This window comes from Clarias gariepinus, chromosome 14 (genome assembly GCF_024256425.1).
Source record: "Clarias gariepinus isolate MV-2021 ecotype Netherlands chromosome 14, CGAR_prim_01v2, whole genome shotgun sequence".
NCBI lineage: Eukaryota > Metazoa > Chordata > Actinopteri > Siluriformes > Clariidae > Clarias > Clarias gariepinus.
Genome location: NC_071113.1, coordinates 2,229,445 through 2,351,866, shown reverse-complemented (window position 1 = coordinate 2,351,866; position 122,422 = coordinate 2,229,445). Strand labels below are relative to the sequence as shown.

Sequence of the window (122,422 nt, the reverse complement as noted above, 5' to 3'; positions counted from 1 at the left end):
AGGAAGGAAGGTGAGTGCTGTGGTCGATACGGGAAGCTCCTACACGTTGATGAGGGAACATCTATGGAGGCAGCTCTGCGAAAAGGAAGTCAGGTGTGATGTTCCTTCTCCTCAGAAGTTTGTTATGGCTGATGGGAAAACACACCAGGCGCAAACCCAGAGAAGGCTTCATTACATCTGGCACACTATCGAATGTGAGCTGGACACTTACGTCATGAGCAACTCTCACCTGGCTTTCCCTCTGATCGTGGGGCTGGACTTCTTAAAAGCCACAGGAGCCACCTTGGACGTCGCACACGGGGAGTACGGGCTGAAAACAGAGGAGGGAGTCACTTATCATCCCTTTATAATGTCCCAACCCCACTCTGCGCCATCTAAGTCTGCTCAAAGGAGACACCCTCATCTCCCGGCTACAGCTAACCTGTATTTAGCCTTACCGGTGACTCCTGATGATCTCCTATGTGCGGAGAAAAACACAAAAAGTGTGACATCCTGGGACACCAACAATGAAGAGGAGCTGCTGAAACTAATGGCCACTTGGCCCCGCACAACCTCCAACATCTTGGGCAAAACAGCATTAGAGAGACACAGAATCACTTTATCTGACGACACCCCATTTAGATCCAGAGCGTACCGAGTATCACCCTTAAAGAAAAAGATTATAGAAGATCAAGTCGACCAGATGCTGAAGGACAACATCATCGAACCTTCATGTTCGTCATGGTCGTCACCTGTTGTTTTAGTACCTAAACCCGATGGGACTTACCGTTTCTGTGTAGATTTTAGAAAATTGAACAGCAAAACCAAACCTGATGCATATCCAATGCCTTTAATACACGACATCATTGAATCACTGGATGGCGCCTCCTGGTTCTCAACATTGGATCTGCAATCCGGTTACTGGCAGGTGGAGATGGAGAGAGACAGCTGTGAGAAGACCGCCTTCATCACTACCAAAGGTCTGTTTCAATTCCGGTCCATGCCCTACGGACTCAGAAACGCGGCTGCAACGTTCCAACGACTGATGGAGAAAGTCTTGGCGGATCTAAGAGGAAAGTATTGCTTCGTCTATATAGATGACATTATTATTTACTCACAATCACTAGAACAACATAGAATGCATCTCAACGCAGTATTTTCCAGACTCACCCAAGCCAATCTCTCCCTCAACATGAAGAAGTGTCATTTCTTCAAAAGGCGGCTGAAGTTCCTCGGTCATGTCGTCTCTGAAGAAGGTGTACAGTTAGACCCGGAGAAAACAAAGGCGGTGGCAGAATATCCTCCTCCTCAAGACTTAAAATCTCTTCAACGTTTTCTGGGTCTCGCCGGCTGGTATCACAAGTTCATTCCCCACTTTGCAGACATAACAGCTCCATTAAATAATTTAAAAAGGAAGGGAGTAAAATGGGAGTGGACTGACGAATGCCAGAACAGCATGGATGTCATCAAACACGCACTTCAAAACCCACCAGTACTAATGCAACCGAACCTAAATCTGCCATTCCAATTGCACACCGATGCCAGCGAAGTGGGCCTGGGAGCCATCCTCACCCAAACTTCAGCAGAAGGAGAACGAGCAGTAGCTTACGCCTCACGAATGTTGAGAGGAGCTGAGCAGAATTACTCCACATCAGAAAAGGAGTGTTTGGCCGTGGTCTGGGCTGTAGAAAAATGGAGGCACTATCTAGAAGGTCGTGCTTTTGAGGTCTTTACCGACCATGCCGCCCTGTCGTGGGCCTTCAACTGCCCGAAAACCAGCTCTCGTCTCACCCGATGGACGTTACGCCTACAACAGTTCGTTTTTACAGTACATCATAGAAAAGGCTGCTTAAATCTGGGACCAGATGCGCTATCCCGGGCGTCCCCGCCGTTAGAAGTGGGCACCGCTCCATGTCTCGCCATCACAACCTCTAAATGTTCGTCCGACTTACCAAACGACCTGTGCGAGATAACTCAAGCTCAACATGAGGACCCCACCATCACAAAGTTGCTCTCGAAAGGCCAGCCACGAAGCACAAGAGAGCAGAGGGTCTCTTTCGAACATCACCAAGGGGCGTTATATCGCCGGGTACCGGTAAGACACGGAGAAAAATTTCAACTAGTTGTCCCCCAGTCATTAATAAAAAACTTTTTACATTACTATCATGACAATCCCTTGGGAGGACACCTGGGGCAACTAAAAACCCTGCTGAGGTTACTAGATGTGGCATGGTGGCCCACGGTGCGGAAAGACGTCTGGCACTATGTGAGAACTTGCAGCGTGTGTCAACAATATAAAATGGAAAACACTAGACCTAGTGGGCTACTACAGAGCACGGAGGTTCCAGAGCCAGGACACACCGTGGGATTAGACATCATGGGTCCTTTTCCCCGAAGTAAAAGGCAAAATGAATATCTGCTGGTGGTGGTAGATTATTTCACCAAATGTGTGGAGATGTTTCCCCTCAGGGATGTAAAGACGCCAAAACTGGTGAAGGTACTAAGAGAGGAAATCTTTACTAGATGGGGAGTCCCCAAATATCTAGTTTCCGATCGAGGACCACAGTTTACGTCTCAGCTGCTGGCACACCTCTGCCAAACCTGGGGGAGCGTCCAAAAGCTAACTACAAGCTACCACCCACAAACGAACCTGACGGAACGAGTTAACCGAACTCTGAAGACAATGATCGCTTCATACGTCGGGGACCATCACCAAAACTGGGACCAATGGTTACCAGAGCTTAGATTCGCCATCAACACAGCCCAACAGGAAACTACGGGAAAGACACCTGCAGAACTCACACTGGGTCGGCAACTAAAAGGGCCACTCGAAAGGCTCATGAATCACCCTCCAACACCTGATCACACAGCCTACTCATTACTAGACCGACAACAACTTATCATGGAGGAGGTGAGACAAAGAGTAAAACAACAACAGTCCAAACAAGCTAGATACTACAATGCCCGGAGAAAAGATGCGCACTTTAAACCGGGAGATCTAGTTTGGATAAAAACTCACCCACTCTCCTCCGCAGCGAAAAGATTTTCTGCCAAGCTAGCGCCCAAGTGGGAGGGACCAGCAGAAATAAAAACCAAAAAAGGACCAATCAACTACACAGTGTCTTGGGGCAATCCACAAAAAACTGATACAGTGAACGTGGTTAATCTAAAACGCTTTTACGGACGTTCTCCTCAGACGCCGGAGGCTTGGGGGGGGGGGTCTATGTAGCGCAGCCACATAAAAGGGCATTTTAAACAAACAGGGAAATGGATTAAGGAGCTAATGCGGCTCACCTGTGCTCGTAAATTTGCCCGATCTGGTTTTATTTGTCCCCATTGACTGTGTTGGTCACTCGGTAAGCTCTCCCGAGCATGCGCGATCGCAGCGCGAGGGAACCCGGAAGCGGCGTCGGGTCACGTGTGCCGGTATAAAGCCGGAACCGGCAAGTGGCTCAACACGGAGAGATTTACCCAGCGCGCTGTTTTTTTTGAGAGAGAGTTTGGTTGATGATTCTAAAGGAGTACTTTTCCCCGGTTGGATTATTCCTCATAGACACTCACAATTCACCTCTCGTTCCGTTGCTCGAGCTCCCGGATTTGTCATCGATACCGGTGAGGCCGAGCCAATCTCTCCCGTGCATCATTTCACACACTGCAATAACATTAACTCTGGACAATCATACACGCACTCACACACCCGCATACACCATACACATTGTTTCTATTTGTATATATTTTGTATATATTGGTTTTTGGTGCACCTTGTTTGTTTGTTTGTTTGTTTGTTGGTTTAATACACTTTGTTTTGGTTTATTCATAGTTATTGTGTCGCGTCTTTACTTGTCCTGTCTTGATTGCGCAATACCGGAAGTGTTGTTTAAAAACCTGTATTTTGATTCTTGACCCCGTAGCAAAGTAACTAGTGGTTTAATTAAATCCAAGTGTTACAAGCTAGTACAGTACATGCAATTGCCATTAAAACAGACACATGTATCAGGTAATTTGGTTGAGTTTTTACAGCAGAGTTGGCTCAGATGTTTGAAACACTAATATATTCAACAGGAAATAAGGGAAGTTGGAAGATTTTGAAAAGTTGGAGACTTTTTAGGGCATGATGTGAGAGTACACAGAGAATATTCCTGACTTCCTGAAGACACTCTTCAGCTTGCCAAGATAAGCAAAACTCTAATGGCATTAGAGACAGGAAGACTTGGGGAATTCTGCAGAAAAAAACTAGATGAAATTAACTTTGATTCTTATGGTACAGAGTAAACATATTAATTGTGGAAATGTACCTGATTAAAATAAGGATATACCGACTGTGTTAAGTAAATGTTGTTGTTTTGTTGTCTGTCCATTATTCAGAATTCTCAAAGAATGTGTAAGGGACAGACAGTGAATCAGATAATGAAGGTAAGCTTTACTCACTGAACAGTGTCTACAGTTTCAGAAGTCACAGATGAAGGATTGATGCATCATTAAGTTGTCATGTGACTCCTGGCGTGGTTTAACCAGTGCCATTGAGAATGTATTAATGATACCAGTGGGGAACTTATTACTGTTTAGTCTTCTGGAGCTGTTGTGGAGTCAATGAAACGCCAGAGAAGACGGGTGGCTAAATACCAGTCCTTGTGATAAGCCTATAGTGGGAATCAAAGTGGATTTTATCTATTGATAATGCAAATATGGGAAATAAAATGAATTAGACTTTTATGCGTAATTCCTTATGCCTTGGCACATGAGACACCTTAGCATGTGTATAATTGAACCCTAGCAAAGACAGAGACCATTTCCTTTCTTCCTTCCTTCATTAAAGTATTATTAAGCATTAGTGAGCACTTGCAGTATGTTTGAAAAGGAGTGCATTTAGTCTGTGTTTATATAGATCTTAAAGCAGAATTGGACTTAAATCCATCTCATAAAAAAGAAAATAACCTGAAAAGAAAGTTTTGCATAATTTTGTTATATTTGCACAGATTAGTTCTTTATTATGTTTATGTATAAAGAAAATTGCCTAAATATTTTATTTTATTAAACAGATTGACTGGTGCATGTTTAGTATTTTTTTATTCTTTCATTTTGTTAGCAATTACAATAAATCTGAGTGAAATAATGCATTTAAATTGTAATACTGATTTTAAAAAATGAGTAGAAAACAATCTGTAAAGACAAACTTTACAGCTTTGAAAAATGAATCTGTTGTCCATTTGCTTTAAAACCTTTTAGAAATATGAGTCACCACATTGTAGGATCCAGCTTGTAGTCCCCTAAAACTGGTTGTTCAAGTATGTGTGTGTGTGTGTGTGTGTGTGTCTGAAACAGCTCTGTGAAATTCCAGACAGCAGTGAGAGGAGGAAGAAGAAAGGACGACACCAAAAGGAGATCAGGTTGACATTGTCCCCACTAGAGGAAAAAGGCTGAGGATATAATTTCAAAAAAGTAATAATTAAAAAATGAATTGATGAATTAATAAAGTGCAGTACCCCATGCTTCAATCTTATTCAGTTGTCTTTGTGATTACAAATTTATTTTTACAACAAAAAAAGGATAATGAGTGGGTATTTTGCAATAATAATAATAATAATAATAATAATAATAATAATAATAGTAATAATAATAATATGTTAGTGTAAAAACATTATTTGTGCATTTATAGTAAAACTATAAAATATTTATATATTTATCTTAATTTATATTAAATTTGTTTAAAAGTGTAATAAAATATGAATATCCTATGGAATATAAATTACTCTATACTATTCTTTTATACTATAATGAGTTAGAAATTAAATATTCTGTAACTTTTTATGTTTTCTGAATAAATCACAATAATTTTCTGGTTAAAGTACTTGCTTTATTTAAAAAAATTAAAAAAATCTAATGCTTTTTGTATAGAAGTAAACTGTAAAACAATATTCTTATGAGAATGTTTTTGTTAGAAAAGTGTTTTTTTTTTTTTTTTTGTCTTTAAATAATTGGAAATTGTGGAAACATGTTATTTAGATCCAGTTAAAAGCACACACTTCTCTTCATGGATGGAACAACACTGAAACATGGAGAAAGACAAGCAGAAAAAAAACCTTTTTCCCTCTGAGCTGTGAAGTGGAGCAAATATTTAACCAGGATTTTGAAGAGAATGCTTGGATGTAATTTGCACTATGGAGGGGTGGGGATGGAAAGGAATTCTAAAGACAAGGAATAGTGTGTGCAACGGGAAAAAGTTTAATTTGATCTGTTATGAAAATAACGTGCATTTTAAACAAAATTATATATTTTTCAGTAATATAAGTTTTAAAAGTGTGTCCTCATGGATTGAACAATGACTAATACATCAATTGTGAAATGACAATAATAAAATAAAGCACATTTGTGTAAACAGAAAATTCTGAGAATTTAAATACATTTTCTTTGTAGCTTATTCTGTCCATGCACTCAACATCTCAATAGTATATCAACATTACAGATGCAATTGAATACAAATATTTTATGCAGAAGCAACAGATAATGTGTTCTACATGCATACAGATATGTACAGAAGGCATATTGGGACTGGAACGCTGCGGAACCCACCAGAAATGTGGTGCAATATGAACAGCTACAAACATAAATGATAGCTGTGTGACTGGGATATTTAAAAGGAAAAATAATAATTAAAAATGTACATATCTACACTACCTCTGGGGCAATAGTGGCAGGGTCTTATATATATATATTTCTGCCAAACAAATATGTATAATAATAATAATAATATGTAATATATGTATGTATAATAAAAAATAATATGCAAGCTTGTAATCCCATAAAGATGCTTTTGTGCCTTCCTCCGTGTAGAACATGGAATTCTTCAAGAAGATGCTTTCATTTTTAATGCAAAACATTTAGATGTCCTCTTTGCACTAAGTATACTGAGGCCTTAATATTGGTTTCAATGTGTTTAAAATTGCTGTTTTTAAAAATAGTTTCTTTGATCACAATGAAGAGAGTCCAGCTGTTTAAAAAATGCAACTAGCCTAGTTGGGTAGACCACACTAACCAGGACTGTTAAACGCACTGGAACGGTTAAAGTGGGCACATGCTACGGTATGAGCAGAGAGTGTACCAGTTATTTGCACTGAGTGCACCGGTTATTCAATATATATTTTAGAGGACAAAGGACTACTAAGAGTTCTACTTGGTAAATATGATGGAGTTAAGTGCCAGAGACATACGCACATCTTCCAAGGAACAAAGTCATTGCTTTGGATTAAGAAAGGAAGCTGGAAACCTTTTGTTGGAAGATTTTAAGTTCTCAAACATTGAAACTGCTCACATAGAGAGAATCTTTTTGTCACCCTCTAGCCTCTAGAGTCTGGAGCTTCACACATCCCACTTCCTGTATTCCTCAGACCAGATTCGATTTCCCCCTCTTATTCCCAGCAGCGTTTGCTCAGAGAGCAGAAATTCATGATTTATGTTAGTAAGCATTTGTACTGTGTTTGCATGTTCTTTCAAAGCCTCCTTTCATTTCATGTGTGTGTCTACAGAGAAGAGAAGAGCTGTCTCGGCGCTGGATCCTGATTGCCGAAGCTCTTGTCTGGTATTCTCATATTTTACCTTCACATCAGAAGTTCTGTTTTATTCTCAAATTGCACAGCCTGCCGGTAGATCATTCGGTTCAGAAGTTGAAATTATTTGGTCATTTGCTTCGAAATAAATACTTATTATTTAAAATTCTGCATAAATTAAGAAATAATAAAAAAAGTAAAATAAATAAACTGAGGAAAAATACCAGAAGCAGATGTCAAATGAACCTAAACCCAAATAATTCTACATAGTAGTTTTCACAAAGAGGTGAGTATTACAAGCTACATACTGTAATAATATGAATATTTCTAAAACATTTATATTGCATTAAAAACAATTTCAATATAACACTTTGTGCTCACAGGAGCACAATTTTTTTATACTTGACTGTACAACAGGTTCCAGTAAAAGTAATACCCAGCAATCATTGTTGTTTGATACACGGATCAGCCATAAAATTAACATGTTCATATTGATTATCAATTATATACCAGTAAACAGGTGACAGAATCATGGGCACCCAAGGCAAAGGCTAGCCTGTCTAATCTGATCCCACAGAAAACCAATGTTGCACAAATTGCCAAAAAAGTTAATGTTAGCCACAATAGAAAGGCACCAGAACACCCGGTGCACCACAGCACACAACACAAGGGGCCCAGCAGGAAAAGAGCCCGAGGCCACAGTCCCAGCCCTAAATCCCCATCTAAATGAGCAAAAATGGGATGCGCCGGGCAAACAAGTCTGATCCATGGAGGCCCCACTCTGCAACCCATAGCACCCAAAAAATCTGCTGCCAACTTCCTGGTGCCAGACACTACAGCACACCCCGAGGCCCAATGGAGATACACCCTAAGGGAATAGGGGTATATAGAATAATGTTTTGTATGGCTGATCAGTGTATACTCTAAAATAGCTACTTTGCTAAAATAGCATATCTCTATCAATTTATATTTTGTATTTGTTAAAACTTTTTTCATGTTTTGTTGTGCTACAGCCTGGACCTGAAATCCATATACATAACTGGGATTAAATGTCATAAAAGTACATACAAATTCCCATAATACTGAAGTGGGAGCACAGATGTACTGTATTTACCCCAGCACAGACATTCCACAATCCTGGACTTTATAAAAGTCAGATAACTTGTGGCACTCCAGAACTAGGTGGAGAAATGTTATTTTGAAAGCAATAATTACCATGTTTGGAACATGGTAAAACTACATTTGGTAAAAATGAAAAAGTGTGTTTGAATGACCCAGTCTTTAAACACATAGAGAGTCTACAGTAAGACATTATTGTCCATACAATCTGAAAGCGCTTAAACCAAAAGAATTGGCAACAATATCAGGATCCTGATGCAAAGCTTGTTTGACTTCAAAGTCAGCAAAAAAAAATCAGCCAAAACTATACATTTGTGCAAATAAACATATTGCCAAAAGTATTCGCTTACTTGCCTTCACATGCATATGAACTTGAGTAACATCCGATTCTTAACATCTAATTCTACGGTTTAATATGATGTTGGCCCCGCCCCCTTTACAGAATTGTTGACCGTCCGTCAGGAAGCATGTTTGTGAGGTAAGACACTGATGTTGGACATAAAGGCCTGACTTGCAGTCTCTGCCCTAGTACATTCCAAAGGTGTTGAGGTCAGAATGTTACTCAAGTTCATATGCATGTAAAGGGAGGCGAGCGAATACTTTTTGTAATGTGATATATACAGGTATATCAAAAGTAACCCCCTATTATACTATAGTATACTTTAGTATAATACTTTTAAGGTTTTTTTTTGAGAAAATAAACCCTATTCTATATATAAATGCAGTAAGTTATGACTAACCATCGGAACATAAGATAAATATCCATAATTAAATACTAATGCTGGATACTATGGAAATACTAAAAATATGATATAGATCAGTTTCAGCCATTTAACATCACAGCTGTTAGAGGCAACAAAACTTGCTAGCCAACTGCTGTTCAACAACATATTGCTCAAAGCCTTTTACAGAATTGTTTCCAGATCTTTCAGCGACACTGATCCCGAATGGTCTTCAGCAATAAAGTATAGATGCTCTTTCTCTAATTCTTCTTCCTCTTCCTGAGGTCCTCCAATGCTTTGCCCGTTCTGATCACGCAGTGCCCCTGTGCTGCTTGCCCTTCTCAGCTCTGACTGCGGAACTGTGGGTAATGTGGTATCTGCAGTCTCACTTGGTGCGTACCCTGTCAAGGCTGCTAAGGCCACACCCCGAGCCAGGATCGGTCCCTGAGCGCTAAGACAGATGCTCTGAGTGGTGGTGTGTGATGTCATGCCACCATAGTAACAGCTCCCGCCTCCAGTGCTGCTAACTACACGTGCCTTTTGCTTGATGTCCAGAGCGAGGCTTCGTCTTAGCCATGCCTTTTTCACCTCCGCCTGCACCTGTAATCAACAATAACTTTTTAAAATAGGCTCAAATTATAGTGGCTGACTAGATAGCAAAAAAATAGAAAATGGGTTTCACATATAAAGTATTTAGGGATCCCTCTGAGATCTTGTGATTTGACTGTGAATAGACTAGCTCACCTAAAATAAAGCCAAAAGTGGAAAGTAACGAATTACATTTACTCACATTACTGTAATTAAGTACTTTTTTGTGTACTTTTTGTACTTCTACTTTTTTTTGTTTGAAGTATTGTACTTTTTTTTGCTACTTTTAAAATCATATTGTATTTGCTACTGAGTATTCTTTTACCCTTTTCTTTACTTTTACTTTTTTACTAATTTCATGACGCTGAAGGAGGCTAATAAAGGTTTTGTGCTGAAAGTTATTCTTGGCTCTGAGCTCTTTTTTCCCTCGGCTATTCGTTACAAAGCGTCACACCATATTTCAGCAACCACTTTTTGATTTTAAGCACAAGAAAGACAATAGTAATGGTAACTTTACTTGTACTTAAATTTTACTAAAGTAACAGTACAAAAGTTTATTACTCTTTCCCCCTTGAATGAAGCAAAAATGCTATGTTGTGACTAAGAGCTTCTTTAAGTTTTTTCAAGCTGCTCAAGGACAGAGCTGTAGAACTGCAAAAAACACATGCTTTTAATTTTTTTAAATCAATAATAATATTCGCCAATGTCTGATTCATTTCTAAGAATCCATTATATTTTACTTAATTGTGGTATATTTTTGTACAGGCTCGGGGCGGGGGTAGCTCAGTGGTTACAGTGTTGCACTGCTGAGCCCCGACGCTGCCAGGTTGGACCCTTAAACAAGGTCCTTCACCTACTGGGATACAATCAGGTATCGAGCGGGCAACCCAACCCTGTAAATAACTACCACAGAAACAATGGAGATATGTCCATCCCTGATATGCCAGGCAGCACATAGACGAAGCCAACAACAAAAAAGATCCCTACTGTATATGAAATGTAGGTTGTATATATATATATATATATATATATATATATATATATATATATATATATATATATATATTTATTTAGCTGCACACAGTCAGAAACCAACCAGCAAATTATCTAGTTCCAAGTTTTTTTGTTTTATATTTTAATATGCACCAGTTATCCAGTTTCATGGATAAGAACAAATATGGACTAAAAAGTCCTGAACATTTTGCGGCTACCTGAAATCAACCATAAAAAATTACTTTAAGCAAGGATTCGCATAAAATCATCCAGAAAACCTGCACACTTTGATTTTAATTACATCACAATTATTTTTAATTAAATAATTTTATAGCATGTAAATATTTAAATAGTTTAAAGCATGTTTAGTACCTCTCCATTGCAGAAACAGTAGATGAGGGCGACAAAAAATCCCTAAAAATAACAAAAGCAAAAACATAATATTTTTTAAAATTATTTTCAATTATCACTGCTCTACAAAGACAAGCCTATAAAGTTTGTACTGAAATATGATTATTGAGGTCATTTGATCAAATGCTTTTTTGTATTTTTTAGCAAAAAGTTTATTAATGAATTAACTGAATTAAAGTTTCCCACTTTTTTGGACAGTGTATAGTGTCAGGTTTTAACCTGTAACGAATTGAAGAATATCTCATAGTGCATCTGGATCTGCCAAAGCAGCCCGGTGACCTCTGTGTAAGGAAGACCCATAAACACGATGTAGTGAACCCCGAAGAGCGGCATCAGCACCAACGTCGACTTCAGCAGCTTCCTGTACAACAACACAGGGACAGTATTTTATTTCACTTTGTTTAAATTTTAATGAATACTTGTTAATTATTTTTACCTTGTTTGTACCTGTAATCCATTCCTACATTTGCATTGTTAATTATATTGTTTAGTTATTTTTTTTATTGTCCTTCTGTTTACTATGTAGTTTGCACTGAAAATGTTTCTTACTTTGACATTGTGCGCTATTTTGCATAAATACTTTTTATACTTTTACTGTTTTGTGTTCTTTTATTTATTTTACTTATGTCTACAGAACAGTCTGGGACATATTGTTAACTTGTATCTGGGACTGTTAACTATAGTTGAGATAAAGGGAAATCACATTTATTCCTTTTAAATTACATCTTTTATTTTGATTATAATATAAGATCATAATAATTATAATACAATGGAACCCTGGATTACGTGCACAATTCGTTTCTGAAGCAGGCTTGTATTTCAAAACCGTAAATCAAAGCGAATTTTCCCATAGGAAATAATGCAAAATCAAATTATTCGTTCCACAGCCCAGAAAAATTATACTTAAAAATAATTAATACAAAATATAAATTACAAATAAAACAAATTAACCTGCATTTTATCTTTGAAAAAGGTAAAAAAAAAAAATCCTGAGAGATAAGTGTTTCCGTTTATGCGCGCAGGCGCTGTTTGTGTGTGTGTGTGTGAAGCTAAAGTAAGATAAGAGGACAAATTAGAACTCCCCCCTCCCTCTTCTCATCTTGCACAGTAAACTCTTATTTGAGTTTCACACACACACACACACACACACACACACACACACATTAACAGAAAGACTGTTGGAAAAATTTGCAACGAACATCACTAATAACATTCTGAGCGGAATTACTGCTGTAAAGTAAAAAAGTGTGTGTTGTGTGTGTGCATGCGTGTGTGTGAAAAATATGTTTCACACACATACGTGGTCACAGTGTTGTAGTAAACAGTACACGCAAGCACGGATGTTGATTAAACCAGTGAGAGACGTGCACTAAGACCCAGCAGGGGAGACGATTACCCACAATTCCGCAGCGCAAAAGAGAGAAAAACCGTTGGCTCAGTTGTGATCATGTGACGCTCGGCGTCAAAACAAGCGCATGTGTAATACATGATACTTGGTACTCTAAAACCAAGACTTGTTGTCCAAATTGTTAAAAAAATCTTTGCTCTTCTTGAACACTCGCAAACCCTGTTACTTGCAATCCGAGGTTTTACTGTATTAGCTTCTAATAATTAGTTTCCCGCATAATATTGTGGCGTGGGCGGGGCGGCGGCTGACGACCAGCATGCCTTGCGGGGATGTCGGTGTATTCACCATGATGGGAAAAGGTGTTTGGGTTAGTGACTTCGGCCCTGTTGTGTGTGTGTTGAGGTGTGTGACATGTGAAATGTGCTCTAGTTCAGGCTGACGCTGAATTAGAGGTAGGCTCCTGAGTGAAGGTGCTGCTCATGCCATTACCGGCTGTGTGCTAAAAAAAGTACTCCCAGCCATTGCATTGGGTAGCAAATAAGCTCACTCGTCTCTCCAGCATTCTTCTCGGCGTAAAAACGCTACATTGGTGTCAGAAGTGGGATAGAGAGTAACGGGTTCGAGCGCACAACGGAAGACCTACTGAAAATCCAAGCGGGCCGTCGAGTAGCGGAGCGACTACTCGCAAAGAAGAAGCGCTTTCTTGACGGCGCTAAAGCGAGCACACTACGGCAACCAACACGGAGCGGCGAGGTGAAAATCCCGGCGCTGGATTTCAGGGCGGAGGCTGGCGCAGCGCAAGCGTCTTACTGCGGGCGCTCGTGGACACCGGCTCCACTGTTTCGCTGCTGCGCTCTGGATTACTGGGGCAAAGCAACCGTGTTTGCGGACGGCCTGATCCTGCCTTCAGCATCTGCACCGTTGCTGGGGGCTACGTGAAGGTAAGGGCGTGTCGCACAGTGCGAGTCCAGGTGGGTGGACGAACTTATTCCCACGGGTTCATTGTGGGGGACGTCGAGGAGGACTGCGTTTTGGGGTTGGATATTTTGGGTAGATGGGGTGCGGTGCTGAATTTGGCTAGCAGAACTCTGCGTGGTAACTTCGGGGTAGCCAGGTTGCTCGGACCCAAACCACAGCTGAACAGGTTAGCAGCATACACCCAGGGGGCGGAACTTCCGGTAGCAGACCGAGTGGGAAATCTGCGCGCTAACACCGGCGCTTTACCTCGCCGGCCAGGCAGCAAAGCGCGTGGCCGGTACTGCGAGCAAGTGGAGCGCCGTCGCGACGTAGAACCCTCGACGCAGGACGTTCCCCCCGTGCAGTCCTCCAGACCCTCCGGTGGTGAGCAGCCGTCCAAACCAGCATGCAGCCGTCTTACAGCGTCACCCGCAGTCGCTCCGCCGGTCTCACAGCTGAACTGTGAACCGCTCATCGCCAGGCAGAAGGGCCCCACCCAGCGCTCGCGGGCACCGCTGCAAGACTTTCGGGTGGGGGCACCTATGGGGCGAATGGGCGTGGACACTCACAGCCAGGGGCGAGATTTTGCTGCTGGCGAGCACGTGTGGGTGTGTTCCTCCGGAAGGAGAAGGAGGAAGCTCTCGGCCGGCTGTGTGTCTCACTGGGTGGGCCCCTGTACGGTAATAGCTCGGCTCTCCGATGTCATCTACCAGGTGCGGTTGGCGGGGCGGGCACGAGTTTTGCTCCACCGGGACCGTCTTGCGCCTTGCCAGCCGCACGCTGGGGAAACATTAAACTCGGTGGAGGCCGGACCGCCTCAGGACTACGTTCGCGTTCATCCCTTACCTCCCAAAGGACGCCGGCGTTCCCAGCGCCGACCGCCTCCACGCCTCCGAAACAAAGTTCGTCGTGGTGACCAGGGACGGTCACAGCTCGGGTGGGGGCAGTGTGGCGTGGGCGGGGCGGCGGCTGACGACCAGCATGCCTTGCGGGGATGTCGGTGTATTCACCATGATGGGGAAAGGTGTTTGGGTTAGTGACTTCGGCCCTGTTGTGTGTGTTTTGAGGTGTGTGACGTGTGAAATGTGCTCTAGTTCAGGCTGACGCTGAATTAGAGGTAGGCTCCTGAGTGAAGGTGCTGCTCATGCCATTACCGGCTGTGTGCTAAATAAAGTACTCCCAGCCATTGCATTGGGTAGCAAATAAGCTCACTCGTCTCTCCAGCATTCTTCTCGGCGTAAAAACGCTACAATATTTTGTATACTGTGCTTTTTATATGGTGACCTGTACTGCTGCCTCGGGTCTAGTTTCCCAGTGTTTGTCTCCCACAGCTTTGATGCCAAAACTCTGATGATGTTGAGGAAAAGAAAGAAGTTGACCTAGAGAGTATGAGAAAAATACAAAAGAATAAAAGATTATGATATAGACGGCTTAAAAAACCAAGCTGTATATTAATTTAGCAAGGAGCAGTGGTTTGCTTACAGCAATGGACGCAAGGATTGGAACTTGAAAAATCCACTTTACATTTCCTGCGCTGATATCCCAACATCTAACAGACCAACACTGATGTTAGTTTTTGCAGTTGTCCTTATTGACAAAATTATCATATCACTAATTGCACATATACTCGCCCAATAAATGAGCCGTTGCTTAAGAAAAAGTATCCTTACCTCTGATGGACACAGAAAAACTCTTTGGTTAAAACTTACTGTGTATCAGCCAGCGAGGCTCGAACACTGATCCAGATTGAGACAAACACCGCTGGAACACCTGCAGAAAAGTCAACGTGGAAAGCCATTTAACTATGAAGGAAATGATGCTCTTGATTTTTCATCTAGCACTGAACATGAAATCAAAGGAACCTGGGCGCCTTACCCCAGCCAATGATGGTTAGAGCCCACAGATAATTTTTGTCAGATAAGAAAGCCATGAAGATCAGACTGTGCAGGTACAGGCCCTCCACCAGGATCCAGTAGTGATTGGTCGCCAGGAAATAGTGGAAAAAGGTCACGGCTACTTTACAGCTCACCTGAGCTCAATCCATACAAGATAAAAACAAAAAGAAAAAAGTTAAAGAAAAAACAAGCTTATAAATAATAAAAGCATTATTTGGATTTGGCACTTATGTCCAATGTAGTCAAATGCTCCATCAGACAGTTGCTGTTTTTTGTATCTGAATTTTGTTCCTTAGTTGTAGCACAGGTGTCTGGGCTAACTGGAAAAAAAGCAGAAAAGGTAAATGACCAGGGTCATTAGGATTTTACTATTTGTCACATGTACCTTACTATACAGTGTAACCTTTTTTTTCATATCTCTTTACACATTTCTTTGCAAAACCTTAATTATTTGGGCCGCCATTGAATAATACTGTCACGAACCCCGGTTACTCCTCTCTTTTGTTTTGGTTTGTTGTTGTTTTTTTTCCCCACGCTGTCAGATTTCTCTACACGCGGTCATGTTTTCTCTAGACTGTCACGTCTCTTCCCACGCCTCCGTACCGCCCCTTCCACACACACCGGTTCCCCATTCACAAATAATTTCTCCCGGCATTTAATTTTCTCCCGGCATTAATAATTTCTCCTGCAATAATTCGGCAGCAAGGAAGCGCAGCGCGCTTCCTTGCTGCCGAATTATTGCGTGCTCCACAGCCCAGTTTTTCTCGTGGTTATTTTTCTAGGATTCATGTGTATTTCGACCAAGTGTTTTGTTTAACGGTTTTCGCTTATTGCTCTTCCCCTCGGATTTGTTGGACCTGATATCTGCTTCACGGACACCGATTCACGCTTCGCCCCTCGACTTTTGCTATCGTCCCTCGCTTCGGATTTGTTTGATCTGGCTCTGATTGCTCTCACTGATACCGACTCACGCTTCGCCCCTCGACTACGCTATTGTTATCACTTCCGGATTCCACACACTTCAAGACACCAACAGGTGAAACGTCTCTGCTCTTCTCTAGTTCTGCCCCGTGTGGATCTGCATCCACTTCTGTTTTCTCCACTGCATAAACGACATCCAGCAGCCATCATTCACGTCAAGATTAACTGTGGGACCTCACTTTAATAAAACATCAGAGCTTTACTGCAGAGCCGCACCCCTACCCTCCATTACAGTTCCACACTCACTATTCAGTGGTATCCGTGATAAAGTGACACCAAGCACTACCCCCCCCCATCTCCTACACTTTTATTATTAAAGTTTTTCAAATGTCATTCCACAGTGGTTTCTGCACTTGGGTCCTATCAGCCTGCCTGAGCTCGCTTGGCTTTCTGACAGAATAATTAGGCCAGACAATGGACCCAGCGGACCTTGGCCGTTTGAAGGCCGCACTGGAGAATCAGGGCGCCCTCCTTGGTTCACACCAGCGTGATCTCCAGTCAGTCACTCAGACTCTGACTCTGATTCGGTTTTTGAATCCCTGGCTAAGCTCACGACCCAAGTACAACAGCTCCATACGACCTCCTCTCTGGCTGCCACTGTTATCCCACCACCTGAACCACGCCTTCCTCCGCCACAGGCTTATGATGGTGAACCAGGCACTTGCCGCTCCTTCCTCTCCCAGTGCTCGCTGGTGCTGGAACTGCAGGCCTCAACCTTTCCCACAGAACGATCGAAAGTGGCTTATGTCATTACTCTGCTGACTGGGAGAGCAAGGGAGTGGGAAACAGCAGTATGGGATGCTCAGGATGCCTGCTGCTCTAGCTTCGACAGGTTCACTAAGGAGATGAGGAGAGTCTTCGACCGCTCATCCTCTGGCCGAGAGGCGGCTGGGAGAATACTAAGGCTTCGCCAAGGACCTCGTTCAGCTTACAACTATGCCATTGAGTTTCGCACCCTGGCGGCCTCCTGCAATTGGGACGAACAGGCCTTGTTTGATGCTTTTCTCGAAGGACTTTCTGAAACCCTCAAGGACGAGCTTGTCACCCGGGAGTTACCATCTGATCTGGACAAGCTCATGGACCTCGCCGGATGGGTCGATGCTCGTATTTGCCTCCGACGCGATCGAACACAGACAGTCAGGAGTTCTCCTTCTCCTCTTACCCCTCCACGCCCACCTACTTCTCCACGCCCACCTACTCCTCCGTGCCCACCCTCTCGTCCATGCCCGCACTCTTCTCCTGAGGAACCCATGCAGATAGGTCGGACCCACATCTCCTTAGAGGAGAGGCAGCGGCGACGAACAGAGAGAGCGTGCTTTTATTGTGGACAAGCGGGCCATTTTCTCAAGGACTGCCCGCTAAAAAGGTAAGCCCTCCAGTTAAACTGGGTTCTGGAGGGCTCCACTCACAAAAACCTCCCTGACACACGTTCATGTTTTACTGTTACCCTCATCCATGACAATAAACCCCATGCCATGCAAGCCCTGATTGATTCCGGGGCAGATCGGAACCTGATCAGCCTCAACACAGTCAGAGATTTGGGAATCCCCTTACATTCTTTGAACCCATCCTTCTCTGTGCAAGCCCTCGATGGCAGCAGCCTCCCATTACACACCAGACGACTCCAGTGACTCCGTATTCCTGGTTACCATGTGGAGGACATATATTCCTCTTTGTCGTTGACAGCCCTTATTCCTCGATCGTTCTTGGCCGCCCCTGGCTTACTCTCCACAATCCCCACATTGACTGGGTTAAGAACATTATCCTGGGCTGGAGTCCCTCATGCCTCGCATCCTGCCTTCGTTCAGCTGCTACCCATTCTCCACCCCCTACCATGGTCGACAAACATCTTGACCTTTCTAACGTTCCATCAGATTACTCTGACCTTAAACTGGTTTTTAGCAAAGCACGAGCACTCTCACTTCCTCCTCACCGACCTTAATGTAATGGGTCCTCCTCACCGACCTGTGATGTAATGAACCATTACATCACAGAGTCCCTCGCCGCGGGCACCATCGATCGTCCTCCTTACCTACAGGCGCTGGATTTTTCTTTGTCAAGAAAAAAGACCATTCCCTTCGGCCCTGCATTGATTATAGAGGCCTCAATGAAATTACTGTCAAAAACCGGTATCCGCTCCCACTCATGACCACGGCTTTTAAACTCCTTCAAGGGGTCAAAGTATTCACAAAGCTGGATCAACGAAATGCTTACCACCTTGTCCGAATAAGGGAAGGGGATGAATGGAAGACAGCATTTAACACCCCTACAGGACACTATGAGTACCTCGTGGTTCGTTTCGGCCTTACCAACGCCCCGGCAGTTTTTCAGGCCTTAGTTAATGATGTTCTCAGGAATTTTCTGAATGTCTTTGTTTTCGTCTACCTAGATGATATTTTAATTTTTTCACGTTCCCTTGAAAAACATAAAAGCCATGTGCGCCTACTACTGCGAAGGCTACTCGAGAATAAATTATTCGTTAAAGCCGAGAAGTGTGAATTTCATTAGAACTCTATCCCTTTCCTTGGTTTCATTATCTCACCATCCATGATTCAGATGGACCCCACCAAGGGAAAAAGTTGTCACTGATTGGCCTACCCCCACTTCTAGACGTGATCTCCAACGGTTTCTGGGGTTTGCTAATTTTTACAGACGGTTTATAAGAAACTACAGCGCCATTGCTGTCCCACTCACAACCCTAACCTCCTCAAGACTCCGTTTCCATTGGAATAAACAGGCAGAGGAGGCTTTCCAAAGACTCAAAGACAAGTTCACATCGGCCCCTATCCTTACTGTTCCTGATCCCACCAAACAATTTGTCGTGGAAGTTGATGCCTCTGAAACAGGGGTGGGGGCGGTACTGTCTCAGAGAACTCCCAAGGACAACAAGCTGCACCCCTGTTCTTTTTTTTCCCATCGCCTTTCGCCTGCTGAGAGGAACTATGACATTGGAGACCGAGAGTTGCTAGTGGTAAGATTAGCCATGAAGGAGTGGAGACATTGGCTAGAGGGAACTGAACACCCCTTTCTCGTCTGGACAGATCACAAAAACAGCTAAGAGACTTAATGCCCGACAGGCCAGGTGGTCCTTGTTTTTCTCCAGGTTTAATTTCACCCTATCTTACCGTCCTGGAGCCAAGAATTCAAAGCCAGATGCCCTGTTCCGGCAGTTTTCTTCAGACCAAGTCTCCTTGCCCCAAGAGACCATTCTCCACCCTCGGTGCTTAGTGGCAGCCACATTACTACGCATCGAGGAACAGGTAAAACAAGCCCATGCCCAAGGCCCTCCCCAAGTTATGTTCCCCAAGGTCGTCTCTTTGTCCCCGCAATCATGCGCACTCAGGTCTTGGAATGGGGACACAGCTCCAAGCTTGCTTGCCACCCTGGGGTCAAACGTACCCAGTTTATGATACAACAACGTTTTTGGTGGCCCACATTAAAGGAGAATGTCATCAGGTATGTGGCAGGCTGCGACTCCTGTACCAGGAACAAAGGCAGCAATAGGCCCCCGGCGGGCCTCCTTAGACCACTCCCAGTCCCTCACCGCCCTTGGTCCCACATTGCCATCGACTTTGTTACTGGACTACCCAACTCCAATAATGACAATTGCATCCTGACCATCAGCGACCGCTTTTCCAAAGCTGCCCACTTCGTGCCGCTCCCTGGACTCCCTTCCGCCAAAAAGACGGCAGAGCTACCTATTCTTTACGTTTTTCGCCTTCATGGTCTCCCCACGGACATCGTCTAAGATCGAGGTCCACAATTCACAGCAAAATTTTGGAAAGCGTTCTGCAAACTCATTGGAGCCACTTCAAGTCTATCCTCAGGCTATCATCCACATACAAACGGCCAAACAGAAAGAATGAATCAAGAGTTGGAGGCAACTCTGCGGTGCATGACCTCTCAGAACCCAACCTCTTGGAGCAAATTTCTCCCGTGGGTCGAATACGCCCACAACTCTCTCCCAACCTCCTCAACGGGCTTGTCCCCATTCCATTACTGCCTGGGCTATCAGCCACCCTTGTTTCCTTCTTAGGAGGAAGAGGTAACAGTTCCTTCTGCCCAGCTTTTTGTTCGCCGTTGCAAAAGAACCTGGCTACAAGCCTGAAGACAACTCCTCCGGTCTGTCAAAAGTTATAAGAAACAAGCGGACCGACGTCGCTCTGCAGCCCCAAGATATCGCATTGGCCAGAGAGTCATGTTGTCCACAAAGGATGTACCGATAAAAACGATCTCTCGTAAACTCTCACCCAGATTCATCGGACCGTTTACCATAATTAAAGCATCAATCCCTCTTCTGTAAGATTAGCTCTACCTTCCACCATGCGTCGCATCAACCCAACCTTTCACGTATCCCAAATCAAACGTCTGATTCTCAATCCGCTATGTCCGGCCACCCGCCCGCCTCCTCCTCCCCGGATCATAGATGGTGGCGAAGCATTCACGGCTCGTCGACTCCTCAAGGCTCGTCGCCGAGGGCGAGGAATTCAGTATCTGGTAGATCTGGCGGGTTATGGACCTGAGGAGAGAAGCTGGGTTCCTGCAAAATTTATTTTGGACCCCAAATTAATTACAGACTTTTACAAACGTTTCCCGGAGGCACTCTGTCCAAACGCCCAGAGGCCATGGTCATGTTTTACATACATGTTTTTTTGACTGTCACGTCTCTTCCCACGCCTCCGTACCGCCCCTCCCACACACACCGGTTCCCCATTCACAAATAATTTCTCCCGGCATTTAAGGAAGTGCAGCGCGCTTCCTTGCTGCCGAATTATTGCATGCTCCACAGCCCAGTTTTTCTCGCGGTTATTTTTCTAGGATTCATGTGTATTTCGACCAAGTGTTTTGTTTAACGGTTTTCGCTTATTGCTCTTCGCCTCGAATTTGTTGGACCTGATATCTGCTTCACGGACACCGATTCACGCTTAGCCCCTCGACTTTTGCTATCGTCCCTATCGTAATTTTACATGGAAATCTTTTGTTAATTTAACAAGTATAATTCTTCTTACTTGTGCTTTATTAAGTTTTTTACGTGAGTAATTTTGTGACTTTTTGCATTGCTGTGAGAACAGCTCAAATAAACAAATTACTGCTAACTTTTTGATTTGTGTGTGTGTGTACCATCTGAGCTGGGGTTCCCACTTCTCCGTACTCTGCTTTGGTGCCTTCCTCTTTGTAGAGTACGGCATCCTTTACGAAGATGCTGACTGCTCGGCATATGAAGGAGGTGAACAGGTGGGTGTGGATGTAATTACGAGTGCAGTGTAAACGTCTGCAACAAAAGTTAGCATTAGGCAAATACAAGCGCAAACAAACAACACCTTACAACATTTTTTTACCATGCCATTATTTATTTGATCAAATTTAAACCAAAATGGGAAAATAATGTGGGCAACAATTGCTTCTTTAAGACCATTGCTTATGTATTTCCCTCTTGGTGTTATCATACCCCTTATCATACCCATGCATGCTGCAGACTAGCAAACTGTCAAAACTTTTGCTGTTATCATAAAAAAATTATAAAGATAAATAATATATATACTTTTTACACACAAGTGTATTGTAGCTGGATTGCTTTGTTATCTTTTCTAAAATTTCTAAATCTCCTTCAGTTTTTCTTTTTCAAAGTAGCAAGTTTGCCCTTTTTCAATGCCAGTTCTATTCTACTCACTTTTTCACATTCATTATTTATCATGAGTAATTATGATTACATTAAGGGACGTTAATGTGATCACATCTACTCATGCTACATAATGAATGGGGCTCGTCATTATTTGTTGGCTGTTTATTGTTGGCTGTGTGTAATTTCTGTTTATATACAGTAATACTGTGAAGGTTGCCATAGTAGGAGAGTTTACAGAACAGGATCCTAGTGATAAATATCTTAGTATCTAAGTCCTTTGAACTATCTATGGCTTTGCTGGATGTTAGATAATCACTGGTAATGTCTGGAAACAACATGCCTAAGTTCAATTTATTGTTATAATAGTGCAATTTTTACTGGGTTGGACGTGTGTGTTGGGGAAGAGAGACAGAGAGCGAAAGCTAAGGTAAAAGTGTAGACTTTGTATACTTTTGATAGAGTGAATGGTTAAATGGTTTGAAAGATTAGTTGGTGATGCCTATGTGTATTAGTTGTAAAAAAAAAAAAAAAAAGAGGATTTAGTTTGTACAGTATGTAAGTGGTTTTAAAAGTGAACATCTCTTTTGATGCTTATAAACATTACTTTTTACTTTTGCACTTACGCAGCAAGTGACAGCATTCCTAGTGAATATGACAGGCGGGAATACTGGTCTTAAAAATGACACAGGGTAAAACACTTTATATGGTGGATCTAGTGTGAAAAACATTTACATGCTTTACGTACTTAAAATAGCATAGAATGAAGAGGGCCACCAGCAGCGAGGACAGAGAGATGGAGTATCCGGTAGTGTACATCACATGAAGCCTCTTGAAAACCTCCTGATGATTAACAACAAAAATTTGAACAGTGAAAATCCGAATGCGTTAAAACATATCGAGTCTGTTATCATTTACTCTATGAAATTTATTTAAGTGGTTTGTTTGATTCTCATTGATGTTCATTTGTACTTATCGGTTTCACATTTCATATTAATGATGGGCTGTTTTTTTTTCTGTCATACCACAACACTGTTAAACGCTTTATTTAGATTTTGGTTCATTAGCTATACAGTATAAGCAGCTCTGGCAGTGCTGCAAACCACAGGAGAATATTAATGTACTTGTTCTTATATGCTTATAAATCTTTTTAATAGTAACAGCTTGTGGACTTTTACAGCAGACACTCCTTATACATTTTCCATACATTTTAAATCTTTGTTCAATTAAAGGTTTTCTCTAATAGTAATAGTGTAAGGTTAAGCGAAGGCTTTTCCTTTAAACACTCACCTTTAACCCATCTTTAAGCTGATTGTATTATATATCAGTGTGTCATCTAAAACTCATTTTAACATGATTTGGCATAAATGACACAAATAGCACACAAATGCAAACACACACACCTCCTCTTCCCTGCCATGGTTAGACTGCAGCTTCATTGTGCACTCAGTGTAATCCGCCCAGGTACGGTTGATAGATGAAACTTGCTCCCAGTTTCCAGAAGCATCGCAGTTACGGTACGCACGACCTTAAGAAATGAGGATTTTTGGTCACAAAAATTGTATTAAAAAGGTACACACAAAAAAACATACAGAGAAAGAATTACTAAATAAATTAGGATAAAAATGATTACGATAAGACCTAAAAACGTCTATCTGAGACATAAAAAAAGTTAAAAACTGTCGTGAGTGATACATTATAAAGTAGATCTAAATGACAACAGACAGAAATGTGATGTGGTGTGGAATGCAAGGCACAGGCGCCCAAGGCTCATCTATGGCTGAGATCTCAGTCTGATCCAGTAAACATGGAATGCGCCGGACAAACAAGTCTGGACCGTGGACGCCTGACCCCATAACCCACAACACCCAAAGGATCAGCAGGCAACTTTCCAGTGCTAGACAACACAGACCCCAGAGGTCTAGTGGAGCCATGAGGAGTCAGAGCCGCCCAAGAAGCACATGGGAAACCTACACAAAACTGCGCTTAATGTTTTGGGGTTTGATCATATGGATGATCAGCATATTGACTTAATTACAGATTTTTAAAAAAGTAAATAGCTTTTTAGACATTATATAGAAAATTCGTGAACATTCAAGATGCCCACCAAATGTACAGTAAATCAAGCAAGTACCAAAGAAAAAAAGAATAAAAATCGTATTAAAACCTTAACATTTTAAGAATTTAAGCCAAACGTAAATTTTACCAAACGTTTTTTACTACATATGCTTCAGAAACTGGAACTTGGGTGAAAGCAAGTCATTACACAACAATGGCTGTGGCTATAAAGAGTCCATCTCATAGTCCAACGTCTCTAATCAATTTAACATTTTATACTTTCTGTAATGACATGTACATACAGTACAGTCACTTTTTATTTTAAAACAGAAATTCTTCAGCTGTAACACTACATAGGGAAATGCGCAAGCTGCAATAAAGGTAAAAACTGATGATTTGATCAACTTCTTGATGAGTTACACACCATGCGTTAATTCAGATAGATATAGCAGATTTCCAGATGGCGGCTGTTTAAATGTCTGCCATGTTCCTGTGCTGACTCACCATCATCATCATTATCATCATCATCATCATTATCAAAACGATGAAGAGCACTTAAAATGTCTGTTCAGAGAACAAACTGTTTTAAATGTTTAACCGACCTAATCAATAACCATAAGAAGACATCGATCCAGCAGGACAGAAGTGAGAAGCGCGTGTCGTGAGCAGAGGTCAGTGGAGCGAAGAGATGAAGATGACGCTTGTGTTTGAACATCGTGAGTGAGTTTTACATAAGAGCACTTTTCGACAGACACTGCTGAAGAAGGCAATCATGGTGGGGGTTCATTTGCTGTTGTAAACACAGAATTCCAGACAGCTTGGCAGTAATGTTCTTTTTCCATCAGGAAAAGTTTTCACTGGAAGTTTTTTTTTTTTTTTTTTTTAGGAGGAAACAGAATTTCCGATTGACAAAAGTTACAAAAGTTTTATTTCAGAAAAACTTACATTTTCAGCCCCATGCAAATGGTGATGCGATACACAAATGTGATGGCAAATGTAAACAACAGAAATGTTAAGAAGAAGAGGAAGATGGGGTTTCCAATGGACGGGGTGAATGACTATTAGCCCAATCTAATCTGCATGTCTTTTGACTGTGGAAAAGTCTCCTGGAGGAAAACCACCAAGCACGGGGAGAACATGTAACCTCCATGCACACTGACTCGAGGCGGGACCCAAACCCGGACTCTGAGCGAAGAGACAGTGCTAACCACTAAGCCACTGTGCTGCCCTTTAATGATAATTAACTTCTAATTCGAGTGTTATGGCGTTCTCGTCACACTATAATATTTTGAGCATCTTCACGTATCTTGACCTTACAATTTTCTGACTCACATCCTTAACCAATCACAACTTTACACAACAGTTCCAGCGTAGTGTTTATTTTAACTTTGCAGATATACTGTATGGGCATGTCGGCATTTTCTGATTAGTCAGATGTACAGACCTCTGTGGTCGAAATCATAAACATACTCTGGACAAGGCACAGCTATAAGCTGACTGCGTTTCCCTCTCGGCCAGCAGATGATGCCGTCCCACTCCGGCACGCAGTCGCCTTCTGGGGGGGGAATCAGATAACAAATAAAAAAACTATTACTTTTATATCTCCATCAAGCAGGGTATATTTATTATTATAATTTGTCATTTTCATACTATTGCTGAACGTCTTGTTTTACAAAATGTTTTATTTTATTTCTATAACAGCAGTATACCAACGATTACTTGTTTAATTAAAAGTGTTATTTCATTTTTTTCATTTTTCGTTTCAGGTTTATTACAAAGCACAGAGTGTGAACTCTTCTATCCCAAGGATATTAGAAAAGTTAGAGCTCTGACCTCTTACTGTTTCTACAGCTTCTTCGATAAAGGGTAAGTAAACTAATCTCCTCATAGAAAATGTCACATGGAGTTCCTGCAAGCCAGTTCCCTCTGAATGAGCTATTATTATGATAGAAATCTTAAATTTATATTCTAAAATCTAAAATGTATATATCGCAGTAATTTTCAGCTGCTGCTGTTGTAGGAAATGAAACACCACCAATCAGAATCCAGAAGACAACAACGCAGCTGTAATGAAAACACACAGTGCTTGAGAACAATGTCGGAGCGATTACATCAGCGTGTGTCAGTGGCAATAATGCAATAGTGCACAGGATCAATCCAGGAATAAATCTGATCAGAGATAAGCGTCCAAACCTGGGACTCTTTATTGTTTCATTCTCTGGATTTATGGGCTCTGTTGTGTGAGGGAAATTGGATCAGAGGACCTCTGGACAAAGACAGGTGCTACACCAGTGTGTTCATGACGCATAACTGAATTTCCCTGATGAATGAATGAAGGCACCTTTTTGAAGTTTCAGCTCAGAGAAGAGCAGCAGGAAAGAGGAAGATAGCAAATGTGGAATGTTGACGGGTGTGTGTTTCTTATTAAACTGAGGGTTTGTGAGATTAGTTCATTCTTCATGAACAATAAATCATCCTCTCTAGTTAAAGCCAATTACTGGTATAAAACCGCCTCTAGTATATTTAAATTGATTTGATGATGTAGAAGGATGCTGAGTAAGGGCTTGCAAGCACTTGTCTAACTGTCTCTCCTAACAGCGGTGTCCATTTGTCTTAGTGAGCAGGACAGGCGTAAGTGTACTGTCTGTGTACGGTCATCTCTTCAGCTGTAGAATTGCAATAAAGCACGATTTATTTCTCATTGATCCGGTCTTCTGAATATTGATTTACTTGATTTTATTTCCCCACAACCTACCTCGGACTGTCCTGAGCTGGGCTCGGATGTTTCTTTCACACCGCGCCCCGGCCCGGATCAGGAGGAAGATTTGCTCATCCCGCGTGATGACGTCGTCAGAGTCGATCTGTGACAGGAGTAAATAAAAAGAATCGAGTCAGAATGAGACTAATCCGACATCCTGGACATTCATATATTTACACTAAACTATAGTAAACAGTAAGTTTCATACTAAAATGAAAATGATTTTATTCATTTAAAGTCAAAATAATACTGGAATAGTATCGGACGTGTTATTTTTTTAAGTTGTTGAATACTGAAAGTGAAATTTAACTGAATTAGCAGCAATTTATGTGATAATTAAGATCCACTAGTGTTTAAATGGGACCTGTAATGAAAAAAAAAACACTTTTTAGTCATTTTCAGACACTCAGATGGGTCTCCAATCTGCGTGAACACAAGAAAAACAAGAAATTAAATCATTCCCTGCTACTTGGCGGGTTTTTTTTTTTTTTTCATTTTTCTATTGAGGCCTAAACAAGCAAATTAAATTTTAGAGTATAATATGTGACCTTTAACAGTATTTTTTTTTACATGTTATCTAATTGTACAGGTTTTCTTTTTTTATATAGTTTTCTTTTGTTTCATCTGTACAACCTTATATTTACATTTCAGGGACATAGGACATGGTAAAAGTCAATGATTGAGTTTCTGGTGACTCAGATCAAAGAAAAGAAACAATTTGCATTTATGTAAAATATCCCTTAATATTGTTGATAATTTTGTCACAAATAAATGGCTGTCATTAGGACATATGGCTCGGGGACAAATTTCTGCTCATTTTTTACAAAAGGTGCCAATATTTCTGGCAGATACTGAACTCACTTGTCAGCATTTTATCATCAATGACTTTCCCGCTCTGTCTGGAAGAGACCTTAGACTGATCTGTTGCCTCTAGCTGTTGTGAAATATTTTCACCGAACTGCGATATGTGGCAGTCTCGCTTTAACCTTCTTCATGTCGTCTCGTTCTCTCGGCCTCTCCCTCCATCTCTCTCTTTCCTTTGGCCCTAATCTGCCTTTCTCACTTCTTTGTGCTGGAAAAGGTGAGGAGTTGAACACAAGAGGCTTTGTGCCTGAAATACTTTTCACAACCACTGAGCAAAAGTAGCAGAGACAAGCTGTGTGCGTGTGTGTGTGTGTGTGTGTGTGTGTCTACACTGCGTCCAAAAGTATGGGAACAGAATCTAATTGCGAGGAACTTCATTATGCAGAAAATGAATAACCCAAACACACTGCAAACTGAAAAAAAGACTTTAGCTTGGGGGGGGGATGGGTAGAATGTTTTAGATTGGCCAGTTTAATCACCAGAGCTTAATTCAATTGAGCAGTGTTTCACCTCCTGAAGGGGAGATCCATGGGAGAAAAACAAGCACGCAAACAAGGCGAAGCACCAACAAATATTGTGACATTTATCTTTCGCTCATCTAAAACTTATAAATCATATAAGTTTAAATAAATTATTCTAGCTATAAACGTCAGAAAATTAAAGTCGAAATTATGATTTATCGCCTCATATTCATCTTCAGTGTAATATAGCTAAACACAAAGGAATTGGCCTTGCCGTTCTAATAATTTCAGAATGAACCGAGAACAGGAAATAGAGGTTGAAGAAATTTTAACAAATTTACTGCAAACCCTCCAGCACAAGAGCACAACTCTAATGTGAATCAGTGTTGTTTTAGTAGATCCCAGTAAGCTCCACAGCAGCCTCTCAGCAGGTCAGCAGGTCAGAGCTGGGTTTGTCCCTGCACCCGCACATGTTTTCCACCTCCTCAGATCATTATCTGTCCTTAATCACTCCTCCTTCATTTACAATGCTCAGTATGGACATTATCACTTCTGATTTATTCCTTCCATTTAAGTTCAGCCAGCCAGAAGAAATACAAACAGATTTTGTGTCACAGCACATTGAGTCGGCATTTGTTTTATTGCCTAACAAATGTAATTAGCAACTGTGATGTACACAAATTATTTTGAATGATATTTCCTCCACATTGATTACTCTGTAAAGTGTGAAAGAAAAAAACAGAAGCAGATGTTATGGAAAAACATCAATCACACTCACTGGCTTTTCCTGCTTGCTGTGGATCCGCAGACAAGACAATTTGCACATAGTTAGCTTTCCTTTAAAAATTTGTCTACAGTATGTCTTTTAAAATATAGACAACCTGTGTTTCTGTCTGCTAGGTCAGACTAAACATAAAAGGCTAATAAAGAATAGTAAAGAGATTAGATGTGTAATAAGGCATAGATTAAAGTTATACTAAACAAGGCTACAACAAAGCATAACATAACCAAAATATCTACTGAAGGACAGACTAAAAGTTGATGAAAGGACTTAACATCTACTAGAGGACATTTACATTTAAGCATTTGGCAGACGCTCTTATCCAGAGCGACTTACATTTTTATCTCATTATACATCTGAGCAGTTGAGGGTTAAGGGCCTTGCTCAAGGGCCCAACAGTGACAACTTGGTGGTTGTGGGGTTTGAACCTGGGATCTTCCAAACAGTAGTCCAATGCCTTAACCACTGAGCTACCCTTGGCCCCAAAAGGACAGACTAAACATCTACTAACTGACAAACTAAACATCTACTAAAGGATAGACTAAATATCTACTAAAGGACAGACTAAACATCTCCTAAAGGACAGACTAAACATCTACTAAAGGATAGACTAAATATTTACTAACTGACAGACTAAACATCTACTAAAGGACAGACTAAATATCTCCTAAAGGACAGACTAAACATCTACTAACTGACAGACTAAACATTTACTAAAGGACAGACTAAATATCTACTAAAGGACAGACTAAACATCTACCAAAAGACAGACTAAATATCTACTAAAGGACAGACTAAACATCTACTAAAGTACAGACTAAACATCTACCTAAGGACAGATTAATATCTATTGAAAACTAAACAGCTGCTAACTGACAAAGTAAAAGTTTATCAAAGGACAGTCTAACATCTACTAACTGACAGACTAAACATCTACTAAAGGACAGACTAAATATCTACTAAAGGACAGACTAAACATCTACTAAAGGACAGACTAAACATCTACCAAAAGACAGACTAAACATCTACTAAAGGACAGACTAAACATCTACCAAAAGACAGACTAAATATCTACTAAAGGACAGACTAAACATCTACTAACTGACAGACTAAACATCTACTAAAGGACAGACTAAATATCTACTAAAGGACAGACTAAATATCTACTAAAGGACAGACTAAACATCTACCAAAAGACAGACTAAACATCTACTAAAGGACAGACTAAACATCTACCAAAAGACAGACTAAATATCTACTAAAGGACAGACTAAACATCTACTAACTGACAGACTAAACATCTACTAAAGGACAGACTAAACATCTACAAAAAGACAGACTAAACATCTACTAAAGGACAGACTAAACATCTACTAACTGACAGACTAAACATCTACCAAAGGACAGACTAAACATCTACAAAAAGACAGACTAAATATCTACTAAAGGACAGACTAAACATCTACCTAAGGACAGATTAATATCTATTGAAGACTAAACAGCTGCTAACTGACAAAGTAAAAGTTTATCAAAGGACAGTCTAACATCTACTAAAGGACAGACTAAACATCTACTAAAGGACAGACTAAACATCTACCAAAAGACAGACTAAACATCTACAAAAAGACAGACTAAATATCTACTAAAGGACAGACTAAACATCTACCTAAGGACAGATTAATATCTATTGAAGACTAAACAGCTGCTAACTGACAAAGTAAAAGTTTATCAAAGGACAGTCTAACATCTACTAAAGGACAGACTAAACATCTACTAAAGGACAGACTAAACATCTACCAAAAGACAGACTAAACATCTACTAAAGGACAGACTAAACATCTACCAAAAGACAGACTAAACATCTACTAAAGGACAGACTAAACATCTACTAACTGACAGACTAAACATCTACTAAAGGACAGACTAAACATCTACTAACTGACAGACTAAACATCTACTAAAGGACAGACTAAACATCTACAAAAAGACAGACTAAATATCTACTAAAGGACAGACTAAACATCTACTAAAGTACAGACTAAACATCTACCTAAGGACAGATTAATATCTATTGAAGACTAAACAGCTGCTAACTGACAAAGTAAAAGTTCATCAAAGGACAGTCTAACATCTACTAACTGACAGACTAAACATCTACTAAAGGACAGACTAAATATCTACTAAAGGACAGACTAAACATCTACTAAAGGACAGACTAAACATCTACCAAAAGACAGACTAAACATCTACTAAAGGACAGACTAAACATCTACCAAAAGACAGACTAAATATCTACTAAAGGACAGACTAAACATCTACTAACTGACAGACTAAACATCTACTAAAGGACAGACTAAACATCTACTAACTGACAGACTAAACATCTACTAAAGGACAAACTAAACATCTACAAAAAGACAGACTAAATATCTACTAAAGGACAGACTATCTGATATTTCAATTTGTTCAATTTGCACAGTATATTTCAATTTTGTACATCATATTTCTATTTTTATTTTAAGTTCTATTTTTTTTTTCTTTTTCTTCTTTTTTTTTCCGAGCAAATTTCTATTTTTATTTTTAGTTCTATTTTTCCTAGTTTAATTTAATTTTTTAATTTAATTTCTATCTTATTTCTTTTATTCATATTTATTTCTTATTTGTAAAATTTAACTCTCTTTTAGGGTCAATGGCAGTCGTATAATGCATTTCACTACATTTCGTACTGTGTATGTTTGTGTATGTGACAAATAAAATTTGAATTTGATTTGATTTGAATTTGACTAAACATCTACTAAAGTACAGACTAAACATCTACCTAAGGACAGACTAAACATCTACAAAAAGACAGACTAAACATCTACTAAAGGACAGACTAAACATCTACTAACTGACAGACTAAACATCTACCAAAGGACAGACTAAACATCTACAAAAAGACAGACTAAATATCTACTAAAGGACAGACTAAACATCTACCTAAGGACAGATTAATATCTATTGAAGACTAAACAGCTGCTAACTGACAAAGTAAAAGTTTATCAAAGGACAGTCTAACATCTACTAAAGGACAGACTAAACATCTACTAAAGGACAGACTAAACATCTACCAAAAGACAGACTAAACATCTACAAAAAGACAGACTAAATATCTACTAAAGGACAGACTAAACATCTACCTAAGGACAGATTAATATCTATTGAAGACTAAACAGCTGCTAACTGACAAAGTAAAAGTTTATCAAAGGACAGTCTAACATCTACTAAAGGACAGACTAAACATCTACTAACTGACAGACTAAACATCTACTAAAGGACAGACTAAACATCTACTAACTGACAGACTAAACATCTACTAAAGGACAGACTAAACATCTACAAAAAGACAGACTAAACATCTACTAAAGTACAGACTAAACATCTACCTAAGGACAGATTAATATCTATTGAAGACTAAACAGCTGCTAACTGACGGAGTAAAAGTTTATCAAAGGACAGTCTAACATCTACTAAAGGACAGACTAAAATCTACTAACGGAAAGACTAAATGTTTACTAAATGACAGACAAAATGTCTACTAAATACAAGACTAGACATCTATAAAAGGACAGACTAAAAAACGTTTTCTAAGGGTCAAATAATGTCTACTTAATAAGGACCTGCATATTGGTGATCTAGGATAAGAATATATGATATGAATGAGTTCATATCGATGAGGTATGAATGAGTTCATCAGAGGGACAACCCATTTTAGATGTTTTTGAGGTTAAGTCAGAGAGACCAGTTTGAGGTGGTTTGGACATGTTCAGAGAAGAGATGGTGAATATATCGGTAGAAGGATGCTGAGGTTGGAACTGCCAGGCAGGAGGTCTAGAGGAAGACCAAAGAGGAGATTTATGGATACAGTGAGAAAGGACATGAAGTTAGTTGGTGTAAGAGAAGAGGATGCAGAGGATAGGGTTAGATGGAGGCAGATGATTCGCTGTGGAGACCAGCCGTAAGACAAAGAAGATATTGGTGATCTAGGGTTAGTATTGAAATGTATTGTATTGTATTTTTATCTGTATAATTCTTGAATGCCTTGTATTTCCTGTGTATTGTTTAATGTCTGCAAAAAACATGTACATTGTCTGTATTTATGTCTGTACATCTTGTGAGTTACAAACAGCCTGAATCTAATTCCTTATATGTGTTAATATACTAGCACAATAAATCTGATTCTTATTCTGAAGAACTGACTTAACCTCTAATAAATGCCAGATTGAACGACTAATAAACATTTAATAAAGGGGATTTTTTTTTTCAGGTTACTCTAGCAGTCTTCCACTTTACATATCCAGACAACACTATCAACGCTTAATGCAGGCCAGGGATGCACTCCACAACTGAACCCATGAGATACTACACACCATTATCATCTCTCTCTCTCTCTTCTGCACTTTGCAGATTAATGAATGGGTTGTGGGATCAATACTTGAAGGGGTAGACTCTGTCGCCTGCGGTACTTAGGGCGGCTATGATGAGTAAAACACACAAAGGACTTATTGCTAGTGAATTCTGCAAATATTGTAAGTGATAACTTACCCAGGAGACATACATCTCAAACAGCCCCAGGTTCAGTGTATTACCTACACTACTGTGCCTCAGGATGGAAAGGAATCATGTATTGAGCCAGGTCATTGAGTGTTCTCTAATTAACTAAAGCAATCGTAGCAACTCAAATTACATGTTTATGTGTAAAGAAGGAAATTGCTTTCGATTGACAAAAGCCCCACGCTTCTGACCAAGTACCCCTAAGGCAACCCCTAAGTGCATTCAATTGCTTTGCTCGCAATTACCACCAGTCCTCAAAGAGTTATTAAGTTGTTTAGGGAGGTGACCAAAAAAAAAGGCTGACTGAAAATAGGCTAGTTATAAACAAGTTGCCCAGTCAATACAATAAAATTGCTAAATGAAGTCTTGATGCTGGAACATTTCTCATGTCCATACGCATATATTACTGAGCTGCATTATTCGATATGAAATATTATACATAATTGTACTGTAAAAAATACTGTAATTTCTGAACTGTCTTTGCATATTCGCTTATGTTATCACGGAATGTGATGCTACACCTGGTTCGAAGCTTCTGTAAATGTCCACAAATTATTTCTTCATAAATATGCAAATCTGCTTAATTTCTGCAACAGAGATTGCGTCTGTACATTTCACGCTGATTTTTGTGCGTACACACTGATCATAAACAAGGCCCTAGAACCAGGTGGTGTAGAAATATTTTTGGACTTTAATTATATATAATTTCTCTTACACAAGCTAATTACAGAGCATTATGTACAGTATTATGTATTTAGGGAGCTGGTGGTCTGCAGAGAAAACCGTTCTCAAAGCAACTAATATAATTTCATATTGTAGCGTTTTTCCCGCTAAGAAGGAACTTGGAGAGACGAGTGAGCTTCCTGGCTGCCCAATGCAAATGGCTGGGAGTACTTTATTGAGCACCAGCACAAAACAGCACATTCCACAGTCAATAACACCCCACATTCACAGTTACTAAAACAGACATCTAACACACACACACACACAACCTGGTCGAAGCCACTACCCCAAACACCTTTTCCCAACATGGTGAACACATCATAACCCCTCCCGCAAAGCATGATGGTTGTCTCTCAAACCCCACCCACGCCACAATATGTTTGCCAATGCATGTTGTGCTACTAAAAACCAATAGCCATTTGGGACCAATTGAGCCAACCATAGTGACGGAAGACAGTACACCACTTACCCCTGACTCATTTCTTAAAAGCCCAGGTAAAGAAATAGGGGGTAAATGTATTAAAATTCTAGCATGCCAAAGCATACTTAAGTGTGCTTGTTGCCAGATTAATGACTAATGTACGTGAAGTTTGGAACAACTTATTTTGTAGTAAGTGTTATTAAATATAGGTTATATACTTATAAAATTAAATATATTATAAAATATACAATTTGTGGTTAATAAAAATATACTATATTACTGTATTGCAAGTGTGCTCCCAATATACTAAAGGATTTTAGGACCTTTTGTAAATGCTGAATGCATTTTCTATACTATAGAATGTATAATAAGAATATTTATGTTTGCCTGGCAAACCAAAAACCAGAATAGAGTGTACTTTAAAGAGTGTACTTTTAAGGTTATATTATTTGTGTAGCAGACATTTGGTGGGAAAAGGCATATTATTAGTGAAAGGGATGGAAACGCCAAATAATTAAAGTACAAGTAAATTATCCAAGGATAACAAATATTTTGCGTTGTTCAGTCTGTGTGAGCAAAACCTGGCAGGATGTGGCAGAGACAAAAGAACTAATGTGTGGCCTAAAAATCAACAAGGAAAGAAAGCTTGTGGAATTCCACTTCTGAGAGACTCTCGGGACACGTAGTGTGTGATGCTGGGCAAGGTCTGATCAGCAGGTTGTGTGGAAAACAAACAGTGAGTCAGGAGGAACAGTGAGTCGGGAGGAACAGTGAGTCAGTTAAGCAATTAATAGAACAGTTACTAAAATAAAGGGAAAGATAAATTGGGGAGCGAACAAAAAATAGTCACCAAAATAATAGAGCACATAAGATGGAACAAGGAAAATGGAAGATATAAGGAGGACAGGAAAGATGGAAAGAGAATGCAATAGGGATAGATAGGGAAAAATGAAAAAAAAAAAAAGATAATAGGACAGGGAGAAGAAGAAACAAACCACGCCACCACCAGGGTTGCTTGAAGAAGCACAATAGACCACCAACCTAAAACTGTGACCAAGCTCAAGGCTCCAGCGAGATATTTCCCATGATGGGAGTGACGCCAATTTTACAAGAATGGACTAATGTGAAACTACAAGTCCACAGGACATTGAGGGGGTGGCAAAACATGCCAAGACATCCAGAGGAACAGGACCTGGATCATGGCCATAGGAGCACACTGAAGCCTCACACACTGCATGACACCAAGTGTAATAGCTGTCACAGAAAGAACTGGGACTATGAGACTGGGACTAGAAACGGAGAACAAAAATATCCTCTAATTGTAAGTAGCAAGGATGAAGAACTGCTTCCCAAGGCATCATCTTTAGGTGCTAGCTCAAGATCTAGTATCGCTGTCTATGCCAAATTAACTCCTGTTATACATTTTTGGGAATAGCATTTAACCGTTGGTATGCAAACTTACCTTAAGAATACAACCGCTGTAGAAATCTAAAAATACCGCTGAATGTATTTGGCCCAGCCACCACACTTGGACACTGGAGGCCCTGGCTGCTTTTGATTTTGTTAAGCCATTATTGTTATCAGCACCCACGTTGGTTAGCCCAGATTATGTAAAAACTGTTTCAATTATATGTCTCTGATAGGCAGAGATTATGACGTGTCAACACAGTGTCAATACTGAACAAGCTAACAACCCATAGCTAACTATTATGGCTTTGGATAACTTGGATAACGTGCAGAAGGGTATGCCACCATGTCCCCAAGCATTAGCAACGACAGTATTTGCACATAAAAAAGCTTTGACCATTACAAGAGGCCACACAGTTACATTACCTTATACTATATGCCACACATGTTATTTACCAGTCAGATGTTCGTTATTATTATTATAATGACATAACATTATTAATTTACAATGCTACTGTAGTCACTTAAGTTCCTAAAGGTATATGCAGATTTGGAGAACCAAACATTGCCAAACACAGTCCAGATGTTCTTCGCTGATGGGTCATGCTTACGCGTGTTAAAGGCAGGATACACGATTGTATCCCCCACATCAGATTTAATATCCTTCCAAAGAGTCTCCATAGCACAGCCATGTCTTGCACAATTGGAAGAAATTAGGGCATTAACAGCAACATTTAAATTGGGTACGCGTTCAGGTTTACGTGTTCAGTGTCTGTGGCAATAAAAGCAAAGAGACGGTTCCAATGTGTAGATGGGTAAATTGACTGTAGTGAAATACCAGATACACAAAGCTTATGGGTCATTTGTGTCACAGTTAGTAAAGCAGCAGATGAAGCTGGAAAATTATCAGCATTGGGTCCACATGCACGGGGTGTATGGTAAAAGTTTAAGAAGATGCATCCCTCTTTAAGTTGCTTTTGTCAGATGTATGCTGGCCATAATGTCGAATACATGTTATTCAAAGTGTGCACAGAGTATGGCTCAGGACTTTGCACAGGAGGAAAACTACACACATATCATCACATATCACATAGCACATATCATGAGTTGCAATGTGTTGTGCCTGTGGTGGTGTTTTGTGTTTACAGTTTTTAATGTGTCCAGGTTCCCTGGTCCGTAGCATGCCAACCGAAGGTGATGAAGGACAAGAGAGACAACACCGTCTGTATTCTGAATTGGACTTGTGGATAGGGCGAGACTTCTTGTGTGGATTTGGAAGCATTGAGGAGCTACAGTAAATCAGGAGACCTGAGGCTACCTTCACCCACATGGGTGTTGTGGACATTTCCCAAAGTTTCAAAGACCTGAAAACAGCTGGACTACGAGTATGACTTATTAGCATTTGAAGCTAATGTGTACACATGTGTTTTTTATGTATCTTTAATTATATATCTGCATAAGCATCGAGTCCACTGATCCAGGTGCGAATGCATTGTTGAATGCGTATACAGAACTCGGCCTGCACTGTAGCTTGTCCTGACTACAGTATAAGGTTCCATTTGTATCTTTAACTCATGTCACGAGGCAATCAAAAACCCCTCGAGACCTACAACTCACTTACTGTTTTCATATTTCTGGTGTAAGGGCCAGACTTATTGACCTGACAATATTAAACTCATTGGGGGCATGCATTAAGGTGTGCTACACACACATATACGCATTCCTTACAATAATAACAACCGAGAATTGTAGAAGTCTAGGGCCAAAGGAACAGCCTCCAGGGGGAATTGTAGAAAATTATTTTGGACATTAAGTATAGGCCTATATTATATAGCACAAGTATGTTAATCAATCCAATTACATTATAGGTATCTCATTCGAGTCAACATACAAAGAGTGGAAGGTTAGGCCTTTAGGCCAGAAATGTTCTAAGGGAAGTTAGTTGAGTCAAAGGGCTGACAGAAAGAGGAATTTTATCCAGACAATGAGTAAGCTCAAGGTACAAATTAAGACCAACTTGTCTGCATAGAGCTGATCAGCTGAGCACAAAGCAGGAAAAAGATCCACAGGTGGACTAATGTAACGTTTTTAGAGAGCATGCACAGTGCTGTGATTACAGCATATAAATCATTATCTAATCACTCGTCAGAACTGTTATCATAATCACAGACGAGGTGGGATTACGGCTGACCAGGATGAGTAAGTACAGCTGTTAGATATAAGTAAGACCATTTGCCAGAGCTAAAGGAGACAAAAGAAATCAGTTGGAGTACCAGAAGAGACATAAAGTAGAGAAGAGAGTGAACAGAGAAAATATGATCAGCTGATATGATATACAGTGTATAAAAGTCACATGACATGAAAATAGGTGTAATAGCATAAGCTTATGGGAGCATAAGGGGCATAATAGAATTTAATAAAAACCTAATGATGTCTAATCTTTTACCCTTTTAATCTTGACCGTTAAATATGCAATATACCATATACATAATAATTAACACATAATAGAATCAGAACAAGTAATTTCTTTAGGAGCCTAAAATGTCATATTCATGTTAATTAGTAGACTTAGTAATACTCCAGTAATGCATGGAGCATAAAAGGCACCACAGGTCACTAAGAGGGAAATCGAACTGTACTGTGGTAGAGGGTTAGAAGTAAGATTTCAGCAACATGAAGTGATCTGATAAAATGTCAATAAGAGGAACTTATTGCACCAAATCAACTAAAAACAATAAATTAAAGAAGCACTAAGCCTTACCAAAAAAATGTGGCCTAGTTTAAGAAGACAACCCACAAGTGAGAAAAAGTGGACAAGTACATTATATAACATAAAAATTTGAGAGCTGAGTTAATTATTATTTATCTAATGAATAATTAATAAATAGATCAGACAAAGAAACGAGGATGAGCAACACAGGGGTTTTCAGGTATATAAACCCGTGCTGGAAAAGGGACTTTTTTGCTTTTGTGCATTGACGTACTGTATGTTGATGACTTTGGTCTGTCTAGTGAAATTTAAAAAACTTTATTTGCTTTTTCTCTACTTAAAGCTTGCTTAGGGATTTTTGTTTGAACATTTTTGGAGTCCTTGAAATTAGTTTTTTCTTAATAAACACATTCTGGTTTCAGATGATTTTGACACAATTTTTACACGTGACACCGGAAGCTAAGCAGAAATCCGGACTGTCTCGGTTGCTTTTATATGAGTACAAGAAAAATCGAATAGAAACATTCTCCCAATATATGTGTATATTCCATCCTGGCAAAACTGGATTAATCACAGGAAGACATTCATCAAGCAACACTTGTAGACTGTGTAATTCAATAAATATAACAAATGAAAAAACACAAGAGACTGTAATCACATCTCTAGATGTCTCTGGTCATCACCAGTGGGATCACACAGTATCACAGGATTTGCACACAATGTATAGACTGTCTATCTTTTTTACCATCTTCTCAGAACCACTCAATTCAGCAATAAGATAAAGTCTAAAATAAGTTTAAAAATTGACTTTATACCTGATAAACAGCCCTGTTTGAAAGACACACCCAAATCTCTGTTAAAGCTTGAATTAATTCCTTGAATCAGTTCATTATTATTTGCATGTCTCCACTTACATCATGTACCTTGGCCTCAAGCTCACGGGCCTATTCTATCTCGATTTCATACCCCTAGTAAAAGCAATTTGCGGTAATGGCTCGGCAGTGATCAATGAACCTATTATTCACCTAAACTGGTAATATAACATCTACAAAAATGTCAATATTGCCTAAAGTTAATTATCTGTTCTCAATGCTATTAATGCAACCCCTTCAGCTGGCATATATATTTAAGAAAACAAGTTTAACTTAAAAAAAAAAAATATATATATATAATATACGCATCAATAACTGAACCTTTCCAAGTAACTATTGGTTAAAAATTCAAACAGAAATTAAATTAGAACAATTTCACTATCTCGGCATTACAGTGGAGTAGGAGTTAGCACAGTGGCCTCGCGCCTCCTCCGGTCTGTATTCGTGGAGTTTGCTTGTTCTCCCTGTAGGCTAATTGCCGTTCCCAAATTGTCCTGAGTGTGTATGCATGTGTGCCCTGCAATAAACTGGCACCCTGTTTATTGAATAGTCGTCAATAAAACAACACTGCTACTCACCAATAAAGTAATCCTACCAGCTCTGAAAACTTGGTGGAACTTGTTAAAAATGGAAAGGTTATCACTCACTAACTAAAACTAACTAAATAACAAACTAACATCAAACTTTAGGTCTACTATAGACCAGATTAAACATTGACTATAAACCAGACTTAATAGATGAATACAGAGAGATTAGTGATGTAATATACAGTGTAAAGTAATAGTCATAATTGAATTTGCAGTTCATTGCGGAAACATTGTTTAAATCATTGGGTTTATGGTTAAAGTTGAAGTAATTGACTTTACAATGTTCTCCACTACAGCGTGATTTCTGCTCCACTGAACAGAGACAATATTCACAAGCATGCTGACAGCAAAAAGAAAAATACAGGTCAGGACCCGCAAGCAACCTGTACAGTAGCATTAAAGAATTAACTGCAGTCATGGGTTCCATGCTAGCTTGCTGACACAAAAACAGCCAAATAAATAGCCTGCTAATATATAAATTAACATATAGATGTCCTCATATGTATGTATGTACGTATGTATGTGTGTAACTATTTACTGAGGCTTCACAAACGTGGCAGAACTGATCTGGCCTTTTCAAAATGTGTATTTTTACAACAGTGTTGATGGAGGAAGAAAAAAATATCTTATTTTAGGATATATTATCCTCATTACTATATTTGAAAAAAAAAAAAAAAAAAATATATATATATATATATATATATATATATATATATATAATTTATTATTTATCATGTTATCAAATATCTGACTGAAATATAGTTTTTTCAGTTTCTCAGTTATTAATATGCGGGACTCTCCCTAAACTTCCGGGAGCGCTGGCGTGTCTGAAATATTTTGTGAATTTATACTGTACAGCAGGTTCAGCTCTGTAGCTTATTCAGTAAAAATTTAGCATGCTACAGTATCTTAAATCTATGCTTGTTCGAACTGTATTATTTGTTTTCCGGATAAAATGTCCACCCTGAGCCTGAAGTCACATGGTCTCTGTTTATTCATTTATGAAGCTCAAGCAGAATCAGCAATAAATCATGTGTCCTCGTTAATGTGTTCAAGATTCAAAACAGCAGTATGGTTTAAAGAATGTAAAAAAAAAAATTATATTCAGTCTCACTTTTTGTTACTCTATTTTTATTCTCACTTTTTCTGTCTTTATATCTGTCTTTCTCTCAGATAGTCTCTCTCAGTCTCTGTCTCTTTTTCTTTTTGTCTCCTGCCTCTTTCAATCTTGTGTTCTCTCACTAAATTTCTGTCATTCTGTCACTCTTTGCCTTCATCCTCCTCTGTCTTTCACTCCGTCTCTGTCGTCTGTCATCCTCTCTTGAAGTCATTCTCTCTTTCTATCTAGCACGCTTTCTTTCTCTCATTCATCCACTTTGTGTCCCTGGCTTTTTATTTGATTCATCTCAGATCTCAGTCTTTGTCTTCTCTTTATTTAATTCTTTCTTTTTCTGTCTCTCTTTCTGACACTCTCTTATGTAGTGAAACCACAAGCTTTACAGAAAATCTCCAAAAGTGAATAATGATAAGATTTACTTAAGGAATGTCTACATTTGGACTTTAGTCATTTCATACTTTGTGCTTTCTCTTTTCCCCACGTGAAATGGACATGAGGTATGTGTGACATACAGGACGGAGCTTATGGTCAGTAACTCACCAGCGCCTTCGCGGTGCTTAACATGCCGACGAGCACGAGTGCTGTAAAAAGCTCCATCAGGTCTGTGCTTCACTGTGCATCAGCCTCGCCTGGTTCTCTGTCTGCAGCACATTTCCTGGTGGAGAACGGTGAGGTCTAATCCAGGTGCTCAGACGTGCTCATCCATCCACAGGACAGCCAGCGCTGCTCGAGTCTCCCGTTCTCTCCTGTGTGCTCACACTACAGAGGAGCGACAGTCATGTCACTGCTGGTCTCCTGTTTCTCAGCTCAGTGTGTGAGTCAGTGAGTGTGTGTCAGTGAGTGAGTGAGTGAGTGCGTGTGTAAAATGGACCTTCTGCCCCCTGTTAACCCCTTACTGACTAGTGAAGAAAGCTCTCCCACTCCCTCCTTCTGTCTCTCTCTCTTTCATTTTTCTCTATCTCTCATTCAGTCTCTCTTATTCTGTATATCCTTCTGCTTCTCTCTTTATCTCTCTTTCTTATTTTCTTAACCATTCTTATTTGTGGAATAACAGTTTGCTTTCTCAGCAAGAAAAATTGGGTGCAAAATTGGTGGCACCTCTTAATACCATTTTAATAATACAGAAATTATTAAAATTATTATGTTTTGTTTCGGGTCCAGGCAGGTTTTTTAGAAGCAATGATGTTTTTTCCCTTACTTTTATAGATAATTTGGGAATTGTTAAACCCACCTACCTAAATATTTTAAGACCTAATCTTGACTCTTTTTGACTAAATCTTGTATAATGCTCTTTAATTTCTCATTACCACGGTTAGTTTGTTTACAATATAAGAATATTAGACCGTTCAAGTCTCTGTGTTTGCATGTTCCCCCCGTGCTTGGTGGGTTCCCTCCGGATACTTGGGTTTCCTTCCACAGTCCAAAGACATGCAGATTAGGCTAATTGTTGATCCCAAATTGCCTGTAGTGTGTGTATGTGTGTGTGTCCTGTGTGCTGGGTGAACACTGCTTCATGCCCTAAGTTTCCTGGGATAGGTCCCTGCGACCCTGAATACAGAATGAAGAGTTATAGACAATGAGTGAGAATGTTGGAGTATGCTCTAGCAGGTAATGACAGTTAATAATGCTTAAATTTAAAACTGTGTGTGTATGTTTATACTTATGTGTATTTAATACAAGGAGAAATCGCTTCAGTGGTGTTAATAATGTAGTTAATATATGCTATCTGTGTAGATAGATAGATAGATAGATAGATAGATAGATAGATAGATAGATAGATAGATAGATAGATAGATAGACTTGTGAATTATACACTGCCTGGACAAAAAATGTTGGCTGATTTAATTAAACTTTAATTACAGTGCACAATGCTGTATTAAGTTCATGTTCCCATCGGGAAAATAAAGCCTGGAGCTGGGCAACTAAAGCCACCCCAGATCATAACATCACATCTAGAGGCTTGTACAGTGGCCACTATACAGCTTTAGCAAGCATTTAAGTCATCTCCATTTATTATATTTGTTTATTCTGATCACATTTCTTCCGTAAAGTTGATGATCCAGCACTCTCCTTCCACGCCTAAGGGAAGGCCTGGGTTCGATTCCCAGCCAGCGCCCCAAACGCCAGCCACTGGATGCAGTGTCAGTCCAAAGCCCGGAAAAAAATGGGAGAGTTGCATCGAGAGAGAGAAAAAAAAAACCTATGCCAAGTTCGTGTGCGGGCTGGATGATCCGCTGTGGCGACCCCTCATTGGCTGCAGAAGAAATACCAACAACAGCCTTGCTTGATGTAGTCCAGTAATTTGTTATGTCTGAAGTGGTGACCCTTTTTTGGCCAGGCAGTGTGTATAGATTATTTATACAGGTCAATTTGATTTTTGTCTAAAGATTATTATGATTTGTTTTTTATATAAAAGTATTTCATGAACGCGGCACGGTGGTATAGTTGGTTAGCACTGTCGCCTTGCACCTCCAGGGTCCGGGTTCGAGTCCCGTCTCTGTATGCATGGAGTTTGCATGTTTTCACCGTGCTTGGTGGGTTTCCTCTGGGTACCCTGGTTTCCTCCCACATTCCAAAGACATGTAGGTAAGTTTACTTGACGTTCCTAAATTGCCCGTTGTGTGTGAGTGTGTGTGTATGTGTGTGTGCCCTGCGATGGATTGGCACCCTCTCCAGGGTGTACGATGCCTCATGCCCTAAGCCTCCTGGGATAGGCTCCAGGTCCCCGCGACCCTGAATACAGGATTAAGCGGTATAGAGGATGAGGGAGATGAGTAAGAGTGAGTATTTCATGAACATTGAAAGGCTCTGTAACCTGTGTTGTTAAAAATCTGCTTTAAAGTTCTATCTTGGATTTTGATTGAAGTATGTCAGAAGTACTTAGTTCCCTCAAGTTATTAATCAAGAGTAGTTTAGGGTGTAAATCGCTGCCAGGGCACAGCAACATATATTGCAGGTGTAGCAGTTACAGTAAAAGCATATCTTGTTACAGTTAGAGCCACAAATCCAGATACAGTAGGTAGTGTAGAGCAGATTTGGCACATATTCTTGTTTCATTTCAAATTTTCATCCTTTGAATATTATTCTGTTATGGTAACCTTCCCCCATCAACCTCCACATCTTTGTTATCTACCACCCTCCAGGTCCTCTAGGAGACTTTCTTGATGGAACAGACATGCGTCTAAGTCCTTTCTCTTCTGATAACATTCCTCTCACTGTTTTTGGAGACTTTAACCTCCCCCCTGACAAGCTCCAATTCTTTGTCCTCCCCCCTGTTCTTAATTCCCTGGACCTGGTTTTCTGCTGTCTCTATAAAGCTATAGGTAACACTCGTATCCCCATTCGTACCCCTGATTGTTACCACCTTCACCTTTCCTATTATGCCAAAAGGCAACCATCAAAAATGTCTCTTCTACCTGAAAAAACCTTCCTTTGTGTCTTTATGCACTGTATTATCCCTCCCAGACCCAGGCTCATTTTTTTTATCTATCATTAAAGATACACATATTTTTCTCTCTCTCCTTCCTCATCGATTGCCCTCATGCCTGCTGTCTTCTACACCAAGAAAGATTTTGTCTTCTGCTTCTTGACTATCATATAAAATGCACAGCTATCAAATAGAATTAAGAAATCTCTTTCATTCACTAGACCTTTTGTCTGTCCTCCACCAGTGCAATTTTCCAACCTGACAACCAAAGAGATTCATCATGTCATCTCATCTTCCAACCTCACCTTCCAAAGACCTCCTCCGGTTCATCACCACTGTCATCACACTTTTCCATATCAGCTGATATCTGTTGGACCCAGGCTGGGTTTCTTAAGTATGGGGCAACGCTTGCCTTCTTAAAAGCAGCAGGAATGCCATGTTCTTGAGGGTTGCCCAATCCTTAAAAAACCCTGATTGTGTATCTCAGAAGGCTCAGTATGCGGTCCTCTTCTGTTCTCCCTTCATACCTGATCTCTAGATGAGGTCATGTCTTCACCAGCTTTTCAAACCATTGTAATGCAGATGACATGCAATTTATTTTTTCCACTCAGATCTTAGCATGTCTGGCAGACATTTCATCTTGGATTGCAACTTATTAACTAAACTTAACCTCGGTCCTGGCAGGTCTACCTCTTTGCACCATTCATCCTCTGAAACCGATCCAGAATGCAGCTATGTGGCTTGCTTTCAACCTTCCTTCAGCATTGCTCATCTGGTTCCACCAGCTCTTATACTGTAGATCGAGGAAGGCATGCACCTGGACTGTTTAATATTGTGGCTCCGAGGTAGTGAAATTAAATTCCTCTAGATGTTCATACAGTAGCTGGTTATCTTTAAGTAATGAGTAAAGACTTATCTGTTTCGTAGGTATTTCGGTTAAGCAAAATTAATTATAAAATGTGAGTCAGCTCAATTACCTGAATTAGGCAACAAAAGATTGGTTCAATTGCATAGTTTATTAAATCACACAGCTTTAATGAACAAGACTGAATTTACATTTTAAATCTCTTGTAGGAGCATTTGCATAAGACATGTTTAATAAAACATACAAATCCTATATTTGTGGTCTATACTCTCACTCATCGCCTATACCACTTTATCCTGTATTTAGAGTTGCAGGGAGCCTGGAGCCTATCCCAGAAGGCTTAGGGCATGAGGCAGGGTACAGTACACTCTGTACAGGGTGCCAATCCATCACAGAGCACACACACTACAGGCAATTTAGCACTAATGAGCCTAATCTGCAGGTCTTTGGATTGTAGGAGGAAAGTGGAGTACACCCATCAAGAATTTAAGAACATGCACACAGAGACGGGAATCAAGCCTGGCCAGGAATTGAAGCCGGACCCTGGAGGTGCAAGGCGACAGTGCTAACCACTAGACCACGATGCCGCCCCTGAGTTTATTCAAATTTATATCAATTTATATGAAGACTCACTAGTATAAACCTCAAACAATTGGCTTCAAATAGATAATTATTAACGATTTTCTTTTATATAGAAAGAGGGGGGTTCCAAGATGGCTGCTGTCACGACTGCTCCAACCACCTTTTCTTTGTTTTTGTTTTTTAGGTTAGTTTCCAGCGTTTTAAAATCGGCAAAATCACCACCAATGAGTACATTATGTATGATAGAGACTTGTTGTTAGAGACTAGTATGGTAGAGAATTGTTTCTATTGGTGTACAATGTACTCACAATTCGACATTTTTAACTCTGGATCCGAGCTGGCCGAGTGAGATCCTGAGGGAGAACAAAGGATGCGACCCGAAGCGGCGGCCCCGAGGGGAACGTGCCGACGTCAGGAACAGGCTGAGATCCCGTGCACACCGCACACCACCGCCTAGCATCCTGCTCGCCAACGTCCAGTCACTGGAGAACAAGCTTGATGAAGTCAGAGCCAGGGTAAAGTTCCAGAGAGACATTCGGGATTGCAACCTCCTCTGCTTCACCGAGACATGGCTGAACCCAGCGGTGGCGGACCACGCCATCCAGCTGGCCGAATTTTTTTTGGTTCTTCGCATGGACAGGACACAGGACTCAAGGGGAGGCGGGGTGTATTTAATGGAGCGACACTCTTGTTTCTATTGTTGTTTCTATCGGGTTCATTGTGGCGGGGGACTTTAATAGTGCCAACCTCAAACACGTAGCGCTGAACTTTCCATCAACAAGAACACTGGACCATTGCTATACAATGGTCAAGGACGGCTACAAGGCACAATCTCGTCCACTGTTTGGGAAATCCGACCATGCCGCCATCTTCCCCATGCCAAAATACAAACAAAGGCTGAAACAGGAAGTTCCGGTTCAGAGGGAGGTTGCGCGCAGAACGGACCAATCGGTGGCCGCACTTGATTAGGCAGACTGGGACATATTCCGAAACAGCTTCGATGACGTAAGCGTGTTTAAGGAAACAGTTGTGGAATTCATTGGGAAACTCGCGGATGATACCGTGGAGAATAAGACTATCAGAACATTTCCCAACCAGAAGCCGTGGGTGGATAAAATCATCCGCGATGCTCTGAGATCTCGCACCGCGGCCTACAACGCGGGACTTGTGTCGGGGGACATGGAGCAGTACAAGGCTGCCTCATATAACGTGCGGAAGGCGGTGAAAGAGGCGAAGCAGCGCTATGGGAAGAAACTAGAGTCACAGCTCCAACAGAGTGACTCTAGGAGCCTGTGGCAGGGACTAAGAACAATAACGGATTATAAAGCACCAACATCCAGTATGAGGAACGCAGACGTGTTTCTGGCAGACGAGCTGAACACTTTCTATGCTTGCTTCGAGGCTGCAGCTAAAGATGCTAGTGATGCTAATGCTAGCGTTGCTAACAGCTACAGACAGGAAGACACCGCTAGCACCGGAAACTTTTTTATCATCTCAGAGCATGACGTGAAGAGAGCCTTTAAGACAGTGAACACCAGGAAAGCAGCAGGACCAGACTTAGGCCGTATGCTTAGAGCATGCGCAGACCAGCTAGCACCTGTGTTCACAGAGATATTTAACATCTCTTTACCTCAGTCGGTGATCCCCACAGGCTTCAAGGAGTCCATCATTGTTCCTGTCCTGAAGAAACCTCATCCTGCTTTCCTCAACGATTATCGCCCTGTAGCCCTCACCTCGGTTGTGAGGGCTCCACAAATGGGCTCACCACTCCACAAATGATGCAATCTCTCATCTCCTCCACACATCGCTCAATTACCTGGACACTAGGAGGGGGAATTATGTTAAAATGCTCTTCATCGACAACAGCTCACCATTTAATATCATAATTCCCTCCACACTCACCACCAAGCTGGAGCACCTGGGACTCAGCTCATCGCTGTGTCAGTGGATCTCCAACTTCCTTACTGGCAGACCACAGGCAGTAAGGATGGGCGGACATGTCTCAGCCTCACTCACTCTCAGCACTGGAGCCCCCCAGGGTTGTGTTCTGAGCCCAATGCTGTACTCTTTGTACACCCACGACTGCGTGGTCACTACCAACTCCACCGCCGTCATCACGACCCCTGGTTTGGAAACAGCACCATGCAGGACAGACGAGCTCTACAGAGGGTGGTGTGATCATCTGAGTGCATTATCCGCACCGAGCTCATGAAGGACCTCAGCCATCCCAACAATGGACTGCCTCTGCGCACCAACGGACATCACGCCTCTTTGTGATCAGCCCCTTGACAGTTCTCTCTGTTGCGGTCTGGGAAGTAATTCCGCTCCCTGAAGGCCAATACAGAGAGAATGAGGAGGAGCTTCTTACCGTAGGCGATAAGGTCTCTCAACGACACCACCACACAGGACTAATAACATCTTTTTAAACTCCCAACATTGACTGGACAATCATTTTTTTATATATATATTTCCATATTTTGTAATATTTTTATCATGCCCTTATTTGTACAGTTTATTTTACTAGGTAAATAAATTTTCTTTAGCATTTCTTTTTATTCATATTTACTTCTTACTTATAAGTTTTTATTTTTTAAGGTCACTGGCGGTCGTATAAGCATTTCTCTGCATATTGTACTGTGTATGACTGTGTATGTGACAAGTAAATTTTTAATTTTAATTTGACAATAATTAAATTTAGTGAACACCAGTTTATTTATATTTTAATCTTCAGATTTAGCCCTTTCTTTATATCATTTATTTTTAATTGGTCTGGACTTATATATGTCTATGTCTCTATACTGTATATGTACATACCATACCTTTTTATGGGATTTTGTGGGCATCACTAATGCAAATGAGCTGTGACATGAATGTGTTTTGCACTTTATAGGTGTGGGGTACAAAATAAATCAAAGTTGATGAATCTCTTGAAAATATGGCATAATTTTTTTAGTTCGGTTATGCAAACATTTACACACAACTTCACTAAAAGACTTGAAAACAAGGCCCAGTGTTCATGGTGCATGCTGAATTCTTAGAATTTTTACAGTGCCTAGCAAAATACCCCTTGAACTTTACAACCACAAACGTATATGTATTTTATTGGGATTTATGTCACAGACCAACACTACGTGGCACATAATTATGAAGTGGAATATAATAATATAATATATATATATATATATATATATAAAATTTTTTTTTTTTTTTTAACAAAGATTTGAAAAGTATAGCGTGCATATGTAGTCACCTCTCCCCGAGTCCATACTAGGTAGAACCACCTTTCACTGCAATTACGGCTGCAAGTTTTTTGGCTCTACCAGCTTTGCACATCTAGAGAGTGAAAGAAAAGAAGAAAAGTATCCACACAATATGATCCTGCCACCACCATGTTTCACAATGGGTATGAAGTGTGCATGATGTTGTGCAGTGTTAGTTGCATTTAGTTGCAAAACTAAAATTTTGGTCTCATCTGACAAAAGCACCTTCTACCACATATTTGCTGTTACCCCCATATTGCTTGTCGCAAACTGCAAACAATGGCTTTCCATCAACAATGGCTTTCTTCTTGCCAATCTCCAATAAAGGCCAGATTTGTGAAATGCAGTACCAATAGTTGTCCTGTGGACAGATTCTCCCACCTGAGCTGTGGATCCCTGCAGCTCTGCCAGAATAAGCCGTCATCAGTTAGAAGTTAGCAAGAATAATTTTTCAGAGGTGTTTAAATTAACGAGGGCGATTTCCGATAGAGTAGTATGCTCTGGCCCCATCCAAATGAGATGTGGTGACATAGCTTACAGCAGGTTATGGTCGCTGAAGCACTGGATGTCCAGGTGGTGCTCCGAAAATAATGTGGGCTTATGGACAATTGGAAGACCTTTGAGGGCAAAGCTGGCCTGTTAGGGTGGGACGGTGTCCTTCTCACTCAGGGAAGGTGCTGCTCTGATTTCTTGATTTCAGGGAGCAGACAAACAGTCTAAACCAACCATCTGTTACATGTAGCTGCATAGAGTCGTTACTTAGGGTTCACTATTTTGAGAGTGTTTTGGTAATTTAATTCATATAGAGACCAACAATTAAAAACACACTAAATACACAGCCGGCACCTCTGATCTGAAGCTAGGACTGTTAAATATTAAATCTCTTGCATCTAAAGCAGTTATTGTTAATGAAACTATCACAGATTAGGAGTTTGATATATTATGTTTAACAGAAACCTGGATTAAAGTGAACAAGTTTGTAGCTCTTAATGAAGCTAGTCCTCCTGAATACAACTACACACACCAGCCTCGGCTAACTGGTAAGGGGAGGAGAAGTCACACGTATTTACAATGATAATCTGTCTATCGTACAAAACCACGGACACAAATTTCATGCATTTAAAGTTCACTTTAGTAACATAAAAGGTGTAGCTACAAATATGAAGTCAGCTCAGTCAATCCCACTAATTTTTATTTACAGACCCCCAGGGTCATACTCTGAATTACTTTGTGAATTTGCAGATTTTCTTTCAAACCTTGTCATTTCTGTGAACAAAGTGTTAATTGCTGAGAATTGAGATTTTAATATTCATTCTGGGAATCCAAAAGACCCTCTGAGATGGCATTCATGTCTATACTGGACTAAATCAGTATGTAGTAGGACCCACTCATAAAACAGGTCACACTTCAGATTAAATAATATCCTTCAGATTAGGTATAAAAATATAACCACCATCCCACAGTCTCAGATCACTATCTCAGATCACTGTCTTGTCTCAATTAAAGTGCGTCATAGAAATAACGTACGCACAGCGCCGCGCTACCACTTTAAACGTACATTCACATCAACTACCACACAGAGCTGTATTTGTAACTCGATCAGGCGACTGAATAATTAGACGTAACATTGCGTTATACCTTAGATAATGTAGCTCCAGTTAAAAGAAAAATGATTAGAGATAAGTAACTCGCTCCCTGGTATAATGCCCACACACACACACACTTTAAAACAGACCGCTCGGAAATTAGAATGCAAATGGCATCAAACTAAATTTTTTAATTTTTTTTATAGTTTAAGCACCTTGAACTATAGAAAATCTCTTAGTGCTGCCAGATTGTATCTCTTCACTCTAATAGAAAATGAAAATAATAGTTAAAATAAAAAAAATATTTTTTTAATTAATATCGTAGCAAAATTAACTAAAAAATAAGACTACTACAGAAATCTTCACAACAACAACATACAGTAGTGAGGACTTCATGTCCAATGTACCTCAATAACAAAATCATAAATATTAGGCAAAAAGTTCAGGCTTTGAAACCAGACAGTTTAAGTGATACAGATGATAAAATAACCCCACCACATCAGAACCTAGAACCTTTACTTCCCTTGAAGAGAATGAAATAATTTCACACATCTTTTCTGCAAAATCATCAACCTGTGTATTAGATCCTATACCGACACATTTTTCCAAGAAGATTGTACCAGCAATAACAGAACTCCTGTTAAAAATAATTAACTCATTAAACTGCTAACTAAGAAACCTGACCTCAACCCCAGTGAGCTGTCTAACTACACACTGATATTAAATCTCCCCTTTATCTCTAAGATTTTGGAAAAGATAGTAGCGCAGCAGCTATATTCATATCTACATAAAAATAGCATACATAAACTGTATCAGTCAGGATTTAGGCCTTATCACAGCACAGGGACAGCACTTGTTAGAGTCAACAACCTCCTATTGGCCTCTGATAAATAAATCATAAACTTATGTTACTCAACCTCAGTGCAGCGTTTGACACCATTAATCATAGTATTCTCTTTCACAGATTGGAAAATGTAGTAGGAATTAAGGAAACGCCCCTCTCCTGGCTCAGATCCTATTTGACTGATCGTTATCAGTTCATATTTGTAAATGGTGACGATTCTGCATGTTCTCAAATGGAGTTTGGTGTTCCACAGGGTTCAGTTTTAGGCCCACTGCTTTTTTCTCCTTACATGCTTCCTCAGGGCAACATAATTCATAAACATGGTATTAATTTTTATTATCATGCTGATGACATAGAGATTATATCTCCTTCTGTTATATCTCCTTCTCTTCTGCCCTCTCCTCCCCTCTCTCTCCTCTCACTGTTGAGCTATACATGTCACTCCTGAGCGGCCAGTGATCCAGACCCCCTCTGCTCTCTGGGGCTGTCTCACTCGTCCTGGTGACCCACTTCTGGTTGGAGATCTAGTCACATGGATGCCCCGTGTGGTCTGCCTGGGATGCGTGTGGTGACTGGGGACGATTCCACTTTTCCACAAACATGGTCCTGTCCTCAGCTGATGTTCGCTGAAGAGTCGTGACTTCAGTCGCTCAATAGTTCAGAATTGGAGTTTCCTACAGTCTACCTGGGCCTCCAATAATGAACTGGACTCCATTTTAACTTAAACACATCTCCTGTTATACTGAACTTCCAGTCTCACACAGCATGACTGCAGATCAATGCCTGCTACCACCCAAATTGAGTCTGGTTTATCTCAAGATTTCTTCCTACTGCCATCTCAGGGAATTTTCCTTGCCGTCCTTAGCGTTTCCAAATAAAGCCTCACTTCGAGAAGTGTGTCATTCCCCAGAGAATCACGTGACCAATGATGAACAAACTGACTAGTTCAGTGCTTCAACTGGTTTAAAATACGGCTTGTTCACATGGAGTCTCACTGTTGTGCATTGTTATGTTGGAGTTTTTTTTTTTTTCATAAATCAAGATTTTTTTTTTTTCATTTCACAATGAACTTTACATTTATTTCTTGTCTAATATATGAAGAAGGAAAATTAACCCTTTTGATTTATATTAATGACCTCAATCTATCTCATAAACTCTTGTAATATTGTGTGTAGGTTTTTAATCTCCTTTCTTTCTTTCCCTTCTCAATTATTTTTTTATTGTATATTTTAATCATTGATTTGTGTATTGAATCCTTAACACTGGCTGGCAAATTCATATGTTGTGTTCAAAGATTTTTTATTTTTATCAATTTAAGAAATAATAAAGATAAGGACTTTAGGTATTTTTCTATGCTAGTTCTTTATTTTCAAAGATTCCGAGATGGAGATTATGTGCATAAACATTTTCTTTGAACAGTGGATTTTTTTAAACACACACACACACACACACACACGCTCGCGCGCGCACTGTCAATGATGAATGCAACATTACTTGCAGCTGCATGTCCATGTCCACTAAATGTGTCCACTAGATGTCAGTACAATGAGCCCTTTAATAAAGCTTCATGAAATGAATCACATTCCACATAAAATACTGAAGCGGTATGAAAACTTTGAGATGTCCACACTAGTCCACTAGGTGGCGACATACTTTCATAAACTGTTAGACAAAAACCTTCAGCTGCTTATTGAGCTTCAGAATTGCGGAGAAACCCAACTATAGCAAAATTCTAATATAAAAAAAACATTAGTATATGTGAACCGACGGGGGGAAAAGGTTGGGTCTGTATTTTGACAAACATGTATGAAACGGAAGTGACGTAGTGTGTCGCCGTCCAGAGGGCTCGCGTTGGATGGTGCTTTATAATATCCGCGAGGTTTAGTATTCTCAGTCGGAAATGTAGTGTGAATAGTTCGTAAGTAAATCATATAATTCGTATTACTTTTTAATATAACAAATGTCATGAAACTTTGAGAAACATCACATGTGTAGGGTTTAATCATACTGTTTTGCACTAGCGTTCAGTTTAGGTCTATAGCCCGGGTTGCTCAGCTGCGACTGTGATATCGTTTAATATATATATATATATATATATATATATATATATATATATATATTTTTTTTTTTTTTTTTTAAGACAGACACCGAAAATTTACTTATGTCTTATCTACACTATATCTTCCAAATGAAACTGTCATGCACATGTTATTAATCTATTTACTAACGCTAGGTTGTTTCTCGTTCCTGAACTCAAGGGCAATGGCAACCCGAGCGGTGTTACGTCCTTTCCTGTCCGGCTGCGCTTCTACTTTCCCGAAGGTTCCGCGGCTGAGCGCGTTCCCGCTCTGCGCCAGGACAGTGCACGTGGGCCCGGTGTTGCGCGCGGGCCACAACAAGTGGTCTAAAGTCAAAGACATCAAGATCCCGAAAGATGCGGCTCGCGCGCGCATGATCGCCAAATACGCCATGTTGATCAGAGTGGCAGTGAGAGGTGGTGTTATAATAATAATCATAATAATAATAATCATAATAATAATAATAATAATCACAGTAACAACAATAACAACAACAGTAACAATCGTTTATATACTTAGCAAAAAAAGCCTCAGACTTTCAACTGTTTTTACTTTCAGTAAACTTAATGTGTAAATATTTGTATGAACACTAAAAGAGTCAACACCATAAGACATAAACTAAAAATGTTTCCCAATGTGTCCCTGAATGAAGGGAGGCTCAAAATCAAAAGTACCAGTCACTATCTGGTGGCCACCAGCTGCTTGAAGTACTGCAGTGCATCTCCTCCTCATGGACTGCCTACTGCGGACAGTCTGAGCACTGATGGAGGGATTGTGTGTTCCTGGTGTGACTCGGGCAGTTGTTGTGCCCATCCTGTACCTGTCACGCAGGTGTGATATTCGGATGTACCGATCCTGTGCAGGTGTTGTTACACGTGGTCTTCCACTGCGAGGATGATTAGCCGTCCTTCCTGTCTCCCTGTAGCGCTGTCTTAGGCGATTTATCGCCCTAGCCACATCAGCAGTCCTCATGCCTCCCTGCAGCATGCCTAATGCACGTTCACGCAGATGAGCAGGGACCCTGGGCATCTTTCTTTGGGTGTTTTTCACAGTCGGTAGACAAGTCTCTTTAGTGTCCTGCGTTTTTAGAACTGTGACCTTAAATGCCTACTTTCTGTAAGCTGTTAAGGTCTTAACGACCATTCCATACAGGTGTATGTTAATTAATTGATTATGGTTAATTGAACATGCATGGAAAACATTGTTTAAATCCTTTACAATAAAGATCTGTATAGTTATTTGGATTTTTACGACATTATTGTTGAAATACACAGTCCTGAAAAAGGGGCGTTTCTTTTTTTGCTGAGTATATATACAAGGTTTTGTCTGTATATTGGTCAGAACTCGCTCATTCGATTATATGAATTATGTATGTTTCATATATATGTTGGAGCAGAATCCAGTCTTAGAAACATGTCTGTCTGTCTTTAAGTCTGTCCAGCCAGATTTTGTCACAGCATTACGCAAATCTGGCTGGAAAAAATCTAATGAAACCAGTCCTTGGGTATCTGCCTCAAGTCAGATCTGCGCCATGCATTAAATCAAAACGTTGAGTAAAAGTTATGAGCAGTTTTGTGCCAGGTTATAAACCGCAAGTTTTGACAGCATACAAACTTCGACCGTTTGATGCGTCAAACTGTGGACGTGTCTTATATCGACTGTTGGACAAAATCTAATGAATCTTCTTCAGTTCTTAGATCTCTGCCTGAAGTTTAATCTGCACCATCAGTGAAATCTAAATGTGGAGTAAAAGTGATGTTATGAACAGTTATGTGTGGGATTTAATAATCTACTGTAAAATAATCTACTAATGCGCTACTGTCTCAATGTAAACAAACACCTGCACCAATAGATATTAATTAGAAAAGATAAAGTGAATATTTTGACTGGGATTAGTTCATATTTTCACTTTGGCTGAAATAACAGCGCTGAAGTGGTATAAGTGAATTTTAACCCGCTGGAGTGGTTTTAAGACAAAACTTCATCTTTATCCTTTTATCTACTTTTTCCATTTCTCATCTGTGATTCACTCTCCGATTACCGAACAGGGAGTGTATTTGTCTGAGCACCAAAGAAGGACAACTTAGTGTAAACAAGGCGTAAGATACTCAACCTTACAGAATGGGATTTCTTTGTATTAATAAGTTAGACAGAGAGTTCTGCTGTACAGAGAGACACACAGACATGGACATGGGCTTCAACCTGAATTATTATTGTATAACAGAGTTTATTTTTAACATTCACAGTTCCTTAGTTTGTTCCTATAGTCTGTAACAAAAGTTTCTATAGTCTGTAAATGAAATGTGGAAATATATCAAACATTAAATAGGTTGTGATATTAATTAATAAATAAATATGTCTGTGTGTGTGTCTGTGAATATTTAGAGGGAGGAGCAAATCCGGAGTTTAATATCACTTTGGCGCAGCTTATAGAGCAGTGCAGAAATAAAAGTCTACCCAAAGCCACCATCGAGGCTGCTATTAAAGGAGCGGTAAGAGAAAAAAAAAAACATTTAAAATTAAATTAGCAAAGTTGTTATTAAAGTTGCCTTATTTTCCTCTTTCTGTCCTGCAGGAAAAGTCGAAAGTCGGTGCTCAGTACCTCTACGAGGCGCGAGGGCCCGGTGGCTCCATGCTGCTCATCGAGGTTCTGACGGACAACAACACGCGCTCACACCAGACCATCAAACACATCTTAATGAAAAACGGGTGCGTGTGCGGTCTCTCTCATGACTCGTGCTCTGCTGGATAAATCTTTAGTGAAATCTCTACTTGACCACAGGGGGGCAGTGTGCGAAGGTGCCCGTCATCATTTTGAGAGAAAAGGCGTCATTGTGGCGGCCCGGGACCAAGTTTCTACTGAAAAAGCCCTGGAGCTGGCGATAGAGTCCGGGGCTGAAGACGTGCAGGAAGCCGAGGATGAGGAGGACAAGCCGATTTTACAGGTTACACACCGATCTGAATCGCAAACACAGGAAACACAGAAACATGGTTTTGGTTGTTAATTTGATTAATAATGTATTTAATAGAAGTTCCTTTGGCAGCAGCTTCAGATTCTTGGCCAATTCTCTCCAAGCTTCATGCTCCTGGATTTATCCTTCTTTAATACGTTCTGGCAGAACTTCCCAGTCTGTGAGCTCTGCCATCTTCAGCAGTCTGCAGGCCTTGAGTTTCAGGCTGTGGGCTTTGACTGGGCCGCCTAAGGACATCTCGAATCCTGTGCTGAACTCAAGCTTTTTTTTTCTTGACTTGTTTTTCCTTCACCTTTTGACCAACGTCCTTATCCAGCCAGTGAGAAGCACATGCCGCTGGCCCTACAGTGCTTCATGCAAATTAGGCTTATTGGCATTTCCAAGTTTGGAGTCTGTGTATGTGCTTGTGCCTTGCGATGAATTGGGACCCTGTCTAGGTTCTACCCCTCCTCGTGCCCTGAGTCCGCTGGGACAGGCTTCAGGCCTTTCGTGACCCTGTACAGGATAATCGGTATAGAGAATGAGTGGGAGTGAATGTTGCACTTCTTTATTCCTCACCCCCAGAGATGAGTGATGGGGTAAAATGATGGGGGTTAAAATTTGTGACAGTAATCGATCATTTTAATGGAACCCTGGTGTGTTCTACTTCCACGAGTTGTTTGTAACCACGGATGTTAGATGCGAACCTGCGGTCCGTTCATAACTCGAATGTTCGTAAGTCGACAAACAATGAAATGGAGGTGTAAGTACTCACTTTAATGTGTGTTTGTTTTAAATTAGCCAGTAGTTTATAGAAGTAACTCAAAGTACTTTTCAAACAGTCTACTGCTCAGATGTATAATGAGATAAATTGTAAGTTGCTCTGGATTATGGTGTCCGCAAAATGACGTAAATGTCCCATGTAATTGTTTTTCATTCTCTCTTTAGTTCATCTGCGATATGAACTCGACGAAAGCGGTGCGCACGGCGCTGGAAACTCTCGGGGTTCGCACTCTGTCAGCGGGGATGGAGTACATCTCCAACACTCCCGCACTTTTACCACAGGACCAGCTGGACACCAGCGCCACCCTGATCGAGGCTCTCACCGATCACCCCGACGTGGTCAGAGTGTGGGACAACATTCAGGCGCTGGAGTGAGGCGGGAAGGACCAGGACACGGAATGTTTCATCAGGGGAATAAGCATGTGTGTGTGTGAATTGGGTCAAAAATAAAACTATATTTATGACTAATAAAAATCTTAGTTCTGACATATCACACACAATCACCTTCATCCTGAAGCCAAATCACTGTTTCCCAGGACAGTTTGGTGGCACACTTGGGTAAGGGGGCGTGGCTAAACATCTGAAGGCGGGGCTTGTACAGATCATGAATTTTTTTTTGTATTAAAAAGGACATGATTATACATCCATGTTGTGAACTTGTGTTCTGAGGTGAGTGTGTTATAATGAATGTATTATGATTATTATTATTACACGGGTCTACAAAACCAATTTCTTTTGCACATAGTGAATTTTTATTTCTTAAACAATTTTTTTTTAAACTGGTTGTAAATCTGATTTATTTCGCAGCAGCAGGTCAGGTTTTTGAAAGGCGGCGTAACAATCTTTTCCAGTCGTCAGTCGTATTCAGTTTAACAGACGTACAACACAAAAACACTTTAACATTACCGAAATATAAACACAATGTTTTTTGTAGAGCAATGTTCTGTTGCAATGTTGGATTGTCATGATGCGGCCGTAAGTAAACCACAAAGACACAAAGATCATTTTTGCCTGTTCAATAAATCACGACAGAGTTTAGAACACAAAATGCACACGATAGCAGGGCAAAGTCAAATCCTTCGAGCAAGAAAATGACAATTGTTAAACATGAGAAGGAAGTTTTAAAATCAGGACACAAAAAAGCGATTAGAAGCACCAACATTTTGATCAACAAGAAACCCGTACTGTGCATTTCTCCTTGACTTCCTTTTTTGCCTACATTATCTTTACAGCTTCAGATGCTTATTCTGATCAATGTTTTTGTAGCCAAATTGAGTATTTGGTGAATATTTATGTGCAAACGTCATATCTTGTTACATGTTTATCGTCTCTTTATTATTATGTACGAAACCAGCTGTTTTACTTACAGTACCCGCGTCCCTCGCTCGGTGTCTTGGGCACATGCAGAATAAAAATGCCAATAAGCAAAGTTGCCTTTGAAAGCATTTCTACATAAACAAAAAACTTATAAACTATAGCATTAAAAAGTAATAAAATAAACACAGTCAATATTTGTTGGTTAAATTTCTTGCTTTGCCAGATCCAGATTTGTGCAGTTTTATAAATGAAACAGTTGTTAGATTTTACTAAGTGTGCTGGAGAATACGAGTTCTTCTCCTTTCTATTTTTCAAGCAAAACCCAGGAGCGTACATTAGGGTTTGCTGCTGTTGTTGTTGTTTCCTTCTTTTTTTTTTTTTACATTTTTATGTCATGTTTGAAAATATTAGATGGTTTTGTACATCATAATGCAGACTAACATTTATAATAAGTATAAGTTTGTACTAAAGGCAATGCGTTGCCTGAGATTTTTGCACAGTACCGAGTTTTTCAGATCAGGACAAAAATGATTTAAAAATTCAGGTCTCTGTAATTGGAGGCTGTTAGTGAAGTATCACATGTAGTAATTAAAAGCTGCTGTCTAGAGGAAGCTTGTAAGTTCCCGTCTCTTCCTAGTTCAGATCTCATGAAAGCAGGTCTGTTTATGTGCCGTGAAATCTAAAGGTCATCCCTGGCTCCAGACGCAGACCCACATTAGGCCATGCGGTCAATACCGCGCCACAGTAGGAGCCACTCTGTAGCTGCAGTGGACATCGATTCTTCAGGTCCCTAAAACTAAATGAGTTTTCAATATTAAAAGTGTTAGACAGTTGCTGTTGTTGGAGTTGTTGTGGTTATGTGATGTGCTGTGTGTGAAAGGATCACGACATCTGGCTGTTTCATTTGCTTTACAGTGCATTTGTGCTGAGTGATTGATCGGTTCTTAGTTCGGAGGCTGTAGTGTGTGTGTGTGTGTGTGTGTGAGAGAGAGGATTACAGCACTGACACTGACAAGCCTAAAAAGCAGAAGGACTTCACAAGACAAGCGGAGGGAACAATACACTGGTCCGGTAAGGCCACCCTTTTTTCATCCTGGTTCTGTTTTTAAATCTAATGGCGGATGATTCCCAAGTCTTTCTCTTTCTTAATATGTTTTTTTATAGTCCATATTTCACTCAATTACAATTCAGAGTCATTTGCATTGTGAGGTAAGGACAGAAATAAGGATATAATGATTGTAAATTGGAAAACTTCCTTGGTGTAATATATACAGTGGTGGCCAAAAGTATTAGGACAAAAAGTGAAATTCATAGTTTTAATGTCATTCTCATTTTAAAAATATAATGACAAATCAACAGATTAAAAATTTATTTTATGAAATGAAATTGCTCTACAACATTCAGTACCATCCATGCCTATTTAATTGTTTTATGAAGATCACAGAAGTTCACTTGATAATTCCCTAGTTTCGGATATATTTTGTGCAGAAGGGGACACCTCTATTACACATTAGATATCATCACTTACTCAAGTGTTTCTCAATTTAACACAATATTTAAACGCCAGCTCTAACACACTACTCAAAATAGCATAAGTTAAATTGTCCTCCACTGAAGCTGGTGAATAATGACAGAAATATTTTAAAGAAGCTGAAATCTCTGCCAACAGAACAAGAAATTTTTGCCAACAATTTAACATTGTAAACAATGAGTCTTTTGCAATTTTAACTTTTCAGCTGCTTCCACACTTTATAATTGGTATTAAAAAAACAAACAAAATGAAATTATTAGACCAAACCACTACTATATATTTTATATTATTTATTTCCTTGGCACCTGTAGACGAGTGCCTACCTGTACCCCAAGTGCCCATTGAGCTGCTGCTATCTAGGAACAACAGAAGTGGCGGAAATATTATTGGTTTTTTTTCTTCTTCTTGTTTTTGCTCTAACTTTCTCTCACATGTGATTATTAGTTGTTCTGAGCACTCCTGCTAACTCCGACCAGATGAAGTGCGGAGTCGCCAACCGCTTCCCAGCTTTCTCCATGAGCTTTGGCCGTCCCAGGCGTTCCATCTCCAGGAGTTCGCCCTCAAACATCGAGCTCGTCACCATCCCTAAGGTAAAGGAGCCCATGCAGAACATCACAGAGATCTTCGCCAGGTATCAAGTGAAATAGGGATGGAATTGGTCTTTATGTATCAAAGCTTCAGATATCCATGTCTGTATATGTACTTAGATTTTAACTTAAAGTGGGTGTGACCTTTCCAAATTAAGTATTGGACTAATACTACGCATGAGAAAGCCATAAGTGCCTTGTTTCTTCTCCTACTTCTTATTTCAGGGCCTCTTGCAACAAATACTAAGCAATCACAGTACACGGCTACACAGCAATGAGAGATCAGTGCAAAACCTACAATAAATACAGATTATCGACACAGGATAGCAGAACAGTGTTGAATGGGAGAAGCAATGCGAACAATTAGCTGTAAACTATTGATTGTAAAGAGTCTGCTGGGCGTTCTCGGCTAAGCAGGTGGTTAAAAAGTTCCTCTGTGATGTGCACAACGAGAACCCTGGAGCTTTTGGCTGTCGAGCGTGTTCCAAAGGTCCTCCTGAAGCCAACAGCCATTTAATGTCTTGCCACAAGTGAGAGATACAGAATCCCAGTCCCAGTGCAAAAGAAATAGTCATTATTTGTATGATTTATCTGTTCACTTTAAATGATTTGTTTATTTTTTCGGTAACATCCATATTGTTGGTTCAAATGATCATGCATGAATGTTCATGCACTTGATGTCCATCAAGGAATCAATCTCTGCCTGTATGGTGTGACAGGAGTGTGTTGAACATTCACCAGCGGAAAGATCATTAGGACAGAGAGGGATTGCAAGTAAATCAATCCATAATATCAGCTGAGGTCCTTTTTTTTTTCTCGCTGTGATGAAGTGCATTTCAACCTTCTGTGGGTGAGAGATAATTTTCATTCATCATTTTCATCCTATACTTGAACTACAACTTTTTGTGCAAAAATATCACATTCTTCTCAATTTAGGAGCTAGTCATCCCTTTCATTCGTTCTAATGGTCCAGTATGTGGCGGTTTGTACGCCAAATCACTTTCAGTCATCACAGAATTCCTAGAGGTGGAAGATGGTAGACTGTAACCTATTAAACCAGCAAGGATTTTTATTTATTTATTATTAATACTACAAAGTATTTCTTTAAATCAGTCTTGGATAAGCCATAAGGTCAGAATTGTGGAGTGCATGAAGAATAGTCCTGTGAACAGATTTTCCCATCGAAACTGTGGATCTCTATTTACTAACATGGCCGTCCAACAAAATACGTTTACGTTTGTGGTTGCAATTGACAAAATGTGGAAAAGTTCAAGGGGTATTAATACTTTTGCAAGGCACTGTATACTTATGCCAAGGTAAAAGCTTTCTGCATATGCCTCTGTTTATACAGACGCTGTCTCTGGGCACCAGTGTGTTCCCTGTGTATCAGCTCCAGACTGCAGATATCCATAAGTGGATCTTGCTGCACTACAGTCCCTTTAAGGCAGTATGGGATTGGGTCATCCTGCTGCTAGTGCTCTACACTGCAGTCTTTACCCCATACTCAGCCGCTTTTCTGCTTAACGAGCTGGCAGAGAATCGACGACGTGTCTGTGGTTACACCTGCAACCCGCTCAATGTCGTGGACGCCATCGTGGACGTTCTGTTCATGGTGGACATCATGATCAGCTTTCGCACCACATACGTCAATCATGAGGATGAGGTGGTAACGCACCCTAAAAGCATCGCTGTTCACTACATTAAAGGCTGGTTTCTTATTGACATGGTGGCTGCTCTTCCTTTTGACCTGCTCATCTTTAAATCTGGTTCCGACGAGGTGAGAACATATCTGCTTTCTTTGAAGTGGAAGAATATTGGACGTGGTCCCAAATTTGGCCTGCTTACAAAGAAATGATAAAATGATCAAAATTAATACTTAAAGTATAAACTAAAGCTTCATGCTAGAAGTTCTGTGTTGATGAAATTTTGTTAGGTCTTAATTCAACCACGGTTACTGAAGAAGCAGTAGACTATTTGGTGAAGCAGCTGCATATATGTTGCATATACAGTATGTTACTGTTTGTATAACAGGGTGGCCCAAAATACTAGATCCATAGGAATAAATTCATTAAATAAATTCAACCAAATACATGAAAGTTAAACAATATTTAATGTACAGTATCAGAACTGATGTTGCTCCATGCAGAGATCATTTTCTCCATTTGTGACGAGATCATACTGGGCTAATTATAAACACAACTGACTTCGTACGACACCAAAGAAAAAAGTCAAGTGGTGTTAGGTCTGATTCTATCCTGGGCTAAAAAGTTTTTAAAAGAAAAAGATTTCATAAAAGGAAGGTAACCCTGTATACATAATTGTCAAGTTAAGGCCTTTCCAACCAGTAGGGATTACATCAAGTCATAGAAAAGCGCATCGTGCAAACAATTTGAAAAATGCTAACTGCTAAAAATATCCTTAGCTTGAACTCTCCTTCCTTTCTAACACTATTCGTTCAATTTTAGACAACAACCGCTCTGATTGGTCTCCTGAAGACTGCACGACTGCTCCGATTGGTTCGTGTGGCCAGGAAGTTAGATCGGTACTCGGAGTATGGAGCGGCTGTCCTGGTCTTGCTCATGTGTACGTTTGTGCTCATCGCCCATTGGCTGGCATGTATTTGGTATGCCATTGGCCATGTGGAGAGGCCCTACATGAAAACAGGATGGTTGGATAACCTGGCCGATCAACTTGGGAAGTACTATAACGACAGCGATGCCACCTCTGGACCTTCCATAAAGGATATGTATGTCACTGCACTGTACTTCACTTTCAGCAGCCTGACCAGTGTGGGTTTTGGAAATGTCTCACCCAACACCAACTCTGAAAAGATCTTCTCCATCTGCGTCATGCTCATTGGGTGTAAGTCATTTTGCATACTGTACATCCAACTCTCTCTTATGTCACCAATTCCAACTGCAATCCTAAAGATTCGCTCTAGATCTTTTGCATTGAGGATACAAGAGATGTACCCATGAATGTACCATCCAGATAAGATGTACCTAGAGAACTAAAGTGAAGATTTTGAATTTTCCTACGTTAAAAGTTTTCAGTGGATAAGATAAAGCCTTCAAGGTACAATTTCAGGTTCAAACTTGAACTTACACTATATGCAAGGGTACTTTCCTAGTGGCAAATCTTTGTATCTTGAGCGCTGCAATCTAGTTTGAGGTCCGTGACATAAATGAGTGGGTAGAAATTCATTATTCCAGTGCACATATTATCAAAACCAACTTTAGTTGACATAATGGTGAGGTCCTTGATTCCATATGGTACTCTTATAACGCATCATGTCATTGTTTTTTGCTAAATTGAAGTATTAAACAGATGTTAAACATGTTTACCGTTAATTTAAGGAACAAAATGTTGCTACTTTATGCTGTTTTCCAATCTTCCAGCCCTCATGTATGCCAGCATATTTGGGAACGTTTCAGCAATCATTCAGCGTCTTTATTCTGGAACCACCCGTTACCACACACAGTTGCTGAGGGTCAAAGAGTTCATTCGTTTCCACCAAATACCACCAGCCCTGAGGCAGAAGCTTGAGGAATACTTCCAACATGCTTGGTCATACACCAATGGCATTGATATGAATGCAGTAAGGGAAATATGTGCCTCAACACCACATTCTCAAAGGATCTGTAATCTGACATGAATGAAAAACAGATAAATATGATGGATACTTCTTTCTTGATATTTTTGCATGAAACATTCTTTTGACCTTGTAGGTTTTGAAAGGTTTTCCTGAATGCCTACAGGCTGATATCTGTCTGCACTTGAACCGCAACCTGCTACAGAACTGCAAGGCCTTCAAGGGGGCCAGTAAAGCCTGTCTAAGAGCCCTTGCCATGTGCTTAAAGACCACTCACTCCCCACCAGGGGACACTCTCTACCATCATGGTGATATTCTACATACCTTGTACTTCATCTCCCACGGCTCAATTCAGGTGTCCTGCAATGAAGTAGTGCTTGCTATATTGGGTGAGTGTATTAATCTATGTAACATAATCTGTTTAGGTATCCTTCTTTACTTACAAGTTGAGAAAATGTGAGGTTTAGCACTTTTAACTGTAGACCTTGGCACAAAGCAGCTTTTTAGAAATCTTGTCATAATTTTAAATCCTTAAAGACTGAGCCAGATGGTTCCCTGGTGGACTAGCAGCTAGCAATTAGTGCCCTTACTACAGTGACCTGGGTTCAATTCCCATCAAACCAACCCCCGCTATTGAGTTTTGAACAAGACTGCATGCTTAGTGCCAATCCCATTGACCCAAAAATTAAATCTGTAAGGAGAAACTCCCTGAGACAACATTCAGAGGACCCAACATAAAAGGCAACCCTTTCTGTGAGTTAGGCCAGATAGTAGGATTATGAATCATAAAAGCAGGCAGGAGCGAATGGGGGCCACAGCAGTATTAGTATGCATTAAGGAACAGTGAGGTTTTCATCATTAGTTATTATTTGACAGATCCAAATAATAATTATAATATAAAAAATAATATTTTTCTATATGCATTTATGTGCAGGCAAGAACAATATCTTTGGCGAGTCCATTAACTTGTACACAGAACCTGGCTATTGCAACGCTGATGTGCGAACACTCACCTATTCTGATCTCCATCAAATCCAGAGAGATGATCTCTTGGAGGTCCTAGATATGTACCCAGCCTTTGCGGAAAGCTTCTGGAAGAACCTGGAGATCACCTTCAACCTCAGAGAAGTACACATACACTAATGCTCTTTGTCGAACATACAATGCTTTTGGTTCAAAGGCTAAATACATTTTGCGTATAAACAGGTAGATCAGGTCCTTCACACATTACACAGTGAAGATAATGGCTGCCATTACCATATTAATCAACCAAGGCATCACAAAAACTCAGTGGAGAGACGCAACAAGCCAGGTATGAGCAAACAGGCCACAATAAGCAAAAAATAACTAGCTTAAATTTAATTACTATAAGTTAATAAAAGCATGCCTTCTCCACATTCTGGACAGATGGAATGGATCAAGATGATTCCTATTCGGTTCAAACATGTACCCGTCTGGGTAGTCACTGCTTTGCTGGTCCTCACACTCACTGGGATGAACTGTGTAGCTGCAGCTCCTCCAGAACTCAGTCTAGTGAGAACATCAACAAACTGTCTCTTTACACCCCTAATGGAGACCCCCAAGGTTACCCTGCATCAGCCCTACAGGTCATTCCACCCAGCAACAAATCTGAGATGGGCAAAGAACTTGGCATGGACAGAGGTAGCTACTTCAATCTCCAAGCACACACTATGGTAGAAATACACATTGAATGAATAACCATCTAATTTTAGAGTAATTTATGCATTAAGTTCTGGAAGGTTTGCATTGACTAAATGAGACCTCACAACAATTATAGTTTTGGTTGATAGAAAGTCCACGAATGTCAAGTATTTTTTTTGGATCACCTACATTTTATCCTGTATTTTATCCTGCCTATCCTCCTGTAGGAGCTCATCTTCCTGGATTGTACCATTACTGGCCAGATTGTTGGTCCACTCAGTATGCAAGCTGTTCTTACAGATCGTCTGTCCAAGCCTCATGTCATCCACCTTTATTTGCAGAAGAGGAGCTTCATTCAAGACTCGAGTTACTCCAAAGTCAGCTTAACAGGTAGGCCATTTAAATATATATATATATATATATATATATATATATATACAGTGGTGTGAAAAACTATTTGCCCCTTCCTGATTTCTTATTCTTTTACATGTTTGTCACACTTAAATGTTTCTGATCATCAAACACATTTAACTATTAGTCAAAGATAACACAAGTAAACACAAAATGCAGTTTTTAAATGATGGTTTTTATTATTTAGGGAGAAAAAAACATCCAAACCTACATGGCCCTGTGTGAAAAAGTAATTGCCCCCTGAACCTAATAACTGGTTGGGCCACCCTTAGCAGCAATAACTGCAATCAAGCGTTTGCGATAACTTGCAACGAGTCTTTTACAGTGCTCTGGAGGAATTTTGGCCCACCTATCTTTGCAGAATTGTTGTAATTCAGCTTTATTTGAGGGTTTTCTAGCATGAACTGCCTTTTTAAGGTCATGCCACAACATCTCAATAGGATTCAGGTCAGGACTTTGACTAGGCCACTCCAAAGTCTTCATTTTGTTTTTCTTTAGCCATTCAGAGGTGGATTTGCTGGTGTGTTTTGGGTCATTGTCCTGCTGCAGCACCCAAGATCGCTTCAGCTTGAGTTGACGAACAGATGGCCAGACATTCTTTTTCAGGATTTTTTGGTAGACAGTAGAATTCATGGTTCCATCTATCACAGCAAGCCTTCCAGGTCCTGAAGCAGCAAAACAACCCCAGACCATCACACTACCACCACCATATTTTACTGTTGGTATGATGTTCTTTTTCTGAAATGCTGTGTTACTTTTACGCCAGATGTAACGGGACACGCACCTTCCACGCATTTTTTGTCTCGTCGGTCCACAAGGTATTTTCCCAAAAGTCTTGGCAATCATTGAGATGTTTTTTAGCAAAATTGAGATGAGCCTTAATGTTCTTTTTGCTTAAAAGTGGTTTGCGCCTTGGAAATCTGCCATGCAGGCCGTTTTTGCCCAGTCTCTTTCTTAAGGTGGAGTCGTGAACACTGACCTTAATTGAGGCTAATGAGACCTGCAGTTCTTTAGATGTTTTCCTGGGGTCCTTTGTGGCCTCTCGGATGAGTTGTCTCTGCGCTCTTGGGGTAATTTTGGTCGGCCAGCCACTCCTGGGAAGGTTCACCACTGTTCCATGTTTTTGCCATTTGTGAATAATGGCTCTCACTGTGGTTCGCTGGAGTCCCAAAGCTTTAGAAATGGCTTTATAACCTTTACCAGACTGATAGATCTCAATTACTTTTGTTCTCATTTGTTCCTGAATTTCTTTGGATCTTGGCATGATGTCTAGCTTTTGAGGTGCTTTTGGTCTACTTCTCTGTGTCAGGTAGCTCCTATTTAAGTGATTTCTTGATTAAAACAGGTGTGGCAGTAATCAGGCCTGGGGGTGACTACAGAAATTGAACTCAGGTGTGATAAACCACAGTTAAGTTATTTTTTAACAAGGGGGGCAATTACTTTTTCACACAGGGCCATGTAGATTTGGAGTTTTTTTTTCTCCCTTAATAACGTAAACCTTCATTTAAAAACTGCATTTTGTGTTCAATTATGTTATCTTTGACTAATAGTTAACGGTTTTTGATGAACAGAAACATTTAAGGGTGACAAACATGCAAAAGAATAAGAAATCAGGAAGGGGGCAAATAGTTTTTCACACCACTGTATATATATATATATATATATATATATATATATATATATATATATTCCTGGCCCATTTATTTGCATGTATAAACAAATAGTTAAACATAATGCAAACAAGCAGTCCAATCCATATCTAATCAAAAGATGTTTTGGTATTAAGTAAATCTTTTAGTTTTTGACTATTACACCATTTATGGTCACTTTACATTCTAACTTACTGATTCATCATCTATATGATGGAGCCTGTCCCAGGAGACTTGGGGCACAAGGCGGCGTACACCCTGGACAGGGTGCCAATCTGGTCAGTTTAGATTAATATTTTACTATCTGCCTCTTACAATGATCTACATTCCCCTTTAAAGGTATTGGAACGGTGAGGCCAATTCTTTTGTTAAAAACTAAAATGTGAAAAATTGGAACATTTGACTGACAGGTGTTACCCAGAGCTACCCTGGTAAATCAACTGTTGACCAGAAAGCTGTCAAACGGGGGCAGGGGGAAGCAAGATGAAAATAGAGGAAAAGTCTATTAGAGCACCTGCACAAGCATTAGGCATAGCCAATAAGACAATTTGGAATAGAAGCTGATGGCAGAAACAACAAAAGTAAATTAGTAAATCACTACAATCAGTGACATCACCAACAACCTTCAAAGGCCAGGGGTGAAGGTCTCTTAATCCACCATTTAAAGAAGACTTCGAGAACAGGAATATATAGGTCATACTGCAAGAAGCAAAAGATGATAATTGGAATTCACAATACCAAAATGATCCACAAAAAGTAAAAGACGCAGATTGTGATATGATCCGAAACATACAAGCTCATGGTTTAAGCACAGTGGCGGTGATGTCATGGCTTGGGCTTGCTCTTAGAATTGGCTCACTAACACTACGAAAATATACTATTTACAGAGCAATTCATCCGTTTTATGAGGAGCGTTCAAGTCAAATCGGTACTATTAAAAATAAAAATCGGTACAATCAAAAGTAAAAATCGGTACAATCAAAAGTCTTTCTTTGATTTGAACACTGCTCGTCATTGAGAGGAACTTGCAGCACAACACAACAGACTTTATTAGGGAGGAAAGTAAAGGTTCAAACGACCGGAATGGGCGTGGCATTCTGTCCTCTAAAGAGCAAACCGAAACTGAAAGGAGCCACAGGAAAAGCATGGGAAAGCATTGCAAGAGAAGAATGCAACAGTTTGGTGATGCCAGTGGGCTCACAGCTTGATGCAGTTCTTGCAAGTATAAAACTGAGTGTTAGTTTTGCTCACCCAAAAAAATTTTATCTGCCACCAAAGGTGCTCCTCGTTCAACAGAAGAAAATCTGAATTCTTGAGTTTTCTCATATTCGTGGTTTAATCTCAGATAAGATTTGACTTTGCCAATACAATACTTATGAATTCTTCAGCTGCTGCAAAGTGAAAGAACATTCACTGTCTAGGTTATGTTTGCCCAATATTGATGCTCAGAACTCTGTGGCCAGGCGGTCTACTGTCTCCATACTGTCTTTATGCCATTGTAATGGTTTTATTTTTATCTCATTTGTTCCTAACAGCTTGTGCCAGATCTGTTTAGGTGTTGCAATATTTTCTTGCAACCCTCTCTTTAGGTTATTGAGGGTTAGTTATTGGGTTATTGGGTCAATTATTATTATTATGGTCATTCCAAACGAGATTCTTAGCTATAGCCTAATACTGTCAAGATTCTTGTTTCCTTCCTTTTAGCAAACCTGCCCCAAATCATAAATGGCTTTAGGTGTGAACCTCATGTGTGTTTGGAGTTGGGAAAATGTTCTAAATGCCTTGATAGAAGAAAGTTTGGCTAAAGGCATCAATTTTATATCTTATCTTCTAGACTGGAGGCAAGAATGACTACAGACATAACCATGATTCTTCAGCTCCTTCAGAGGCAGATTACACCTGTACCCCCAGCATACAGCACTGTATCACCTGGGATCAACTGCCCAGAGCCCTCAATCCTGTATGGAAACAGTGGACCAGTACTCTACAATCTGTACCCTATTCAACTGGAGAGCACAACTACCATGATCCAGGTAAAGATCGTCTTGGCTTGGAAAAAAGTTAATTTGTCACACTTTGTAAACAGTTCATTTTAAAGGGTTTGTGACTACGCGCTACTCATTTAAAAAGTTTCCACTGTCGACGGTCGCAACCATAAGGCATACTTAATTCATACATAGATATTTTAGTTGAGCTTGACTGACGTTTTTGACACCTCTTTGGCAAATGTTATAAACAAGGTCTGTCTGGAAAAAGTCCAGCCATTGATAATATTACGATAAGGGTTTGCGCGACATCGATATAACCTGACCGCAAAGGATAGAGCACATATGTACATGAACTATGATGACTTCACTGTACCAGTCAATGGGCTGGTAGATGTGTACTTTACGCATTTAAAGTGAATGAGCGAGTATATTAGAGATATTTCACATCACGTACATTTCGAGCTTTTTTGCGGAACATCAGGTCACAGGTGACCTGCAGCCTAGATTTGGTGCCCTGCAACTTCTTGTTAAAATGACCATTGAAAGAGAAGAAATTCCACATCATCTCTGAAATTTAGGAAAACACAGCAAGGCAGCTGATGGTCACTCCAACAAAGGGTTTTGCAGGACTTAGGGAATCTAAATACGTCTAAGGATGTAACACAGGAACCGGAATCTCAGGAGCACGTGACCACTGCTTCTCATTTTCAAGAGTCGGTAGTATAAAGCAAATGCTTTTCATCACTTCAATTCTGAAAGACTCTTAAGTTTCAAGGCAGTCTTCTTCACTTCTTTTGCTAGCAAAATTCATAGCTGATGACTATACAAAGTGTTAATGGAAGATGCCATTTTTTCTCTGCTAATATAACGTTTATCTTTAATCCCATCTTGTACCTCGTCAGAACTCAACCAGGCCTGATTCAGGGTTCACACCTAAGTCTTTGAATTCCCAGCTAAGCAAGATCCATGAGATGGTGAGAGAAAAACACGAAGAGCGCACCAGACACATTAACCCAAAAACACCACCTGCTGTGACCTCCATCCTCCAGGAAGCGCCCAGCGTCCGGGATACGACACGGCTCCAGGCGTCTCGCAGGTATTCCTCACTACCGGGTAATTTAGATTCCTCGGTAGGCCTGACTGAAACCCATAAACACGTATCCGAGCCTGTCTTGGACATTAATCATTAACTAGGAAGAAAATGTGCCTCAACCGGTCTTAACGCCAGCCGAGATTACACAAGAATTCGGGGTTTTTCTTGACATTGATAAGCGGAGGTACTGCTAAAAAAAAGACACATTAGACCAGCACTATTTTTCTCTTGGTTAACCAGGAATCCATACGTGAACAAAGGGAAATCAGTCTAGGCTTGAAATAAAGTCAGGAGGACGCAAGTGGGTATCTGTGAATAAAATCCTAGTTTACTTTAATTCAAGGGCAGACTGCTAAACTGCTATGGTTTAATGTCTATTTGATGTAAGATTATTATACAGCAGCTATCGCTTATTTATGATAACTAAATTAATACAGGGTAAGTTAGCTTATTAACATATGCTGTATTACCAAGTTACATTTTTTTGTAGTTTTGTCTTTCTTTATTCCATTCTTTTTCTTATTTCTCATCTTATCATTTCTTCATTTTCTTTCTTTCTCTAATTATTATTCTTAATTTCGCAAAATTAACCAAATTATGTAACTTTACAGTGTAATATTGTCCGTTTTTTTTTTTTATTTGATTTGATTTACTGGTCAGGTTTTTCTTTTGAATTTCTTTCTTTTCATTTATTTCATTTCGGTATTCTTTTCTTTCTTTTATCATTCTTTTTCAGTTTCTTCTTTTCTTTTAATATTTCTTCATTCCTGTATTTTTATTAATAAAAAGAAATATTTGTGGTCTTAAAAAAATGGATAATTTTTTCTAAAAAAAAAAAATCAGGTCATGCATAATATACAAATATATTTTCTTTTTTTTTTCACCCATATCATACATCTCGATTAGTTTTTTACAAAAAAAAAAAAAAATCACATTTTTTTCCTTAATAACTCTAAAATAAAACACACCATAGCCTGAATCTGTGATACAATAAACACACAACCTGATACGGTTGTTACAAACGCTGCTTACAAAATGATACACACACCCACACACGCGCACAAATGTGCTCGCTCTCAAAAGTTGGCAGTTTTCAGACGTCAGAGTGCAAAATGATCCAAATGTACAGTAAAATACAGTAAAAATGGAAGTCTTAAAACATTAACATGTACAAAAAGACACGTTGGTTAAAATCACAAGGATACACAAGTTCATTTTACAACTCCTTCAATGTGATCCGTATCGATTTTTTTTCCCTCTTTAGTTTCACTCAACTTCCTTCTCCACATGTCGTATAGCTTAATTATAAAACTATAAAAACACATGGCTCGTCGTCTTTTCAGGATTTTTAGCACATCCTTTTCTTCTCTGTTAAGATGGATGAACACGACCGAATTTCACACTGCACAATGTGAACAGTCCCCAGATAGAATTTTAATATTGTTGCATATATGTTAGAGACATTTGAGCTAAAACAGTGTGTTTAACACTGCTGGCTTTGCAGAAGACTACCCCCGTCCCACCCTCCGGTCTGGAACACAAGCCGTTCTTTGTTTCAGTCGAGAACTTAACATTCACTACTGGCTCTTTCTGCTGCAATCTACAGCTACAGCTCTTCACGCTGCCACCGTAGAGTCACACGGTTCACCATTTTTTTTTATTTCCAGTGCTTCAATAAAGTTCCTCTGCTGTTCAACAATAGAGAAAAATTCCATACAAAATTTTTTTTGTAAAAATTAACGTTTAGTGAAAATGTTCTACCGCTTTATTCTTTTTTTTTTTTTCAAAAGATTGTTTAAAAAATGTATCACCAAACGTTTTTGTTTAAAACTCCTTGTCTAAAACGATCACAGAAATTTTCGAATAGTGTGATGTCACCTAAACCATATTTCTAATTTTACCGCAGGTTCTGTTGCACAACTACGTGTTAAACCGTGCGAAATTCAGAAACTGATATACAGTAAGATTACAAAGCTGAAGATCGAGATCGAAAGAACGCACGGGTGTTTCGAATTTAGGGAATGAACGTGGGAGAATTTACCAAAAAAAAAAAAAAAGTTTAAAAAGTAAGGGCCAATATTTCATGCTCTCATTATTTCATAGAGATTTAAATAGTGATGCACGCTGCTGGTGAAAGGTTTATAAACTCTGGATAGACATGATTTTTTTCAGTTAAACTGTATCCTCTTGAAGTGAGTATAAATGAACTAAAAAGAATTTGTGGGTTTTGTTTTGGTGACAACAAATTTGTACAGAAAAACTGAAAACCTTTGACTGGCTTTGTGTATTTAATTTACTTTCTCTCTAGTGATTTATCAGAGAAATGTTCTGTCCTTTTGTTAAACAGACGAAAATAAAATATTACATTTTATACTTTAATTTCTCCCAAAGTTTAACACCTAAAGTTAAAATTGTCACGTGATGAATTAAGAAATTCAGCGTGACTGAAAATAAACCATATATATAAAATACCTATGCACTAATGGTCTTATTGGGAACCACGTGACATCCTCAGCTTCAGAACTGGTATTCAACTGCAGTAAGGAGATCGTTCTACACTGACGACGTGTCACCTCTCGTCCTCCTCCGTCGCTCTCAGAGTCTCGCGTTAACACGCAGCTATAAAGAAGCTGCTCGATCCAGACGTCAAAGATCCGCCCGGAAACGGCAGAGCTAATGACACCGGATTTGAGCTGCCATATTATTATACGGAAGACCGACAAAAAACAAAGAAGTGTGGCAGGAACAGAGAGGGAACTGATGTGAGAAAAAATAAAAAAATAATAAAAATCAACATGAACTCCCAAACAGTCGTAGATTTCCAGATCCAGTGTCATTTGGCTTGTACATTCTCATTTGCTTCATTAGCATTGGCTCATACCGTATATGGTTTTCCGATAATTACATCCGTCTCTGTTGGCTCGTACCGGGTTCGGTTCACCCATCGCGCACTGATTCGGAGTTTAACAAGTCCACCGACTGAATTGTCTTTCAGTGTTGTTTAAGCGATGGGTAAAATGCCACAAAAACTGTCCAGGTTGTCCACATACCAGATGCTACATTGGATTTTGAAAGGAAATCTGAGAGTTTCCTGTAGGTCACCAAAAAAGTGTCCACACACACACACACACACACACACACACACACCCATCCATCCATCCGTTCCTTTAAGTCATTTAATGTTCAAGATGCATTAGGGCTGTCAGAACTAATTTCACTTGCCAAAAAGATACTGGAAATTACCGACACCAGATCAAAGGGTTACTGAAGCTGTTTTGATTGAATCCCAATCCTTTTTGAACCATCACATTTAGTTTTTTTCTGGCTGAATCTCAAATTGGGCATATAGGGCACTACGTAGTGTCCACGACGCTGTCTGTAACTCATAAATCTCTACATCTCCTTTTGCCATCTAATTATAAACTGTGACAAATTTGCTCGGCCTGTCGCTTAACAACATTGTGAAAACCTCAGTATTCAAATACATTCAAATGCTTAAGATGATAAATAATTCAAATCAAGCTGCAGGTTAGGAAGCAATCTGACAGCCCTAGAACATACACACACACACACAGTGACTCACTCACTCAAAGTCTCACTCAGCCCCTCATTGTGCCCCGCCCCCTTCCGCCCCCTTCCGCCCCCTTCCGCCCCACCGCTCCTCAGGTGAGATCTCTCGGACCACTCCAGGTTTCTGCCAATCCCAGGTACTCCGGGTTTTCGGCTGTGGGCCTGACATAGCCGTTCACGTGCCTGGGAGGTGGCATGGCTCCGTCTTCTAAAGACCCGTCCGGCATTTTAGCCACAAGATCCAAGTAATATGGATTGTCAAAAGCGGGAGACGTGGGCACTAGGTACTCAGGGTTCTCCACGCTGCGTCCAGAGCTGAGACCGTTGTGTAAACGCCTCTCAGTGGATTTACGCGGCAGCGTATTCGCCCGGTCCGATTGGACGTCCTGATTCACGTACTCTGGAAAGAGAAGAGGGAAGGATAAAAAAAAAAAAAATCAAAGATGTAAACCTGGAACATGAAGTGCTGGTGTTGCACCAGTAGTGCAGTACGCAGGTAAGATGTGTATCAAGAATCACCTGGTTGTTTGTGTGTCTTGCGTGGCAATGAGTGTGAAGGGTAACTTATGAACCCGTCCACTTCAACGTCTCCATCCATGCACGCAGGGAAGGTAGGGTCTTTAATGTATCGCCCAGGACTGGAGGGAGGCTCATCCCTGCTCCCATCCAGAAACACAGAGTCTGACTGGCCGCCAGCGGAGCAGTGAGACTGGCTTCGGACCAGCTGCCGGTACTGAGAGGCTCCCCAGTTTCCGTTGGCCGTGGCTCCGACAGGAAGGGTCGGGTACAGACTCCGCCCTAACGTGCTGACAGATGAGTGCATGCTCCGTCCGCTCGGCATGCCGTCCGTATCCAGTACCTGATCTGTGCTCTGATTGGTTGAGAAGGTCACAGAAAGCCATTTAATGCATGTAAGATCAAATAGGAAATAATAATAATGAAAGTAATATCATAAACACTGAGCTGAGAACTGTCCAACTACACACTTGATTGACAGCCCACTGACAGATTTAAACAGAAACAGATCTGACCCTGTGTGATTGGCGTCTGGCCAGTCCATTAGGCTGGTTATCGAAGCTTTCGGGTTGTGGCACCAAATACTCCTCTGCATCCAAGAGGTCCTTCACGTTCCCTCCTTCTTCTTCCAGCAATGTGCGGTAAAACTTACTGTCCACCAGACTCGACAGATTCATTTGCTCATCATTCTGCAAAAAAAAACAAAAAAAATACTATGCTTCCAATCTGTGTAATAATCCAGTATGGTGAAAGTAAAGTACGAACCGGAATGACAACGTAGCGCGGAGAATCTTGCGCCATGGTGCTAAAGTTGTTCACTAGCTCCTTGAATCTGGGTCGACACTCAGGATCAATCATCCAGCCTGCCGATCGGATCAGAGATAACTGACTGTTTAAAACATCCCGAACCACAACTGGGCTAAAAGTATACCCTGTGAGCTTTTATTTCTTTACACTTCAGACTCACATTTGACCATGATCATGTAGACGTCCATGGTGCAAATGAAAGGCTGAGGAAGGCGGTCTCCTCCCTCCAGCAGCTCCGGAATATCCCGTGCTGGGATGAGATCGTACGGCTTCATGCCAAAGGTCATCAATTCCCACACGGTGACTCCTGAATATACAAACGCAGGAAGGAGAAGTTTTAGTAGGGATGCAAGCATGAAAAGAAATGACTTAGATTTGATACTGAACCGATACGGACCGTAACTCCACACGTCGCTCTGGTGAGTAAACTTCCTGTGTAGAATCGACTCCAAAGCCATCCACTTGATGGGCACCTGCAGTACACGAGGACACGGTTAGCAAAATGACCACAAATCTGTTTAACAAAATCATCAAAACTACACACACACACACACACACACACACACACACCTTTCCACCATCTGCATGGTACTCAGTCTCGTCTATGTCCAGGAGGCGAGCCAGGCCAAAGTCTGTGATCTTCACATGATTGGGATTCCTCACCAGAACGTTCCGGGCTGCCAGATCTCTGTGGACCAGCCGGGCGTCTTCCAGGTAGCTCATTCCCTGTAGATGTTTACACACACACATGCACAAACACACTCACTCGTCAAACTATTCAGTACTGTTCACTTATGACGCCAGCATTAGTTACGTACACTGTATATAACTCTACATTACACCACACAGCTGAGGAGCTCAATCTGGAGATGTTAATTCACCTTCCATAACAAGCAGCTTTTGAGTGTGTGAACTTTACATATGGTCGTAGAGGGAACCCACCTTGGCGATCTGCACACACCAGTTGAGGAGGTACTGGGATCCAATGCAGTCCTTGTTCTCCCGCACGTAATCAAGCAGGCAGCCGTACGGCATGAGCTGAGTGACCAGCTGCACCGTGGAGGTCAAACAGATCCCCAACAAGCGGCACACGTATGGACTGACCACACCTGCCATCACGTACGCCTCCTACACACCAACACACACAAACAGTTGATATTAACTTTTCGTACCATTCAACTGCAACCAGAGTCAGCATTTGTTTAGGTTTTAGTGAGACCATGTTTACATCAGATTATACTGTACGATTCTATGTGCTCATTTTGGAAAGTATACACTGTGTACACTAGACCCAAAAACAAGAAACGTGAATAACCTAAAAGGCACACAACAAGCTAAAACTTTTGATTTAAGGCGGCAAGAAAAGGGTAACAGGATGCCCTCAAAGATGTAACCATGGTAACAGTCAGGTATAAATACAGCAAAAGCTACGTAGGTTTTTGTTTGGAGTTGCAGTTTGTTGTTCTGCAAGTGAACTCACGTCCAGAATTTCCTTGTTGGCTTTAGGTGAAGTGTTCTCACGCAACACTTTAATGGCCACTGGGATCTTCATGGTCTCTTCATCAGGAGTCCAGATACCCTGTGGGTGCAGACAGCAGAAGATACATCACTGCTTTAAAAGCTTGTGCACGATATTGACAGACATAAAAAAAAGCTTGTGTTTTTACTAAATGCACTTAAAAATTCAACTTCAGCAAAGAACAAGGTTTAATTCGGATATGTGTAAACTTTTACCCCAAAAAGGAATTACTCTACTAAGGATTGTGCAGATACAGATGCGCAGTTTATCAGTTGTTAAAACCGCCTACTGCTAATAGCAACCTGTTAGACTCCATTCTTAGCATTTTGATTTACCTTGTAGACAGTGCCGAACGCCCCGGATCCGAGAACTCGCAACTTCTTCAGCTCCGTTTCCTTCAGGATGCGCATCTGAGCTTGATTTGGTTGTACTCCGCTCGGCGTCAGCGGCTCGACCAGCTACAGCCGACAATACAAAACACAATAGTGATATTATTAAAGTGCAATACCCCATAGTGCAAGGCTTGATCTTAAACCTGATAATTTATTGTTATTAGGGATGGAGATCACCAGACACCACCGATGCGATATCATCACGCTACACTGACCCGATTCGATGTGTATCGTGATTCCATAATTAGAACAATCTTATAATATATGGCGATTGTTTGAATATTATGAATGCTATTTTTTTCTTTTAGATAAAAACTTTAGATCAAATTCGAAAGAAATGTAAAATGCAAATACTTCCCACAGGATGCTGTGCTGCCTGTCCAAGTGTGAACATTTCACAACACACCAGGTCGGCTTATAGAGATACAGCAACATCAAATGTAAACATGTATAACTTGAAAAAAATTAATAAAAAAAATTATTTTGGAGTCGGTGTTATGATAAGTGAATTACCACCCGAAAGAATCGTGATACGTAGCCGAAACGATTATTTTAATGAATCTAGCAGGAAGGCGGAGCCGTGAATTTGCCATGACGGCTCACGGCTTTCGTACAAACCTCCTACATTCCACAAACCTCTCCAACCTGCCTGACTTCCTGTTATTCCTTATATGGTCCTTACTTCCTGTTCTTGTTAACTGCTCAAACATTTATATTCCTCTGAAGTCCTGCTTCTTGATCTAAACCTCAGTGACTTGCAGTGTGATTTGGAGAAACACAACATGTCTGAGGCAAATGTTAAGATTTCACTAAATTTATTAACAACAGCATGCTAGCCAGCTAATTCTTAACTTAGAATAAGCAAAAACTTTTCTAATGTATGTACACACACATCCAAGTTTAACTTCACTATTTCCCTGCGATTCTGTCTCTTTTAAACTCTTAACGTTCCCTGCGTCTCAGACCTCATGCTCCTGCCGGAGTCTCCTTATCGTCTCCTTCTTCTTCAGCTTCTTTTGCCGGCACAGATAGAAGATGAGCAGACCCAGCAGGATGATGAAGAGGATGACTCCACCGATCGCTGCGATCGTCGTCCCGGGCCTGTCCATAACGACAACCACAGTCATTTAACAGGTCGTTAAAAATCTTTAAACATCAACTTCAAGAGAGGCTGGTGAGGGAAATCACCTGGGGAACATCACCTGATAGCTACTCTAACATCCGTAAAATCAGGAAACTAAATTGCAAACTAAATTGCTCGATGGCAACTGGACTTCCTTTAAGTCTCTAAAGACGCTTCATCAGTTTTAACTAACTGACTTGGAGTGGCGGGTATACAAACTAATCAGATAGTTAGAACTGATGGAGCCGGGCAAATGAGATACGCAACATCTTTAGAAACTAAAAGCAAGTCCATTTGCCACTGAACAGCTCCATGGGGTTACAAGTTCCTTTTGCCTTATTTTTTTATTGATTTTGTACCTAGATGGGGCATGGCTGCCCCAGGGGTATATTGATGGTACCAGTGGTATTTGAAATCCCCCGCATTGCGAATTTCCGCCCTAAGGCCTGAAATTTTACAAGAAATTTGACTCTGCATATACAAAGCATTTTGGCATATGAGCAACCGGGTCGGTCAAGCGTATTTACGGTTGTGCGTAAATCTGGTAGCCGATCAAAACTTGTTTGAGTCAGTGGAAAGCGAGGTGAGTTGTTGTTTTTTTTGCTGTTATTGGTTTCAGATTTGTTATTTAGTTTTTGAATTTGTTATTTTGTTTTTGATTTGTAATGTTGTTTTCAAATTTTGATTTTTTTGTATCAAGAAGAAAAGGGAGCAGCTTTTAGTTTGTTTACAAAGCAGCAGGTGCCGAGAGGAATCATAAATTAAGGTTAAGTGAGGTTTAATGTCTGTTTATTTCAGATTTTACTTTCCATTTACATGAAATATGTGTTTCACCATACGAAATTTCTCCTTAAGAACTCGAGGTAGCGCTGTATTTCTTTTTTATTGTGATGCATAATATCTGTTAACATCACGGAACAACTTTAGATATCCTTTACCATTATCATACTTGTATACTCTAGGATTTTTCTATTACTCTGTAAACCAATCAGACATTTGAACATTACATAACTGTACTCACCCAGTTTTCTGGTGAACTGGACATCCTCGTTCATCCATGGTGCAGCTACGAAGAAACATAACAAAGAACCGTCATTAATAGGGACGGAATCATCAGGGAGAACCCGATACGATATTAATCACGATACCTGGGTGCCGATTTGATTTGTATTGTGATTCTGTAAGTATCGTGATTATATAAAGTCTTATCACAGTGGGCCATGTTCAGCCATCTAGACTTTCAGCCCTCGTTACGCCACACTCTGTTATTTAGCATTTTATTTCTTTAGACTGTGTCTCAGAACCTCATGTAGAAGGGATGTGACCTGTTCTTTATTACACCTTCATTGTGCTATTTATTCTTTATTTACATCTACTTTTCTCTGTAGTTATTTTATTTTTACATATACTGTAGCCGAAGTAATAATAACAGCCGAATGATGCACATTTCGGGAATAACTTCTGAACTAAATCCCGCCCCCTGGAGCTTTGAGTGAAAGGTGTGTTTCGGGAGGGCCCTTACGAGACGGTGCAGTTGGTGGCGCAGGGCACGCAGTGTCCGCTCTCGTTGCCGTATTTCCACATGGTGTGTTGTTCCTCCTTCACGCCGCTCGGGCAGCGCTCCACGCACGTGTCGCCATCCTGAAAGTGCACGCACTCTACACACTTGTTCGCTCCCTGCAAACAAACAAAAACAAAACAGCTCAGCTGGATAAATACCAATAACATTAGGGTTCGTGTTCTTGTGTGGAGGACGAGGGACAGCGGATAAAACAAACATATTTTTGGTCTTACAGCGCCGGTGCAGGAGGCCGAGCCGTTGATTAGTCGGCACTCAGGGTGACAGGGAACGCACGAGGATCCGTCGATGAACTCTCTGATGGCACTATACACACACACACACACATATAAACAACTGATAATTTATTATAAATTAATGAGAAATAACAGATGAAGACTCACCCCTGATGGATGTTGCACTGCTCCACACACTCCATACCACGCTGAAACGACTTACATGACGCACACTGACTCGGCCCGGGACCCCAGCAGCTTCGGTTCGCACACAGTGAGTCACACACATGACCCTCAGCCACTGAAGATCACACACACACACACACACACACACACACAAAAAGTGTTACATTTTTTTGACAACAATGACTAATTCGCCCAAACCATGCGTCATTATTTTCTTTCTTTTTTCGTTTTTTATTTCAGAAGTATATTTGTTTTAGGTAAAAGGTTTAAAACAACAAAAAAAGCCAAGTTGAGAGTGTATCAGAGCATGTGGGAGTGTGTGAGAGTGTGTTACCACAGGTTTTGGGGTCTCGGTTGTTGTTGCTGACGAGGTTGAGCTCCTGGCTCGGGTAGAGCAGAGAGGCCCAGGACAGAGACGATGTGTAACACAGATCGGAGTTGTTATGGACGAGCATGAGGCCGCCACCGATGCGGCGCAAAGAACGCAGTCCGAGAGACTCGATGTGGAGAGACTGCACTCCCAGGGAAAACATACCCCTACGAGCAGAGAGACAAGGAAGAAAGAAAGATCCACGCAATTAATGTGATGAACTCGCATTGTCTCTTAAATCATTACGTTAACATTTTGTGAAAAGTTCCTTGTGCAACAATATAAAAAAAAAAGTTTTAAATAAAATAAAATAACATAAAAAAATAAGTGCACACTCTAATATTTTATTCTAGCACCTTTAGCTTTAATTACGGGGTGAAAATTATTCCTCATAAACCAAATTCCGAGTCCTGGAATACGTCTGTGCCATCAGGGAAGTAACCCTCAACAGATGTAATAACCTGGTGATTCAGTACATTCAGGTGGTCAGTCGCCTTCATTTTATTGCCCCATAACGTTACTGAGTCTAGACCTGAGCACCTGATCAACCCCAGATCATAACACTGTCTCCAGAGGCTCGTACGGTGGCACATTCAGAAAACTAAATAACAAAATACCAGATTAGAAAACACAATGACAATTCAGACAAAGCAGAAAAGGTTAAGGTATAGTCTGTCAATCAAGACAAACAAGTACTGTAGTCAACAGTAGCAGCCTGCAGTACTTCCTGTATATCTTGAGTGACAGATGTCTCGTCCAATCAGCGATCAGATCCAACAAACCGGAAACTTTAAGTGTGGTTTGCAAAAGAAAATTCTAAGAATTTAATTCGCAAACTATACTTACCACGGGGTTGTCTGAATTTCTGTTGTGTTTTCTTGATTTGATATTTTGTTTTCTGATTTGTAATTTACTTTTGGTTTTGTTATTTTGTTTCTGGGTTTGTTAAACTTGTTTTCGGTTTTGTTATTTTGTTTTGCATTTCTTGGCCACCCAAGCGTCCCTTCTTACTCTGAAATAGCCTCAGTCTGGACTCATCAGATCACATGACTCGCTAGCAAACTTTTTTTTCTGATGAGTCTCACTTACAAGTGGTTTTCTTATGGGCACAGCTGTTTAATCTCAATCCTGTGAGTTCTTGTCACACTGCATGTGTGTGCGTGTGTGTGTGTGTGTGTGTGTGTATAATTTTACTATTAAACACAGCTCTGGTTTCTCCAGGCCATTTTGACAATGCAGCTTCACCAAGCGTTAAAGTGATCTTTGATGATTTGTTTTCAACCACAACTAGGAAGTTGACGCTTCAGCGCTATATATTATTTATATATGTTTAAATAATGGAAAGTTCATAATTCCCATTCCAATAATTTCCTTTGCTTGATTTAGACAATGATGAAAAGATGATTCATGAATAAATATGCTGCTGTAATGAAAATCTCTAACAAATTTGGTTTCATTTAACAAAATGGCTCTTTTGGCAAAGCCCTTGATCCAACATTATAACTGTTTTTAATCTATGTGGGTTTGGGAGAATCTCATGGGTTCATCAGGAATTTCTATTTCTGCAACCCAAAAAATAATAATCCAATGAATAATTAAAAAAATAATAATAATTATTATTATAATGACAATAATAATACCAATAATGATAATAATAATAATAATGATAATAATAATAATAATAATAATAATAATATTAATCACATAATAATGTGCAAGTACAGAATGAATTAAAATGGACGTTGAATTTATAACTTGTTCCTCAGCCGAGTATATAACCCCCTGACTAACAGACCAACTCGACACACACACACACACACACACACACACACACACACGAGACTCAGACGCAGATTCAGATTTCTTATTTGAAGACGGTTTATCTGTGTTTAAAATCCTCCTATCTGTCTGAACATCCTGCGTAGAATTCACTCTTTATTGAGAAACAACCGCAATCTCGCTCTGCTAGACAAAACATAACCTTCGTCTTAAAGAGAAAACCATGGCTCAATCATTAGCTTTAATCATCAATAAAACAAGCACACACACACACAAGCATGCGCATGCAAGCATGAACACACACACACACCTATGGACATAACTCTTACTGTAACTCTTACTACACAGCACCTGGACAGTAGCCAGATAACTGTCCTCTCAAAACCATCTATCACACAGATCCACACAGACTTCTCTCTCCTGTACATAAGCAGTGATTCAGGTGAAACACAGGGGGCGACGTGGAGCAGGTCTTACTTATACAGCATTCGCCCTCTGATGACCTTCAGGTTCTCGAACACACTCAGGTCTCTCAGGTCCTCTGGCCAGGCGTCGATGTACAGGTAACCTGCAGGGGAGAGACTCCTATTAGTGCTGGCCTTTACACACACACTCTCACGCACGCACTCTCACGCACGCACTCTCACGCACACACTCTCACATACCTGCACGTTCCTCCACTTGCACACTAGAAAACATGAAGTCTCTCTCTCTCTCTCACACACACACACACACACTGTGTAACACTGTGTATAAGCGATTCGAGCTACCTGTGATCTCCTCTAAAGTCCTAAACACCTCGAGATCATTCGACTGCAGGCCTGTTAAATTACTGAGTGGCTCCCTGTGGGAAAAAACACACACACACACCCTTTTTCAGTAAGTATTAGTTATAGAGGGTAAAAAAACACTCTCTGTCAGTCTGTTGTAGTAAAAGCACTGAGTGTTAGAGTAGTTTTGAATATTGAATTGAATAGTGTGAAAAAAAGAAAGTTAGCGACGTTGGCTGAAGTGATTATTTTCCCAACACAGCGCGTCTCCAGGTGCCGAGTCAGGAGACAGAAGGCAGTGTCGTCTTGCTTGCGGTTGATTTTAAAGTATTTCTAAGAGAATCTGTCCTGGTGTAAATGCCAAGCTCTTAAAGTCCACTCGGAGGAGAAGAGATCGCTCGCCTGCGCTCGACAGACGCCGAAGTCTTCTCGTTTACGTGTTGTTTTATATCCATCAGAAGTCACAGGTTTCCGGCTGATGACTCTATCACGCAGTTCAGGTCCGACCCTGCAGGTGGCGTTCTGATTTGCCGTTCAGTATAAGGCCCGTCCTGAGAACCCGATCCTGCTTTGCCTTGGATGGCTTTGCTCGACCTGCAGTCAACTGCTCAGTCTGAGAACATTTACATTGGGGCATTTGGCAGACGCTCTTATCCAGAGGGACTTAAATTTTTTATCTCATTACACATCTGAGCAATTAAGGGTCAAGGGCCTTGCTCAAGGGCCCAACAGTGGCAACTTGGTGGTTGTAGGGTTTGACCCTGGGATCTTCCGAACTGTAGTCCAATGCCTTAACCACTGAGCTACCCCTGGTCCCTGGCCCGTTGAACATGTTTCGGCTCACCTACAGTAAGTGATCGAGTCCCCTAATGTCGTTTCTGGACCCCGAGTCCACTTACCCTTGAAATGACTGCGTGAGAAAGGCCAGACTGCCGTAGATTTTCTTACAGCCCTGGAAGGAAGCGATGTTGGAGGTGTTCACGGCCGTCGCCCCCTGGAGGCTCCCCATCCCGAGACCGTAACACACTGAGCCGAAACACACACACAGAGCGAATCACTGTACTGATACAACAGAATACTTCATTAGTTCATAACAGAGAAATGCAAAGAGAGAGAGGGAGAGAGAGAAACAGACTACCAGACAGACAGCATAGACAAATAGAGCGAAAAACAGAAAGACAGAAGCTTGTGCACTGCAGGAGCCAATAGGGGCTCCTCCACACTCCACACTCCTACCTTTCGGACATTCTCCTTCACACTTCTCACATTTCTGCGTCTCCTGGCCGTCTGGTTGGACGATGATAACCTCCTGATTATCTTTGGGGCAAACCATCGTACACGCTACGTCCATGGCCAGATAGTTATCTACAGAAAGATAAATAAATCATGAAAATAAGAGAAGAGGAACAAGACAGGCTTTCCATTACCTTCATAACTTTAATGCAAATATTTAAGGGATCTGAAGAACTTGAACAACCCCCCCCAACTCCCTCCACAAATATGTATGAAGTGCAGTACAAGTTAAACGGTTTTAAAAAGAGGACACTTTACTGGGACACGTTTTCACACAGGTGGCGCCAAAGCTGAACTTCTTGTTGGGGTTGGGTTTGGACTGATACGTCACTGGGTCGTAGATGGAAGGAGGGGGGCAGTTGTCTTTGCACGTGCCGCTGTCATTAAAGTGCCGACACGCCTGAGGGGAAGATAAAGAGGATGCGGGTTAACTCTGGGTTCAGGATCGAATATCCTTAAATACAAGTGTGAAAGGAAACACACACCAGACAGTCGGAGTCTTTGGGACCGGTGCAGCCTGCAGCGCACTGCACATGACAACAGTCGCTCGCGTCTGGACCTTTACAGCGCTTACAGCCTGAAGTGCAGCGCACGTTTGTCACTAAAAACACAATCAGAGAAATGTGGTGCACACAGAAGTGTTAATCGTACTGTATACAGTAGAATACTGTAAAAATATTCAAATTAAACCATTTTTTTATAACCTAAGCAGCGCTGTGTTACTGTGTAATGATTGCACGCAATTCAACTGAAAGTCAAGAAAAACTAGAAACTTTGTGTACAGACAGCTTAAAGTAGTTGACCTTGAAGTAAGGTCATTTCTGGAAGTGTAAAGAAAAGAGGAAAGAACGTCTAGAAGTGTATAAAACGGCTAAACGTGTAAAGAATTGAGGTTTATAGAATTGTTAGAAATTCTGATGGTGTCAAGAAAGGCAAGATCTAGAACAGTAAAAAAAAAATGGAAAAAAGTCAAAGAAATGTGCGTGTAGTAAAAAGAAAAAAAAAATATTTTTAAGATAAAAAAAAATCTTATTATATTTTATTATATAAAATACAGTGCCATAAAAAAGTATTTGCCCCCTTCCAGAATACATTTTTTACACTTAAATAATTCAGATCATCAAACCAATTTTAATATTGCACAAAATAACCAAAGTAAATTTAAAAAAAAAATGTAAATAATGATTTCATTTATTAAAGGGGAAAAACAAACCTGTCTGGCCCTATGTGAAAAAGTAATTGCTAAATCATCAATGAACTGTTACTTTTGGATGGAGTTAAATTTCACTTGCCACACCGATGCCTTTTTGTATTTTTGAGAGGAACCAGACTCAACAGGGAACCCATCCTCATCTGGGTGAAACAGAGAGCAGGAATTATCCCCAAAATTTTTTGGAAGGTCCGTGTCTCACAACGTTTTATAAAAATAACATCATACCAACGGTCACACATGGTGGTGGTGGTATGTTGGTGCGGAGCTGCTTTACAGCTTCAGGACCTGGACGACTTGCTGTGCACTCTACCAGAAAATCCTGAAGAAGAATCACCTATACAGCAGGACAATGATCTGAAACACACCAGCAAGTCCAGGTCTGGACTTAAATCTTAAATGGAGATGCTGTGACATGACCTTAAGCAGGCCGCTCATCCTCGAAAACTCTGCAATGTAGCTGAATTAAAACCATTCTGCAAAGAACAGTGGGCCAAAATTCCTCTACAGCGATGTGAAAGACTCATTCCCAGTTATCGCGAAAGCTTGATTGCAGTTGTTGCCACCAAGGGTGACACAAACAGTTTTTTGGTTTAGGAGGCAATTACCTTTTCACATGGGGCGAGTTTTTTTCCCTTAATAAATGGAATTATCATTTTAAAACTGCATTTTGTATTTACTCCAGTTATCTTTGTGTAATATTAAAATTTGTTTGACGAAAAATGCAAAATATCTCTTTTTTGCACTGTATATTTAAGCCTTGATTTTACAGTAAACATCATTTACATATTTTATCCAAAAATAAAGTCTTCATGGCTTCATTAGCAATAGCATGAGAGAACTGCTCACGTGTTTGGCAGTCGGACATCGTGGGGCCCCAGCAGCCCTTCGAGGCACATCCAGAACACGGATAACCTAAAAAAAAAATATATATATATATATATATATATATATATATATACACATTACTGAATATTATATATATATATATGCCTCTCAGTGTTATGTTAAGGTTAAAGGTCATACTCACAGTGAGGTGCTGCTGGCTGTAGATGTTTCAGTTTTCCGTTCTGATCCTGGTCAGCCATGATGTCAGACCAGTTGATGGTCTGAGGATTGGGGAAACAAAGCTGGGGGTTTCCCCAGATGTAAACATCACCGAGTAAAATCTCTAAGGGAGAGAACAAGACAGTGCTAATTAGCATGCTAGTCAAAGACAAGTTAAGACAAAGACTTTCTTTTCGTATAGAATAGCTACTTATGAAAACTAGAATTCAAAGTTAGCCATGTATTCATATATATATATATATATATCAGACAGTCGGACAGACAGACAGACAGACAGACAGCACTGTACCCGTCAGACTCTTGAGCCAAAGCTGTGTGACTCTGGTGTTGTCGAGAACGGCGAGTGCGTAACTCGAGTTGTACAGCTGACTGCCCCTGATGATGCGCAGATTCTCCAGAGGAACCACGGACATGGAGACATGAGCTATCAGCACGTAGCCTTGAACCTCCACTATTTCCTACAGAGGGAATAACATCAATGTAACATCTTCATCATCCACATACGGATCAATGTCACCATCGCTCCCTTCCATTTTCATATTCATCTTATTTCTCTTTCTTGAGAACAGAGCCAAAATTGTCACTTTCATTCTGTAATATTCGAAGAGCAGTGTTTTCTTTTCTTGTGACTTCAATTGTCAAAAGTGTTAAAAATGATACCATGCGCTAAAAAGCGTAAAAAAAAAAATACAAACAAACATGGAAATGTAAAGCAAAGCCAGATGTGTAAAGAAAAATGGAAGTGAAAAGATAATTATTAAAAGACATTACTAAAAAGCATAAAAAAGAGCTGTAAATGTAAAAAAAAGGCTAAAAGAATAAAGAAAGCTAGAAGTGTAAACAAAAAAAAAAAGGTTAGACATGTATGGACAGGACAGCTAATTGTTTATACAATGGAACATGTAAATGAAAACTGTAAGAGAGTTTAAAGGGCAAAGAAGAGCTACAACTCTGAAGGAAATAGATATGTTAAAAAAAAGAAGGAGAGATGAACGTGTAAATAATACCTGAAAGTGTAACCTAGGGATTTAGAAGCTAAAACTTAAAAGCCTGTGCCAATAGTTTAAAGGGAAAAAAAATAGAGATACAAAGGAAATTTAGGAAAATAAACAAAAACAGACATGTAAAGAAAACTACAACCATAAACTAATACAGATGAGGTAAAAAAAAGGCTTTACATGTGAAGAACAACTGGAAAATAAAAGGTAAAGAACAGCCTAGAGAAGTATAGGGAAGCCAAAAGTGTAAAGAGAAGCTAGAAGTGTAAAAAACAGGTTTAAAGCGAAACTACAAATGGAAAGTTAGGCATGCAAAGAACAGCTAGTTGTGTATTGGGAATCTAAAGAACAGCTAGTAGTGTAAAGGAAACCTGGGAATGTAAAGAACAGCTAGTAGTGTAAAGGAAACCTGGGAATGTAAAGTAGTGAACAGCTAGTAGTGTAAAAGAGAACTGGGAATGTAAAGAACAGCTAGTAGTGTAAAGGAGAACTGGGAATGTAAAGAACAGCTAGTAGTGTAAAGGAAACCTGGGATTGTAAAGAACAGCTAATAGTGTAAAGGAGAACTGGGATTGTAAAGAACAGCTAGTAGTGTAAAGGAAACCTGGGATTGTAAAGAACAGCTAGTAGTGTAAAGGAGAACTGGGAATGTAAAGAACAGCTAGTAGTGTAAAGGAGAACTGGGAATGTAAAGAACAGCTAGTAGTGTAAAGGAGAACTGGGAATGTAAAGAACAGCTAGTAGTGTAAAGGAGAACTGGGAATGTAAAGAACAGCTAGTAGTGTAAAGGAGAACTGGGAATGTAAAGAACAGCTAGTAGTGTAAAGGAGAACTGGGAATGTAAAGAACAGCTAGTAGTGTAAAGGAAAACTGGAAATGTAAAGAACAGCTAGTAGTGTAAAGGAAAACTGGAAATGTAAAAAACAGCTAAACCTGTATGAGAAAACTAGACATCAAAAGAAAAGTTCAAAGTGTAAAGAACAGTTACAAATGTAAAGGAAAACTCTTAGAAACAGCTCTAAGTGCTGTAAACGCCATTTCAATTCTAATGTTACCTTGAGGAATGAAAGGTCTGGGGTGCCCTGTAGGTGTGTGATCTCCAGGTTGCCGTGGACGACCTGGCAGCCGGTGTAAAGGAGTCGCAGCATCTCGTAATGGTTCTCCAGACTGGAGGGCAATGCCAGCTTCATATCCGTACCCAGACATACTGTAGGATCAACACAATGTTCATTACTAAGAGTATAGAGTGACCCGTAATCCTCGACTCAAACCTGACAGAAACCTGTTTCCTAGACGCTGGTTAATCCCCGTTCAATGCTAACACAGATTCATTTTCCAGACAATTAACGATGAAATTCAGACTAAGGCTCGATCCCTCGCCAAGGTACAGGGCCATTGTAATTAGTTCAGGATCAGATGTCACTAATATTGTATGTAAAGTTTAAACCAGGTTTACGAAACAAAGCACGAGAGGTTAAAGCATCTTGCAGAACCTAAGAAGATGAGAGCTATGATTAAGGTCAGTCAAGGGACATATCAATATAAATGACAAAAAGGTTTTATCTGTACATTGGTCAGAACTCGTACTGTATGTTTGTCCAGGTAGAGTGTGTCACAGCATCACGCACAATTGGTCACTTTAGAACACTTCCCTCTGAGGAAGAACTCGCATGAACTCCTGTCATGTGACTGCTGTACAGATCAGTGGGTGCCAATAGTTTGTGCACTGCAGAAAAGGGCTGCAATAGGTAACTAACAATAAGTATACATCTAGGAAGTGAACCGTATTGTTGGTGGAGCTGATGAACTGGACGAGTGCGGAGAGTTCTGCTCAGGAATTTCTTTAGAGCTTTGGCGTAAAATTCCAAAAATTCCTATTTACATTAAAAGGTGCAACAACTTAAAGAAACTAACTAACATGAAAATATCTGCGGCAGATTTCCACTGGGATGGGAAGTTCCCTAAAGCAAACTGATCATGAAAGTTGTCTAGACAAAATAATCGATCTTGTTTACATCACAGTGTGTTCTCAGCTGGAATGTCGGCGGAGAAAAACAACAAGAAGCGTCTCGTATGCGGTTTCCAAAATGTTGCCCTACTGGCAGTGCTGCTTTTTTCCTGAACATCAATTTGTCAGTCATTGTAAGATGAAGCTTTCTTTCTTTCTCTCTCTCTTTTTTTCTTTCTATTTGGAAAACCTAAACGTTAGCTACTGAACACACACACACACACACACACACACAACTAACTAGATTATTGCCACAACGTGGACAAGATCAGCAGGAGACGATGTCACAGTCACAGACAGTGAGACACAGAAAAGTCCCTCTGCTGACTGTCTAACAGCCATCCCCCCATCCTGACATTCCCTCACTGCACTATCAGAGTGTGTGTGTGTGTGTGTGTGTAGGGGCTGGATGGTGGCCTTGAATAGAATCTGACCCACTTCCTGTCTCCCCTCACACACTCCCCTCTTTTGTGTCAGTCTTTTTCTGTCCCCCTGCCTCTAATTCCATGTCTCTCTCTCTCTCTTTCTGCCAGTTTTTTCTCTTGATGTCTCTTTCCATCTCTTACTGTCTGTCCTTCTGTCTCTCTTTATCTGTCTCTCTCTTCCTGTCTTTATCCATCTGTCTGTCCCCAAATATGTCCATCGTTTGTGTCTCTTTATATCGCCTCTCTCTTCTTCTCTTTATTTACCTCAGTCTGTCCCTTTTCCTCTTCTCTCAATCTGTTTTTTTTTCTGTGCCTCTAATTCTATCTTTGACCCTCTGTCTGTCTGTCTCTTCTTGTATTTCCGATCTTCTCTGTCTGTCTGTCTCCATCTCTCCATCTTACCCCAAACCGGTCTATCACTTTGTCCCTTTGTATCTGTGTCTGTATCTTTTTGTCTTTATCCATCTCTGGATGTGTGTCTGTCATTCCGTCTCACACACTCTCCCTGTCAGTCTTTGTGTGTCTTGTTCTAGCTTTGCCTGTCTCTCTTTCTCTGTCTCTCTCTATTTTCCCACCCAGTCTTTCTATGTGTCACTTTCTCTCTTTGTCTGCCTCTTCCTGTCTGGATTTCTGTCTCTTAGTTCCTATGCGTATGTCTGTCTGTCTGATTCTGTCTCTTTCTCCATGTCTGTCTCTATCTCTTTATATCACTCTCTCTGGTAAATTCAACATCTTATCACACTAAGCGAAAAACAACTCCAACTATGGCATTTTAACACACACACACACACACACACACACACACACACAAAGCTAATAAAACAAAAGCTTTTGTTTCTGGCTTGGCAAAAAAAAAAAAGGAAAATGTGATTAGCTGCTCATCAGGACAGCCGACTACGCGACACATAAACACCTACAACATCTCTGGTTTATAAATAATCACACCCGGGGATTTATTTCACTGATTCCTGAGAGAAAATAAATATTTAGCTTTAATGTGACAGATTATACCTGCTAAACACCTCAGTACGTCATCTGAGACAGGCTGCGGGACGCTGTGATGCTAGTTTTTAATGCTACGTGCTATTGTAGTGTTGTTTAAGCGATTCTGAGCATTTTATTATAGATTTATCAACATATCTGAGGTAAATGTTGATATTTTTGACTAATCTCTCTAGTTTCCATGATTACTGGTACAAAGGTTTGGACACAAATAATGCTATTTTGAAAAAAAGGCGAGTATATGTGTTGTGATGTGTGTGTGTGTGTGTGTGTGTGTGTGTGTGTGTGTGTGTGTGTGTGTGTGCGTGTGTCATTCCATCTCACACACTCTCTCTGTCTGTCTTCATGCGTCTCATTCCAGCTTTGCCCGTCTCTTTCTCTCTCTCTCTGTCTGCCTCTTCCTGTACTGATTTCTGTCTCTCAGTGTGTTTGTATAGATATGTGGATAGTCATGCACATCTAATGTGTTAAAGACAGAAAGAAAGTGGCCAGATGTACAACTGTTACTTATTTAAGTGATTTTGACAAATAGCACTGGCTTTTCTCATAATTTAATTCAAAAAGTAGTGGCACGTTGGTGTAGTGGTTAGCATCGTCGTCTTGCACCTCAAGGGTCTGGGTTCGATTTCCAGCCAGGCTGGATTCCCGTCTCTGTGTGCATGGTGTGCATGTTCTCCCCGTGCTTGGTGGGTTTCCTCCGGGTACTCCGGTTTCCTCCCACAGTCCAAAGATACGCAGGTGAGGCTAATTGGCGTTCCCAAATTGCCCGTAGGGTGTGAATGGGTGTGTGTGTGTGTGCCCTGCGATGGACTGGCACCCTGTCCAGGGTGTACCCCGCCTCGTGCCCTAAGCCTCCTGGGATGTGCTCCAGGCCCCCCGTGACCCTGAATACAGGATGAAGCGGTATAGAAGATTAGTGAGTAAGAGTAGAATTATGAAAATATCCTAGAAGTCATATTAAAACTGATATCATCTGATCCTCGATAATAACAGTAATAAATATACAAATCACTTTTCAAGCTCCTGTTTTCCCATGCTCAGCGAGGCGCAGTGACTGATGGGAAATTTTGCATGTCCACTTCCAGTAAAGGTGATAAACAATTGTTCACTTGTTTCCTACAACTACTTGCCAGGTTTTTGTGATGTAAAACGGAACCAAGAGAAATGATTTCAGAACATTTTCCACCATTAATGTGATCTATAACCTGTACAATTCAGCTAGGAAAAAAATAATATTTTCTGAGGGGAATAAGAAATGCGCGTCCTCTTACAAAGGGAGGCGTGGCTGTGTTCAGAATTAACCATTCACATTCAAACTCGTGTTAAACAGTTGTCATGACACACTTACTATGAAACGAAATGACTGATTAACCCGAAATAAAGTTCAGCTCTTCTAGTAGGATGATCCTGACATTAACTCAGTTGCATCTTAAAAGCAAAAGCCATGTGCTGCAAGGAGCTTAGGAAACATTAAAGAGATCTCAATTGAAAAAAAATATGACATGACGGTGACATTATCGAGAACTGGACGAGCATCCAAATTTGATGAAAAGACCAGAGGAAAAATGAATCATGAAGACTGCCAAAGTCCCACAGCGACATTAAAGGAGGTGCAGGAATTTCTGGCAAGTACTAGTTGTGAACTACATGTGACAATGATCTCCCGTATTCATCACATTTCTGTGCAGACTGTGGAGTAGGGCAGCGAGACGAATGCCTTTTCTTATGACAGGCAGACATCCAAACCCAGATCATTTATGCAAAAACATACACCAAGTCTTCCGAAGCCATACGGAAACATCTATCATGGTCTGATGAGACCAAAGCTGGCCATAACTCCAAAAAGGTATGTTTGATACAAAAACAACACGCACATCACCCAGAGAACCCCATTCCCATGATGAAGCATGGAGTGGGATTTAGGAACAGTTATAAACACCAACACAAACCCTTTAGGCAGCTAAAGACTTAGACTGCTCAGTAACATCACCTCTCAGCACCCAGAGCATTCATCCAAATCAACAGAATGATGGCTTCACCAGAACATTAAGGTTTCGGAATGAAGTTGACCTGAAGGTGGCTGTCCACAGGAGATGTCCTTGGAATCAGACAGATTTCATGATACCATGCTGATAGACTTCTACCCAAAAAGACTGAGTACTAAATAAAATAAAAAGGTGCTTCAACAAAGTATTAGTTTAGGGGCTCGTACATTTATATAACCAGGTAACTATGTGTTTTGTTTCTTTTTTTCTGTAGAATTGTACAGGATACAAGTCACGTTAAAGGTAGAAAAGTTCTAAAGTGCTTTATCATGGTCACTTTTTGACATCATTAAACTTGGCATTTTAACAGTGTGTTGAGGATTTATATCCACTGCATGTAGAGTACATGCGACATTCGAATCAAAGCAGGAATTTATAAGTTAAAACTCCCTTAAACTCCACTGCTACACTAGTGCACTTATCCCAGTGTTTCACTAGTGCTTGGACACCATCGAGGTGTCCAGAGTACGACCTCTTCCCGCCCACCGCACCACTTGCACATTACAGGAACTCGGCTGGGAGTTATTGCCACATCCATCGTACAGTCCTGACCTCGCTCCATGACATTTCCACATGTTTGGGCCACTAAAGGAGTTCCTGGGAGGCCAGCCTTTGAAAAAGAGTACTGAGAAAATTTCTACCGTGGCCTTCTGTTAAACATGGAGCGAAAACAGAAAGTAGACAAATTTATTATTAATAAAAAAAACTCTTAGGGTACCAGGGCAGGGTGCACCCTGGACAGGGTGCCAATCCATCGCAGGGCGTACACACACAAACACACACAAACACACACAAACACAATAACAGTGCACTGCAAAAGTAAACTTTATAACCAATTAATGACATTTGGCTCCACAGAAATCTGACACGCACGATAGACTGATGGAGAGACTGAGAGTGAGATAGTGTATGTAGTATGTAAATCAGCTCTCACTGCTGAACTGAGACACACCTTCACTTGGCAAAGCACCAATGCTCGATGATATCATACAAGCTGATGTCATTGCTGTGATCGACCAATCAGATGATTTCCCACTTCAGCGCCTGTACAAACACCAGCGGCTTTAAACAACACATCCATCAAACACTCGATCGGGAAAATTAATGGTTCCATTTCACATTTCCAGAACAAATATTAGGAATGTATTCATTATTCCAACATATTTTTTTATGTATTCAAGATTTTACCTCATACGCTTAAGCACTGGGTTTTAAACAAAGAAAAAACTTAAAGCAGCATCACATTGTGTGCTCTCTCTTTCACACACAATCCTTGAACAAACGAGTATTGCTCAACCAACCGGAAGAACAGGATCTGGACCGGCTGCGGTGTGTGAGCGTTCAGGTGATGGGTGCACGTACACACACACACACACACATACTCATATAAAACTTGAAGTATGAATACAGCAGCAGTGCATGAATTCCTAAAGTATGACACATTCACACGAAACGAAAAAGTCTGCACTCCCACACACACACACACACACACACACACACACACACACAAACACACACACTCGATGCTGTTTCCTGCACAGAACACAAATAGCATTGAGACAATGTGTTTAACTTCCCTTTAATCATTTTCCCGGCCATAAAAAAAAAAAGACACACACTATTCGCCCAATATTTCTTTGGACCGCCTTTGCTTTCATTACAAACGTGACATCGTGACGATAAGCTTATGCAACGTCACAACATTTACTTCCATCCAAAGTCGCATTAATTTATTTCCAAGATGTTGGATTGATGTGGGAGAGTTGGAGCGCCGTGTAAAGCCTTCTCCAGCAAATCCCAAAAGATTCCCAATGGGTTTAAGGTCTGGTTAATCCACGTGTGAAAATGATGCCTCATGCGCCACTCATTTACAATCGTCATCTTGAAGTATGGTCGTGACATCAGGGAAGAAAAATTCATAGATGGAAAAACATCAGGTCGTCAGCTGACCTCATTTTTTTCTGAACATGATGTTGCTGAGCCTAAACCAGAGCAACAGAAGCAACACCCGATCATAAGACTGCCTCTACAGGCTTGTACAGTAAACATTAGACATGACGAGTGCATCATTTCATCTGCACTGTGTGTGTGTGTGTGCGTGTGTGTGGAAATGCTCTTACTTTCACTATTAAACACAGCCCTGAGTTTTCTGTTTTGTTGTTTTTCAATTTGATTTCACTAAGGTGTTTATGTGATCACGCTCATTCTGATGTTTTTCCGACCACATTTCCTCCTCGAGCATGACGCATCACCACCATCCCTCAGGGTTTAATAATGCGTTTTGCAGTTCTTAACTAAATTCTATTCGTTTCAGCAGTCTCCTTAGTTGTTTTCGATGCTTGATGCAGGCCAGTAGTTTGACCCTTCTGAAACAGAAGAACATCCTTATCATTGTTAATTAATCTGCTGCAGCTGAACCTTATTACTCATTGCACTAATCAATTATCCAATGGAAGCCTCTTAACTGTTTGCTTAGTTAAATCCAGGTGGTGACTTGCTTTTTGGCCAGGCAGTGTATTATAACACTCATTATTACATTATTTATTATCTGCGGAACGAAACGAGCTATCAGTTATGATATAGAAGCCACTCCCAGAGCTGCACTTTCGTCTCTCGACTGTAGTTACTAAGACAAGAAAAATCAGCTTACTAAGAAATCCCACAGAATCTCCTGTCCTGAAGAAGGAAGAAAACATAAATCACAATTAAGGCAGGAATCAGGAAGAAACACAGTGTGTTTATCAGACGTCTAGCGCGAGTTCGGCCAGTGTGAGTGTGCAGAGGAGCTGTTGGGGGAGCAGTTCGATTCAGCGAGCACTGAGGCTGCTTTTCACTAGGTGTGATTGATTCGTACCGTGCCCGGGTATAATTACCCCCCCCCCCCCCATTGCCCCTCCCCACTGGCCAACATTCATGTTATTATTATATTTGTACACTCGAGCACACGTGCGTATTTACATTCTCCGATACAACAGGGGGCGGTTTGCACATAGATGTTTAGGATTTCGGAGGAGACAGACGCCACCGATGATGTCGTGTTCAGGTTACGTCTGACTTTCATGCTTGATTCGATTACGATGTACAGGTGTGACTTGGGAAGCTTTCGTAAGCATGCACAGGTCATAACACTTTATATATTTTATAACGCTGGTTCGACGAGAACAGTGCATGAATTAAAATAAATACACAAAAGAGCGTTGTTCGAATTAGTCCTAGCATTTTAGTACAGTCTCATACAGTTCTGTTTTTAATGTGAGTTTTAACATAATGTAGGTTAAAAACTGTGGAATAAGTGTTCAAATTCTAATTTGATTTGACTTTGTGTACCAAAACCTGTACCCGGTACTGACGCCCTCACTGATGCTCACAAATAACCAGATTATAATCTCACTTCAGCACTCATGTAAACAGCACAGTATGATATCTTGCGTCATCTTAATTTAGCTACTGAGAAAGTCGTGATTAAAAGATCTGAATATTGGACAAATAATCAACTTATTTAATATGCAAAAAGTTAAGCATGATTAAATTACCAACAAATCTAGATATTATTCTTTTTTCAGATTTATGATGACATGCTTATAAAACAACTGAACCTTTATAACAGCTTTATAAAATAATCACAAAGCAATGACATGGTTTCATCTCTAACCCGAAGACAGCGACGTCTCAGCACTTTAGTCTTTTCCAACTAACCGAGTCCAAAACTGGGTTAGGGTTGCTCCAGCTGTTTAGCAGGAGGAACTGGGTTTTCACTGCTATGTGTACGTATATGCGACAACAGCACTGTTTAGCAACCTGCAACTTTTCCCAAAGACCTAGTAACTCAGTAAAGCTGTGACAGTAGCACCCATGCACCGTGACTGATCCATAACGAAAAGCCTTCTGAACCAACGCAGCGTCTAATGAAAGTTTATACATTGTTACCCGACCTCCGCTACACACACGCCAGCTAGTGCAATGCACTGTGAGGCCTTGGCTTACTTCAGCCTACTCTTTTACAATCAATAACACACACACACACACACCTGTGTAAAACATTCCAGGTTTGTTCCGTGAGTAATCAGAACCCTGACACAGACATGACCTTTGAAACTACCAGGAAAGAGTGTGTGTTTATGCATATGCGCGTGTGTGTGCGTGTGTGTGTGTGTGTGTTTTACCAAGATGAACTTGAGTTTTATTTGTCTTATAGTGTTGACTGAAAGAGTGTGATCGATCTTAATAAAGCTTTACAAAGCAGATTGAAATAGTTTTATGTAATGAAAAAAATAAAGCTCTGTTTTAAATGCAGCATTATTTAATCTTCCTGACGCGCTTGTGTCATGGCCACACACATTTCTCGACTTTCCATTCAAGGTCTGAACAAAAAGATCCCTGACATTTCTCCTTTATTGAATCTTGGCTGATTCTCAAAACAAGTCAGGCCTCAGCATCACGCGACAGATACGAAGCACAGGGAGGAAAAGCCGGGACAACGCAGCACACAGCCGGGGCGACACAGTGCAGCGTTTCATGTTGGAATAAAACACTATGGATCCTGTTCCACATAAATGAGCTCACAGACGCCTATGACTAACTAATGCTAATGTGAGTAATATGGAGAGTGTGTAGACTCGTCTATCTCTCTATCTCTCTTGTTGCTCTCTTTAGAGTTCCCAGCCATTGATGAGCCTGGCATGGTGGCGATTCAATCCTTCCATCTCCTAAGAGTTGAGCGAAAGCTTTTCTGCTCCGCCGCTTGATTGGCTTCCTAACAGTTAGGTGGTTTTCACATTAAATGATCCCCATCGTCCATGTTCACGAAGCTGCACTCATAGGATCCGGTACTGTGGCTTGGAGGGAAAGATGGAGATAGACAGATGATTCTAAATAAGGCGAATTCCAGTATAATATATAATAATACTGTCTATGAAATTTGAGATCAAATTTCAAGATTCGTTTTGCAAACAGAATTACATAGCAGAATGTTCTCAATCCGTGGCTTAAAGCCATTAAACTGTTTAACACAACCATGCTCTACAGACTGTACCTTGCTCAAGGTGTTTGATATTGATTGCATCACTTTTGCAGCACTATATACAGTATACTGTGTTTATGAACATTTGCACACACACACACACACACACACACACACCATGTTCATGCATACCAGTGTTTGTTTACCTTGACCTTTTGTTTACGCTGCGTTGAACTACAGACTGTCACACTGTTGATAAGTCACAAGTGTCTGTTTTTTAAAAAGTGTGTGTGTGTGTGTGTGTGTGTGTGGACACTACATGACACGAACCCACAGATTTTACATTACAGCGCTACTTATTGTGCCCCCCTGTGAGAGATCATACCATACACACACACACACACACACACACACACACATCAGAAAATCAAACTTAAACTTGCACATTTCTGTGATTCCCCGATGTCACAATGAAAGTGATTGATATCGGAATCTCGATAAACAGACAGAGCGATGTACCGCTGCAGACTCACACACACACTCACACACACACACACTCACACACACACACACACTGAAACTATGTAGCGCTGCGGCGCTTTGCCTCTGAAACAGCGCCTCTCACATCAAACAGCTCTCGTAATGTTTAGTAACATTGTGTATGTTTTCCTCCCTGAACCCGCTCGCGCTCCGCACGCACGCACGCAGGCACGCACCCACCTTCTCGCGCCGCGGCTCCCGTCAGCCCCACGAGCCAGAGCAGCAGCACGAACCGCAAACTTCTCACCGCCTCCATCGGGGTTTCGGCCACCATTCAGTCCATACTCCGCCTCGGAGTCGGTGTGTGTGTGTGTGTGTGTGTTAAATCCCTTCACTGAGCCCTGGACTGCGGTATTCACCCCTGAGATTACTCCTTAAGTTTATTTCCACAAGAGAGTTTAGTCCAGTAGGCTTTGTTTAGTTGTCTGTCCTGTCTCACTCCGTCCTGTCTCACTCCGTCTTTCCAATCTCGACAACTTCCTGCCGAGTGGCGAGCGCGCGCGCGCGAGGAGAGAGAGAGAGAGAGTTGTCATGTCAGTTTCGGCCGCGGTGACGCGCGTTCCTCGGCTAGGCGCGCACTCGTGAGCCCTATTATTATAAACATAACTCGACTAATTAGACACGCGCGCCATTTTCCCATTAACGGCGAAAACACGGGATCGGCGCTAAAAAGTGTCTCCCTGAGGAGAGAAGAGTGGATATTTATCTTCATAATACTCAGTGCGTCTGGTCTTATGTTCATGCTTTATTATTATTATTATTTTTTTTTGTTATTGTTGTAAATATCCATACACATTTATATTTTTATTAGACAAAAAGAAAGACATTTGCTAAAAAACAATTTCGTGTCTTTTATGGAGTCATAACCACTTTCTTATTCGAATCACTCATTGGTCTTAATTGTCACTCATGAAACCAATTTGGATTTCACATGAAAAGACATAAACCTCAAAAATAAGTGTATTATTAAAAATAATAATAATAATTAAGTTAAGGTGTTGCTAAGACATTTTTTTTTTTACAGGTCATATACTTCTAGAAGCGCACAATAAATTTAGTGTCAATACTCAAAGAAATATGAATTATTTGGATTTTAAATAATTATTTTTTTGAAGTGAGACAGTATAGCGCTGAAAAATATCAAATTTTTGGTATAAAATCATCTCTCAAAACAGCTGAAGTTAGCAACCTCTTGAGGGAATCAAGATCGGTCACTTCCATGTTGCATGAACTTCAGTAGTAGCTTATTTGGCCACACACATTTTCCTATCTTTATTTTATTTTATTTAATAAATTAACCCCCATACTGTGCTTTGGCTGTAAGCATTTTTTAATGAACAGAGCTCCTCTTTATAGAAGTAACCTAGGGAACTCAATCAGCTACTCACTAACTGAGTGCACTATGAAGGGAGCATTTCGGCACCTACAGCATGACTACATATCGATGTATTATAAAGGAAAGGCTTCGTCTATACACTGGTCAGAACTCGCTCTGTCAATGACATCTTTATGTTTTATACATTGAAGGACCAGAAACCAGTCTCATAAAATGTTCTGTTTATCTGACAGATTTTTAATAGATATTAATTAGAAAAGATAAAGTGAATATTTTTACTGGGATTAGTTCATATTTTCACTTTGGCTGAAATAACAGCGCTGAAGTGGTATAAGTGAATTTTAAGACAAAACTTTATCTTTATCCTTTTATCTACTTTTTCCATTTCTCATCTGTGATTCACTCTCCGATTACCGAATTTATGCTAGTGAGTTTAATAAGGCGAGTAATTAAAGAGAATTTTTGCTTTTCCATGTAGAGTAATTTAGCTTTTCCTGCCCTGGTATACTGTAAAATAATTGACAGTAAAATTAAGCACGAGAGTAGGCTCACTACACCCTGTCATGGCACGTAGACTTTACATGACCTACATTATGCCTTTCACATACACTTAGGCGTTAGGCATTTGCTGCTCCTGTTGAGGGGTCGCCACAGCGGACCATCCGATCCACACGTAACTTGGCACAGGTTTTAAGCCGGATGCCCTTCCTGATGCAACCCTGACATTTTATCTGGGGCATTGAACCCAAACATTCGACCCATTTCAGAGAATCAAACTACTGATTCTTGTTAATCAAAGAAAACAACTACAGAGAATTGAAATTACTAGAACTGGGTTGAGAACTTTTAAACAAACACATTATCAAAAGGTGGAAGGTTAGAGCTGAGGAATGTGGTCAGAAGAAAAGTATGAATGGTTTAAACGCCTGGTGATGTCTCACGGTAAACATCAACAGTAAAAACCAGAGCTGTGTTTAATAATGAAAGTAAAAGCATTTACACACACACAATGTGATGGAAACTCACAGGAATGGAAATAAACATCTGTGTGTCCATAGGAAAAGAACTTAGTGAGACTCATCAGAAAAAAGTTACTGGGGAGCATAAAGACTGGACGCGTGCGTGCGTGTGATTAAAGCTAAAGATGACTGAATGAAGTCTTAGAGTGTCTGGTTGTTTTGGGCCAGACGCTGTTTAATCATTTGGTATTCAGTGCACTATAGGGAGCTCAACACCTGGCACCTACACTATATAGTGAACTACATTTGCACTAGCTATGTAGAGTCACATGGTATTCCGTGCACTACAGTTAGCTTCTGGCACCGACGCTACGCAGTCATCTGGTGTTCAGTGCATCCTGCCACCTACGCCGGACACAGTGCACTCCATGCCATTGGATCAGATCCTCTTTGTATTCCACTTACTACTTCTTACGTAATTCCACAGGATAGGAAACAATACACCCTACGGAACGGCCTGTGTGTGTATGTGTGTGTGTCTAAACAGCGAGGCGTTTGGGACGTGGCCGAGGTCACACAGTCAGTACTGGCTGGATGAGTCTATTGTCACCTAATTAAGTGCTTAATTAAGTATTACTCATGCACAGTCGCGGATTGTTTTCAGGCTTGTTTATGACAGTTCGAGGACGAGTTTGACTTCTTCTGTGCGCGCTCACATACACACACACTGCATTCCAGCAGTTTACAATGGCATGCTCTGCCACGCACTGATCACAAGCCTGATTGTGTCTCAGCACTCTGGTAAAGAATACACTCCTTTCATGGGACTGTCCAACCTCCTCCCACACTGTGTGTGTGTGTGTGTGTGTGTGTGTGTGAGTTCCAGTCTCAATTTCGGGTCCCTCTGTTGGATTGGCTGTAAAATACCTCAAGTGTCTTGCCACATTTTCTGACACAACATGAAGTCTTCATGCCTTTAAGTTACAGCTACATCAGTCATATTATCTGCCTGTCGTGTCGAGTTTACTAGACGCTCCCTATGTAGTGCACTCTTGCAGAAGGAAGGAGAAAAACGACGCCAAGTGTTAACACAGAACCACTTTATTCCTTTCCTTATTTCTTACTTCGCACACACACCAGTGAATGGAGAACTGAGAAAGAAAAAGAAGGAGAGAGGGAGAGATGGACATGCACATGGTTAAAAAGCAACATGGTGCCTTCAAGCTTCCTTAATGACTGTCAGATTTGTTGAGACACTTGTTGAGTTGTACCTTGTGTTTTTTCCCTACTCATGGGAAATCACAGTCCAAATCACTGATGCTTAACATCTTTAAAAGAGTTAGCCAGACCAACCAATGGCGGCTAAATATGTAAAAAAAAAAAAAAAAAAAAAATGATCTGAGCGAGCTTGGATTAGTCTAGAAAAGCTAAGCCTGAGCTCAACATGAATAAAGACACATCTAGCTAAAAGTCCTGAACCATCTAGCTAGACCAAAGCTAATAATCCTGGATTTAGGATCAACTCTGGATTAGAACCGAGACAGAGCCACGTTCCGTTCCTTAATGAGGGGCCGTATAATGAAATGAATTTCCCCCCCTAGATTAGTCTAGAGGAACCGATCTTACTTTCTTTGTTTTGGTGTAGGTAAGTTTTTGGAAATTTAGTCGCATCCAGTAGATTAGCGCAACCTTCTGGATCGCTAGACAATGTGGAAACGTTTTCTAGAACATTCTAGAACTAGATTTTTTTTTTTTAAACTAAATTTCTACAACTGTGAAAGGAGGATTTTGGTACCTACATTATACCGTATATACAGTGTACAGCAGGTAGTGTAATTGATTAGTTGGAAGTTGTAGCTTGATGGTCAAGCGATCCAGAAGGTTGTGCTAATCTACCGTATGTTAAAAGATTGTTTGTAAAAAGTTACCTATTGCAACACAAACTGAGCTAGGTTTGTTCTCTGGACCACTCTAAAAATGTTTTTTTTTTTTTCTTTCTCAATTTAAAAAGCTCTAGAAGAGTTAGCCAGCTACAGTACAGATCTGTAGACAGGTCAGTGGTTTTAGGAGCTAAAAGGTAATATATGCAACATGTTCTTGAGTGCAATGTTGGGTTGGTTAAAAAAAAAAAGGGGCAAAACAATTTGGACCTTTATGCCATATACACATCATTTGTTGCAGCTTGGAGTTATGGGATGACTGAAACATGGTGGAAAAAAACACATCAATAAATGTCCTCCCCAGTATAAAAAAGGGCTTTAAAGTCAGAAAAGCATTTTTATTCATTTTGAACAACCGCGTCATTCCGTTTCAACTCATAAAACATAAATCCGTTGGTTGATTCATATATTTAAAAAAAGAAAAGATATTCAAAATCACACATACACAAGATTTCTCTTTAATGCGAATGACGTAGCCGATCAGCCGAGACGTGTCTGCTGTATAGTTTTCTTTGATGGAGTGAAACGTGAAGACATTAGCTGACGGGGCTACGAGTGAACTTGTGGAAAAACCTGTAGGTGCGAGCCACAAGATCTGGTGCAATTCGTTTCCATCGGTCTATAAGGAGTAGAAACATTTTCCATATTGAGTTAGAAAACCCAGATTAATAATTACTAGAGCTCAATCTCGAATGATGAGTCTGTATGCGTGTGTGTGAGTGTGTGTGTGGAGTTTGCATGTTCTCCCTGTGCTTTGTGCGGGTACTTTGGTTTCCTCCCACATTTCGAAAGACCTGGACTGGCACCCCGTCCTGGGTGTACCCCGCTCTGCGCCCCAAAGTCTCCTAGGAGTGACTCGGTATAGGATAATCTATGTCGAGGACAAACGATTTGATCTACACCAAGAGGTTTTAAGATCTCAGTTCATCCACCTCGACTCAAAGTCGAACGTAAATTATGGAGGTTGCCATTTTTATGCTCTGCCTTTAAGTTGCATTTAAACACATTTGTTCATTTTAAAAACAAAAATGGCACTATGGATACTACTTTGGGTGTCGTTTGAAGCAAGCGCATCAAAAAATCTTGAGCGAGTTACGCTTGCATCTGTAGAGGTACAAGACCGAAAACTCAACACTCGACACACCGTGGCTGGACGACTTCGTTTGGTGAAAAACAACAAAATAAAGATGAATCTTATTTCTTTTTTTTTTACTCGTCTACGGTTGTGTTTTTGACAGAATAAAGACCTGGTCTGCTTCTCCCAGTGTTTCAGCGTTCTCATGGTGACTGTTATGAACACACTTCGAGCCCCTCCGCTCCAAAATATCTAAGGCTATATTTACCCGCCAGCTGAACATGCTCGCTCGCTCACATGCTCTCTCTCTCTCTCAGTCACACACACACATACAAAAGTGCACAAGTGGCAATTTGGAACAAAGACACACTGACATCGGTGTTCATTCTCCAGGGAGCAAATAAGCACTCGCGTCGTTCGGTGAAAAGTGTACGGGTGAAGACGCAACTGTACAGTGGACAAGACAGAATAAGGCATAGGGCGGAACACACACACACACACACTCTCTCTCTCTCTCACACACACACACTTTCTTGAATTTTGTCATTCTCTTTCCCCAAAGGCATTCCAGGTGAAACACTTGCACTAAAATATTTTAGGAAGGCAAAACAATAATACAAATGTAAAAACACACAAAAAATATATGCGCTTAAATATAAATTGAACACAACATTACCCAAGCAGCAGTGAAAAGAAATTAAGGCAAAGCAAACATTACATCTGCACCAACATATCATTTTTGGAGTTGTATCATGATATTATGAGAGCCACCCCTCCTCCCCCCTCCTCCCCCATCCTCCCCCATATTCTTCAACATACCGAAATACTGCCCTCATACCGAGCGATACGAAACTCAACACACTAAACACCATCACAAGCCTTCATACACCCTTAATCAGGAGTCGTACATCTCGTTCAAACGCTTGTTTGTAAATCTCATTGTGTCACCAATAACTCAACACTATTGACTTTCACATTAAAAAAAAAAAAAGATGCTTTATCTAGCATCCACGAGAATAAAGTTACATTTATAACTGTATGTTATTTTTTCTAATGCTGACCAAAACCTTTGTCCCTCAGGATGGTGATTTTGGACTCACTGATGAGACAAGGACTTCCCCCTTCTGGTGGGAGCTGGTATTACATCCAGAGGCACCTTAATCTCATTGTACTGTAAGTCAAGATCATAGCAGCATCCATGATTTCTGTGTCGATATTTAAAAGCATGGGTGGTAATTTAACAGCGTACAGAAGAGGATAAACCATTGAGCCACTATGGACAAAAAAAAAAAAAAAACCTAACTAAACTCAGAATTCTGACTTTAGCTTAAAGTTGAAGTTCTAAGACTAAAGTCAGGATTCCAAGAAAAACTAATTCTGTTTAAAGAAAAAAAAAGCAGGAACTCTGATTCTGATTAAAAAGAAACTGAATTCTGAGACTAAAGTCAGAATTTCAAGAGGGGAAAAAGATCTAAATTTTAAGTTTGAACTCAGAATTCTGATAATATTAATATAATATTATTAATATTTTTTAATAATTTCGTGAATTTACATTTTAAATATATTAATATCCTGATAATAAAAAGTATTAATTGTGATTTTTAATTTAATTCTGAATTCTAAGTTTAAAGAATTCTGATTAAAAAAAAATCAGAATGTCAAAATTCTGAGAAAATATACATTTTTTAATGTTGGCTCTAATCCACGTCTGTACCACGTCAGTGTCAACAGGTCCTAAAAGATATACTGTATACTCAGGAACATGACTCAAGCTATACCAAAATAAACTTTAAAGAGTCCACTGTCTGACGCGGCAACCCTAGAGAGGTCTGACGTGTAGTACCGTTAGCGGTCACGGCAGGGGGAAAATGCTAAACTTCCACTGAGTGTCAGTTAATACTGTGAGGTTCAAACCATCTACGCAACTGCCAATCATTCTTCATGTCGATTGGAGTCTGCCATCTGACGCTTTATTTTTCACTGTAAAATCTAAAATTTTTAATTCTACGCAGGACACATGAAGGATGTCCAGTCTGATCCGTGAGCAGTGGGACATGTTGGAACAATAACGCATTAATATTAAAAGTCTTCTAAAGTACTAGTGCACTAGGAAAGGGTTTGAGATGCAGACGAACATGGATTCCAAAAGCATTTCCCTCATAAGATAAAAAAAATTTCACCGTGAACTCTTCATCGCTTCAGATTTCTCAACGTAAGTTATGCCAATGGTAAAAAAACAAAACAAAAACAAAACGGTTGAAGGTGGAAAAACGTGTCACACTCCTGATCTCTCCGATTTACACCATTTTTAAGATTTCTGGACAAAATATAAATAATCCCAGGAAACCCTTAAATAAACTCTTAATAAAGTTCGGTAAAATATTCACATTTAAGCTTTTCTGCTCAAGGCGAGCTCAGTGAAGGCAAAAACATGGTGAGAAATGGTTGATGAGTAAAAAAAACAACAACAATAATAATAATAATAATAATAATAATAATAATAATAATAATAAATCAAACTCCTCCTAACAAGGCAAGCAAAAGAAACTCTCTTCACATCTGTCCGTAGCAGAGTGGTTAAAAAGTGTAAACTCAATTCGTAAACTGGAAATTCACAGACTGGTCCTGATTGGAGTGATGGGAGAAAAAGGGGGTGGGGCTCGAAGACAAGCTCCTCCTAGTCCAGCTTGACTCCAGGCTTCTCTGTGTTGAGGAGGTGGAGGCTGTCGTCTATGAGGAAACTTAAACAAACACAAGAAATTAAATGCCTTTTAAGTAGTTGGACATTTTTAAGTACTATTTCAAATTCTAATTTTATTCGTCACATACACAGCCATACACAGTACTTTATGCAGTAAAATGCTAAAATGACCCGCCGTGACCTTAAAAATGTGAAGACAGTTAACCCCTCGAGGTTGGGGAGGTGTTGGGGAGACTGTGTACCTGTAGAAGAGGAAGTGGACAGGGACAGTGCTCAGGTGCCAGGCGGCGTGAGCGTCCAGCACCCAGAAGAGCGGCGGGAAATCGAGGAGCTCGAGCAGCGCCAGGCCATGCAGCAGCACCACCACCATGCCGCACTTCCACCAGTACAGCAACGTCCTACGGTTCTGCCAGCACCAGCCGAGCCACCACAGCAGGTTCACCATGCCTGAAACATACGGAAGGTACATCTGTGAGTAAGTTTTTATTTCTAATGCTGACCAAAACCTAAAGGATGGCTGTCGAGCCGACTCGATTCTCGGGCCTTGCAGGGTTTTCGATTCAGTAGCACATGTGATTATCGTCTGATTTGTCCGAACCAGCGACATTTCTTTCAGGTTTTAAAATAATAAAAAACTCCTAAAAGCACTTAATAAACATTAAAATCTGTTGTTTGATTGAACGTTATATCACCTGCTCCAGTAGGTGGTGGTAATACATTAACTGCACAAAAGAAGCAGCAGTGATACTCACTGTAATATGTTTTTAAGTAATTTGAGAATTTTCCCTGATTTAGCTAAAACAGCTTTAAAAAGTGGCAATTGATTCTGAATTGAAAACTGACCCACCAATATAATTAATTGAATTGACCAACAAAAGATTGATTACACTGCATAATTGATTAAACCGCACAGCTCTTTCTGCTAGTTTAGATTGCACTCACTAGATCAGCTTTCGTTTTTCAGTTCAGCCTTTACTTAAAATGTTTTACCAAACAATTTTCAATGTACACTTTTTCAGTCTTGTCTGGAGACATACAGTACATGTAGCTAAATATGCACGTTTGGAAACCGTCCTACTACCAACGAACTTTGTCCATTACCTCCTATAAAAATATTTAATCAATAACAATCTTAGCAGTAAATGTAAGATTAAACACCATACGTGCGACTGCAGGGTTTCCAATAGCAGCTAAACCCCAAGTGCAAGTTCTCAACTCACCTATGGTTGCGTTGGCGAGCATGTTGTAGCCGTAGTCGAAGCTGACAAAGGTGAGATAGGAGACGTGTGAGGTGAAGGCCAGGATGAGCAAAACTCCAATGATGCTGGAAACGCCAGGCCGCCGCAAACCCAGCGTCCTAAACACCACATGCCATTGTTTAGTTTAAAAATGCACAACAGAAAATATACAAAACTGTAAACTAACTGGCTTATTTACCTTGGATATTAATACCTTAATATTTGGAGCCTGGAGCATACAAGTCCATATAAACTCACATTAATGGCGAATTAGGCTTTGGACTGAGGGGGAAACCGGAGGAATCGAAGGAAACACACCGAGCACGGAGAACAGGCAACCCCTCAAACACACACCTGACACACGGACTCAATCCCTCGACCCTGCACGTCCACTGTGCTAACCACTACACCACTAACGTTTTGTTTACTGTCTTTGTTATTTTCTGGAAGTAGCTCTTATTATTAATTGTAGCTACCTTATAAATCACACAACATGATTCTGTCCTAGCTGTTAGTCACTTTGTTTTATTTACAGGGCTTCTAAAAGCATTAGAAAATCGTGTTTTTTTTTTTATTTCATAATTTAATTAAAAAGTGAAACAGTCATATGATGTACATTCGTTACATATGAAGTAAAATATTTCAAGCCAAAATCAAAAGAAGTATCTCAAAATATACGGATATTTTGTTTTGAGTCCGAGTTAATTGTTATACTATAAATACCATGAATCATTTAGTACATGCATTCATGTCCAGAGAGCGATCATCAACCCCCTCCTCAAGGAGGGGACTGGAAGGGAAAAGTGTGATAGTAGAAGGTGCACAAGCACCAGAGGTGGCCGCAGCCTTATGAAGATTGGGAAACAAAGCCGATTCAAGACTTGGGCAGAGCTTCATAAGGAGTGGAGCGAGGCTGGAGTCAGTGCATCAAGAGCCACTTACAGACGTCTTTAGGAAATTAGCTGCAACTGTTGCATTTCTAGCATCAAACGACTCCTGAACTAAAGACCACATCAGAAGCATCTCTGATTGGGAGAAACAGAACTTGACCTTGGCTTAATGGGCCAAAGTCCTATTCATAGATGAAAGTAAATTTAGTATTTCATTTGGAAATCAAGGACCCAGAGTCTAATCCAAGTTGCTTGAAGTCCACAGTCTGTGATGACTTGGGGAACCATTTCATCTGCTGTTGTTGGTCCACTGTGTTTTATCAGGTCCACAACAACACAGCGTCTACCAGGAGATTTTAGAACATTTCATGCTGACAAACTTTATGGAGATGCCGGTTTTCCTTTACCACCAGGACTTAGCACCCACCCACAGTGCCAAAACTACCACTGATATCACTGTGCTTGACTGGCCAGCCATCTCGCCTAAACCTATTTGCTATTTTCAGGAGGTAGATGAGAAACATCAGAAAAGTTGAGCGCTGCTATAAAAGCAACCTTCTCTTCAATAACACCTCAGCTGTGCTACAGACTGATCACCTCCATGCCATGCTGCACTGATGTAGTAATTCATGCTAAAGAAGCATTGACCAAAATAAACAAACATAATTTTCATAGGTTTTCCATTTTTGCTACTTTATTGTATGATATTTTTATATTATTCTAATATTTTGAGATACTGGATTTTGACTTTCACTTTTTCAGTTAAACGGCCAAAAGCTCAAAGAAAAGCTTCCATAATATTCAAATCTTGAATCGAGTTTTATATTGAACTAGCTTGCCTCTGCTCAGAGATGATTATAAGCAAAAGTGTTTCATTAAATATATAATCTCAGAAATATTTACCTGACGCAGCACAGGTAGATAGAGTAGAGGATCACAGCTGATGCACAAAAATAATCCATCTTCTGCAATAACACAAACATTTTCCTTTTATTCATTTTCTCTTTTCACTTGTTTCAAGGTCTAATATTTAATTTCTGGTTCAATATCTAGTTAAACTTATTTGATAAATTAATGACTAGCTATAGGGTTACCTCAGGTATATTAATTAATAACATGCTTACTAATGTACAGTATTGCAAATGCAGAATTAGTAGCCAAGAATACAATCTAACGATAACATTTAACATAATAGTATAATTATTGTTGCATTGTTCATATTGGGAGGCTGTTTTTGTTACGCCAAAGGTATTTACCTGAGCCTTATTATAAAACGTCAATATACAATACATACAGTATTTCTTGAAATGGTGTAAAAAGCAGAAATATACTCGACTTGGCTGACATACCTCGGTAAGATAAGTGTCTCTGGTGTGAAATACTGTGGACCAGAACCAGGCGTTCAGTGACACCTGCAGGAAAATAAGATACATGTTAAGTTAAACCGTACATGCTAGCAAGTGAACAAATCACCTTGGGGGCGTGGCCTTATCAGCAGTGATTTTTAAATTTTTTTTTTTAAAGTTTTGAAAATTATATACTAAGAAGCCAACATGCAATTTTATTTAGAAGGAGAGAGAGAGAGTGAGAGAGAGAAAGAAAGAGTGTGGGAGAGAGAGAGCGTTCTCACCAGTGAGAAGGCGGTGACGGTGTGGTACATGGGGCACTGCCGCGGGACGGCGCTGCGGTAGCGGAGCAGCATCAGTAAACACGCCAGACCGTTGAGCAGCGATGCTAGAGCTGACGCCGGCTCCTCGAAACACATGAAGCGCACAAATGGCCACTGGACACACACACACACACACACACACACACACACACACACACACACACACACATCATTTTACATTAGACGTGTTTTTTTCTATTAAACTTGAGTGTTAATCTGTCTATATTTGTATACTGTAAATTTCTTTAAATAAACACTATTTCTTCATATTTTTTTATTTTACATATTTTACATATAAATACAATAATAAATACTTTACAATAGTACTTTAATTTAGTGTAATCTTTAGCAACAGCTTCCATATTTGGGCATCACTTCCTGTTCTGTTCTGATAAATGTAGTTTGAAAATAGTTTTACAGACTGATGTTCTAAAATAAACTGGAAAAACAAACAAACACCAATCAACTAATTTCCTTTATATAAATATGCAAATCACACGCCCCACCCCCTAAACCAGAGACGCCAACGTTAGCATGCTGGAACGTGATTGGTTCTTGTATTTCTCTGATAACGTCATTTACAGTAGTTTTATTCTGTTTTAATAATAAAATGCATGATTTTTTTTTTTTGGTTTAGTCAACCATGTTTTTCGTTCCCAGCCTGTATATGTGTAAGATGTGTTTTTCCTCTCCACTGTGTTCTCCTGTATTGAATTTATTGCCATTTCCAAGTATGTCTAGTTCATAATCTACAGTATATTTTGTTTTACTGAACCTTCAGTAATAACTCTGTGCCTCAGAGTTAATTTCATGCAAAGTCACCTCACCAGAGAAAGAAAGTTGTGAGAACAGAAGAAAAAAAAACAAAAAACATTCTCAACTACCTATTTGGGTCTATATTCGACTGTTCTGTTAAAGATTTAATGAAATCGTATCATTACACACCTGAACACACACACACAGTTTAAACAGGAGCACATTTCATTAATGAATGTACTGAAGGCTGAAGTCATGCTGCAGGGGGTCGTGTTTCAGTACTACTATTATTAATGCTTATACTGTAACATTACCAAATTCTTCATTCTGATTGGTCAGAAGGTTTAAATTAATTCACTCCTTTGAATATATTATTGTCTTACACTTTGTGTTTTGTCATATTAAATGACAGCAAAAAAAACAACAACCTGGTACTGTTTTTGAAACCGACCTTTCCATGGAACTGAGGCACTCGATAGCCCTCGGCCTGATAAAGTCCAACCGTGGTCCACATGCACTGATATCGACAGTCGTCCCGACACGTCCAACCTGCAACAAGAGTCGCATACTGGAGTCTGATACACATCACTCAAAATGATCGTGTTGTGGGTTAACTCAATCCCATATCAAATCTGGAAAAGGGTATAAAACCATTTCCAAACAATTTGGAGTTCTACAGTGAGAAAGATTATCCACAATTGAAAAGCATTTAGGACAGTTGTCAATCTTTCCGTGAGTGGGTATCGCAGCACATTCGCCCAAAAGTCAGAGCGTGCAAGGCTCAGGAAAATACAAAAAGAACCAAGTGGATCTACAAGATATTGAATCGTAGGTGTTACTTAGGGTTGCCTGTATGTTTTTTTTTTTTTATGTCTTTGACTGTTAATTATATTTTTATTAATACACAAAGTACAGTGGAACCTCAGATTGCGAGTAACGTGGTTTGCCAGTGTTCTGCAAGACGAGCAAAGTTTTTAAATCAATCTTAAGCAAGTCTTGGTTTATGAGTGCAGAGTAACATGTATCATGCACGCGCTTCTTGTTTTGACGCCGAGTGTCACATGATCACAACTGAGCCAACGGTTTTTCTCTCTCTTGCATTGTGGAATTGTGTTTAAATCGTCTCCCATGCTGTGTCTTAGTGCGCATCTCTCACTGGTATAATCAACATCTGTGCAGGCCTGTACTGTTTACTATAACACTGTGACCATGTGTGTATGTGTGTAAAACATATTTTATTTTGTGTTTGTCTGCGTGTGTACAGTGCGCGTGTACTGTTTATTATAACACACGTGTGTGCACGCGTATAAAGCAAAAGCAAGTCTCATTAAAAAGGTCAAAGATGCATTTTCTCTCTCCGTCTCTGTATCAGCCTGCTCTTTGTCTGCACACCTCATTTGATACCGTGCACCTTTACATAAACACACACACACATGTACGCCCTCTCGCCTTCACACACACACCCTCCCTTTCTTTCTTTAATGCAAACACTGCTCTGTCGCGATCCTGGAGTGCAGGTTAATTTGTTTAATTTTTCATTAAAGGTCCATTAATGCTTTTTTTTTTCTTTTTTGCCGTTCCCTCACCCTGTGCTCCTGTCAGCAGAGGGTTAGTACCGTATTTGGTAATGCACATACACTATATTGCCAAAAGTATTTACTCAGTCATCCAAATAATTGAATTCAGGTGTTACAATCACTTCCTGGGTTACATGTGTATAAAATCAAGCCCTTAGGCATGCAGACCGCTTCTACAAACATTTGTGAAAGAATATGTCGCTCTGCATGGTACCGCGATAGGCGCTAACCCTGTAAGTTCAGTCATGAAATTTCCTCACTACTAAATATTTCACAGTCAACTGTTAGTGATATTATAATAAAGCTACTGGGGGAAAAACAGCAACTCAGCCATGAAGTGGTTGGCCAATTATGACAATTTCGCTCTCCCAACTTTGTGGAAAGTTTGTGGAAGAACTTGAGTGGCCTGCACAGAGTCCTGCCCTGAACCTGACAGAACACCTGGGATGAATTAGAGCGGAGACTGTGGGACAGGCCTTCTCATCCAACATCGGTGTCTGACCTCACCTCTGGAGGAACTGTCAAAAATTTCCACAAACACACTCCTCAACCTTGTGGAAAGACTTCCCAGAAGAGTTAGAGCTGTTATAGCTGCGAAGCGTGGGGCAACATCATATTAAACCCTATGGATTAGGATCTGGATGTCACTCAAGTTATAATAATGTATGTGAAGGTCAACACTTTTGGCAAAATAGTGTATCTTTTGTTTCACATAAAATCAGAAAAACTAACAGGAATTAAAATCTAATGTTCATAATAGAGTTAAACAAATTTTTGAGGTTTTGTTTTAGAAGAATTATAATTATATTTAAAATCATACAAAATGTGATATATTTATACACGTTCATTAACTCTGCATTTTATTTAATGCAACTGTGACCCGGGTTTGTTTTCATTTCCGCATTCCACTCCTCCTTCTGTGATTGGCTAGACAGCTCGTCTCGCTGACCAATTAGCAACCGGGATTACTCACGAGCACGGGAAACGGACCAATCACAGCGAGGAAGGCGGGACCGGAATTGTATTTTCCCCCTCACCAAAACAAAACTAAATCTACTAAAACAAGGTCTGGGGCAAAACAATAAAAACAAAAACATACCCATTGAGTAAACAGTAGCGGAGTGAGATTTAAACGAACCCAGACTGACAGAGGTTTTGACCCGGCACTGTGAGCTTACCCGTAAGCGCCATGTAGGGCGGCTGAGCGGACTGGAAGCCGCGCAGCTTGGCGCCGGTGCAGTTGGTGCGCGCGCACTGCTTCACGCAGTCCCGGTACACGGGCTCCTTATCGCCCTGAGAGCCGCGCGCGCGTCCCGGTGCACACACGAGCAGCGCGGTGAAAAGCACGAGACCCAGTGACGCGCAGCACGCCATCACGGTGTCCACTCGGTCTATAAGTGTGTGTGTGTGTGTGTGTGCGTGTGTTTTCTTTAGAAAAATCCGTGTCACGTCATGGGCGCTGAGCTGAACGTCGTTACGACGACATGTCGGCTCGCGCTGCTCTAAACACCTGGGCTCGGTCGGGTCGGGGATGGCTGAGGTCGTGCTCGCGCGCAGGTGGATCTGCTGGAAACTATGCGGAAACGCGGCGCGCGCGGGGAGAGAGACAGCGAATCTGACAGAAACCCGGAAGTAAACTTCTCTCACTGGCTCCGCTTTCTGTAAATGTGTACAATTTCACATCAAACCTCCTGAAACGAGCGCTCCACCGACACACTCCCGCCCTCAAATCTCCCGTTATTCTCTAAACGTCACACACCCACCTCCTCGGTATCTAGCCAAAACAATTTGTTTAGTCAAATCCTAACTTGTTTTACATTATCCACCATTTTGGGTTAGGTGTACCACAGTGGCCAGTTCTTATTCATAGGAAAATGTCATAAACAAAAGACTTTACATTCAAATGTTTTCCCTAAATCCTGCAAACTATTTGAGGTGTGTAAGGCTGTTTGGGTCCTGATGGAATCGTCCTGATGGGAATCACCACCAGTCACCTCCTGATATGATGTCATCACCATACCTTCATTCAAATTGTGATTTTATAAATTTCTCGATTCTTTAAAACCAAGCGCAGCGTTTAACCGATAAAAACTTACTTCAAATAAAGGAGTTTAACATTACAAAACTTATTACACTTTAAATTGTGTTTAATTTAGTAAATTAAACATAAAGCTACGTTGTTACTGAGCAGTGCGTATCTGACATAATTATTATTTCTAAACAAACTTAGCGAATGATTCACTCCTACCGCGCAGGATGAAAATGTGTGTGAATAGTTCAGAGCGCACCACCTGTAGGATTATCAAAAATGGTGACGTGTTTACTTCCCAAACATCACCAAAGTCTTTCATACGTTATAGCAGCTATCAACAGTCATTCCCTTATCAATGACTACTTCTTCTTTTCTGAAGTCAATATGATGAAAAACTAAAGAAATCACAATGCACAAACTCTTAATTATTTGAGAGAGTATTTATTCTATCAAACAGATTTGGTGGAACTTGAAAACCAGTGAACTGTAAAACCAGTTCTTGCGAAAGAGCCGTTATATGTTTCTATGGGAAGGAGCTTGATGATACAAACCTGTGACTACCATCGAGGCTGCTGGTACAGATAACTAATCAACACACCTTCTAAAGATCACAATCCAGAATTCATCATCTCACTGTATATAGCACCTGAACTTTCATGGATTGTAAAATGTAACGGGAATCCTGATTGTTCTAAGACAAGGAAGTTTGGCACAACAGGTAGTTAAACATTGACTTAACCCAGGTTGTAGATTAACTTTTGGCACCTGGTCTATATTTATTTATTGCAACCATTCGGGTGTTTAATTCCTGAACTTTTGACACACACAGCTCAAACCCATAAACACAGAGTTTAAACTAAATGATAACTACATAACTATTTTATTCTGTAACATTAAATGAATGTTTATTGCGCTGTATTACTAACTTTAGTAAAACTGTGTAGTATTTACATGTGCAAAAAGACAAAAGACTTAAAAATGAATAATAAAAACTTGTAATATTCTGTTTTGATAACATGTTTCAGCTTAGTTTTTGCCCTGGTTTCTACCAACCAAGGGAGAAAATCCTGCAAAACAAGTTTCTCCTGAAATACCACCTGAAGGGGTGTTAAGGGGACCACATAAGAAAAAATGTAGGTCAATGCAGTATATGTTACTTGTTTGGTTCTTATCATTCAACAACCTGATATTTAAAATAGAATAATAATTAATAACTTGAAATGCCAGAGAGTATTTGATGCCCCACCGCAGTTTGCACGATCGACAAGTATGACTGTATTTCGCCACCTACTGGCCAATGTCTCATAGGCTATTTTTTTGTGAATGGGATTAATCCGCTTATCAAACAACAAGATTTTCACTAATCTTCACTCCTGCTAGAGGAACAGCTATGAGAAAACATTAAACAAGAACGGTAAAGACCTTCTGCAACTCTGTCGAAGTCTGGTTCTGTACGTCGTCAACGGTACAAAAAAAAAGGCCAATTAAATTCTGGAAATGCCTAAAAGAGAGCGAGCCACACCCACCATTATAAATCTCTGCAGTACCAAGAGTTAAGCAAAGACACCATCAGTCCTTCATCCAACTTGTCCAAAACACAGTGACCACACACTAACACTGTCGTCACACACTCTCACACTCACTCACTTACTTATCGTGTATACTGCTTCATCCTGTATTCAGGGTCACGAGGGGCCTGGAGCCTATCCCAGGAGACTTAGGGCACAAGGGTGCCAGGTTGCCAATCCATCGCAGGGCACACACTATGGACAATTTGGGAACACCAATTAGACTAATCTGCAGGTCTTTGGACTGTGGGAGCAAACCTGAGTACCCGGAGGAAACCAACCAAGCACAGGGAGAACATGCAAACAGAGACAAAAATCGAACCCAGCTAGGAATCAAACCTGGACCCTGGAGGTGAAAGGCGACAGTGCTAATCACTACACTACACTACACTACTATGCCACAAATTCGCAAAATTAGCAAAGATAATTGAAATAAACCAAACGACACAAACACTAAAAAGTACCTATTTGAACTCAATTATTGGGAAACACAAACTAAACTGCAGGGTATGACACAGTGTTATCTGGCCCTAAACACACAGTACAGCGTGCAGTACAGCGTGACAGACTATCTGAGCACAGTGACTGACACTGACAGGCCCAGCTGCCCCGAGAGAGGAGACTGTGCCAGCGGTGCACGCTTAATAACACAGAGTGACAGCTGCACTTTCTCAGTGAATGCCTGAAATATCACCACATTCACACTGAAATTATCACCAAACTCAATACAATTATCTCCAACTTCAACTGCCTCGCTGACCCAGACAAATTGCCCCATCTACTGGGGGAGCACAGGGAGAGCTGCACACTGGCAGCACAACACACACACACACACACACACAGTGATGGGCAACGATCGACCACGCCACACCATATCACACACACAAACAAATATGCACAGATCACTGTTATTATTATTATTATTATTATTATTATTATTATTATTATTATATACTTTTCTTTTTTATAATGTTCAGAGGAGTCACTTTATCTTTATGACTCTTTCTATACTATACTATACTTTCTATACTATTCATTTTTTTTTTTTTTTTTACTCTCTACTCCTGTTAATATTTCTTGCCTTATTTCTAAGCTTTGGCAATATGAATGTAAATATTTGTCATGCCAATAAAGCACCTTCGAATCTTGAATATTAATTCACTGTTAATTATTGACAAGTTGTCCTTCACTTTTTCTTTCCATTCGTCGGTTTTTGCCCGTCCATCGCTTGACGTCTTCTGTAAATCAGATTGTATAGTTAAATAACGTTAATACATTATACTTTTCATGTCATTTGTTATTTAAAAGCAGCAGGGCTGACTGTAAATCGTCCAGTTTCTTTCTGATCATGGATGAACATGTACTTTGAACAGACGAGACCAAGGTGGAGATGTTTGGCCTTAATGGCGAAAACCAAACAGCATTTCAGCAGAAACACCTTACACCCAATGTCAGGCATGGTGGTGAATGGTTAATGATTTGGGATTGTTTTTGCAGCCACAGGACCTGGGCACCAGAGTACTGTAGAGGCAAATGTAAGGATATCTGTCCGACAGCTAAAGCTTGGGTGAAATTGGATCATGCAACAGGTCAATGATCCAAAACACACCAGTAAATCTACATCAGAATGGCTAAAAAATGAAAAGGATCAAGGTTTCAGAATGGCTAAGTCACAGTCCTGACCTCAACCCAACTGAAATGCTGTAGCAGGACCAGAAGAGAGCTTTGCATAAGTCAATGCCCCAAAACCTGAATGTACTAAAGTAATGTTTTAATGGACCAAATTCCTACAGGAAAATATAAAAAAGGTATGTGGAATGATGATAGGGATGAATGAAATCAATAATAAAGATCATGGTAGATTACTAGTACTGTATTAATTTCAGTGTAAGGATCTTTCCAATAACAACTTTACAACTTCAAAACACTTTTGTAAGTCGCACAGTCCAATCCACAGCACACTGACGGAGTTCAACGTGATGTTCCTTCTGTTCCTGACGCAGAAGCCTGGGGACAAACTCGGCATGATCAAATCACACGTGAGGATCGTTCGGACTGTTCCGTATGACACGCTGACAGCGGCAGCAATGTTGTGGACTGTTCCCCGACAATCATCATGCACAGGTTGTTAAATGGTTTAGACATTTTCAGGTTTTGAGCTCGTTAAAGGTTTTTCTAATCTCGCGTCGTCTTCCAGTGACGTTTTTCCGCTCTTGAAGTGCCCAAATGACCTACACGACTCATTGCAGCATCTCCGAATCATGTCTAACACCTCTGTGGCAGATTTGCCCAGTTTCAAGCAGAATTTTACATTCTTACTTGCTGTCCATGGTGAAATAGCAGACATATTGTTATGTGTTCAGAATAGCACCAGTTGCACAGCTCCTGGTGGACACAGGACGATGTCTTTTGTCACACTGACTTGGATATGAAGGATGTGCTTCCCATGACTGTGTGTGTAGCCTTGTGCTGCCATCTGTTGGCGTGTGACATGAGGAAATTATGGTTCCAGCCCAGGGAACTACCGGCCTATTGCTTTAACATGCTATGTTTGCAAGATAATGGAATTCTATATGGAAGTGAAACGACATATAACAAGTGGTTTTAGTAGAGGTAGGAACACAATGGACCCAGCTTTATGTTTAGCACATGAAATACAGTCATGCTCAAAAGTTTTTTTTTTTGTAAAAACAATTATCTGATCGTAACAGGTCTTAGCATTAGGCTGCAACCTCAGACAAAAAACAAGCTTTTTCACTATGCCATAATTTATTTATAAAAATGAAGCCAAAATCAAAGCAAAAAATATGTAAGCAATATTACTCGCTTACTGCTTCCACAGGATTTAAGAGCGTAAGTTGCAGCCGTGCAGAATTAAAAGAAAGGTACTAACTTTTAAACATTTGTTTTGAAATTGTGTGGTTGATAAGGGGATTCCTCAAGGAAGTATATTGAGTCCTTTATTATTTTCCGTTATAATAAATTATGTTTTTACTTTTTTATTATGTTGGAATTTATCAAATTTATTGTAAAGCAGTTAGAAGAGGCTGCTGGAACAGTTGATAAGAGATGGTTTAAACGAGGCTTTGGATTCTTATAGGATAAAACAAAAACTTTTTTTTTTACAAGGAAAAGAATTAATAGTAATATTAAAGTAAAATTATGTAATGAAGAACTTGAGACAGTTGAACATCTTAAATTTTTAGGTTTATCGTTTGATGAGACACTCACATAGTTAAAAAATCACTGAGAAATGCAAGAAGGGTTTAAATTGGCAGAAATAATAAATACAATACAAAAGAAGGTGAGCATGATGAGATGTGCTGAGATAAAAACAGGAATATCCAGGAGACGGTTTGGACATACTGGATTAAACAGGACATTATTTAAAACATTTCAGGAAAATGTGGAGGAAGAAAGTGTAAAGCCTGTGATGGTGAAAGGCAGGGGATAGTACATACCGATACATACAGGATCTATTACAAAAGCACAAAGGAGATTCATGTTACTTATTTTTGATGCAATATCTTAAAAGATCAAATCTGATTGATAGAATATAAAGTTTTTTTCCTTTGTTGTTGTTTTCTTCTCACCGCTACTAGATTACTTCCTATCCTGATCCAGACTCCATTCCAGTAGATGGTATTAACACACATTTATGTTGTTTATCACCTGCAATAAAACGCCAAAAGAAGAAGAAGCAGAGGCTCAATCTGCTTTTATATGGTTTAGAGTTTGGTGGAAACGAGTAGCCTTATAACTTTGTTAAATAACAATTTCTTTGGTAAATATCATTGAAAACCCCAAATAATGTTTGTTTGTTTTTCTTTTTAGACAATTTTGACTTTGTCACAATTATATATGAATAAAACCGGTCACCTGATTGCATCTACAATGATGTGACGACTGATATCTTTAGAGGAAACATGAAATATGACACGACTGTTAGACACTTGTATTAAACATTAGAGTAAAACAGCATCAAACAGGGCCGGAGAGCAGAAGAGCCATTTGTAGTGCAACAGACTGTACATGGCTTCAACGGGAGAGTATGCATGACCTTTTTTATTGTGTGTTAAACTCGACTGTTTGTTTGCTTCCTTTAGGTAAATTTGACAAGCAAACCTCCCTGTACCTTTGTCCTACTTTACATAAAACCTCAATGAATCCAAATCAGAAACAGGCAGGAGTGCAGAGGACGGTGCTGCCGCATCCCTGACATTTAAATTCTTTTAGCTGCAAGCACTAAAGTGATAAAATATACATGAAGAAATAAGTGATTATATAAAAAAACATTCTACACACACCTAAACCTGAATGATTTCAGCAGCTTTTGAGCCAGACACAGGATTCCTCTTAAAACACAGCAAAAAATATAACTTTTTAATTAATTTCAATTTTTTTTAACCATAAACCTTCAATGTTCCTGTAAGTCATAATTCCTCAGAACAGAGAAGTGTTCGACTAATATCTCTGTTAGATTGCAGCATTTGTCAGTGGACCGTCCTCGCTTGTGCAGGACTATAACGTTACCCCTAAATTCACCAGAATGCACTGAATTTTTACAGGTTTAACCCAGATTCACAGAGCA

General features: G+C 40.2%; 5 protein-coding genes across 5 annotated transcripts; 2 read left to right on the top strand and 3 right to left on the bottom strand.

Annotated features, from left to right (window-relative positions):
- Window positions 1-9,477: 9,477 nt before the first annotated feature.
- pth3r (parathyroid hormone 3 receptor) lies at window positions 9,478-42,132 on the bottom strand. The gene is made up of 13 exons (XM_053511832.1): window positions 42,050-42,132; window positions 26,971-27,076; window positions 25,660-25,770; window positions 23,561-23,685; window positions 22,906-23,000; window positions 21,659-21,809; window positions 15,537-15,690; window positions 15,371-15,431; window positions 15,144-15,210; window positions 14,946-15,040; window positions 11,576-11,717; window positions 11,318-11,359; window positions 9,478-9,964 (listed from the first exon to the last, which is right to left on the bottom strand). The coding sequence occupies exons 1-13, from the start codon at window positions 42,104-42,106 to the stop codon at window positions 9,548-9,550; spliced, it is 1,623 nt and encodes a 540-aa protein (XP_053367807.1). The 5' UTR covers window positions 42,107-42,132; the 3' UTR covers window positions 9,478-9,547.
- Window positions 42,133-53,912: 11,780 nt separating this feature from the next.
- LOC128541413 (translational activator of cytochrome c oxidase 1) lies at window positions 53,913-59,235 on the top strand. Its single transcript, XM_053511819.1, has 6 exons — window positions 53,913-53,991; window positions 54,332-54,567; window positions 56,537-56,643; window positions 56,727-56,860; window positions 56,934-57,096; window positions 58,051-59,235. The coding sequence occupies exons 2-6, from the start codon at window positions 54,336-54,338 to the stop codon at window positions 58,258-58,260; spliced, it is 846 nt and encodes a 281-aa protein (XP_053367794.1). The 5' UTR covers window positions 53,913-53,991; window positions 54,332-54,335; the 3' UTR covers window positions 58,261-59,235.
- A 689-nt stretch (window positions 59,236-59,924) lies between these two features.
- kcnh6b (potassium voltage-gated channel, subfamily H (eag-related), member 6b) lies at window positions 59,925-71,928 on the top strand. The gene is made up of 13 exons (XM_053511596.1): window positions 59,925-59,988; window positions 61,178-61,371; window positions 62,257-62,356; window positions 62,616-63,097; window positions 63,786-64,182; window positions 64,719-64,918; window positions 65,049-65,301; window positions 65,847-66,040; window positions 66,119-66,224; window positions 66,320-66,574; window positions 66,802-66,964; window positions 70,469-70,667; window positions 71,525-71,928. The coding sequence occupies exons 1-13, from the start codon at window positions 59,925-59,927 to the stop codon at window positions 71,810-71,812; spliced, it is 2,895 nt and encodes a 964-aa protein (XP_053367571.1). The 3' UTR covers window positions 71,813-71,928.
- A 3,436-nt stretch (window positions 71,929-75,364) lies between these two features.
- erbb2 (erb-b2 receptor tyrosine kinase 2) lies at window positions 75,365-100,557 on the bottom strand. The gene is made up of 27 exons (XM_053511667.1): window positions 100,271-100,557; window positions 90,166-90,317; window positions 88,402-88,570; window positions 88,075-88,215; window positions 87,894-87,959; window positions 86,320-86,435; window positions 86,093-86,234; window positions 85,778-85,906; window positions 85,441-85,567; window positions 84,542-84,615; window positions 84,249-84,339; window positions 81,957-82,159; window positions 81,605-81,737; window positions 81,437-81,527; window positions 81,165-81,319; window positions 80,664-80,708; window positions 79,485-79,620; window positions 78,463-78,585; window positions 78,089-78,187; window positions 77,551-77,736; window positions 77,179-77,334; window positions 77,006-77,081; window positions 76,769-76,915; window positions 76,567-76,664; window positions 76,317-76,490; window positions 75,805-76,156; window positions 75,365-75,685 (listed from the first exon to the last, which is right to left on the bottom strand). Exons 1-27 carry the CDS (start codon window positions 100,362-100,364, stop codon window positions 75,378-75,380), a joined length of 3,783 nt encoding a protein of 1,260 aa, XP_053367642.1. The 5' UTR covers window positions 100,365-100,557; the 3' UTR covers window positions 75,365-75,377.
- Window positions 100,558-106,843: 6,286 nt separating this feature from the next.
- On the bottom strand, window positions 106,844-115,849 carry pgap3 (post-GPI attachment to proteins phospholipase 3). The gene is made up of 8 exons (XM_053512154.1): window positions 115,410-115,849; window positions 113,106-113,203; window positions 111,860-112,012; window positions 111,579-111,641; window positions 111,133-111,194; window positions 109,322-109,458; window positions 108,344-108,548; window positions 106,844-108,141 (listed from the first exon to the last, which is right to left on the bottom strand). The coding sequence occupies exons 1-8, from the start codon at window positions 115,603-115,605 to the stop codon at window positions 108,078-108,080; spliced, it is 978 nt and encodes a 325-aa protein (XP_053368129.1). The 5' UTR covers window positions 115,606-115,849; the 3' UTR covers window positions 106,844-108,077.
- Window positions 115,850-122,422: the final 6,573 nt, after the last annotated feature.

Bases quoted from the DNA above. Each gene is read 5' to 3' on its own strand.
- kcnh6b (XM_053511596.1), top strand. From the start codon at position 59,925: ATGCGGTCAATACCGCGCCACAGTAGGAGCCACTCTGTAGCTGCAGTG. The intron at 66,041-66,118 runs GTACACATACAC...GCGTATAAACAG, and splicing joins TCACCTTCAACCTCAGAGAA to GTAGATCAGGTCCTTCACAC. The intron at 70,668-71,524 runs GTAAAGATCGTC...GTACCTCGTCAG, and splicing joins GCACAACTACCATGATCCAG to AACTCAACCAGGCCTGATTC.
- LOC128541413 (XM_053511819.1), top strand. From the start codon at position 54,336: ATGGCAACCCGAGCGGTGTTACGTCCTTTCCTGTCCGGCTGCGCTTCT. The intron at 54,568-56,536 runs GTGGTGTTATAA...GTGAATATTTAG, and splicing joins GATCAGAGTGGCAGTGAGAG to AGGGAGGAGCAAATCCGGAG. The intron at 57,097-58,050 runs GTTACACACCGA...TTCTCTCTTTAG, and splicing joins AGGACAAGCCGATTTTACAG to TTCATCTGCGATATGAACTC.
- pth3r (XM_053511832.1), bottom strand. From the start codon at position 42,106: ATGGAGCTTTTTACAGCACTCGTGCTCGTCGGCATGTTAAGCACCGCG. The intron at 15,691-21,658 runs GTACACACACAC...GATTGAGCTCAG, and splicing joins TGGGAACCCCAGCTCAGATG to GTGAGCTGTAAAGTAGCCGT. The intron at 9,965-11,317 runs GTACTAAACATG...TGTTGATTACAG, and splicing joins ACTGTTTCTGCAATGGAGAG to GTGCAGGCGGAGGTGAAAAA.
- erbb2 (XM_053511667.1), bottom strand. From the start codon at position 100,364: ATGGTGGCCGAAACCCCGATGGAGGCGGTGAGAAGTTTGCGGTTCGTG. The intron at 80,709-81,164 runs GTAAGGGCCCTC...GTTTCTTCGTAG, and splicing joins GCCACCAACTGCACCGTCTC to CTGCACCATGGATGAACGAG. The intron at 79,621-80,663 runs GTGAGTACAGTT...CGTTATGGACAG, and splicing joins CCAGTTCACCAGAAAACTGG to GCCCGGGACGACGATCGCAG.
- pgap3 (XM_053512154.1), bottom strand. From the start codon at position 115,605: ATGGCGTGCTGCGCGTCACTGGGTCTCGTGCTTTTCACCGCGCTGCTC. The intron at 112,013-113,105 runs GTCGGTTTCAAA...GTGTGTGTCCAG, and splicing joins TGCCTCAGTTCCATGGAAAG to TGGCCATTTGTGCGCTTCAT. The intron at 111,195-111,578 runs GTATGTCAGCCA...GTGTTATTGCAG, and splicing joins GAGACACTTATCTTACCGAG to AAGATGGATTATTTTTGTGC.